Below are 113,608 nucleotides of genomic sequence, written 5' to 3'. Positions count from 1 at the left end.
GCAATCCCAGTCAAAATTCCCACAGCTTTCTTTGCACAAATGGAAAAGCCAGTTGTCCAATTTCGTAGTAGATGGTGGTGATGGTAGCACAACATTGTGAATGTAATTAACAGCACTGAATTATACAGGTGATATGTGGTTTCTTAAAGGAGAAATTTTAGGTTGTATATATGTTACTAGAATAAAAATTTAAAAAAGAAAACACAAGACTGTACAAGTCTTGTAACCTTATTGTAAATGACGGACTATGGTTAATAGTACAATTATAAGAATATTCTTTCACGAATTATAACAAATGTACCACACTAATGAAAGGTGTTAATAATAGAATAGTATATGGGAACTCTGTTTTATGCATGATTTTTCGGTAAACCTACAACTTCTGTAATGAAAATAAATATATTTTTTAAAAAAATGAGAAATGACAAGTGTTGGAGAGGATGTGGAGAAATAGGTACATGTGGTCACTGTTGGTGGGAATGTAAAATAATGCATCCGCTGTTGAAAACACTTTGGCGGTTCCTCATGAAGTTAATTATGGAGTTACCATATGACCCAATAATTCTACTCCTAGGTGTATATCCAAAAGAATTGAAAGCAGAGGACTCGAACAGATATTTGCACATTGATGTTCCTGGCAATTCTTGTGGCAGTTCACAGTTGCTAAATAATGGAAGTAACCTAAGTGTGCATCACCTGATGAATGGACAAACAAAATGTGATGTATCCATTTGGAATGGAATATTATTCTGCCTTAAAAAGGAATGAAGTTCTGATATCCATGACAACCTGGGTGATCCTTGAAGATATCTTACTGGGTGAAATAAGCTAGATACAAAGGACAAATATTGTATGATCTCACTGTTGTTAAATAATCAGAATAAGCAAATTCATAGAAACTAGAATACAGGTTACCAGGGGCCGGGGTAGGGGTAGGGAAAAGGGGAATTAATGCTTATTTGGTACTGTGTTTCTGTTTGGGTTAATGAAATAGTTTTGGTAATGGTTGGTGGTGATGATAGCACAACATGGTGAATAATTAACTCCACTGAATTATATGTTTCAATGTGGTTGAAAGGGGAAATTTTAAGTTATATGTATGTTACTGGAATAATTAAAAAAAAAACACCATAGGACTAACACAGTGAACTCTAATGTAAACTATAGACCATAGTTAATAGTACAATTATAATAATATTGTTTTATCAATTATAACAAAAGTATCACTAATACAAAGTGTTAATAATAAAGGAAGCTGTGTGTATGAGGGGGGATATATGGCAACTGTATTTTCTACTTGATTTTTCTGTAAACCTACAACTTCTGCCATTAAAAAAACACATTAAAAAATGTTGAGCAATGAAACTAGTAAATATTGGAAAGATCAATACCATTGACAGACCTCTAGCAAGACTGACAAAGAAAAAAAGAGAAGACACAAATTACAAATATCAGGAATGAAATACGCTGTATCATTACAGATCCCACAGACGTCAATAGGACAATAGGGAATACTTTAAATAACTCAATCCACATACATTTGACAAATTAGATGAAATGGACCAATTTCTTGAAAAGCACAAACTACCACAACTCACCCTAGATGAAATAGACAATTTGAATAGCTCTGTAACAATTATATTCAGTTCATATTTTTAAAACTCCTGCAAAGAAATCATGCCCAGTTGGTTTCTCTGGAGAATTCTACCAAACCTTTAAAGAAAAATTAACACCAATGCTACACAAACTCTTTGAGAAAATAAAAGAGGGAATGCTTCCCAATTCATCTGATGAAGCCATTATTATCCTGATACAAAAACCAGACAGTACCAAAAAAGAAAACTACAAAAAAGAAACTGGTATAGGAGGTATAGGTGCAAAAATCCTCAAGAAAGTTAGCAAACTGGACTCAGCAATATATAAAAGGAATTACAGAACATGACCAGGTGGGGTTTATTCCAGTGATGCAAAGCTTGTTCAATATGTGAAAAAAACCAAGTCAATGTAATCCATAATATTAAGAGGCTAAAGAAGAAAAAAAGATCACATGATCTTATTGATGAAGAAAAAGCATTTGGCAGAGTTCATCAGATATCCATAATAAAAGCTCTCAGAAAATGAGGAATCTAGGGAAACTTCCTGAACTTGATAAAGAACATACATTAAAAACAACCTTCAGCTAACATCAAACTTAATACTGAAGGACTGAATGTTTTCCCAAGTTCCGAAACAAGGCGAGAATGCCCATTCTCATCACTGCTACTCAGCACAGTACTGGAAATCCTAGTCAGCACAATAGGGAAGAAAAGAAATGGAAGACCAAAAAGGAAGATATAATACTGCCCCTATTTGCAAATGACATGACAGTCTACATAGGCAATCCCAAGGCATCTAGAAGAAACTAATAAGTGAGTTCAGCAGGCTTGCCAGATACAAGACCAACATTCAAAATTCAATTGTATATCTGTATTCTAGCAATGAACATATGGAGACTGAAATTTAAAATACCATACCATTTACAATGACTCAAAAACATAATACTTAAATATAAATATAACCTATACACGAAGAGTATGATGAAAACTCCAAAATGCTGATGAAAGAAATCAAAGATCTAAATAAATGAAGAGCCATACCATGTTCATGGATTGGAAAACTCAACATAGTAAAGATGTCAGTTCTTCCCAAATTCATATACAGTTTAAAACAATTCCTATCAAAATCCCAACAAGATTCTTTTTCTAGATATAGACAAGATTTTCCTAAAATTTATATGGAAAAGCAAAGGAGCTAAAATAGCCAAAACATGTTTGAACTAGAAGAATGAAGCAGGGAGAATCACTACTATACATCTGTTGCCATCAGGACTGTGTAGAATTGGTGGAGAGATTGTCACGTAGATCAGTGGAATAGATTAGAGAACCCAGAAATAGCCTCCCCCACAAGGGTGGCCAAAGGATTTTTTACCAAGTTGCAAAAGTGATTCAAAGAAAGAAGGATAATCTTTTCAACAAATGGTACTGAAGCAGTCGGGTATCTATTGTTGAAAAAAAAAATTAGGAAAAAAAAACACCTTGACCTAAATCTCGGGCCATATACAAAAATGAACTCAAAGTGGATCATAGCTTTAAATGTAAAATATAAAACCATAAAACTTTTAGAAGAAAGGATAGCAGAAAATTTTCAAGACCTAGGGTTTGATGAACAGTTCTTAGATATGAGACTAAAAATACAGTCCATACCATAAAGAAATAAATGTGACTTAATCAAAATTAAACTCTTTTGCTTTGAATAAGATCCTTTTCAAAGAATGAAAAGTCAAGCCACAGAATGAGAAAATATTTGCAAACCACCTATCTGATAAAGGTCTTCTGTTTAGAATAAAGAACTAAAAATTCATCAGTTAATAAATTGGACAAAACTAAACAGTCCAATTAGAAAATGGGCAAAATAAATGAAAAGACAATTCACCAGAGAGGTTACATAGATGGCAAATAAAACACAACTAAGATGTTCTATATCACTAGCTAGTAAAGAAATGCAAATTAAGACCATGATAAGCATCACTATGTACATATCAGAAGGGCTAAAATGAAAACTAGTGACAATGCTAAAAGCTGACAAGGATGTGGAAAAACTGGATCTCTCTCATTCCTTGTTGGTGGGATTGTAAAATGTTACAGCCACTCTGGGACATAGTTTGGCTCTTTCTTGAAAAACTACAGATAAACTTACATGACCCAGAAATCATACTCCTTGTGCCAGAGAAGTAAAATCTTATATCCACACAAAAAAGTATTCACAAATATTCATAGCAGCATTTTTTTTTTTGTAATGACCAAAAACTAGAAGAAAAAAAGCCATTCAATAGTTACATACTGTGGAATGGCTCAGCAATAAAAAAGAACAAATTACTGATACACTCAATTGATACCTGGCTTGGATGGATCTCAAGGGCAACATACTGAGTGAAAAAATATACATATCTACAGGTCACATGCCATAGGATTCCACAGTATTCTTGAAATGACAAAATTATAGAGCTTGGAGAATAGATTTATGGTTGCCAGGCATTAGAGATGGTGATTATAAAGAGGAGCTCAAGGGAGATCTTTGTGGTGAGGGCATAGTTCTGCCATCTTGACACTGAGGTGGTGTAAACACTAGTCTACACACATAATAAAATGGAATAGAACTATACACACATTGTACCAATGTCAAATTCCTGCTTTTGATATTGTATTGCAGTTACATAAGATGTAACGATTGGGAGAAACTGGATGAAGAGTACACAGGACTTCTCTGTACGATCTGTAGTTTCCTGTGAATCTATAATAACTTCACAGTAAAAAGTTTAACATTTTTATTTTAATGGTGAACAAAGAAACTGGTAAAACTTGTTTATAAATTAAGTTTTTTTTTTTTAAAGTATGCTTTCTGAGTTTAAAAATGAGACAGAACAAGCCTTCTGGAGTCTGGACCACAATCTCCGGGAAGACGGGTGGGGTGATTCGAGGTTAGTCACAGGGGGCTGAGGCCTGGCCTGGGTTGGAGAGACAGTGGGGGGCTCACTGGTCCCAGCCGCGGAGAAAGGGGACGAGTGAGGGGCAGTGCCCAGCTCTGAGGATGGAGCCCCAGTGCAGCTGCCATGTCCAGTTCACCAGGTACTTCTCCAAGAGCCCTGGCCCACCTCCCAACCCTCCAGGCCCCTTCCTGCTCAGGATCCTCCAGGATGCCAGCTTCTGGATCAACTCAGGAGAGGTATTAGGCCTGGAATGTTCTGCAACAGCGTGAACGCCCCTCCCCTGGTGGAGGACAGGAGAGGGGGGCCAGCTGGCCAGAGACCCAGGCTCAGTGCCTCTGGGTCAGAGGGTAGGCAGCAAGGGGGCCAGGTGGGACATCCAGGCTGGTTTAGAGCCTTGTATAATGGTGAGAAATGGCGGGCTTGGGGTGAGGGAGAGAAACAGCCCCTAGAGTTACAAGGGAAAACTGTCCACTCCAACGGGCAGCAGGCCAAGTGTGTGAAGCTGGCCAGTTTGGGCCAGTCTGGTCTGCTGGACCCTGCCCGTCCAGGCATCCCCGGGCCAAGCCCGCACAGAGGATTCATGCTGTGCTTGACACATGAGGGGCTCCAGTGGGTGAGAGATACCCACTCACCGGCAGGCAGCCTCTCCTGCAGCACTACCCTCCCACACAGCAGTCCTGGGATTCAGCCGGTTGCTAATTCAACACGTTTCTGAGCACCTGCCTACTCTGGGCACTTCCAGGTGCCAGTGATGCAGCTGTGAACCTGACGACAGCTTTGCCCTCGAGAAGCTGACCTCCAGCTCTGGGTCTGTGCCTGGACCCAAGTGCCTTCCCTCAGACTAATTTGAAAGACTTAGCTTCCCCAGAACCACCCGGCTAAGGGTCCCAATGGGTCACAGTGAGCGATGGGGATTTAGGGCCGCCACTCCACCACGAGAGCATGGACTAGGATCTGCTCGCGGTTGTGGCCTTTATTTTGCCACTGTCCTCCCATGGCCACTGGGCGGCAGCAGGAGACAGACCCTGGGGTTCCTGGAGGAGGAACAGGAGATGGCTCTCTTCCCACCGCCACCAGCCAGTCTTCCGTAAAGCAAATCACCGCATCGGATGAAGCGCCCGTCTCCTTCTCCCGAGGGCCCATGTCATTTGTGAAGTGGCCGGTCTTCAGAGAGGATCTAGAGAGTGGGATCCACCTCCCCTGAGGCCTAGAGCAGCAGGGGCCAGGTTTGGGGAGAGCAGAACCAGATGCCGTCCTTCCTCAGGTTCCAGGTTTTGGGGGGTCCGGGCGGGATGTCTCGAGTGCCCTGCTGACCCTGGGGCGGCCTCGCCCCTCTGCGCTGTGGGAGGGCTTCTGTGTGCCCGAGGTTTGTGTGCACTGAATGCCCGTGGATGTGGAGCCACTGTAGTCTGGTTGGGGAAGGGGCCCCCGGAGGGTCAGGCTCCGTGACCCTACGTCAGTCTGAGGTGGCATCCCTGAGGCTGTCCTGAGTATATGCTGCTCAGAACCAAGCTCCTGAGATGCCCAGTGTTGACCTAGGGGCGCTCCAGGTGGGAGGTGGGGTGGGGCTCACGAGGCAGAAGTGGGAAATCCTCAGAGCAGGGCAGGCCCGCGTGCCAGGTCCTGGGGGCCATCCCCTCCCTGGCTCAGGCCTGACCTCATGGGCTGGGCAGGTGCGTCCAGGCTGTTTCCCGGCTAGCCTGCCCCTTTTACATGTATTTACTGGTTTTCTGTAAATGTTCCCATTACTCAGACCTCTGGTAGGCGCAGGGACAGAAATAAATCCCACAAGGCAGCCCAGCCAGAAGCCGGGAACCCGATTCCCCCTGAAAGGCGGGAAGTGGCCCCTGGGCAAAGGGTGCCAGACCACAGGGCCCCACACGCTCCACACGGGCACAGCCCCACACACACGCTGAGCGGACGCACACACACTGACTCCCTGTGGAGCTTTGCCTCATGCACATGTATGCACCTCACACTCGCCGCAAATGTGCACCACACACATTCACACACATGCACCTCCATCACGGATTTGTCTCACACTCAGACCCCTATTCACATACATGCAACCCCAGACTTGCCACACATGCACACACATCCAGGCTCACCCACACACCCCACACACATTCAGACTTGCTCCACATGCATACACACGTTCATATGCATGTGCTCTCCCCTCATGCACACACGCATGCACACACTCCCCAACGGCCAAGCTCGCATCCAGTTGTGACCACACACTGGAGTCAAGACACTAGTAGGTGAGACAAATGGGGGAAGTTGTGGAGGCTGGAAGGACACGGCAGCCCCCACGCAGCCTCAGGGAGAGAGCGGCCTCATGGGAATGCAAGCCCAGGGCTGCCAGGGCTTCTGAATTTTTAAGAGAAGCTGGAAGGCTGAATTTTTATGTGAAATATCCTGCTTTTTAAATTTTGGCTCAAGATGTTGAAAATATAGTGAGGGCCAAACCAAACATGTCTGTGAGCCAAATTCCACCCACAGGCGGCATTCTCATACCTCAAGTCTACACAGACACACACAAATAGACACACATAAACACACGGAAACACATACAAATAAACACACCAACACACAGACAGACGCAGTGACAGGCCCAGACCCAAAAACAGACAAGGACACATACAAATAGATATGCAGACAGAAACACACATTCAAACACACATGGGCACACATACAAATAGACACAAAATGAACACAGAGAGGTGTGTATACCGACACCCACATATACACACAAATACAAATAACCACAGACACATAGACACATAATGACACAGACAAATACAGCACACTCCTCTATCTCGCTGATGTGGGTGAGCTTGGTGGGGACAAGTAACCTGACAGTGTGGCCTCCGGGCAAGGCCAAGAGTATGGACCACGCCAAAGCTGTCCCCTGACTCATACAAACACTAGAGCAGTGCCAGAGCACAGGGTCCCCAGGAGGCATGAAATGTCCTGGGCTGGGTGGGTGGGAGGTGGAGAGGGGCGAGCTGGCCTCTCGTGTCAGTTTGGTAGGGAGTCTGACTGGAGCCACCACCCCAAGCTGAGACGGGGCCAAGAGCCCACCCTCCATTGCCCCAGAACCCTATCTACCCCCACATCCGCCCTATTGGGAAGCAAGTCCAGCAGGACCCCAAGGGGTGGCCTGTCTGCAGAACTTCCCACCAGAGGCTCTGGAGATGCCCCCACTCCCCAGTGGCTCTGTCTGTGTCTGACCATGACAGAAAGAACTTAAACTGAAAACCATAGGTCCTTCCAATCTGGGCACCCCTGAGTGGGGATTGAGATGTCTCTCCCCACCTCCACCCCTCCCGAGACCAGAGCAGAGGAGGGGCCTGGAAAACAGGTACATAACTAAAGTGGCAACACTAAGGGACCTCACCTATGCCCCTACCCGCAGGTGGGAGACTGAGGCCAGAAGAGACTGAGGTGTCACCAAGGCCCAGCCAGCCTGGAATCCAGGTGTCCTACCTCCCAGCCCCCAGCCCCTGGGTAGGGAAACCTGCAGAATCCTCTCATCCTGCCCAGGGCCCCTTGGCCCCCATTCCCTGTATGGCATGACTGTGAGGAAGGAGGGAGCTTGACATTTGGAAAATGTCCTGGTCTTGGGTCCAGAAGGTCTCAAGTCTGCCCAAGGGAAGGATAGTGGCTCTGTCAAGGCAATCAAAACCCAGTCTGGGGAGCCGTGGTGGGAAGGGGGAACTGAGCCCATGCAGGTGCCTGAGAGGAGCACCTGGGGCTCAGGGGGAAGGCAACTGGCCCGATGTCACACGGCACACATGGAGCTTCACTGCCTGGCTCTGGACACCCTCTGGCCCGCTGACCAGTCCCCCAGCTGAGGCCTATTGCTGTTGGCAGCTTCATGCTGGGATGGTTCTCCTGGAGATGGCTGAGAAGGCATCAGGGACAAGCGGCTGGACCCAACCCAGCCTGTGCACCGGAGTTGTGCAGCAAGTCCCCCTCCCCCAGACCGTGTCTCTTCTACCATCCAGGGCAGAGCCAGGCCCTCTCAGACACCCCAGGGCTGGTCTGTGTCCCCTGACACCTCTGGGGCATGGTCATGTCCTTGTTGAACTTCAAAGGACTCAGCCCCCTTCTCCCTCTGTCAACTTTACCTCTGACCAGCTCCCCAAGGCTGAAAGGTTTGGGTAACCTCCCTGGATGTGTGGGGCCTGGCCCAGTCCTTTTCCCTGATGGACTTGTAGTTTGAGGGTCAGCAGGGCCCTGAGCTGGAAGCTCCAGGCTCTCGTGGCTTCCCTTCGAGGCCTGACCTGTGCCTGAGAGGTGGGCAGGGGCCCCCAAGAGGGTGTTCCTTCAGAGGGTCTTCAGAGGTCCCTCCCCCTGCCTGAGTTCAGGGGAAACAGGCCAGAGATGGGCAGGACCTGTCCACGTGCCCAACAGGTGGGAGCCAGGCAGCCTGAGAGATGCCGGGCACGGTGGCCCAGGAGGCCGAGGAGTCAGGGTCTCCTGGTGCCCTCCTCCCTGCCCGTGGCACAGCTCGGCTGGTGTTTACGTGTTCCCTGCGGTTTGGCTGGGCTGTGGGGCCTTGAAGGCAGAAGTGACCACCTGGCTCTAGCCCCTGCTTAAGGCAAACAGGGTCCTGACTGCCTGCCAGGCCCTCTGAGGGCTCCCACTTCCTCTGCCAATGCCTGGACGTCCCAGGCGGGGCTCAGAGGCTTCTCCCGGCCAGGGAGGCTGAGCCTGGCCCAGAGGCTCCCAGGAGGGAGCAGGCCTGCGCCTGGCCTCGGGGTCCCAGGTGGATGTGAGGGCCAGACACGCACCGAGTCTGAGGGAAGAAATGGTGCCCTGTCAAAAGAGGAGAGGCCTGGCCCCGCCCTGGATGCAAATGTTCTGAGGAGGAAGGACCAGTCCTTATCTGGGATGTGGAAGGCCTGGCTCTGGCCTGGTGGCACCACACCTGGGAGGGAAGGTCCAGCACGTCCTAGGGGCATGTAGTTCAAAGGGGAAAGTGGTAACAAGTCTGAGAGGGGAGACACAGCCCTGCCCTGGGGGGCACCCAGCCTGAGCAGAGTCAACCCTGCCCTGGGGGTGCCAATCTGAAGGTTTCAGGGTGAGTAGGCCCCATGGGCTCATTTACTCCAGAAGCCTCCTTAGGGATGAGGCCGGGCTGGATCAGAAGCCCTGGAGACCCAGTGGTTTAGGGATCCTGTGGCTCTAAAGTGAGCTGATGTGTCAGTCAAGATCCTGAAGTGGGGGGCCAGGTTCTCCCGGGGACAGGCCTGAGGACACGTCCTGCTTGAGTCTCCTTCCCCCAGCCAGCACCTCGCCCAGTGTCCCCCTGCTCCCACCAGACTACCTTTCCACTTTGGAACAGAGACCCTTCTGAACATTGCTCAGACCTTGTTGCACGCCCTCTTAGCACATCTAATGGCTCCAGCATCTGTGGGGGTCTTTGCCACTCAGCCTGGCTCAGTGACCCTTTGACCCGGCCTGTGCCTCTTTCCCTAACATTCCGAGCAGGTCACACCACATAGAGCAAGGTGGGCGCACTAGGTCTTTGGACAGGTTGTTTCCCTGCCGCCCACCTGGAAGGGCAGGCAGGGCTGGGCCTGAGGCTGCTCATTGTCTGTCCATGCTGTCCGCTGCTGAATTGAGGCCTCGTGACCCCTTGTCTCACTCCCAGTGGGGGACAGGTGCTGGTGGAAATGGGGAGCACTTCCTGGATACTGGATGGAGAGGAGGAAGGTGGTGTGAGCTGGAGATGAAGGGAAGGGAGGGCCAGACAAGGGCACCAGCTCAGACAGGAGCAAGAAGCTCATTCTGGCCAGAGCATGGGGTGGGAGGCAGTTGGGTGGGTCCTCAGGAGTCAGGCTGAGGAGCTGTACCTTTCCAGGGTCTGTGAGTGGCCCAAGACTGGGGTGGGCAGAGCCCCCGAGGGTCGAGTAAAGCGGCAGACAGGCGTCAGGAGTTGCTGCCCTGGTGACCCTTGGGTGCCTGGTGAGTGTGCAGACCCCACCCCAGCTGGCCCTCTGGGCTCCTGACTCTCCCACAGCCCCTGAGCCAGGACAGAGACCTCAGCCCACCTTTTACCTGCTGCCCCGGCACACCCCTTACACCTTCTGTCTGGTTGCAGGAGGTAGATCAGGTCCAGGGTGGGGGCTTGGGGTCATGTGTGGTGGGCTCCCCAAGCAGCCTCAGCCTTCAAGGGGCAGTGTGGCCACCAGGCAGCCAGGAAAGGGTTCACTCTGGCAGGGGGGAGTGGCCAGGCACCTGAGGGCCAGTGGGCAGAGGAGTTGGCCCAGAGGAATCAGGGTCCCCTGTGGGGCCTGGGTGTGAGTGGGCAAGTGGCTGGGGTGGCACTGGGTGGCAGGGGAAGGCTGAGTCCAGATTCCCGCATGGGCCCACTGGGCCGCTCTGACACCTGCAAACTCAAGCCTTCTCCCGACCTTGAAAGGGGCATCACCCAGATGCTTTTTGCTGGACTATGACCCCACCCCCCAAGGACCCCCACGGCTCCCAGACAACCCCCTCCTGAAATGAGCCCTTCAAGGACTCTTCCATGGTGCTTGCCCATCCCCCACCCTCCAAGCCCCCTCCTGGGGTGAGTCCCCAGTTCAGACCAATGGAAGCCATGCACTGCTTCCTTTTCCCTTTTCCTTTCTTTTTTTTCCTCCTGGTCCCAGCCCTGAGTGGGCAACCATCCAATCACCCGTCTCTCGGTCCATCTGTCCACCCCCCCTTGTGTCTGCAGGTCCAACCTCCAGGTCCCCAGTCACATGACTGTCTCCCACTCTTCCTGCAGTAGGGCAGGTGACCGCTCAGGCTCGGTGGTCTCCTCATCCAGCCCCGAGCAGGAGCCGTTGAGGAACCCGTCGTCCCTGGGAGCAGCCGTGGCAGGTGACGCGGTCTCGAGGGTTGGGGCCCCCGGCTTGGTGTGGCCAGGCAAGTGGAGGTGGCCGTTGGTGGTGGCAGCGGGCAGCAGGCGGGGGCTGAGGGGCAGGCCGAGTCCCGCACGGGAGCCTACGTTGGTCACACTCGTGTGTGACACCATCGGGCCGTAGCTGTAGCTGCTGCTCCCGCTGCGGGCCTTGCGCTTGAAGTCCAGGGCCAGTGTCCAGCGGCTCCAAGATTTCTTGATTTCAGCCTGCACCTGGGGTGGTAGCAGGAGAGTAGACGGTTAGGGTGGCTTCTGTCCCCCCAACCCCCAGCAGTGCCCCCAACCCTGCCCTGTAACATCCAGCATTGAATGCAAACAGAGGAATGGTGGATTACTGGAAAATTCCAAGACTGAATGAAATCCTATCATCCTTAGAATATGGGGCCTACCCACAAGTGGTTGGCACACCCTCAGAATCTAAAAGGCTCAAATGGCCCCAAAGGGGGCCAAGTCCTTCAATCTGGATCACAGATAATTCAAATCATGGGGATAGGAAGATATTTGGATAATGCCAGAGATTGAATAACCCACAAATCCTAACACATCCTGAGCCTGAATCATCTGGAAAGGCTTCTCTCTGCCTTCAGAATCTCCTTGGGGACATTCTTGGAGGAGCAGAGGAAGAACGGGGCAGAAGAATGGAGGAACAGGACTTGGACACCCCCTGGCACATCTGCCCCCACCTCTCCACCGCCCCAAGCTGCCCACTGCTTACCTCCCCGTTGCAGAAACAGTATATAATGGCGACAAAAAATCCCTGTGGAGAGAAGTAGGTGGGGTCAGGGTCCGGAGCCCGTGTTGGGAGCAACTGCCCGCCCCTCCCACCCGCAGCCAGGGCTCTGCCAGGGCCGCGCACCTGGAAGGAGTTGAAGAGCATCTCATAGTGCATCTGGACTTGCCAGAGCGTCCCTGAGACCTCGGTGTACGGTGTGGCCATGAAGACGATGTAGTGGACGCCAAAGAGCGGCATGAGCACCAGGGTGGATTTGAGCAGCTTCCTGGACAGGAGGGTCAGGGCCGAGCCGCTTGCCCCATGACGGCCACTGTGCTGTCCCCCACCCTGCCAGCCCCAGGCTCCAGAAGCTACGAGGGGCCTGAGGCTCTGGCCACCCCAGGAGGATGACGGTGTGATGTCCTGGCAAAGTGTTGATAGGCCCCCTTGGTTCTCAGAGGGTTCTTGAGCAGACCATCAAAGACAGTCAACCTGTCCCTGGGGCCTCTGTACCTGCTGGTCCCTCTGCTGGAAATGCCCTTCCCTCACTCTCCCAGGAGCCACTCCACAGGTTTCAGCTGGCCTGTTGCCTCCTTGGGGCCACCCACTGCCCACCCGTCCCTTGTTGGATTCCCTGTGACCAGCTCTTTGAGAGAGAGTCATGAGGTTGTCCTGCCCTCACAGACCCCAGCCCTGGTGCAGGTTCCGGCACCGAGTGAGTGGACCAGGCTGGATCTGGGGTGCCCAGGCAGCAGGGTGAGACCCCATCACTGCTGGGCGGGCCAGGCTCTGAACCAGCCTGCTAGGCAGGGACAGCCAGGGAGTCGGGCTCATCTGTGGGGCCTCCGATCTCCTTTTGTACATGGGGCTGGGATTCAGTGACCCCTGATTCCGACCCACCCCCACCCCCACCCAGCTCTGAGGATCCCGAGCGTGACAGGCGTGGCTCACCGGTACTGCTGCCGCGTGTCACACCGGCCGGCATTGGTCTCCCGTAGCTTGGTGGCGAGCACCCGGACAATGTTGATGAAGAGGATGAAGTTGAGCTGTGGGGGGTGAGGAAGGGCTGATTCTCAAGGCTGTACCCTATCAGGGTGGGGGCAAGGACGCTCAGATCCATGGCCACGCTGCAGGCTCTGCTTTGCCACTGCATCTCTACATGGCTTCCTGGGCCCTCAGTTTCCCCATCTGGGTGGTGGGGTAGAGATCAGCTGGTTCGTAGGCCCCTGTGGCTGATCCTGGGGTCCAAGGAGGCCTTTATAGGTCCCTGTCAGGGGCTGGTCGCTAGGCCCCAAGGTCCATGCTCCCACCCACAGCCAGCTGCCCAGCCCTGCTCACCACAATGGAGGCCAGGATGGGCACTTGGATGATCCACTTCTTGTTCCCGGAGCTCAAGTCCCAGCACCTGGGGGAGGGGGAGGCATGAGCCCCCTGCCCCCTCACTGTCCCCACCCTGAACCTGCCCTCATTAGCTGTCAGGGACCCAGGACAGGGCTTAGGCCACCTCACAGGTCTCTAGAAGAAAGTGGTCTCCTGTGAAGCTGAGGGGATGCCCAGCTGGAGCTCGACTGAGAACTCCTGAAGCTGGGGCCACTCGTGAATGGGGCGCAGGAGGCCCCTCACATGCCTCACGGAGTAAGAGAGGCCCCGGAGCATCTCCTTCAGAGCCCTTTCTTCCCAAGTCCCCTCTCCGCCTGGACCTACCCGGTATTGGCCATGGTGGCTCTCACACCAACCCACACAGCCACGAAGGTGGTAGGCAGACCTGTGGGCACAGAGGCAGAGCGTGTGAGGGGCTGTGGATGCCAACCACGGATGTCTCCTTCCCCTCAGCCTACCTCGCAGGTCCCGTGCCCCTCACCCCTGATGACCCCCAGCTTACCCATCACTGCTCCTGTCCCACCACACACTGGGCACATGGGCTTCTCAGTGACAGTCACACTCTGGCCATGCTGCCCCAACAGCCTCCCCTCAGGATCCCAGCCCTTAGTACCCCAGCTCAGCCCTCTGCCTCCATCTTGGTTCTGCATCTCCCATCCACACCACACTGCCCCCCCACACACACACACAGACTCACACACTCACGTATGCATGCCTGCTCGGCACACGGCCAAAAAGGGATCACTGACTTATCCATGTCCCAGTCCACTCCGTCTTCCCACACTGGGAGGTGGTTTCTCTGGGCTTGGGGAGCCCCACAGAAAGGGGGCTTATTATCAGCACTTTCCTATCTCAGCCACCCCATCCCACCCCTGGCTTGAAAGGTCCTGGCCCCATGGATGAGGCTGGACGGAGCAAGAGTTGTCCTGAGCCAGGTAGAGCCTCAGTGGAGCCTCTGTGAGCCTGGACTGGGCCAGCTCAGAGAGCACAAGCCACGGGTAAGTGCCTGGTGCCTGAGGGGGAATTTTGCCTCTAGGCAGGGAGACCTGGGACTCCAAACGAACCCCTCCACCCCCCACCCCCTTGCCATGGGTGAGGTCAGGGTCAGGCCATGTGCCAAGGGCAGGGAGTCTGTGACCTGAGAGCCTCTGGAGGGCTCCAGCCACCCGCCCACCCCTCCGCAGTCTGGCCTGTGGCCCCGAAGCTGAGCCAAGCTCTGGAGCTGCCAACAATAATGGACAATTATCGGTAACTCGATCCTGGAGCCCGTGAGGGGCTGGGAGGGGTGAGAGCCCCAGCAACCCATTCGGTAAAGGGACTGCTGAAACCCAGATGTTCCTGCAAGGCAGGACCTGTGGCTCGGGGCCACGGACACTGTGGCAGCCTCAGACTGCAGCAGAGTGGGCAGCCCCTTCCTGGGCAGCTCCATCAGTGTGAGCAGATTGACTGGGAAACAAATGCTGGCCCAGCCCACAGGGCTCAAATGGAGGCTTGGCTGGACCGCGGGGTGGAGGGAGGGTCCTGGACCCCCAACTCCAGGATGATCTCTGACTCCACAGCCCGCTGATCTCAGGCTGAATGTGGACCTGACAGTCCCTAGACCTCTCTCTCCAGCTGAGTCTGACCTCAGGTAAGGCCCCACCTCAGGCTGAGCCCTGAACTCAGGTGAATGGAACACTCGGTGAACCCTGACCTAGGACTGAGCCCTGTCTCCTGAGCCTGGAATGGGGTCAGAGTCAGAGAAGGGGTGGTGGGGGGCAGGCCTTACAGCTCAGGGCCACCCACCTGCTTCCTTCCCCTCGTCTGGGACAGGCTGTGCTGTGTGGGCACTTAGCCCTGGTGGTGCCCTCTGGCCCTGAGGCTCATGGGCTCCCCTCTCCCGCCTCTCACCACCCCACCGTGCCTGCATACCCCAGCCGAAGACTGTGAAGCCCCACAGGTACTTCTTCTCTGAGAAGAAAGCCATGAAGATGAGGCTGTGCAGATACAGCCCCTCCACCAGAATCCAGTAGTAGTTAGTGGCCAGGAAATAAAGGAAGAAGGTCACAGCCACGCGGCAGCCCACCTAGGAGACCAGCTTGAGTTAGATGGAGGTGGGGGCCTGCATCTCGGGGAGTCAGGGCTGGGCTGGGATGAGGGGATGCAAGACACAGCAGGGGTGGGAATGGTGGGATGGGACATGTGGTGCTGGCCTAGGAGACAGGGTGGGGGCCTCTATGAAGAGCCAGGGCTGAGGGGGTGGGGAAATGCCAGGGGCAGGTGGGAACTCACAGCAGCAGTGGCTGGGGACAAGGGGCAGAGGTGAGGTGGCTGGGGGATACTGGCTGAGGCAGGGGTCAGACTGGGGAGCATACGCAAAGCTCTTAGGGGCTGAGGGACGTGAAGGACCCTATGGGGTGGGAGGCACCCACGAAGCCAGTGGCAGCAGGAAAGTGGCAGCAAAGAGGGCCGGGCTGGAGGTGCTGGGACCGGCCGAGTGGGGGCCGCTGGAAGCCGGGGTAAGGGAGTGGCGGGGGTTAGGGGCGTGAGCAAGGAGGAGGGACACTCACGTAGCCGGCGGCGGTGGCAGCGGGGGGCGGGGGCGCCTGGGCGATGGCGCGCAGCTCCTCCTCGGTGAGCCGCTCGGCCTCATCGAGGGCGGCGCCCGAGTAGAGCACAGCGTCCTTGATGAAGATGCTCACGGCGCGTAGCATGAAGGACAGAAACAGGTGCATGTGGATGTAGTTGCGTGTGCAGTGCAGCCGCCTGCGGGATCCGCAACAGTTCGGTGGGGGTGGCCCGAGGACGCTGAGTGAGCAGGGGTGAGGGGTGCAGGGAGGGGGGAAAGGCGGAGCACCGCCCCGGCCCCGCCCCCAGCCCCACCTCAGCCTCGCCCCTCACCGCCTCCGCCCCGCCCACCTAAAGTAGACCAGGATGAGCACAGCCACAGTGAGGGATGCCAGCGACACGGAGTAGCCCACGGTGTAGATCATGCCCAGGCGGTCGAACACCTCCTGTGCCGGCGGGGAGGCACCATCAGAGCCCGGGGACTCGTGGGGGAGCATCAGGGCAAAGGTCAGGGCAAGGCTTAAGGTCACTGGGGGCATCCAGGTCAGAGGGCGGGGGCTAGGTCGGGGGTCACCAGTGGGTTTGAGGTGGCCAGGTGCCAGGTGGGGTCAGGGAGCGGGGTGGGGCTCGCACCCGCTCACGCGTCTCATTGGTCAGGAACTTGACGCACTCGCTGTAGTTGGCCCACGTCCGGTTGTGCCCGGGTACCAGCTCCCAGCTGCCGTTGCGGTCACAGCGGCGGTAGGCATGGCCTGCAGGCCAGCGGGAGGGTCAGGGAAGGCAGAGAAAGGTCAGGGGCCACCGCAACCCTGGGTCCTGAATCCTGGCCTCCCCGCAGCCTCCCCATCCCCACCCCCAGACTGGCCTTACCTTTGTGATTGAAATCATAGATGTAGTCGGGACAGGGCACAGCCACCACTTCACCAGGTGCCCCCAGTGGCCAGCAAAGGATGTGGTCCCACTCAGGCATGCAGGGGTGCCCTGTGCCCACAGAGACAGACAGGTAGGGTGAAGGGAACCAAAGGGATGGAAAGTCAATCCATAGTTAGTGGCCCAGAGGGATGACCACGCCATGGTCATTGGTGCATGCAAGGACAGGTGGGCCCCAGGACTGGTGAATTCAAGCTTGGAGCATTCTGGAGAGGCCTAAGACCCTGCTGTGGCAGCCCCATATATTCAGCCCTTACTCCATGCTGTGCCCTGTACCCAGCTGGCCTCTCAGAATTCCCTAAAGCCCCTGTGATGTAGCTACTGGCACTGGCCCCGTTTTCCAGATGGGCTGGTGGAGGCCCAGAGAGGTAAGGGACTTGCTGAGGCCATGCAGCCCAGGGACCTGCCCTCCTCAAGCGTTCAGCCTCAGGCCAGGTCTTTTCCTTCTCTCTGCTCTTGGTTCCACCTTTCAGGTGTCCTAGAGGACGGCAGGTTCCCTCGGCTGAGAATGGCTCCCTCTGGGCCCCTTCCCCAGGAACCATGGACAAAAGGCTGGAGGTCTGGTTTCCAGGCGCATCTGACTCAAAAAAGCTGCCGACCCCACGCAGGTGCCCCCCTTTGCCCCTCAGTTTCCTCGCTGGGAAATTGGGACTGGCCATATGAGCCCACTCTTCCAGCACCATCCAAGGCCTGCCCTGAGCACCTGCTATGAGATTCCCGTGACCACTCACAGGGGAAGATACAATCCCCCAAATCTAAGTGCTAATGGTGGGATTTAAAGCAGGGTGACATGTCCTATTTTGGGGTCCCCAGTCTCATTGCAGAGATGCTGAGTGACCTGGGAGGGCCCACCCCCCCACCTAGGCTCCCAGCCCCTTTTCTCCCCTTGCAAGTCTCCAACCACAGGACTCTCCAGCCACCCTGGAAGACTGCCTCAGCAGCAGACCCGCCCCAGCTTGGTGAAAGGCTCTCTGTCCTGAACACCATATTCCTGGTCCCGCCCAGCCAGGCCCACAATTCCCTCTGGTCCCTGGGGAGCCACAGAGTGACCACAGCCTCCCAGATGTGGCCCATCTGGAATCTGCTGCCCACCACCCAGCCGGTTCAAGCTGGCCCTGTGGCCAGAGCCTCCGTTCCATGTTTGTCTGTCCTCACCTCCCTGGGGGAAGATGCTGCCTTGCATCTCCTTCCTTTCCTTTCTCTCTGCTCCTTGTCTCCGGCCCCACCCCTCGCAGCCACCCTCTTCTCCTGCTCTGTCTCTGTGTGTCCCACCCCACTATGTGTCTCAGTGCCCCTCCTCTGGAATGCTGAGTCTGGGGCCCTCAGCTTGTGCCTCCTGGTCCCCTGTCTAGCTCTGTGACTCTCTGTCTCTCCGTGCTTCTCTGTGTCTGTGTCTCTCCTTGCCTCTCTGTTGTCTCCCAGGCTCTCTGTCATCTCTCTTTCTCTCCATAGGTGGAGCTGTAGCCCTGGGTACATTCCTGGGGTGGAGATGGGGATGAGTCAAGTTCTCCTGGGGGCCTGAGCCCACGCAGCCCACCTGCCCCCTCCACACACTGCCCCCTCAGCTGTCTCCACCAGCCCCAGTCCATTTTTTTGGGGAGGGGGCTGCAACCTCTTCCCTGAGGGAATGGAGCAGTGTGTATGCGTGGGGGGGGGTCTGAGCCCACCCTCAGAAGGACACCTGGAAGAGAAGCAGAGACAAACCTTGGTGTCTGCTGCCAGTGGGCACCTCTTTGTCCTCCTCGGACTCTGTGTGGAGCTTCCCAGATGTCTTCTCTTTCCCGGGCTTCCCTGATGCAGACACCGATGTCCATCTCTTGTCTGACTCCATTATGTCAGCTGGAGAGGGCAGAGCAGCCATGGAGTCAGCTGCCCTCAGGGAGGAGCCCCGGAGCAGCCTCAAGCCACTGACTCCCCTTTGTACAGTGGGGCTTGTCCCCTGCAATACTAACACCCTGGGCTGTTGGGAGATCTGGGCGAGGCAGTGCTTTACATGTGGTAAAGTGCCTGCCAGGTGAAGGAGTAAGCACAGGGGATGGCAACTGTCAACAAGGAGTTCAAATGGGAGAGAACACCACATGAGGGTGGGATCAGCTAGTGGGCTGAGCAGTAAACGTGGGTAAGACAGAGGCAGAATGAGCCCTCGATCTTGGGGCTTGCCTTTATGAAGACTGTTGTTGCACGGGAGAGGCTAAGCCTGCTTGTGGTTGTGCCTAAGAGTCTCTCCCAGAGAACCTGTTGCTCAGATGTGGTGTCTCTCTCTCTCTAGCTAAGCCAACTGGGCAGGTGAACTCACTGCCCTCCCCCTACATGAGATCTTACTCCCAGGGGTGTAAATCTCCCTGGAAACATGGGACATGACTCTGGGGGATGAGCCTGGATGCAGCATCATGGGATTGAAAAAGTATTCTTGACCGAAAAGGGGAAGAGAAATGAAACAAAAATAGTTTCAGTGGCTGAGAGATTTCAAATGGAGTTGAGACATCATTCTGAAGATTACTCTTACGTGTTCTATAGCTATCCCCTTTTAGTTTTCAGTGTATTGGAATAGCTAGAAGTAAATACCTGAAACTATCAAACTCCAACCCAGTATCCTGGACTCCTGAAGATGATTGTATAGCAATGTAGCTTACATGGGGTGACAGTGTGATTGTGAAAACCCTGTGGATCGCATGCTCTTTATCCAGTGTGTGGATGGATGAATAGAAAAATGGGGGCAAAAACTAAAGGAAAAATAGGGTGGGATGAGGGGTATGATTTGGGTGTTCTTTTTTACTTTCTTTTTTATTCTTATTTTTATTCTTTCTGGTGTAAGGAAAATGTTCAAAAATAGATTGGGGTGATAAATGCACAAGTATATGATGGTACTGTGAACAGATGATTGTACACCATGGGTGACTTATGATATGTGAATATATCTCAATAAAACTGAATTTATAAAAAAACAGAAACAACAACAACAGAACAGACAGAGGCAGAGGTGGTGCCCGGCCGGGCCTCAGAGCCTGAACCCAGGCAGGAAGGGAAGGCCCCAGCAGGGGGCGCACGGTGTGAGCAGCCCCAGGTGGTGGAGAGGATGCACCGCGCGGCGCCCTAGCGGCGTGGAGGACAAGACGGAGGACGTGCGAGGTGGACAAGTGCATCTCCTCCATCCTCCTGCCTCCACCCTCGGACGACACTGGGGTGGGGGTAGCAGGATGGGGAGGAGCAGGAAGAAAGGGGCTCTACCATGGAAAGGGAGGGGACAGAGAGAGGCGCCCCCAGGCTTACGCAACCAGGAGGAGGGCTGGGGCCGGGGTCCACTCGACCCTCCAGACCGTGATGTGACCGGGCTGGTGTGTGTGTGAGCAGGGCTGCGGGTGCAGAGGCCATGGGAGTCGCTGTCAGGATGTGCAGCTGGTGTCCCGGGTGTGTGTGTGTGTGTGTGTGTGTGTGTGTGTGTGTGAGCATCCTCCCTTCCCCCTCTCCCCAGGGGCCAGCTCAGAAGAGGAGGCTGCACGTGAAGGTCAGTCGGTCAAGGGCTGGGCTGTTTCCAAGTTGATGACATTAACCAGAGGCCTGGATGGGTGCTAACGAGGCCCCATTTCCGCTTCCAGGAAATAGACTCCAAGAAGGGGGTGGGGAGGAGCCCAACTTGAAGGGGGGTGCAGGAGCTGTCAAATCTAGGGGGTACCCCCCACCCACCCCACGGCAGGGGTCTCATGGAGATGCAGTGCCAGGTCAAGCACCTTCTCCTCCTCCCCGCCACAGTGGCTAAGAGTCAGACAGAGTCACAGATAACCACCCCTACCCTCTATACCCCCACCCCATTCAGCCCACAGACCCTTGGTTCTGATTCAACCTTTCCTTGCCCCCACACCACCCTTATTACACCCCTGGAAGGGAGGCCTTATGCATCAATGGGCTGGACCCTACCAAAGGCTCTTTTCCTCCCTTTTCCTGATCAACCTGTGTATGTGTGTTTAATATAATTTACACAGGGGAGAGGGTGTTCTAGGGCTGGGGACCAACAGCACAAAGACCTGAGCTCAGGCCTCAAACAATCCAATGACCACCTGAGTCTGCTGACCCAGCCTTGCCTGACCCACCCTTGTTTGGTCTTCCCTTTTGGCCTGGCCCCACCTTACGTGGACCCATCCTAGCCTGGCGTGGTCATCTGGCCTCCCTTGATATGGATCTGCCAGCCCAAGCTCCCACCTTTGCCTGGTCCCTCAGTCTCCTGACCCCACCCCAAGCCCTCCTCATTTGGCCTCATTGCACCTGGCTCTGCCCCCACCCCACCTGGCCTCCTCAGGACTTCCTTGAGCTGCCTCTCACACTGGGCCTGGGCTCGGTGCAGCAGTAAGATCTGCTCCTCCTTGGTCATGACGTCATCCACGTCCACCTGTGAAGCCGAAGGTCAGACTGCAGGCAGGACTTCCCAGCCTAGCAGGCTGATCCCAGAACCATCCCAACTTCCTGGAGGGAACCCCCCTGGGAACCCACCCCTCACCCTACCCCACCCCCCGCTTTCCCAAGGCCCTGACTCTAGGATCTGGGAAATCCACCTTAGGTAGCTCCTATTTTACAGATGGGAGGCAGTGGCTCCTTGAGGGGTAAGGCCTGCCCAGCCAGAGTGGAAAAGGCGGGACTCTGGGGGGGTGGAGGAGGACTGTCCCCTGCCTGCCCGCTAGTGACCCCATAGGCAGCAGCCACCGAAATTCTCTGTTCATTTGTTCCCCAGGGGTACATGGGAAGGGGATGGAATGTCCCAAGATCTATCTTCACGGGATCCTGGCTGCTGGTTAGAGACCTGGGGTGGGGGCTGGGTTGGAGGGAGGAGGGTGAGAAGCAGTGAGCCCTGGGGAGATAAGCGCTGGCCTGGATTCCTTCAAGTCCTGGCGCCCTGGGGGTGGGGTTGGGCATCACGAATTTCCACCCCCACCCGACCCTACCCCAGCCTCAGCGCTTTCCCCGGTAAAAGGAGAGTGCCGCAGCCCCCCCCCCCATAGCCCACCCCACCCCCAGCTCTCAGTGTTCTGTGGTTCCACGGCCATGAGCGTGGAGGAACTGCTGACAAACGGCCTGGGTTGGGTGGGGCACTCCTGGGCAGGCAGTGGGCAGGAGTCCCCCACATCACTTTGCTTGTCTGGAAGCTCCCTCCAACCAAGCAGCCCCTGTGTTGACGCCGGCAGGCCTTTGTCCCACTGTTCCCTCTGTCTGGAATGCCTTTCCTTCCAACCTACAGACCCTGGGCATTGGCAGCTCCAACTGGAATACATTGGTTCATTCTAGGGAAGGAAAAGGGAACATCACGGGGGCAGGGGAGGGCGGGGTGTCTCACCCTGAGCAGATGGCTGCTGGAGAGGGTCTGAGTCTCAGTTCCCTTGACTTAGGGGAAAGAAGGGAATTAGAGAGTAAAGGTCACATTCTGCTCTGGGAACAGCTGCGTATGCCCAGCCCAGCCGCTTCCATAAGTATGGTCCACAAGGGGTTAATGTATCTCTTCAGAACCTCCAGGGCAGGGCTATGATCCTCCCCCCCCAAATCAGGGCCAGGTCCCCCTCAGATCCCTATGGCAGGGCCTGGTCCCCTCAGTCTGAGCTGAGCTGAGCTGTGCAGGAAGAAGCAGGGAAGGAAGGAGATGGGGCCGAGTTGGGGGTGGGCGGTCTGGGGCGGGTCAGGGAGCCTGGCTGCAGGGAGAAGTTAATTGACCATGTCTCCTGGCGGCAGCAGCGAGGGCTTCCAGGGCCAAGGAGTCTCCAACTGGCCTAACTTGGGTTCTGCTGGTTTTACTTAGTGAAGGAGCGAGCGCATCTCTGAGCGTGCGCATGTTAGTGGCGGTGCATCCTGCGTGTCTGCGCACAAGCTGTCTGGCTAGTGTGTGTATTTGTGTGTGACTGTCTCTGTGCATTCTCACCTGGGGATTGTCCAGCATGTAAATTTAGGCACGTGGGCCTGACATGTTTGTGAACATTCATGTATACATGTGTTTCTGGACGAAGGTCTGCGTGTGCACATCTGCAAGTGTGTGATGCGATTGCCTGTCAGTGTGTGTGTATCTGTGGGTGTCTGTGCTACTGTGTATCTCTTGAGGTCTGGGGTAGACCCCCGGTATCTCAGCTGGACCCTGTGCCCATGGGCCCCCAGGAAGGGCTGGAGCAGATTTCCACCTGCTGACTACTAGACCTCCTGGCTACTCCCTACCACAGCTATCAGTGAGGAGGTGGGGGTGGGGGACAAGTAGCAGTAGGGGTGCAGCTCAGGGCCATGGAGCTTCAGGGAGGACAACATGGGCCTCCAACAATATCCATAAGCCCTCTTGCATCTGTCATTGGGGATACAGGGTACTGAAGGATATAATCTCTGTGCAGATGCCCTGTCCACCTCCTCACTACCATTTTCATCATTTGCAACTAGTATCTCCAGTAATAACCATTACCACCATCACCACCACCATCACCACTACCACCACCATTACCACCACTTCCATCACTACTACCACCACCACCATCATGACCATTACCACCATCATCACCACCACCACCATCTACACCATTACCATATCATCTCTACCACCACCACATCATCACCATCACCACCACTACCACCATTACCATCACCATCATCATCACTACCACCATCCCACTACCATGATCACCACCACCACCACAACCTATACCACCATCACCACTACCACCATCCCACTAGCACCACCACCATCATGACCACTACCACCATCACAACCACCATCACAACCACCACCACCACCACCACTATTACCATTGCTACTACCATCATTATCACCAATATTACCATGACCACTACCACCATCTACATCACCATCACCACCACCACTACCACCACCATCACCACCATCACAACTACCAACACCACCACTGATACCACCACCACCACCACCATCACCACTGTCACCACCACTACCACCATCCCTCTACCATGATCACCACCAACATTACATCACTACCACCATCATTACCACCAGTATTACCACTATCACTACCACCATCATGGCCACTACCACCATCTACATCACCACCATCACCACCACTACCATTACCATATACACCACCATCATCACAACCACCACCAACAGTACCACCACCACCAATAACAATATTACCACCACCATCACCCCTGCCAACAGTATTACCTCTACCACCTCCTACATCACCAGCACCACCAGCACCATCACCACTGTCACAAACATTGCCACCAGCCCCAAACCTATGTAAACACCATCTCCTCCATCTTGTTCTCACTCCCTCATGCTCTTGCCATGTCTCCTTCCCTACTACTCCTTCTCCTTCTACTCATCTCCACCACTCTCAAGGCCAACAGGTAATGCACCATATTTTTCCAGCTGACAGAGAGTCTCTGAGTGACTGCTAGAGGTCCTACCAGGCTCCAATGACTGGCTGACACACGGATGTGACTGAGGGTTACAGCTGATGGCCCAGACTAGAGGCAGGCAATTAGGGATCGACAAACTGACTGACCGCTTGGCAGACTGACAAATGGGCAGGTGGGCTAGCTGGACGGCGACCCTGAACTGACCAAGAAACTGACAGGTCCAAGGGGTCTGCCCAGCCTCCACCTACTGCCATTGGCTTCACTCCCTTCATGACCAGGAGGAGGCACACCCCCTTTTTCTGGAGTCTTGTTTCCGTGGAAATGCCTAGATCATCAGAGGAGAAGGTATGTGCTCCCAGCATATTCCATACCCCAACCCCTTCATTCATCCACAGAGATGGCGGCCTCCTCTCTGGCCTCCCTGAACTTTAGGACCCATTTCTCAGTTACCCTAATCATGGGCAGAGCTGCTATTGCAATAAGAGGAATTCAGATCAGAACCAAGGAAGCACTTCCCAAGGGGAGGAGGGCAGCCTAACACATGGTACATTCCCACCTTTGAGCCTTGGAGCAGAGCTCCCCTGTGTGGAACGCCCCTGCTCACCCTTCCTTCCAACTGCATCCTCCCTCCGAGAAGATTCTGCCACCTGTACAGGAGTTTGAATCCTGCCCTCGGCACTGACTGGCTTTGTGAGCAAGTTGCTTAACTCCTATGCCTGTTTTCTACCTGTAAAATCGGGATAATAACAGGGCTATTGTGAGGATTAAATAAGGTAATACCTGAAAAGTGGTCAGAGGTAAGGTGGCAGCAAGTCATGGCTTCCCCTCCCCCCATGATGGTCCCACTTGTTGATGACTTGGGCACTTCTAGCCTGGGGACCCAGGTTAGCATGGGGAGATTGTTTAAGTGGGTGACTGAGTCTGGGGGGCTGAAGTGAGGGGCAGATGGGAGGCAGAAACCCAGGGAGGGACTGGGGCAGGGGATACAGGAGGTCTGCTGGGTGACATGAGCTGGTGGGCAGCCCTGGAGGAAGTTTTTGGGGTGAAAGGAGACCCCTACGACCCTTTGCATTTCTAGATCCAACCTGGACTCAGACTAGGATTTAAGGTCCCTTCCAGTCCCTCAAGCTTGGGCTTGGGGAGCTACAGGGCCCCTCCTCTGCCTCTATCCTGGCTGAGGAGGCCTTATCTCCTAGGAGTGAAGGGAAAAATGCTGACAGCTCCGATTGCCTGTCTGTCCCTCCTCCTCCCTCTTTCCCTGCTGCCACAGCCCCTCTCCCCCACAGAGTTCCTGTCTTCTTGGCCCAGCTCCAGGGTGTGAGGACTCAGACTTGCATCAGTCATAGATCCAGAAAGTCTGGTGAACTTGGATCTCAAGGCCGAGAAATGAGGTACCTGGGGTTGGGCCATGGCCATGGGTCACTTAGTCCATACCCACCACTGGTGGGGCCATCCAGCCCAGGTGCCCACACTCCCCCTCCTCCAACATCCCTCTTATGGTCTTCAATTAGGGCTGATGTGACACTTCCCCTTGTAGGACCTGCCTTCAATGCCCCCCACTGCAGGGCACCCACCCCACATTCCACCCCCCAAAGTGGAAAAGTCCCGTGTGCACATGTATGCTTGGTGTGCAGGCTTTGCAAACATGCAGCAGTTGGGGTGCCCTGAACTTAGCCCAGAGTTGGTGGAGCAGGGACAAGAGGCAGCTTGGGAGGTTGAGCTGGTGTTTGCAGGGCTCCAGGCAGGGTGCAGGTTGGGGCTGGCAGCTAGTATGTTATTTACAAACATAGGAGCACTGTGCCAGGGAAAGAGCAGTGTGTGATCAAGAGGCCCTGGATGCGTTTGTCACTTCCTAAGTGCAGGAGCCCAGGGTAGGAGAAAAGCCATCTGCTCACTACCTCCGTTCCCTGCAAGCTGCTCCTTCTAACTCAACTCCCAGGGGAGACCCCACTGAGGATTGTGATGGAGCTGGGGATGGCAGTGATGGTGACAGTGGGGGTGGAGGTCTGGTGGTGTGGAGAAGTCAAGGCTGAGGATGGTGATGGACAGAGCCGGTTCCATGCAGCGAACAAACCCAAGCCACTCGTACTCAATTCCTCTCCTAACTGCCAAATTCCACATGTTTGCTGTCTGTGATCCCAGACTCGCTTAAATTCTCCCCCTCCAGGCAAGCACTAAGGAAGAAATAAAAGGGACCCTCCTTCAGCTGCAGACACCTTCGCCTCTGGGAAAGGGGCTTCTACGCCATGATGTTATCCTGGAGTTGCCTATTTGGATCATCTCAACCACCTCACTGGATTCAGCCTGGCCCCCTGGGTGGGGGAGGCTGTTGGCTCCTTGCTCATCTTTGGAGAAAGCAGAGCGACCTGGTACCCCCTGCCTTCCTTCCGGCCTGGGGTTCATCCCTGGCAGGTCTTGACCTTCCCAGGCCCCTGAGATCTTGGCTTGCTCCCTAATGCCTCCTCAGCCCTTTGCCACCTAGAAAACAGCACATGCTCATCTCAGCAGGACCTGGTCTCAGCAGGTCTCTCCCCTTACACACATCTCCCCAAGAGCCCCTCTACCTGCTGGGACCAGCCACTGCCCCTAGGGCTTTACTTGTGTCTCCTCCACCCTCCACCACAACCCTGCGAGAAAGGTATAATCACTCCATTTACAAATAGGGATGCTGAGGCCCCAGAGTCAGTTAGAAAGAGGAGGGCTAGGAGCTAAGTTCTGCTCAACACTGAAGGAGCAGCCCTGGAGGAAGGGAAAGGAAGGAGGAAGTGCCCAGCCACAATCTTGTCCTCCCTTGGGGTCCTTCTGGATCATATCTTTTGCTGCATCAGGCAAGTGCCTCTTTGCAGATGACCTAAGGCAGCTCCCACAGAGGTGATTCAGGGGTTGGAGGTAGCTGTGGCACTGAAGGTGGTGATGGTGAGTTGGTGATGGCAACTTGTCCCCAGAACTAGCTGGGTAGAGGACAGTCAGGTCTCGGAGATCTTTTGCCTCCAGAAAAACCAGAAGGAGAAAACTGCCCAACTGGAGACCCCCTCATGACTGCCTGGCCTTCCTGCACTCCATCTCCAGATTCCACCACTGGACTCAAACTGGTGTCCCTCAATGTCTCCCACACCAGTTGGCTGGGGACTGCTCCCCCGCCCCTTGCTGCCCTCCATCTGTCCGGCTGGCCCGAGCAGGCTGGGACGGGCTCCCTGCCGGGGACGCTCCTGCAGGCCACTGCTGACAAGTGCTGACTTTTCCTCCCCCTCGCCAGGCCTTCCTGAACAGGCTGCCTGTGTTCAGGGTGGGAGGGGGGTGGGGGTGGGCAGGCACTGTGACGCCTCTCATCCTGGCCAGCGTGGACGCCTTCCGGGCAGGCAGTGGGATGGAGCCCGGGATGGCCTACTTAGCTGCTAGGACCCACTGGATCTTCATGAGGGGCCCCTACCTGGGCTGGAGGGCCAAGGCCAGGAGGATGGTATGGCCCAACCTAACCACAACCTGGACAGCAGAAGGGATCCTGCAGGTCTTACGTCCTGCACAAGGCTGACCCAAGAGTCAGGGCTCTTAAGAGTTGGGAGGGCTCTGATGTCTTTGTGATTAGAGAACTTTGCATCCTCTCTCAGGCACACCGTATCTTGCACAGAAATTCAGGGGTCTGCAAAATCCCCACCCGCCCTTTCTTTTTCCTGGGGACTCTCTCTGAAAGAGCTGCCTTCCCGATGTGGTGGCCAGACCAGGGAGTGTCCCCAGAAGGCCCACAAGAGGAATCTGAGGGAGGCCGCTTGACGCCTCATTAAAACATTCCGAAGAAACTCCAAGTTCCCGGGAGGGCTCAGCCCCCCTTGCACTGCTCTGTCCACAGGCAGTTCCTGAGCTTGAGGGTGGGGGTGGGGGCTGGGTTTAAGGGCAGGTGGTATAAAAAGCATCAGCAGATCAATATGAGAAAGACAAATAACCCATAGAAAGATAGGTAATGGCATTAAGCAAGCTACCTTGGAAGATAGACAATAAACCAATGAAAAGTCCACAAGCTCATTGGTAATCCACAAATTAAAATGACAAGAGGCACCATTTTTCACCCACCAGGACAGCAAAAATAAAAGAAAGGAATCTTCACAACATCCTATGGGATTAATGGTGTGGGTCACTCCTGGGCACTCCTGGTGTGAGTATAAACTAGCACAGGCTTTTTAGAGGACAATTTGGCCATGTCTATTAAAATAAAAAATGTGCATGGTCTCAGATCCAGTAATAAGAGAAATGAGAAATATCCTACTGGGCAATAGTCACATGGGGACACAAGAGGATGTTTCAAGGAGCTTCCCTGTGCAACGTCTAGAATCATATACACACACAAATTATGCAGAAACCATCTATATGTACATTCCTGGGGATGACTTAATAATTCCAGAAAATGGAATACTATGCAGCATTAAAAACTGATAGTTATATATTTACTGACATGAAGATCTCCAAGACACACCCTTTACATAGAAAAATGTGCATGGCAAAACCCTACTTAAAATTGATGCCATTTCTTTAAAAACAACCAACTAATTAAACAGAAAACAGCAGAACAGAACTATCTACTTGATATGCACACAAAGAGATACCATTTGGAAATACACAGAAAAGGTCCTGGAGGACACCCCCACCCCACCCCAGACTGTTAAAAATGGTTTTCTCTAGAAGGGAGAATGGGGCTTGGGAGTGGTGAAAGAAGACTTTTGTTTAATCTTACTATTTGACGCTTTTATACGAAAACATATTTGTGTATTCATTGTGAAATTAGAAATAAGAAAGTAAAATTAAAATAGCAGAAAGATTTCAGAAGGAAGGAAGGGAGAGAAGAAGAAATAAAGAAGGAAAGAAAGAAGAAAGCCTGGAGTCAGACATGGGAATCTCCCGCCAGCACAAGCCACCAGCCTGCTTTGGAGAAAGGAGTCCGTGCAGGAATTGAGCCCTGGTTCTACATGCTGGCTTTGCCACAGACTCACTGCGTGAGCTCATGGTCCTACCCTGTCCTACCCTGTATAATGGGTGGGTGAACAGATGAAATGAGCAAACACTGTAACGGTTTCTAGTTCAGAATCTGGGGGCAGCACTGCTCAGTACACGTTGATTCCTCCCAGTCTTTGAAAGCAAGCCCTGTGGCTGAGCTGCCCCTGGAGCAGGCTGGAGGGGTCCCATATACTCCCCCACAGCAGGGTCTTTCCTGAATCCTAGCCCAGGGTCACATCTCAGCACTCAAAGCCTGCCCCCCTCGCTGAGATTCAGTCTCTCCCCCTGCAGTTTTTACTCCACAGGTGGGCATGCTGAGGGTGTCCTTTGTTCCAGGCATCCTCAAGGACAAAACCACCCTGTGGTACCCCCACTCACAATCTAGGCCTGGTCAGTCCTGGGACCAGTGGGGCAGGCAACACACAGACTTGGGGACAGGAGCTATCAGCTAAGGTTGGTGGGCTTTGGGGCGTGGATGTGGGTGGGAGCGGCAGTCCCTGCGCTGAGGAGAGGGAGTTGGTAAGCTGCCAGCCTGTCAACTGGCTCCAGCTGACCCAGGAGATGCAGGTGGGCAAGCTGCCTCCTTGTCCCTTGGGCCCTATCCTCTAGCCCTTGAAGCCAGGAAGGATCTAGTGCACTCATGGCCTGAGTGTCCAGTCACAGATGTCTCGATCAGAGGCCGGGGCTGAGCCAGGCAAATTCTCTCCATGTGCCTTGGTGTTCCTGGAGAGACGTGTGGGGCCCATGAACTCCTACCCACCCACACACATAGAGGCACAGGGCTTGACACTTGCTTGGCATGAGATAAGCAATGATTATTGATTGTGTGATTTGGGTCAATTACAAAATGAGGATAATAATAACAGGACCTTCCTCTGGGGATTGTTGGGAAGATTAAACTAGTTAATGTAAAGTATTTAGAACAGTGCCAAGCATGTAGAAAGCACTAAGGAAGCCGTTATTAAATAAAAATAGGAAAACAATAGACCTTGGCATACACACTCTCAAAATGCACACGCACACACATGCACCCACAACTATGCTCCAGCAAGTCATATGCAGACCCACCAGCATGGACACACATGAACTCATTGTAGACTCAGACACTCACAATCACACAGACCAGATGGACACACATGCCCAGTGTCCCATGGAGCCCTGCCCTGACATACAGATCCCACTGGCTGACTCTGCACTGTGGCTGTCTGTGCTCACACACCCTGGAGGGGGCCCCTGGGAATGCCCTTGAGTCCGGCCCGAGGGGAAGGGGGGAAATGGCTGGGTCCCACAGCATTCACCAGTGCTCTGTGCAAGGTGCTGAGCACCTCATGTTCCCCATCTATGTGTCCTCAAATGGGGTGATGTCCCAGGCTTTGGGGAGCCTTTGCCGAGGGCAGAGTCAAGAGGGCCCCATTCTCCCAGTGCTCTCCCCATGGCGGGTGCCGAGGTCCACCCAGGACGGGAGAGCAGATCAGGGGATTCTAAAGCAAATGTTTCTTTCATGCCTTCTTTTTGCAGATGAGGAAACTGAAGGATGGCTCAAGGTTACACAGGCATCGAGCAGGGCTGGAGGAATCCCAGAGCTCTGCCACCTGCCTTGGACCCAGAGATGCTGCTGGTCATAAGGAGGAGATGCCCTCATCTGGGGAGCAGCAGGGGCTTTGAAGTCGGACACAAGGCAGACAGCCTTCTCAGGAATGGGCTGGCGCCTTGGGGCGGGGCTGCTGTGGGATTTCACTGAGGGGATGGGACCCCACCCCCCCCGGAATGGGCGCCCAGTTCCTGGGGATGAGGAGGGTGCTGTCTCTCCATGTCTCCCACTTTCTGCTTCTCCCTGACTCTCACTGCTGTTCTCTGTCTATCCACCTCTCTTGCTCTGGAGCATTTTTATCCCGTCCGCCTTTGTTCCATCTCTCCCCTTTCACTCTAGCTCTTCATCTCTCTCTTGTCCCCTCTTAGTTTCTACCTTCAGGAGAGTGCACAATCTCTCCCAGGAGTTTTCTCACTCACCAGAGTCCCCCTCAAACAAGTTTCTCCTGGCTGGGTGTTCTGTGAGGTCAGTCTCCTTCAGGGGACCTCCATCCTTCCTCCGTGCCGCACCACACCCACCTCCCGGAGCAAACAGCTTCCACTCTGGGTAAAGCTGCGCGTGTGTGCCTGCATGTGCGCATGTGTGCAATCATGGAGCTGGAGCGGGCCCTAAATCCTATGCCTCTGCTAGGGTGATTCTGACCTCAGACCCATGGCCCTGTGCCGGCAACTGCAAACACAACTTGCGGAAAACAGAGGGCCCCAAAGCAGAGTCTGTAGGACCCCATACCCGGCCAGACCAGCCTTCTACCAAGTCATACTGTCATCTTCAGGGACACACAGGCAGAGCCATGGTGCTCATCCAAGCAAAGGACAAGAAAATCCAACCACAGAGTTCCAGACCTCGCTCCCAATCTGGAACCCACAGCCAGACACCTCGGAGACAGCAGAAGGTACCTGCACCCAAAGTTCAGACTACTCGGGGAACCCAAGACTCTGCGTCCTGGACCCCCCGCCCCCCCCCCCGGGACCCTAGAACAAGCCCGCGGCACCCTTTTAAGGGCCCAGCTGGGCTGGTGTCTGTCCTGGAGTGCTGGCGGGGGACTTACCAGCGCGTATGCGGAGCTGAGCACGGGGCAGCAGAGCAGGAGCGCCAGGCCGGGCGCGATCCTGGCGGCCCCCATCGCCACCGCCTAGGGCCGCGTCCCTCGGGGTAGCCGCCGCCGCGGGCCCTGGGGGTGGGAGGGATGAAGGGGTGCAGAGCTGCGTCAGGCCCGACCGCCACGCCCACGCCCCAGCCTAGGGGACCCCGGCGGCCCGGCGACCCGAGGCCCCCGGGTCCGGCGCGGGGCCCATGCGCTGAGGACTAGCGAGCGCGAGGAAGGAGAGAAGGAGGGAGGGCGGGAGGGCGGGAGGCAGCCGGAGGCCGGGCGGGCGGCGGGCGGGCGCCGAGCACTGCGGAGCGGCCCGTCTGCCTCGGAGCGTAGAAATCACATCCATATGGCCGGGCCCCCCGCCCCCGGCCCGCCCCCGCTCCCCCCCCCTCCTTGCGCCGCCTTTTCTTTTTCTTTTTTTCTTTTGGGGAATTGGGAGCTGTGGCTTAGCCCCACGCCCAGTGGGGGAGGGGTCGGGGTCGCGGTCTGCGGGGGGCGAGCAGGGGTGTTATTTTTAGCTCCGCGGCACACAGGCGTGGGGGGGGGCGTTGGAGTGGGGGGGGGGGGCGTTGGAGTGGGGCGGGGCGGGGGGCGCGTTTTGAGCCGCGCGGGGCGTGCTGCTTGCGGACGCGATCCCAACTTTGCAACCACACTGAGCCTTTTGGTGTTCGTGCTGCCAGCTCCTGGCCCCGCGGCACCCCCAGACTCCCAGCCTCACCACCGCCGTTTCCGACACCCCCTCCCCATCCTCCGCTGGAGCCCAGCCTGCGCCCGCGCCTCTTGAGCGCGCCTGCGGCCGGGCCGCTCTGTCAGTCCGTCTCTAGCTCCCCCGGCCTTGGCCTCCGGTCTTCCCGCGGCCCCGGGCTCCGTTTCGGTCACTCCCTCGTTCCCTCCCTCCCTTCCCCCTTCTCTCTCTACGAAAACATTTGCAAGTTTCCAAAAAAGCCACCGAGCTGAGCCGCGCGGGGCTGACGGCTCCACCGGGATCCGAGGAGGCGCCGCCGACTGACACCGAGACAGACCAGCCCGTCCGCCCGGCCAAGCCCGTAGTCACCGGACCCCATTCCGGCCCCCTCCCGCGTCCCCTAGCCCCGACTTACTCCGAGAGCGCCGCTGCGGCCCCCGCCTTGCCATGGATGTCGGGGGGCCCCCGACAGCCTCCCCAGGACAGCGCCCTGTCCGCGGCCCCGGGGGGACTTCATGGAGCTCTCGAGATCCCCCCTTGCCGGCCTGGCCTCCAGCGCCCCTCGCCCGGCCGCCGCTCGGAGCCGCCGCCCGCCGCGCGCGTCCCTCGTCTCAGCGTCTGCCGCTCTCCCTCCCCCCCGCGGCCCCGGCGCCTCGTCCCTCCCCCGCGCCCTCCCTGGGCCTCTCCCGCCCCCCACCTCCACCCGTCGCCTCCAACCGCGGGCGTGCAGAGGGGCAGAGCGGAGCCCGTGGCCCCCCACCCGGGGCCATTTCTCTGGAGGCTGCGGCCCAGGGTCTCACGGCGGCGGTGTGTGAGTGCTGGGAGGACGGAACTAGGGGAAAACTGACATCGGGGCCCGGGAACGCGGCCCGGGGCGCTGTCGCCGCTTCATTTTCTTTCTCCGGAAGGCACACATGGTATATATATATTTTTTCTTTGATTGTCCGGCCCGAGGCAGTGAGTAGGGGCTCTCAACCGCGAGGCAGATCCTCTTAAAGGAGGTCCCCCTAGGGACACCCCGCGCGCCCCCGGTCATGGCGCTGTCGGTCGGCTCGCGGGCCTCCCGCTCGGGCTAGGCTGGGGTCCCTGGGGAGACTGCTGGGCTGCCAGCCCCAAGCCTGGCTCCACCGCCGCCTCCCTGCCGCCCCGCCCTCGCCTCGCCTCGCCTCCCATCTCCGTCTCTTCTGGAGTCTGGCGGTCCGTGACAGTCCTCCCGCGCCCCGGTCCCCGCTCCTCCCTCGCCGCTCCTGCCTCCGGCCTCACGCCCCTCTTCCTTCCGCCCCTGTCTCTCTCAGGGTCCGGGTCTCTCAGAGAATCGACCCGTCCCGACGCCGGACCGACCTCTCCAGCCCCACCCCTGGCCCCGCCTCGCTCCGCTCCGGGCCTCAGGACCTGGGGCTCAGCGGGGACCCGCACCCTCGCAGTCGCCTCCCTCACCCCTCCCCAAAAGTGCTTGGCCTGATAGAGGGCAAGGAGGAGTCTGCGGGGGTCCTGGGCCGGGCGGGGGCGGGGCTTACAAGGTGTGGCAGGGGAAAGGCACAGGAGCTCTAAGAGAAAGGGGGCCTCAGATCCCCGGCTACCACCTCCTAATACCAGGTGGGAAAACCAAGGTTGCAGGGAGGGACTGAGGACACCTGCAGGAGAGAGCTTTAAGAGTGGTCGGGAGGAAGCTAATGTGAATTTGGAATCCTGGAAAAGATGTTCAGGCTCAGTGACAGCCCCTGCTCTCCTGTCCTGGGAGCCAGGACACTCCTGCTGTCTGGGCCTCAGTTTCCTCATCTGTAAAATGCGGGAGTCAACTAGCTGATTCAAAGAGCACCCCTGAGGGTGCTCAGATTTAGTACCCCCAAGGGTGGATGTTCAGGTCATGGGCTTGGGGAGCTCCCTGGACTCAGCCTGTGGAAATTGAGCTCCTCAGAGCCTCCAAACCCACCCCCAGCTCAGGGATGGCACTTTCCCTCAATGTGAATGGGTCCCCAAGCCCAATGCTAAGGCTCTTGGAATCCAGCATCTAACCCCTCTTCAGGGTCAGGCCCACCCACCTCCGGCCCTGCACCTACATCTGTCTTTCCCATACACTTCTCCGGCCTCACCCCTCCTCAGAGTTCCCTGCCCTCAAGTTTCTTGTCCTGGCGTTCAAGGACTGTGCTGTTGGAGGCCATTTCCTCCAAAGATGATTCTCCCCGAGAGATACTGTCCACTAGACTCCTGGCTGTCCCCCCATGCTCCCTCCCAATGCCTTCGCCCTTGAGAAGGGGAATCTACCAGGATTGCTCTCCTCTGCCTGATCTAAAGGATATCCCTCCCTCCTTGTGTCCCCATCTCCTCCACTACTGGTGATGTCGGGGCTGCCCCCTATCGTGTGGGGGTTCCGTGGAAATAGGGACAGAGGCCCAGATGTCAAGAGTGGGCATCCAAAGAACATGGCTGTTCAGTGTTCTCTGTGGTTCTTCCGTGTTATATTTTGATGTATCAGTTTCTAACGACTCTGTTTTAGGTTTTATGATTTGATGACCACCCTCCCCTTCTCCTTGGTGATGGGGAAAGAGCATTCATGGAGGGATGGGGGAGACTTGGAGGTAAAACCAGGGGCTGCCTGGGGGAAATCTTTCTCAGATATGACACCAGAAAGCTTGAGATTTGGAAACAAACAATATTTCTCCATGGGAGGATATGGTGAGCTGTCGATAGGGCAGCAGAGAACAGGTCAAGAGGGTTTCTGAACTCCCTAAGGGCATTTCTCTAGCTGTTACTCATGTGCTCCACCTGAGAGTTCCCTGCTGGACATTCCACTGCTGTGGGGGCCACTGACGCTCCACCCCACCCCCAGGCCTCTGGTTAAAATGCTACCATGGGGGTAGGAAGTGTCACACATTAACCAGTTAGCACCCCAGCGCCTGGCTTTGCCAGCCTTCCCTTTTTGACAGGCAGGCTCCAGGGCTCCGGGGTCAGTTTCTGCTGGGTTTCAGGTCAGTTTCAATGGCATTTAGAATGACCTGGTTGGGGGTTGGGAGAAAGAGTGAGTCCCTGTGGGGTCTCCTCTCCCTGATCCCCAGGATGGAGCCTGGGAGGGGGAGCAGAGAAGGCCACTGGAGCTCAAGGCTGGAACACGGGCTGGCCTCTGGCTCCCCCACTGCTGGTGCTGCGCCTCAGGCCAGCCGGCCTCTGCTGCCACCGCCACCGTGAGGAGGGCTCCAGCCAAGGTACACAGGCCCTGGGGCCAAAGTGGGCCCCAGACGCAAACAGGAAAGACGGAGGCTCAGCTCTGAGCTCTGCAGCCTGGCCCCACTCCCTCAGAAAACCCCTTGCCCCAATCTGGGGGCTCTCTGGGACAAATGGTCTGCCTGTCCTTCTGAGTTGTCTCATTCCCCAATACTTTGTTCCAACCCTACCCCCAAATTCAGCCTGAATCCCAGGCTCAACCCTGATCCCAAACTGAGCTCTGCCCCCATGATGAACCCTGACCCCAGGTTGAGTCCTTATCCCAGTCTGACCTCTAACCCTTGGCTGAACTCTGACCCACCGACTGAGCCTCTACACAGACTTCAATCCCAGACTTCTCTTGGGTTCTAGGTTCCTCTGGAAGATTTGCAAGGCAAGGGGCAGGTAGGGGAGGGGATGGCTGGCCCAGAAGTGAAGCAAGGTGCCACTTTTACAGCCATTTCGGCTGCTCATAAACACCCCCCGCCCGGCTGAGTCACTGTAGGTTTCTGCAGCAGCGGGTCGGGCAGCCCCCTCCCCTTGCAGTAGGAAGCCCCACTTTCTCACCTCTCAGGAAGGCAAAGGGAGGGGGAAATGGGGACTCAGGGGGCCAGGAGGCTCTGCCCAGGGATGCCTGTCCCCACAATCACATGGTCACAGGTGCCTTGCTGCGGATGCCAGTGTGTCCATGTAGGCACACCTGGACTGCCCAGCAGCATAGCAGAGGTGCACACACACACACATACCTGGTAGGGGTCGCACGGCCTTGCCCGTCCCAGCCGCACTCAGGCCCCAGGGCTCCCCCAGACCCCACTCACCTGAGCCCCACAAGGCCTTCCAGAGCGGGGTCTAGAGCCAGAGGGCAGACTCAGGTTGGCCATGGGGAGGCCATGGATGGCAACGAGCAGCTTCTGTGGTTTTCTGCTTTGGGCTAAGATGCTGCTGTTGGGAAGAGGAGAAGTCCTGAGTCAGAACTTTCACTTGAAAAGAAAAATTAATTATTTTTTACCAAGCCTTGCACTGGCTCAGGACTTTGTCCCAGACCCCTGGTGGGGGAGCAGAGGCAGGTCCAGACGACCTGGGCTTGGCCCTCCCTCCATCCCCAGCTGTTCTACCAGCTGGGTGCCCCAGGCCAGCTCAGCTCCTCAGGGGTGGAGGGGTCTGCCTCAGTGGTCCTCTCACTGCTCTGCTGAGCTCTCTGACTAACTCTCCTGTCTTTCTTTGTATCCCCATCTTCCTTCTTGCCCTTTCCACAGCTTAGGAATATCAGGCCAGCACGAGGCATGAACACAGCCCTGCCAGTAACTTTATTCATGTTTCAGTCACCCTGAGAAATCAGGCAGGGGCTGGGGGTGGGTCATACCCATGGCATAGGCTGGAAAATTGAGACCCAGGAAGGCCTGGCCTCCCAGCACCGGATCCCCAGTGGCTCCCAACCCAGAGAGCTGCCAGGAAAGCTTCTACCCCCAGCCCATGTCCCAAGCAACCCTACAACCACTCCTTATCTGACTCCTTGCCCACCATAATGTGGGTTCCTTGAGTGAAGCCAGCTAGGCAGCCCTCTCTGGCTGTCCTCTTCTACCACCTGGGTTCAGGGCTTGCTTCTGCAGCCACAGGTCACTGAGGCAGGGGGCTGTGGACAGGTTGGCCTCTCTCTGTGGGTCTATGGGATGAGCCCTGGCAGAGGCAGAGCTGGATGCCAACGGTGAAGATGTGGACAGGGAGAAAGAGACCGTGCAAGATCCTAGACACCTCACCCCAGAGGCTGCCTCCCTGCCGGAACCCAGCCTGAGCTGGTTTATGTCTGGAAGTCCCAGGCTCAGACCGATGAGGTGTAATGATTCACATGGCAGTCGCCGCTCAGCACATTCCAGCTGGGGCTGGGAGCTGAGGCAGGTTCCTAGGGCCCCCATCCCCAGGGGCCACCCTGCCCAGGACTTCCAGGCTCCTGGGGAGGGCATGATACTTTTTAGTTTCCAAAGTACTTTCTAGTTCACAAAGTGGAAAGGCAGGCAGGGAGCTCGTCAACACCTGGCCTTTAGGTGGGGAAACCGAGCCCCAGAGAACTCAGAGCAAGCCTATGACAGACTGCCCTCAGAGGGCTCCTGTCCTTGGTGTTGGGCTGCTCTGAAGTTACAGCTCCAAAGGGTCTCCCGGGGCTCAGTGCCTGTTCTGACCTGGGAGCTCTGAGCTGGACCCCTTCCTGCTCATTGCCTCAGTTTCCTGATCTAGTGTTAACAGTTAGGCTCAAGCACTGGGGACTTTGATGCAGACCTCTGCATCTGAAAACCTGAAGTCCTGTGCCCCTTCCAGCCTCAGGGCTGCCTGAGCTGCTGGGCTGTGTTCCTCCGGTGGGCCCCAGCCTGGGGCTCTGAGGGTGAGTCTGGCCTTCAGCTCCGGGGACAGGAAGTCGTATTTTGGTCTTGGGTCCTGGGAAAGGAGGAAGGGGGAGAATGGTAGCTCAGACACAGTCATGTTTACTTGGGCCTGGCCCCCTCCGAGCTCAACAGGCCCATTCATTGGGAGCCCCATAAACCTTTCGGGGCTCCCTGAGCTTCAGAGTGCCAGAATGCCAGACCTGGCTACTGCCCCTAGACCTGGCTGGGGCCTTGGGCAGCAGGTGAGGCATGAGTGGATAGGGACTGGAGATGGCAGGTGGGAACCTCACACGTGCCTCAGTTTCCTGATCTGTGCATTGGAGTAACAGCTTGTGCTCCATGCACATTGTGGAGCAGTTGGGAACATCAAGGGAGATGTGCTCCTGGGAAGGCCAGGGGCCATCATGGCTGCTTTCTCCTAGGCTGGGCCTCTGAGGACAGGGCTGTGTCTCCTCAGACCAAGCTCCCGAGGGCATGTCCTCAAATTGTACAGCCTTCAAGGCAATCTGGACACCACAGTGGCCAAAACCAGAGCTGGCTCCCTTGCTGAGACCCCACCCTGGCCTTGGATTGTCCACAGTCCACACCCTGCCAGTGTGGGCATGGGTGCAGATCCCATTGGGGGTGGAGGGGAGCCCTTGTCTTCTGATCCTCACGTCCTCATCTGTCTAACGGGATCTTCTGTAGGAGCTGAAACATCAGGATTGGACGGATCATTGAGGGATGAGGCCCATCTAGGGGGGCCACAAGGGTGGTTCAGGTCAGAGGCCCCTTCCCACTGTCTGCAGTCCTGCTCAGTGCTTTACTTGATGGGGTTAAGTCAGCATTCTCTGGTCCTGAGACATGGAGGGGAGGCAGCAGCAGTGCTTGGTGGAAAGAAACCGTCTGTATGACCTTGGAATAATCCTTCCCTACCTGGGCTTCAGTTCCTCCAGATACTGACTGCGGTTAGAACAGACACTCTCCAAAACCCATCTCACCCTGAAGTCCCTACTCTGGGCAGCTCTGAGGGAGACCTCTCAGCCCAGATCCCCTTTCAGCGGTGCCCTCACACCCCGGGGCAACCTGGCCAGTTGCTGGAGACCCTGATGGGGGACGAAAGGGGGGCCATGTTTTCCAGACGCCTTCCAGGTGGGGTGTGACTTCCCGCTCCAGCAGTTGTAAAATCCCCAGACGCCTAGTGGGTCCCTAGTTGTGGGGTGGGGGGGCGGTCTGTGCCTCGGAATCCCCCCACCCCCCCAGGCCTGCTTTGACACGTGTTTCCGCCTCTCCCAGCATGGGCTCCCGCTGCTGCTATTTATAACCTTTAAGAGCTCCTGCCGACTGCAAAGTTTTCTTAAACTCAAAATATCACTGAGGTCCTGGGCATGCGTTCCAGAGGCCGGCGGGCCCTGTGGTTTGAAAGGAGGAGGGGGCCAGGAAGGGGGAGGAGGGTGGGGTGGGGGATTAGCTTGGATGCTGGGTCCTGGCTGGGAGCTGTGGCAGGGAGCCCTTGCATGTGGGACCCCTAGATCTTGACACTACAACGCCGTTTGGCTTTGAGGGACCCTCTACCTGGGTGGTCCCTGAGCATGCTGAGCCATTTGAGGGCGGCTGGACAATCTCTCTGAGCCTCAGTTTCCTCTCATCCTGAAGGGCTGGGGTGAAGCGATGAGCTGGCGGACACCTGGGATGTCCCTGGGACTGGGACCAGGGCCGCATCTGCCCGGCCACCCAGTACCCGGCACTGAGCCTGGCACAGAGGCACTGTGGACGTTGGCTGAACTGGCCAGAAAGGAGAAGCACTTTGCGGAAGTTTATAAAACTGCATGTGGGAAAGCAATGTCCAGAGAGGGCCAGTGGCGTGCCAGGGGTCACCCAGCTCATCCAGACCAAGTATCCAGGCCTTCCGAAGGCCAGGGCCCTCTGAGGCTCCCGTCGGCTGGGGGAGAGGCTGAACGACCCCAGGCTGGGGACATGTGGGTCGGCTGCCATGGAGGAGGCTCCACGGATGACAGGAGGGCATCTCTCTTCAGCGCAGAGACCTCCCTGAGCGGGAGGGGCACTGGCAGCCGGACAGGCCCAACGAGGGCAGGATGCACCCAGCTCCTGCCTGCCCCGGGCCCCGGCTCCATCCTGGGGGCCCCTCTGCTTCCTCAGGAGTGGATGGAAAGTCCCACTTCCCAGGTGGAAAGAGGAGGTCCTGAAGGTTCCGGACTCAGTTGCACACTCAGTGGGTGGACAGTGACCTAGGCCTCCCCCGGGCCTGCCAGACCCCTTCCTTCTCTGTCATCCTGATTTGCTATGTGCATGTGTGTGCATGCGTGTGTGGGGGGGTAGGGTGGGGGGGGCACAGAAGCAGGGGATGGAGCACTGACCTCCAGGCCATCAACACTTCCTGTCCCCACCAGCAACCCCCTTTCCCACCCTCTGTAGCAGGCTCTGGGAGCCATCCCGGGCCCACTGAGTAGAGCTCGGTCCACGATGAAGGGTGGCCACCGCTTCCACCTCAGCGCCTACACCTCAAATTTCCAACTCAAGCCTAACCACAGAAGGCGCCTTGGAGGCTGAGAGGGGTAAAGAAGTGATGACCTGGCAGAGAGAGGAGCGGGAGGAGAGGGACAGGGAAGTCATCAGAAGGCTCAGCCCTGACTGGGCCACTCTTTTGCTCTAACGCCTCCCATGGCTCCTGGAGTCCCCTGTGGTCACTCATTCCTAAACACTTAAACACTTGGTCTGGGCTGGGCTGGGCTTGGAGGCTTGGGGACTCGGGGCATGTAACAGATGGGGCCGCGCTTCCAGGTAGCCAGTGATCTGCCTGGTCCCACAGCCATGGGATCCCTGTTCCCTGAAGCCTCCTTGAGCTCCAGGATTCCGCCCCCAAGCATCTCACCTCCTGACTTGCTCTTCCTCCCTTTCCTGCCTGGGGGGCTCCTGTATGCCCTTTAAATGTCCCTTCCTTTCCAAAGTCTTTCTGGATTTGCACTCCTCATTCCCAGCAAAGTGAGACCTGGGGACTCCTAATTTTTTTACTAGATACAAATTTAGCATTTGCCTTGATGGCTGTTGGTGCCTCTGTCCTGAGGGGCCATGAGTCCCCGAGGGCAGGACCTGGCCATTTCTGTGGCAGAGGGGACAGTTACTGGCTGGAGCCTTGGACATCAAAATCCCTGCTCACCTCTGGCCTCCTCCGCTCTCAGTGGCTATGGGCAGGGCCCTCTTCTTCTGGGCCTCAGTTTCCCCATTAGGAGAGAAAGTATCTTAGGATTTCAGAAGGACCTTCAGGTTTCTGGACAAGTCCCTGACATTCTGTTAGATAGTTCTCCTCCAGCAAGTTCTCAGAAAATCAGGGAGCAGCCCAGGAGGAGAGGAGGAGGGATGTGAGCTCAACTCTGAAATGGGAGATTGAAGCCTGGGAGGCTGCAGAGAGGACCCACCCTGGACCCCTAGCCCAGGTCAGCCTCTGCCTTCAGTGGGATGGTGGGGGAGACTGCATGTCCTCTCTCTGAACCCCAAGGTGAGACAGAGGTGGGGGTGTGGGGTGGAGGTGGCTACAGCTCTTGGCAGCCACAATCGATGGCAGTTCCTCTTTGTGGTTCCTGATCCTGAGCTACATCCACTGTGATTAAAGGTCCACACAGGGGGCTGGAGCATGCTGGGAGAGAGTGCACTGGGGGAGGAGTCTCGGGGTCCTACAGCATCCCCACTGCCCCCAGCAGAGTGGTTCTCCTGCTCCTCACCTGGGACTTGCTGTCAGGCAGGGTTCCCTGGGGGCTCAGGAATACCCTGGTCCTCCCCCAGTTATCTGCAGGCTTGGATCTGGCCCTGTGTTTGTGCAGAATCCAAATGACTGTGCCCCTGTTGACTCCCTCTAGGCTCCAGCCCCTTGGCCCTGCACTGAAACATGGGCAGGGTGCAAAAGTTAATGGGGGATGCAAAAGTGGAGGAAGAAACCCACGTCCAAGGATGCTCAAAACTGACCCTGCTGGGGCAACTGTGCACTTGCTGAGCTGACCCAAGCCCCCACTCCGATGTACAAGTGTGAGCACCGAAGTCTGCAGAGGGGAAGAGGCTCCCAGGAATCAGTAATGGAGCCATGGCCAGAACTGGGTTCTCTATGCTGTTCTGGCATCCCTCAACAGTCCAACCCCCCCGCCCCCACCACCAAACTATCCTCCTCATCGCAAACTGCTCCAAACCTCTCAGACACAGAACCCCAGACCCTGAGCCCTGGCTCCAGAACCTCATGAGACACCTTGGAGCAGAGAGCCTCCAGCTCGGGTTTTTAGAGCTGCATGCCTGGCATGCCCCCCTGACATTTGCTCCAGGCCCCACGCTCAGGGATCCCGGGGCAGGTCTGAGGGACCAATTCACAGGCAGCCCTCACAGGCCCATCTGGGCTTCTCACCTCCCAGCGGACAAAGGTCAGCCTTGGTGACAACCCAGGCATGCCTGGGTTGTGGGCAGTGGTCACCCCGTGTTCCTGGGCACCTGTGAGTCTCTGCCCTGCTGTGGTCTGCCCCCAGCCTGCAGTGGACCCTGGGCCTCAAGACCTGCCTGATGGGGACTTGCCTCTCCCCTAACCATCCTCTTTCCCTTTCACCCTCCCTCTGTCTGCTTCGGGGTCCATGATCTGGGAAAGGAATGGGTCGGGAGCCTTCCAGAGAGTCCTTTCCCACGAGAGCCGAGCTCTGACCCAGTCCTTATCTGGCCTGGACGTGCCAAGAACAACACAGATGCTGAGGCTCACGACCCCAAACCCAGGGGCACTGACCTCCCCAGGCCCCAGCTGCCCTGCTCTGGCCTCTGTTTCCCCCTCTGTGAGCAGAATGGGGGAGGGATGGCCCTCAAGTGGGGTGGAGGAGTGGGCAGTGGAAAAGCCCCAAACACCTGGACACACATGTTCACACGCACACCCATGCATGCACACTCACACAGTCCTCCCAGAACTCGACAGGCAGGCCTGGTGTGGTTCCCTGTTGGGGGTTTCCTTCAGCCTCTCTTCTCCTTCCCATTGCTCCCAACAACCACCCAGAGCTCTTTCACTAGCTCTGTGTTTTTGAAGTTGTGGTGCCTTAAGGGTGTGTGGGGGGAGCATGTGGATGTTTGTGTACATATGCACAAAGGCACGTGTGTGCAAGCACGTACAAAATGCATGCCTACATGTGGATCTGTGTGCCCAAGTGTGTGCATAGATGTGTACATGCTATGGGTGGGGGCTACTGTGTAGGTGGGTATGTGCGTGTGTGTGCACATTCACACTTCAGTGTGATTCCTGTTGGCCCTAGTGCCAGGGGAAAGGGCTGGGCAGGGTGTGCAAGGCAGGGCCAAGAGTGTCCAGGGGCCAGTAGGTATCTCCAGATGAACACACAGCAGGGGTGGGTTAGTCTGAATGGGCATCCTGGGTATGTGCATATGTGTGTGTTTTGGACATAACTACCCTGGATAGGTAGGTGGATGGATATATAAATACCCACATGGGCAGGTACCAGAATCCGACCCTATTTCTGGCTGGGGGCTTGGGCCATTTTTAACGCAGCATCCACACCCTGGGCCACAGAGGGTTTTTGTGTGGCCACCGGAGGCCAGGGCACAGCTGGCACTGGGTGGAGCGGGGTGGGGGGTGGGCTGTCCTGGGTCTGGTGGGGTCACCATAGCTAGATGGGATCTCAGAGGGACAGAGAGGCCTTCCCAGTCATCAGTGTCATCACCACAGTCACCTCCTTGTTACCTCCAAAGCAATCATCCCTGTCCCCTGTGCAGCTTTCATTCCCATCACTGTCACCTCCGTTGCCACTCCACCTGCCCACCCTATTCTCCTGCATTCGGTCTGGTGCCTACTCCTTGTCCACTTTGAGCTGTTCGAGGCAGAGTGAGAGGTGAGAATGAATCTGCTTATACTTGGCACAGAGGTGAGGCTGGGGTGAGAGGTCTCTGGGAAGCTATAGTCTGCCCTGGGGGCCCTCTTTTTCCCTGACCCCTGCTCAATGACCCTCTCTCTCCTATTTCTGAATTTATCTCCTGTTTCTCTCTCCATGTCTCTCTGCCTCTCTCTCTCCAGATCAGTCCAGGTCCCCATCCCCAGTTTCTCTGTGATGGCCGAGGGAAGCTGGTGCCTCCTCCCGGCCAGTGTGAACTGTTTGCCTGAGACAGTCGGTCCATCCAACCAAACAACCGCTCAATTCAGACTCCTCGTCTGACTGACGGGTTTTTTTTCCCCCTCACTAAATTTACTTGCATTTTTGGCTGAATTGGCCATTCAACAGAGGCTGTACCCGCACGCCCCCGCCCCGCCTCATGCCGACAGATGAACAGGCTCACAGGCGGACGTGCACACACGTCCAGGAGCACCCAGGCAGGCTCATACACATGCCTGCTCACGGCCTCATGCCCACGGTGACATATGTGAGCACACACGGACTGCACATGCCCACACACCCACACGTGTGTTCACACCCTTGTGCCCATGGCGACACGTGTGAGTACAGACTGCATAACCCACACAGTCACACCTACGTCCACACCTCATGCCGAAGTGACAGTGTCTGGACACCCTCAACCCTATTTGGGGAAACTGTGAGGAAACAGAGGTCTTGGGAGGGAAGAGTGTGGCCCGGGGACAGAGCCGGGCAGAGCCCCACCTGGGCAGCTTGGTGCAGCCTCAGCCCCTCTCCTCTGAGGCCAGCTCGTGTCACACCCTCCTTCCTCCACCCTCAGAGGGTTCTGGTCATCTTGGGCCGCTGCTGAGCCCCTGCAAGCCCCTGTAGCAACTCCCAGACCCCAAGCCTAAAAGGGGACTCTTTTTTTTTCTTCCAAGGACAATAAATATTTGCTCTTTGGTAAACTGCTGGTGGGAGAGTACAGGGTTTGGCCCAGTGGCGGGAATGTCCAGGGCAGCTCAAAGAGGCCTCAGGCCATGCCGGGGGAGGGGCTGGGCCCCGGTCCGGAAGCTGGGCCAGCAAGCAGAGCCCGGGAGCTGGGGCTCAGGGCTGCACCCCACCCCATTCCCTCGGAACCCCGTCCCAGGCTTTTGTTTTCTCAGCTTCCTTGACCAACATGTTGACATCCCCTTCCTCCCATCCTAGGCCCTTCTACCCCAAACTTCATGCCCTTCTGCTCCCATTCATCCTTGTCAGCCCCCCACCCCCACGCCACCCCTTCTCATACATTCAGGACACATGGTCCTAGCTTGCAGCCTGACCCTTTGACTAAATAAGATGCCTTTCCTATCTTCCTCCTTAGGCCAATCACTGAGAGCAGGTCCAATGCCCCCCAGGCCAGGACCCTGAGAACAGGCCGTGTTCCTCAGACCAGGCGCTTTGAGCCAGGGCGATGCCCTCCTTCCACAGTGGACCACACCTGGCCAACAGGGTCTCCCAGCAGGCCCCCCATGAGGCCCTGGTCCCTGCCTACCCACCCCGCCTTCATGCTGAATTGGGCTCCCAAATATAGCGGCCGTGGCCACAGCCGGCCAGGACACCACAGCCCCAAGCGTCAGTCCTGGGCCGGGATCAGAGGGGCAGGAGCTGATTATAGGTCCCTGGGCCAAACCCAGGGCTCGCCTGCCAGCCCACTGGGCCATGCCACCCCCACCCCCAGAACCACAAGGTTGGAGCATCTGGTCCCCGTCAGCACAGTGGGCAGAGGGAGGGGCCTGAGGGTTGTGTTTGGCCTGCAGAGGACAGAGTTGTCAGTGTGTGGTGTGGGGGTGGTGAAGATGAGCTGGGACTCGGGGGGCAGTGACTGTCCTCCAAACCCAGGGTCACATTGTTCCACCTGTGGCCATGGTACGGATGGGGAAACTGAGGCCCAGAGCAGCAGAGATCGGCTTCCTGGCATAGGAAGTCTCTTGCCTCCCCTTGGGCACTCCTTCCCACCTTCCAAGGCCTAGGGCTGTACCTCTGGGAAACAGGCCACATCCTGTTGGTGGCAGAGCAGCTCTGCTGGGGAGTCCTCCTTGGAGTCTGACTTGTACCCAAGGCTCCACGGGCAAAGGATGGTGCAGAAATCCATCGCCTTCGCCCTGTCCTCATGCCTGCCTTGTGCCACCTCTAGCCAGAGTCACTGGGTAGCCCCTGCCTTTCTTGGGGCCTTGGTCTCCTCATCTGTGCAGTTGGGCAGGGACCCAGTGGCCCTGTGGGGGTCTGTGTTCACGGGTGTGCTGGGTATGGTGGTGGGTTCACGCCCACGTGGGCACACACATAGGTCCCAGGGGGTGAGCTATTGCCGTGGGCCTGTGCACGCCTGGTCAGGGTCTCTGGAACCTGCCAAACAGCAACGTTTGACCTACTTCTGAGCCTCTGGGTCTGGCCCAGGCCGCGTTCTCGACTCCTCCGGGAAGTGTGGGCCTGCATCCCAGCCCAGAGGCTGTGGGCCAGGAGGGACGGGCCGGGGCGGGCCTGGGCGGCCTGCGGAGCCTGTGGCTGGGGGGACAAGGGCACGTGGGAAGCTGCCCCCCGCCTTCCTGCCTGCCTCTGGCTCCTGGGCCCAAGGGGCAGCCAGGCCTCATCCTGACCCTGCCACCCCCTCCACGTGGCTGCCACACTCTGAGCTTCCCAAACTGGCTCTTGTAGGATGAAGCACATTCCTTAAGCCTCTCTGAACACTACTAGGGAGGTCTGCCAAGCACCCACCCCTGCTGTTTGCCTAGCGTTTATCCCCTCTTCCCCAGGCTGTGTGGATCTGGAAATCAGCCCCTGTCCGGGGTCCTAGGTCTGGGGTGCAGGTTTGAGTGTGCTGCCTGGAGTCTGGGTTTAGGATCCTGAACCCTGGGTCCTGGCTCTGGGTTTGGGGTCTTTGTTTTGGAGGCCTGTATTCAGGGTTTGTGTGCCAGCATCTAGGTCTCCGTCCCCTGGGTCTGGTTCCCAGTCTGGGGTCTGTTCCTGGGTTCTAGCTTCTGGATTTCAGGACCTGGGCTGGGGTTCTGGGATCTGGGACGTGGGATCTCGGTTCTCATCCCTTCTGCGCCCCCTGCTGGCCAGTCGTGGTGGTCAAGTCACAGCCTGTAACTTGGGGTCACCCCTGCTCCTTCAGGCTGGTGAGGGTTTGCAGACAGTGGACAGGGAAGTGGCAGGAAGACCAGGCCTGAGTTCAGGTGGCCATGGGGAGGGGCAACATGTGGGCTTGGGGCAGCCATTGGCTGCATTGCTAGCCTGGAGTGCCCTGTGCAGTAGTGCACCTGTCGGTCAGTAGGCAAATTCACCCCCCAGGTCCCCTCACCCCACTGCAGGGATGGGGCTTGACAAGGGGTTCCAGTACCCCTGTGAGAGGTGGGTAAACCGAGATGCCTGGGACATTTGTCCATCCAAAATTTATTGAGTGTCTATTGTGTCCAGGCTTTATTCTAGGCCCTGGGTAGCGAAAGTAGAACAGCGATTCCTCCATTCACAGTTGATACTCGTAGGGGAGGGGAGAGGGATACTCACAAACAAGGGAAAAGATAACAAAGAGACCAGGTTGTTTTAGGGTCTGCAGGGATGGGGGGCAGGATAGGAGACCGGGCAGAGGAAGCAGGTGCGGTGGTCTGTGGAGTGTTCTCAGGGGATGGGACGTCTCACTGAGACCAGGGATGACAAGGAGCCTGGATCCCAAGACAAGAGGGAGGAAACAGCCTGTGCAGGACCTTCAGGCTGGAAAGAGGTTGATGTATTTGAGAGTCTGGAAGGAGGTTGCTGTGGGCTGGAGCCTCCTGCCTCTATCATGGGACCCTCAGAAGTCAGGGCCCACATTTTCCCCAGCATTCCTTTGGGGAGTGGGGTGAGTGGGAGAGGCAAGGTGACCTTCCTGGGAGAGGGCTCTGGGGCATGGTATGTGTGAGTCCACGTCAGACCAGGCCAAGACACAGGCCCTAGGGCTGGGGGTGATGAGAGCCGTAGGATCCAGACCTCCCAGGCCCCCCAGGCTATATCCCCACCCCCCGAACCAGCCCCACTAGGCCCTACGGAAACTTGCCTGCTTGGCCATTGCTCTTGAAGAGCTCAGGCTAGACCTGGGAGAGAGAAGCAAGTGTCAGTCCTTGGTGTGGCTTGTCCTTGCTTCTCGCTCCCCCCACTTCCTCCTCAGGCCCTGATCCTTGGCTCAGACAGCCAATCCTGCTGGGAGTCAAGGGGACTGGCCCTGCAGAAGGCAGGCATGGCTTGTTGGGGGGGGGGGGCAGGGGGCTCTGAGCTGATCCCTGCAGAGTCCCTGTAGGGGGCTGGGCATTAGTTATAGGTTGATTAGTTACAGGGATGAGCCCTATGGCACTGTTGTTTCTGGGAGCCAGCAGGGGCATGGCCTGGTTTAGATCTCAGACTGTCTGAGCCCTGGTGAGGGAGTGTGGATAGCTCTGTGCACCCTGTCCCCACTGCAGGACCACACACCTCTGCTCTGGGCACAAGGGAGGGGGACCAAGGCACTTCCCCCCTTCCACACACACACTGGCAGAGAGAGGCAACACTGCTGCAGCTCTGGTTGCCTGTATGAGCTTGTGCATCCTGTATCACAGACATGTAAACTGAGGCCTAGAGTCCACATCCCTTACCTACCCCTGTTTAATCGGATGGGTGGTTTCCAAAGAACAGCAATGGTGTGTGGAGGAAAGAAGTGGGATGGGGATTCTGGGTGACCCTGGGGATGTCCCGTGCCCTGGGCTTCAGTTGCCCCAGTGATGAATGATAGTGGACTGGGTCGTGTCTTCTTGGCTATTCCGGTGGCTGGTTGGGCCCCCTGTGAAATGTCCAGAGTTAGGTGTCCTGAGGGTCAGCAGGCCTGGGTGATCGGGTGCCCAGAGGCCCCGCGCTGTGTGTCCTACCCTGGTCATCTCCTTCTCTTGCAGCATCTCTGATTCGACTCTGTGGACCCCCACCCCCCACTTTCTTTCTCAATACTGTTGCCAAACATCTGGAAGAAAAGTGAAAAACTTGCCCGCCTCTCTCCCCCCAGCCCCGGATGTTGTCAGATCTCCAGATGTGGAGTTCTGCCTTCCAGATGAGGGAGGAATGTCCATGGCCCCACCCCTGGACTGCTGTCCCCCTCGCCATGAGGCTGACTGACAGGATGGGAGGGCCTCTGGGCTCAGTAGGAAAGTGGGTGGGAATCATCCAGGCAGAGGCCCCAGCAAATCCTCCTCAGCTTGGGCTGCAGCCCCTGCCCACACCCAGGAAACCCCCTAGACTGGTGGGGGGGTTGCACTGCCTCTGAAGTTTCTATCAAAGGCTTCAGGCACTCAAAAATAACCAGAAACACCTCCTTTCCAGCCCTCAGGCATAGACACTGGGCAGGGAATGGAGCCCAATGTGTTTGCAAGATGTCCGCGCTCTGAGCTCGGAGCCTGGGAGGACCTCACGCCACCTTGGCTTTCCCACCATCCCCCTCCTCCCCAAATGGTACCCCCCAGGCTGCACTCTGACACTCAGTCTGCCAAGGGCTGGGCACCAAGGGGTGGTACCAGGGGCTTGGCACGGGGGGTGGGCACTGGGAACATAAAACCCACCCAGGCCCCTGGGGTCCCGCAGATTCCAACCCTCTCAGGGCCTCTACTAAAAGCATCAAGGAGAGCGTCCCGGAAGAGGGGTCCATGGGTCCAAGCCTTGAATGTGCCCGAGCAGAGGAGAGGTGGTATACAAAGGGCTGGCAGGGAGCCAGGCCCGGGCTGTTCAGGGAAAGGGGTCATCGGGCGCTGTGGAAGAGGGGCAGTAGGGAAGCCAGGGGTGAAACCCGAGAACCTAGCTGCAGGGCCAGGGAGGTAGTGCTGGGTGACTGCCTGGAAGAGGGGCACCCACTCGACTCTCTCCTTGGACCACCCCAGGGCTCTGGCTGCAGCTGCCTGTGAGACAGACACTCACACAGATCCTTATAAACACCCGGACACACACACAGAGGCAGTAGCCACAGATACACACATAGACGCTCAGAAACAGATGCAGGCACACACGTACACCCAGACACAGACACGCAGAGATGACACACAAGGCCTGTCCTCCACACACACAGAGACATGGCACAGACAGACAGACCCACACTCACACGCAGACATACACAGACAACACACAAAGTTACACACGGGCCATCCCACACACAGACCCATGCAGAGGACTGCACACACACATGTACACAACACCCAGATTCAAACAGACGCTCCCTACACAGAAACACACAGACATAACACAGAGCCACACACACACATAAAAACACGCAGGCACGGACACACAAAGAGACACAGGGATTCCTTGTATAGATGTGACGTTTTACTCGAAAGGTGCCCTCAGGTAGTCCTGGTGCTATTGCATCCAACACAACGCACAACACACACTTGGTCCAGCCTTCTCCACCTGCTCCACCTGCTGAGGGGCATCAGAGCCCCCGTGTGCGTTTGTCTGAGTGCGCCTGTGCTCGTGTGTGTTGGCATGTGTGTTCAGCAGCGGCCTCTGTCCTCGCCTCCCCCACCCTCCCCCAACAGGTGATTGGGAGGAATGGCGCGCCCTCCCCCTCCCCAACCCATTCCTGAGCCTGAACAATGCCTCAAAATAGCCCCTGAGCCCAGCCGATGGCCTTTTATGGCCCTGTCCCTATTGTGCACAGCAGGGTGGGGTGGGGTCATGAGATGTGCAGACAGGATAAAGGTCTGGTGCAGGAGGCTCACTTACCTTCCCCTCGGCATCCCTCTCTCCACATCTCTCTCTGTGCTTACAGCCTCCATGGCCCCCAAAAAGCCAGAGCCCAAGAAGGACACTAAGGCGGCTCCAGCCCCTGCACCGGCGCCTGCGCCTGCACCTGTACCCGAGCCTCCCAAGGAGGTGGAGTTTGATGCCTCCAAGATCAAGGTGGGTGTGGGAACTAGTTTGTGGCAGGAAGGGCAGGGCGGGCAGATAGATCCCGAAGTGGGCCTACCCAGGAACGGGTCAGACCCCAGAAAGTGAGTACTGAGCTAAAGCTGGAAGCTTTTGTGCAGAGGTGGGACAAGCTCTGGGGACTTCAGGCATTGGGAAGGTTGCAGCAGGAGAGATGGTGGTTGAGCCTCGTTATGTTCCAGGGGTGGAGTCTGGACTGGAGTTTGTCTTTTTTGGAACCTGACTCCCTGGCCCTTCTCTCCAGATCTCTCACATCCCTGGGGGAATCCTGGAGCCGCCTGTTCCCACCACCCCCGCAGCCAGGCAGGAATCTCCCTTGTCTGGCCATGGAGTCCCAAGTCCGTGCCAAGTCCTCCGGGGTGGAAAGGGTGGGGAGAAAGGGGAAGCAGGGCCCCTCCCTGCCCAGGTTGGGTCACGCTCGCCCCTTACCAAGGTCACTGTGTCTTGGCTTGCAGAGCCCTCCTGGGCCTCAGCGTTCAGTTGGGGAAATTGAGGCACAGGCTGTGTAGAGAAGTACAAAGGTCACCCAGGGATCTGGTCTCAGAGCTGTGATCAGTGGCCTCTGGAGCCCTTCCCTGGCTGGGAAGTCTTCCCTAGAGTCTAAACTTGGAGGACGAGCCATGACTCCCACCTGTGGCATCTGCACGGCGGCACAGAGCCTGTGTCCTGCCTGCTCCCTGTTCTTGGCTGGCCACTGGCTGCTGCTGCCCTGGCCTCCCAAGGGGCTCTGTGGGGGTCTTCCCCCGCCGTCTCCGCATGCCCAGCAAGACCAGCACCCCATCTGCACAGATCCCCCCTCCTGTTTGTGAACCCATCTCCAAGGCACCTACCTTGGAGCACCATGGAGGCTGGTGGCACTCCCTGGAGACATGGGTTCAGATCCCTTCTCTGTTCCAACTTACTTGCCCAGCCCCTTCACTGCCCTGAGTCTTGGTTTCCTCAGTTGTGAAATGAGACAAAAAGCCCCCCTCAGAGGGCTGCTGGGAACCATTCACAGCATGTGTTCTCCATAGTTGGGCTTTCTGTCCCCCTGCCACCCCCACGCCTCAAGCTTGCATCTTGTCTCAGGCCCCCTGGTGAAGGTCTGACTACCGCAGGGGCCCATGGTGTGATCGTCCAGCCTCACCCCTCATGTGCTCCCCTTGCTTCCCCTCAACCCCACTGTCCCAGGCTAGCAGATCCCTCCACAGACAGGGAGCCTTGGCCAGGAGGCTGGAGAACCTCATCTCAGCAGGCTTCCTGGTAGAGAGGGTGCTGAAGGGGCTGGGAATGACAGCTTTTTCTTCCCAACACTGAGCTGAGCCAGGAGGGACAACCACAGCAGGGTGGCAGGACAGGGGGCCCCTCTGTGTTGGTGAGCACCATGGAGGCTGGTGGCACTCCGAAGGAGCAGCGGGGGAACAGGCGCCAGTCACGCCCCCTCCCCCAAGCTCTTTTGCCTCGTGTGACCTTGACCTTGGGGCAAGTGGCTGTAGTGATAAAAATAGACCTGTTATCGGATGAGGAGGGGGACACCGGCTCCCTGACCTCGGGGTGGCCCCAATGTGGCTTCGGCAAACACTCAGCAGCACTGCCCTGGCCCCATGCCCTTCTGGGGGATACCCTGGGCCCCGTGGGCTGGGGGTTGGGAAGGGTGAGACTCAGATACAGGCAGGGCCACGTAAGTGACAGTACCCAGCCCAGAGGGGCCCAAGGGTTTTGTGAGGACACACGTAAGACACATGCAGACACATGTAAGCACATGCAGGCACACAGCATGCGTGCACACGCACGCACACACACATGGGTGCTCAGGCGGGCACACCCTCCTGCGGACATGCCACCATGCTGACAGTGCCCTCCGGCCTGCACCCTCACCCTTGCTCCTCCTGCTGCCCCCCAGGTCGCCATCTCAGGTGATGCCCCAGACCTGGTGGGGTGGCAAAGCCCTCCTGGGTCACGTCTTGTGGCTTCAGACACATCCATCCAGGACCAGGGGCACCAGGTGGGACTCACCCTGGGCTGGGGCTTGGGTGCCAGGTCTCCCTTCTCACCACGACCCCAGTATTCACCAGGATATGTGGCACAAGGCATCGGCCTGTGCATACCAGACCCAAGGCCCTAAGTCAGGTCAGATGAGTGGAGGAAAGGCAAAGAGGCAGGAGGGTGGCAGAGCGGACAGCAGGAGGCCCTGGGTGGTGGCAGCTGGGATGCCAGAATGGGACAGGCTGGGACAGCTGAGTGGCTGGGGCCTGGGCTGGCCACAGAGTGACCAGGAGGAGGCCCGGCCCCACCTTTTGAGACAGGCACTCACAGCCTTTGGGGTCTCCTTTCAGATCGAGTTCACGCCACAGCAGATTGAAGGTGAGCAGTGGTCTCGAGCCAAGGGGCTGCAGCAGGTGGGCCAGGGGCCCCCGTCTGAGGGTTCTGCCAGTGGTGTGGGGGGCGGGCAAGGCTGGGCTTGTCCTGGGAGTGTCCACAGGTCACTGCCCTCTCCCGGCAGAGTTCAAGGAAGCCTTCATGCTTTTTGACCGCACGCCCAAGTGTGAGATGAAGATCACGTACGGGCAGTGTGGGGACGTCCTGCGGGCGCTGGGCCAGAACCCCACTCAGGCCGAGGTGCTCCGCGTCCTGGGGAGACCAAAGCAGGAAGGTTGGTGCACCCTGCCTGGGGCCCCCAATTTATACCTTTCCCAGGGGAGCATGCCAGGGTGGGCTGACATCTGTGATGGGACAACATGAGGACTTCCTGCTGTATCCTTTGCTGACATCCTCCAACTGTCCCGATGAGGACACTGAGGCTGGCCTCAAGGAGATGCTGACCAGGTGACCAGCAGTGATGGGCTGCCGTCCCGACTGGCCATATGTCAGAGGGGACTGACACCCAACCAGCTCCACTGGCTTGTGCGAGGGCAGGGCAGGTGACAGCGGGTTCTCCACCTCCCGCACTCTCTCCCTGCCCCTCTCTGCTTCTTCAGCACCTCTCTTGGGGTCAGCACCCTTCTCCCACACCTGCTTCCCTCACCACCTAAGTCCCAGGTGGTTGCCTGGCTTTGCCACCAGAGGGACTGAGACCCAAGCCCTCCTTGAGGGGCTCAAAAGTCCCAGAGAAGATTTCAGATTGGCCCATCTGCTCCTGACTGGATGGCAGAGTGGGTAGGAGCCACAGGAAGATGACATTGGGAAAGAACTGTTTCCCAAAAGTAAAAAAGTGGTGCTGGACAGACCTCATGGTGGTGCCACTGCAGCCGGCTCTCCTGTGAGTGGCACACAGCTCTATAAACAATGAATTTATTGGTAAACTGTAAAGTGCGTTGTGATTGTGGAGTGCTGTGTAAATGGCAAGCCTGGGGCAGATGTTTTTGCAACTGTTTGAGGGGTGATAGTTGCTCACTGTAAGGCACGGGGGTAGGGTGTGCCTATCCCACCGCTCCGACCCTGGGACTCAGGACCCTCTCTCTGCAGATCTCAACCACAAGATGATGGACTTTGACACGTTCCTGCCCATGCTGCAGCACATTTCCAAGAACAAGGACACCGCCACCTATGAGGACTTCGTGGAGGGGCTGCGGGTCTTTGACAAGGAAGGCAATGGCACTGTCATGGGCGCCGAGCTCCGCCATGTGTTGGCCACGCTGGGTGAGGGCAGCCTCTGTCCCCCCCCCCACCCCTCCTTCCTGAGGGCAGCTGGGATCCTGGGAGAAACCGCTCTGTCGCCCACTGGGCCTGTATCTCACCTGTGAAATGGAGAGGGTGGCACAGTCGAGGTCCTTTGCAAGCAACAGGCATGCCACTTAGGTGGGGAATAAAGAAAGTGCCCTGATGTGGTAAGGGGATCAGGAACTGCTCTGGGGATGTTGGCCAGAAGGAGGCAGGTACATTAGGAGGATCAACCTAGTCCTGGTGTTCATTGCCCCAAGGGCCGCAGCATCTAAGGTCAACGATGGCCTCTTGGGTGGGCTAGGCGGGGCATCTGATGGGTCTGCTGGCCACAGCCACCTCCCACTCCCCACCTGCAGGGTCAGATCCTGGCGGCAGAGGCGCCTCCCTCCCCAGAATGACTTTTTTACTGCAGCAAACATTTATTGTGCTAGGACTGTGTGTGCGGCCCTGAGCTCCTCTCCCGGGTGGTGTTTGTGTGTAAGTGGCTGGCTGGCAATGGCAGGGGGAGGGAAGAGGCGTTCGCTGTGGGAGCAGCACAGCACACACGAAAGCACAAAGCTTGCAGGCCAGGAAGTGCCAGACTTGTCTGCGGAGCTGTGTGTGGTGTCTCTCGGCCGCCTCCACTACCATCCGCCAAGATCCCCAGCTCTACCCCGCGGGTCCTTCCTCTGGCCTCAAAGGGCCACCCAAGGGACTGCTTCCGGGGCGGCGGGACTCCTGCTGGAGGGAGCCCCCGCCACCCTAGTGTAGACAGAGGATGGTGACTGTTATGCTGTTAGGGTCCCAGCTCAGGCTTGGAGGGAGCCTCAGGCCGCACCCTGGGGCCGGTCCTTCTTAATTTGTCTCTGTGTGAGCAACGATGGAGGTGTGGGAATACTGCAGAGGCATGAGGTCCAGAGGGGTTCAACGGGTCCCCCAGCTCCGTCGCACCCCTGAAGGTGCTGACAGCCTCTGCCCACCCCCAGGTGAGAGGCTGACAGAAGATGAGGTGGAGAAGCTGATGGCCGGGCAAGAGGACCCCAATGGCTGCATCAACTATGAAGGTGGGTCTGGTCGGCATCGGGGGTCTTCTGGGGACAGCTGAGCATTGGCACAAGTCCCCTCCCTTGGTCACCCACAGCTGAACCCCTGCCACTCACTCTCCCCTTCTTTTCAGCATTCGTGAAGCACATCATGTCCAGCTGAGCCTCTCAGCCCAGGTGAGAGTCCCACTCCCTCCCTCCCTCCGTCACTACCTTCCCCATCGCTGCAGTCCTGGCCCTGCTGTCCTCTGAGGTCCACATCCCTTGTGGGCACCACCCCCAGCTCCACCTACTGTGGTTCTCAGTTGACATCCTGCTGCTTTGACTGACCCCATCCTCTGTAACCTGTGGCTGCCTTTGTTCTCAGGGACTCCAGGGGAGGCCATGCTGGGGACAGCTCATCTCCCATTTATGATGCTGACACCAGCGGCCTGACGTTGTGGGAAGGAGGGGAGCACATTGGAGACTCTCTGCACACACCTAAAACCTCTCTGTACAGCTGTCACTTTTGGCCCCTAATGGGCTGCACTTGCCTGTGACTGCATCTCTGTCCCCACACCACAGGCCTCATGAATAAATGGCTTCTCTCCTCCCTCCCTCCCTTTCTTCCCTCCCTCCCTCCCTTCCTTCCCTTCCTCCCTCCTTCTTCTCTGTGGGCTTTTGGTTGACCTCTGTAAAATCTATGGGACACACACAGTGAGCCCTAGACAAAATAGAGGAAGTCACTTTGATATCCTGCCTCCTTGCTCACCCCATCAAAATTGTCCAAACCCTCTAAGCTTATCCACCAGGACACTGGGGTATGAGTGGGGCCTGAACTAGAGCAGGCCTGGGGCCCCTCTCACTCTCACCCTCCCCTCTCACTTCTTGGAGATGCCAGCTGTGCTGTAGCCACTGGGTGCCTGAGAGCACTGTCTGAGCTGTCTCCCTCCACGTTCAGCAGCCAGGATGGGGTATTGGCCCAGGTCACCCATGTCAGGGGTGGGGAAACTGAGGCCCAGAGCAGAGAATGGTCTCACCTGAATCACGTCAGGAATGGGTGGCAGGGCAGGAGCTAACCTTGTCCCCAGGCTGTCAGAGCCGAAGGGACCTTAGACCCCTGTCCTGACTCAGATAGCAAAAATGAGCACATCTGCCTGCAGTGTGGCTCTGGATCAGAGGTTGAGGTTTTGCTGGGGCAGCATCTGGGGTCTACCAGTCTTGAGCTTCTCACAGCAGGAGACAAGTGTGCAGAACTTGCAGTGATGGGAAGAGGCACATACCTCCTGCAAACTCCTGCCCCATTTCCCATTCGCATAGGGCCTTGGAGCCCGATGGGAGGAGTTAGGGGGAGCTTCCTGGAGAAGGTGACCCACACGGGGTTTAATGGGGAGAAAGACCAATGCCCTGCAGGGAGGCTGGGGGTCTCTAGAAATGAGGGGTGTAGGCCTCACATGGTAGGAAACAGCCCACAGGTCAGGAACACCCAGGAAGTCAGGGCAGCCCCTCTGGGGTGCACTTGCACGGCCTCAGGAGGATGCGAGTGTGTCTGCTTATGGGGGGAGGTGTCAGTGTGCAAGAGTGAATTCAAAGGTGTGCATGGCTTATCCTGCCTGAGGATGTTGGTGTGTATGTGTGTGTCAGGGCTGTGTGAGCATATGTGTGGGAATGTGGGTGTGGGGAGTGTGTCAGGTGTGTGTGAAAGGGTATATGTATGAGTATGTATAAGAGTCTGTCACATTTTCACTCCTTCAGTATTTACTGAATGCTTTGTGAGCACTAGGCTCTATTGTAGGTGCTGGGAGCCCTTCACTGGAGACAGCGGTAAAAATCTCTGCCCTAGTGGAGTTCACATGGACAACAAACCACACAAACCACCAAATGATAAAAGTCAAATAGTGATAAAGGCTGAGGAGGAACTTAAAGCAGGGAAGGGGCTATGGAGTGTGTGTATGAGTGTGAGTGTGTGTGAGCATGTGTGAGGTGGGGGGTAGTGAGGTGTGTTATTATCTGATAAAGTTGGGCAAAGACTTAAAGGAGGGGAGAGACAGGGTGTCATGGTGGGCCCCCACGAAGCAGCCCCCAAGGCAAGGACTCTGGAGGCGAGTGGGGGGCGGAAGGTGAGAAGCAGAGGAGGGAAGGAAGCACTGCGGGGTGCACTAGGGAGCAGATGACAGTTCCACACAAGGCCTGAGGAAGCCGGGGTGTCTATCCACCGACCGGTCACTGGTTGGGGCAGGGCTCCATACATGGGCTAGAACATTCCTGTGGGGCACTCAGCATCTGCTCCAGGGAGCCATGAGCACATCCGAGGGAAGATGTCCCAGCAGAGAACACAGAGGCCCTGAGACGGGGGCAGATGGTGCTTTGGGGAGGTGATGGAGGCCCCGTGGGAGGCAGGGAGGACTTCGGCTTACACGCTGGGGAGCTCCCTCGGGCTGCTGTGTGGAGAACAGACTGTGACATGAGCAGAAGTAGGGTCCAGGAGAGAGAAGCAGATAGATGGACACCTGGCCCAGGAGCTGGCAGTGGAGATGGTGAGCAGTGGTCCGATTCTGGGTCACTTTCGAAAACTTGCTGAGAAGTATCTCAGGCAGATCTTGGGGCTTTCTTGTTCCTTTCTTTATTTCAGCTCAGTCCACTCCAGCCCTGGATCTGGTTCAGGAAAAAGGAAGGGCTGAGCTCTGCCCTTTCATGGTCTATCACTGAAGACCCTCAGGTAGCTGGTGGGGCAGGGACCACAGGCACCCGCATCCATTGGGGGTGGCTCCATGTGCATGGTGGCTGTGACCTTGCTGAGTTCTGGCCAGCCTCCCCGGCTAGTTGGTGGCTGAGGGACCCCACCGAGGAGCAGCAGGGCCTCCCTTTGGCCCTGATCAGCCTCCTTGGCAGGGAGCCTCCTGGTGAGTCCGGCAGCCCCCAGTTCCTGCCTACCCTGTCTACTTCTCCCCTTGACACCAAGCCCCGGAACGGCTGAGCTCCCCTTCAAAAGTCTCCAGGGGTGACTGGGTGGTCCTGGCCTTTTCTTTCTGGGGATACCTGCCCTGGTCTGGAGCCCTGCAGCCAGGGATCACATCTGCCCTCAGTTATCTTCAGGTGAGAAGTGGCCTTGCCTTCAAGCTGATATGTGTCCCGGATTCCAGGGGGTACGTGTCCCACACTCCCAAGAATGCCTGCTTCCTTCTCCAGTTTCTAGGGTGGCCCTGCAGCACCTCTGGCCAACCCCCAAACATATTCTCCTTCCTGGTGGCTCCTCTAGTTCCAGGGAGCTGTCACTCCACTTGGTTGGTGGTAGAAGGGAGCCACTCACACACAGCTCCATGACCCTGTGTGGCCCCACCCCTACCCCACCCGTCTTCTTGTGTGGACTGGGAGGGCCAGATTGGGGGGCAGGGCCAGGGCTGTTCGATCTGGCAAGCCCTGGCAGTAGTGGTTTAGCTCAACTTGTTGGGGCTCAGCTCCCTTTAGAATGTGTCTCTGTCCCAGCCACAGCCGCTTTGTCATTCTGGGGCTCCTTACCTGTTATATGTGACTGTACTGACCACGTGTGACCTGTTATTCCTGGGCTTGGGATAGAATGCAGGGTGAGGGTTCTCCTTCCTTAGCATCCTTCCACTTGCCCTGGCTGGGTGTAATGTGTGTGTATTTCTGTGTTTTTATGTGTGCGTATGTGCACAAGTATGCATGTGTGTCTCTGCATCTGTATCTGTGAGTGTGTGCCTGTGTGTGTATAGTGTGAATTGTTTGTGCTTAGGGTGTGAGTGTGTCTGTGTCTGTGAGTTGCGTGTGCCCTTGTGTCCCTGTGTGTGTATACCTGTGTATGCACGTAGCTGTTTTCAGTGCATCTGTATGTGTGTATACCTGTGTATGTGTGTGTGCATGAGTATGTGTGTCTGTGTGCATGTCTGAGTGTGTACGTGCTGGGAGGCTCTGCTGAGTCAGGCCTGGCATTGGGCGGGCAGCACTGCCAGCGAGACTGCAGCCTCCCCACAGTTGCATAGACACTGATCCCAGCTTCCCCCTCAAGTAGGGAGGTCGAGCCTGTGGCCCTGGGGCCAGTGGAAATGGATGGGAAGGGGCAATGGGTTTGCCTTCCCAGCAGCCTGGTCCCCTCCATGCCTCAAGTGCCAGGTGATGTGCTTTAAGACTGGGGTCTGAGCTGGGCCCTCTCCATGCCTCAGTTTCCCTATCTGGTCTGAGACCTGATCTCTGAGGCCTTTAAGGTGGCAGGAAAATCTGCCTCTCAGCCTGCCCCAGGCTGAACCAGATGGTCAGTAGCAGGGGTCTGGGGGTCCAGGGACAGATTCAGCCTCAGGACCCCAGATGGGGTCCCCATGAAGCCATAGAACCCAACTCAGAAGGTCTGGTGACTTCATGGGGAAAAGATATTCTGAAGGACCCTCAGAAACCAGAACTCATTTTAGGGCAGAGTTTTAGGGTCTGGAGCTTGAGTCCACAGGGCAGAGAATTATGGGAGTTGGGCCTGGGATGGGTCCAGAACAAAATGCCCCTCCTCTGCTCAGATGTCCCTGCGTGGCCCCTTGACTCTTGACAGCCTGCCACACTCTGTGTCCTCTCTCCTGGGGCCAGTGCCGGCATGTGGGTCAGATGGCACGGGGGTGGGGGCCAGGAAGGCCAGAAACGCAGGCCAAGGTGGAATGAAGAAATCAGGTTCTGGAGGAAAATATTGCCAGGCCACAAGAAAGAAAGAAATCAGATGGCAGGTGTAAAAAAGTGCTCAAAGCACTCAGAGCAGCAGAAGGACTGACAGGAGGCTGATGAAGGCTTTAAGAGAAATCAGGAGGTGGACAGAGTGCAAAGTCCAGGCAGTAGAGTCTGGGTCCAGGGGCAAAAGAACCTGGGCAGCTGTACAGGGGTATCTGGGGGCGCCAGGCTGGAGTCCTCTGCTGTTGATCCCGAGGCCTTGGGTGATGGTGAGGGTTGGGGGTGGGGAGTGGGCAAAGATGGGCCTGCCTGGGAACAGGGCCTGCCCCCACCCTGGGGAGTGCTGACCCAGTCACCTCAGAGAACAGCAGGAAAACCCCAGACCTTGAACCCGGTGACAGGGCACAGAAGTGGCTCCCTGGGGTTCTCCCAAGTCCCTTCCAACCAGCCTCAGTAACCCCCCCCATTTACCCAAGTTTGGGGGTTATTTGTTCCCTGCCCTCCCCAAAGCCACACAATCTTGGTTTGCCCAAACGCTGACAGAGCACAGTTGGAATGTGGCATGCGTGTGACTGTGTGTGCATTGGCTCCCCCCGGCCCCGACAGCCCAACAGGCTTCCTCCAGGTCTCAGCAGCCAGGGCCCGGGCCCGTTAGATCGAGAAGGGCCTAGAAGGTTGGGGCTGGGAAGGGTGCCTGCCTGCTGCCTCCTCGCCAGCCTGGCTGAGGACTCCTAGTTTCCACCATTTTCTTCCAATCTCCGTTCTCTTCTCTGGTCTATAGGTACCTCACGTATCCACGAGGCCGTGGTGAGATTGGGCGCATTAGAGCCTTTCTGAAAGGAAGGTGGGGATGAGATGGGGCGTTGGAAGACTCCAGGAGTCCAGAGATGGGGGAGATGGTGCCCTGTGAGAAAGCTCAGGTCTCTGCTGACTTTATGATTTTTACACTTTGGTGAAGCTGAACGTGAGCACCTGTTTCCCCACCACTCCTGTGCCCGATACTGTTCTGGAGGCCTCTGTCTGCTTTCCCCTCACCTCCCTTCTGGTCACTTTCTCTCCTTTCCATGGTGGGCTTGGAAATCACTTAAAGGTGCTCTAGAATGACCTCCCCTAGCTCCTGGGCTAACTGGGAGAGGTAGTGACCTCCCTGTCCCGTGGGGTGTGCAAGCAGAGGGGATCAATTCTAGCCAGGAGGACTGCAGAAGGGTTCCTTGACCTGGCGGAGGTTGGACACACTTAAGCATTTCCAAACCCCAGACCCAATCTGTGATGAAACCTGAGAAAATGTTCATGGGAGAACAATAAGGCCCATGTAGTGTGTTTTCCATGAAGCTCAGTGTATGCATTTTCAAGGCCTTTCTGAGATGGAGGCTAATTACTTTTTTTTTTTTTAAATAGAAGTTGTGGGTTTACAGAACAATCATGCATAAAATACAGGATTCCCATATACCACCCTATTATTAACACTTTGCATCGGTGTGGCACATTTGTTACAATTGATGAAGGCACATTTTTATAACTATTTTTAACTCTAGTCCATGATTTAACTTAGGGTTCACTGTGTTGTGCAGTTTCATGGATTTTTTTTTCCTTTTAAATTTTTATTCTAGTACCATACATACAACCCCTACTTACTTTTTTTGGGTTTGAGAATATCTTTTTGTTTATGAAACAATAGTGGTGGCAGCTGTAGCTACCATGACTTCCATGTCTTTACTTTTGGCAAAATAAGACCTTACGAGGCAGTTTGCAAGTTTTGAGGGAATTTCACAGTTAGGTGCAACTGACATCTCCCCAAATTCCTGGGTAGAGACCCTCATATGTGGCAAATCCTTTCCAGGCCTGGCTCGGTTGAATGAATACATTCATTCATCATGTAATCATCAGGTGCCAGCTATGCTCAATCTGTGATGACTAACAGAGACTTGGCTCAGAGACCAGTTGGGATGGAGTGAGGAATGGGTACTTGGCAGGGGCAGCACAAGTGAGCCCTTGGGACAAATAGGCACTGGTGAGATCGGGGCCAGAAGGAGGAGGTCACACAGGCAGGGCTGTCTCAACTCCCTTTGTTGGAGTATTTGGGATCCTGAGATTCCAGGCGTTCCCAAGCTGCTGGATGCCCAGGTGGAAGTGGGGGAGCCAGTGGCAGTGACCTGTCTTCCCTAGCTGCAACAGCTAGGGTTTCTAGCCCAGGAAGAACAAGATGGTGTTCAGGCTGAGGGGTGGAAGAGAAAGCCAGCCACATCCCAGGAGCTTTAGGGGTTCCCTCTGCATGGCCAGGCCTCAGTAGTAGGGGCCTGGGGTGGGAGCCCCCAAGAGGGTGGAACACTCAGATCCCACAGCCCTAGACTGAGACAGCTCTATTCCGAGGAGGGGGCCATTCTGAGGGCCAGCAGTCTCAGAACTCAGGCTCCGTGTAGTCAATCCCCCAGATGATGTCTTCCTCATAGTAAAGGTTCCCTGGGGGAGTTCTGGAGAGTAGAGCTGGAGGTGTGGGCAGACGTGCCTAGCTTTAGGGTCAGCTAGGGCAAGATGGTCACAGGGGTTGGAATGACCTCTAGACTCAATCCCCAGCATCTCCAGGCTGCCCGGCCCATCTGGACTCCTGCCTTTCCCCTGGGGTCCCTCCCCTGGGTGGAGGTCCTGACCCCTGCAGGCTGCCTCCCACTCCCAGCTCTCTGAGTCAGACCCCATCAGCACGCAATGACCACACATGGATTGCACTACCTGCACTTTACCAGGCACAAGGACGCTGCTACTAACGGGGAGAAGGCCCTGGCCAGGTCCTGCTCTAGGCTTGGCCCAGCTCCCAAGCCCCCTGTCCTTGTGTCCTGGTCTGTGCTTCCAGACCTGACCAGCTGCCCTTGAGTGAGCAAGGAGGGACCCCAATTTTGTCCATTTGAATTGGGAGCAGTGATCTCTGGCACTGGATTCTGACCTAAAAGTTGGGCAGGAAGGAGCCTCTGACACTTGGGTCAACCTCTTCCCCAGGACAAGAGTCTGATGAGCTGCTGCTTGCTTGACTATTATCCCCTGTTGAGGCAGCTCTGCTGGGTGGGTGGCTCTCTGATGCAGGGTAGAAATCTGTTCAGGTCTCCCCAGTTCTCCCACACTGGGCCCCTGGACCTGCCAACCTCACCTGTCCCCTCGGTGGTCCACTAGTCTGACCCCAGCCCTGCTGTTTTTCAGGGTGAGCTCTTTCTCCAGGATGGGCCTTGCTCTCTGTCAGGCCACTAACCCATTTGGGGCTCAGCTTGCCAGGACCCCAAATAGGGAAAGGACCCTAAGAATTGTCCTAGCATCTGCTCTAGGATGGGAGGAGGCAAGGGCTGCTCCACGGACCTCGAATGTCAGGAAAGGCATCTGGGCCACAGGCTGTGGGCGCCGGAAGCCGGGGAGGGAGGGCCACTGAGGCCAGCTGTGGGGAGCAAGGAGGGTGGGGATGGGTGGGAGGGGAGAAGCAATGTTAAGGTAGGCCTACTGGGGGGCACATGGAGGGGCAACCTTGGGGAGAAGATAAGTTCAGGTGCAGACTGTGGGGGAGACCCTTGCAGGTTGCTCTGTGACTATCCCACCCACCTCTGGGCCTCAGTTTCCCTTCTGTGCTGAGTTGGCTGTGTTGGAGCCTCTGGTTGTCCTGAGCCCTGGAGAGGCCCCTTCTGGACTCTGAGCTTCAGGCTGGGGGCAGCCGGGGGAGGCAACAGCTGCTTTGAAATGTGGGGAATAATAAAACGAGGAATGTCTGAGCTCAGGGGAAAAAATAACCCCCGCCCACCAGGCCTCCCACCCTGCCGGGCGTAATGAATTAAGTACAGGGAGGCACGTTTCATGTGGGGGCACGGGTTAGGGGAAGCAAGAAGGCCCCTAATGAGAAACAGGGTCTTGGGCGGGGTCGCTGGGGACTGGGGCGACCCCTGGAGGCTTCCTCAGGTCCCAGAGGCTTCCTCTCAGTCTCCCCTTTGTCCACAAGGGTGAGGGGATTTCAGCCGCACCCCCATGCTGACCTCTGACTCTGGGCCGTACCCCACTGCTGACACTGGCCCCAAAAGGTCAGAAAGGGAAGATGGTGTGGTTGGATCTTGAGACAGCAGCCTCTCATTCTCACCCATTTATCCCTTCCACATGCATGTATTGTGCACTGACTGTGTACATGCACTGCTCTAGATGCTGGGGGAACCACTGTGGAAAAAATAGACCAACAGGCAGCCCACTTTCTTGTTCTCGGTTTGGGGGGCATCAGGATGTGAGGGTCTCTAGGCAGTGCAGCCTGGCTGGTGGACTGGGAGGAGGGAGTTGGGGAATGCAGCCCCCTGAGTTCCGAGACCCTGGGAGGCAGGTAACACTGCCTTCATTTTACAAATGAGGGTACAGAGGCCCAGTTGGGCAACATCTATCCCCACCCCCTTACCTGTCTCTCTTGACCCCCCTCGTGACCCTCAGGACCCAGGCACCTCTTTCATAGAGAAGCCTTCCTGGCCCCCCACATCCCCTTGGGGGCATTTGGGGAAGGAAGGGAGAAGGGAGGGATTCTCAAATCAATCTCCAGACCCCCAAACCCCCTGGTGGGGTGGGGAGAGCCTGAGAGCTGGGCGTTGCTGAGAGAGGGCCCAAGTCAGGGAGGAGCCCCCACCCCATCACCACTGCCTCCTCCCTGGGGAATTATGGGGCCAACGCTACACCCTGTTGGAGTGATCAACCCACTGCCCTGTCAGTCAACCTGAGGAGGAAGCTCGGGCTTCATCTTTGTGAGCCCCTCCCCTTCCTCTGCCGGTCCCCCCATTGCCCTGCTGCTGCCCAGGCCAGCCAGCGTCCCTTCCATCCTAAGCCCCCGCCCCAGCTAAGTGCCCCCATCTCTCCAGGGCTTGGACATCAGCCGCTCACCGGCCCAGCTTCTTCCCTCCAGTCTGACTTTTCCGTGGTTTTAGGGTCACCTCTCCCTAGTTCCCTGTCCTCCCTCTCCAGTAAACTGCACATTCCCTCCACAAGGCCTACGCTGTCAGGTCTTCAGGCATGCCTTTCCCTCTCCCTTCTCTGCCTGGTGGATTCCCATTCATCTACCCCTCCCCAAGACTGTGCTTTCTAAAAGACCACCCCTTCCCAGAGGGGCCCAGGGAACCCTGGATAACTGAGTAATTGGGCATCAGCAAAAGGGCAAATTCCCAGCAAGGGGCTGGAGAGGGGTGGAGGGGGGTGGGGGGGTGGGGGCGGTGATCCTGGGTACTCCCCCAAGGGTCCTTGCCTCCCAGCCTCTGGGGCCTTCAGGCAAAGCTCCCACTTTATTTTTAAGAAGTCTGGTGTGGGACTTGGAGTTCCTTGCAATATTCTCCCCCATGATCCCTTCTCTCCCCCACCCACTTTAATTAAAACCATTGTTTTTCAAGCACATGTTAATTAAAAAGCAAACATGTTTTGCTAAGTAATTTGGAAGCTCTGGTTATGCAAACCAGAGTCATTATAGTTAAACCCACCTGTGAGACAAGGACTTGCTGCCCTGACCAGGCCACCACAGGGCATGTAAACTGTAAAGGGAGGTGCACCCACAGTGGTTACAGGGGCCGTAAACTGGAGCAAAGTGAGTGAGGGGGTTGTTGTTGGTGTGTGCGTGTGTGTGTGTGTGTGTGTGTGTGTGTGTGTGCGCCCCCACCCTCAGCAAGCCCAGCCCTGCCAACCCTCTGCAGAGTGTGCTCTGGGTCCCAGGGGCAGTAGCTGGTGAGGGAGGATGATAGCAGGCAGGGTCCTTGTCTCAGTCTCACCAGCTGATGGGTGAAGGGAGGGAGCTGGTGTGTGTGTGTGTGTGAGAGAGAGAGAGACAACTCTGGGAGCGCAAGCAGGAAGATGGGCAGGTGGTCAGGGTTGCCTCCCCAGGTCTTCTTTCCAGGGTCTCCAGGGCAGCAGAGGCTGCAGCTACCTAGAGTTGGAACCATAGGACCCTGAGGTGAGCCTGCAGGGTGAGGATGGGCCTGTTTGGCAATGGGGAGGGGCTAGCCCTGGACACTCAGAGGCACCTGCTGTACCTCCAGTTTCCCACTCTGTGCCTGGTAACTGACACCAGCGGTGACCCATGTCCCCACCTGGCTCCTGGCGCCAGGAATCCTGAGAACTCAGAGGCCATTCTCGCCCTGGGCAGCACCCTCAGGGAGCTGGGACCCCTAAAGTGCAGAGCTCAGTGACCTCCAGCCCCTCCTGCTCCCTGCCCCTGCATGCAGGTGGTGGGGAATCTCACCAGGAAGCCTGTCTTCCCTGGGCTCCTCTCTCCCCCTCTTGGGCTGCCTGACCTGGCACCAAGGCCATGGAGGGCAAGAACCACCCACAGCTATTGCTACCATCTAACAGGCTGCCTGATGGCTCTCCTGACTTGGATTCCAATCACTAGGAGAGTTCTCTCTGTGTGTCCAACACCATGTGTGTGTCCAGGTGTGTGTGTGTGTGTGTCACTGTTAGCCATGACTGAGTGCTGGGAACAGGTTTCTTCCTTCCTCTTGAAGGAGGAGAGTGCCCAAGGTCCTGCTCTGGTGGGTGGCTGGGTGGCAGGACAAGAAGTGGGTGGCCAGAAAGGGGGGGGGGGTGTTGGTGGACACTGGGTCCTGGGCTTTGGTTCCAGCACCGTGGGGTCCGTGGCCGGCTCACAGCTTCTCACATAAGCACAGGGACACACAAGGCAGGGGAGCTGGGAGTCCCAGCCTGTGCACGGGGCCAGTCCTCCTCCTTCTCTTGGACTTGGCCTTCTTTTCCCTAAAATGAGGCTAATGATCCTTCAGGAGAGTGTATGCCGGAATGTGTGCAACCCGCCTCACGCACAGCATTTCCCCGGTAGGGACAAACACACCCTGACAAGCCACGACACCCGGCAGCACACGGCGGCACTCGCTGGCTGCCGGCTCAGGGCTCAGCCCTCGCTCGCTCGGCGGCGCGCCAGTGACACACACACAGTCCTGCCTCTCCCACTCACACCCACATCCCGGGAGGAGCCGCTGCTCCAGCCGCGCTCCCCGGGCCCGGGCCCTCGGCGGCGAGGCGCTTCTGTGTTCTGTTCCCTTCACAGCCCGGTGGAAACCGCAGTGGGGCGGGCCGGGATGAGCTCACGCCGCCGCCCGCCCGGCCTCACCAACCCTAACTCGCTCCAGATGCCCGGCTGCGGGCCGGCCGGCATGTCTGAGCCGGGAGAGGCACGGCTCTCTCGCGCCCCCTGCAGGAAGGGGCAGTCTCAGCTTACCTGGAGCTGGAGAGTTGGGAGCTCAGAGGTGGAGAGACTGGCGCATGCGGGCTGCCCACCCCAGAGGAGGAAGGCTTGCGCCCTCTGCCTGGTTTCTCTTAGGCTCTGCTGGCTGCCAGAGTTCTGTCTCTGGTTGGGGGGACAGGGGGAAGTTGTGGATGCCGCCCTTCCTTCCTCCTCCCCACCCCTGTGGTTTCCAGGTGAGGGTCCTCCACCCTCCCTGGTCTGATGGCTGTGTGGACCCTGGGCCCTGAGCCCCGTGCCCGCGCCTCACACAGGCTGCCCTTGCCAAAACCTTGGGAAGCATCCCCCACCCCCTCCTCCCCAGGACCTTCTGACCCTCAACCGGGTGCTGCAGACCGCGCCCCCTGCCTCAGTGGCCCTGGCTGAGCCCTGCCCATTCTTGTTCCTCTTGGAACAAACACTCCAGTTTCTACTGGGAAAGCAGCAGTGGCCTGGCCACCGCCTGTTTTTAATAAGGAGCTGGTATTTCCCCGAAATCGCCGGCCGCGGCTGACCTCACGGGGATGACGGTTGGCTGTGGGCCAGGAGCCGGAGCCAGCTCCTGTGTGTGCCCCTGACGCCTGGCCTCGCAGAGAAGTCGGGTAGGGAGGAGGGACTCTGGTTTCTAGCCCCAGCTCAGCTGCTGGCTCATACAAAACTCTGTCCTTCCCTCTGTATGATGTGTTATGTATCCAGGACTGGTAAGGCCAATCCAGGTGATCCTAGGGCTCTGGGTTCAAGTTCCGCTCCACCTCTGCCTTGCTGTGTGATCCTGGCAAACTGCTTAACCTCTCCCTTCTCATTCCCTCTATTGTAGGATGTGCTGTTGAGAGGAAAGGAGAGCGCACCAGGGTGGGGAGAGATGGATCTCAGGAACCAGGAAGAGCACAGGTTTAATTTCCAGAGAGCAGGAGGAGGGGCATTCTGAGAGCTAAGGGGCCAGATCAGGCCCTGGACTTCCTGGGCCAGGGGCCGTGTTGGGAGGTAGGGGAAGGGGCTGGTGGGAGACAGGAAAGGAGTCACAGATGGTGTCCTGGCAGAGTGACTGTGCTCAATGAATGGTCAGCAGAGGGGCTGTGGGCACCCAGAGGCTAGGGTGTGTATCAGGGAAGGCTTTCCAGAGGAGGGGGCAAGTGACCTGAGGTGTTGTTTGAATGCAAATTAATCCGGCAGAGACTCAGGAGGGTAGAATTCTCAGGCAAGGGCTCAGAAGCTGGAACAAGAGCAGGGGTGTGCTGGAGGAGAATGGGGGAGAGGTGGGACGAGGCAATCAGTTCCAGGGTATCTTGGGTAGTGAGTGGGGACTCTGTGGGTAGTGAGGGTCCCTGGGGCTGTCAGACTTGGCCCAGGGTGGGAAGCAAGGTCCAGCAGGGGGGCAGAGTTCAGGAGCCACAGATGCAGCAGAGGCAGGGAGAAGAGATGCAGCAGGTCTGGGGCCCTGATGAAAGTAATAGTAACAGTAACATTGCCATGAACAAACACTCATGGAGCACTTAGTGTGCCAGGCACTGCTCCAAGCACTTACAGGTATTAGCACATTCCAAATTTGCTACAATTCTATTCATTCATTCATTCAACAGATACTTATTGAGTGCCTATTTTGTGCCAGGCATGTTCCAGGTGCTAGGAATACAACAGTGAACAAGACAGACAAAAATCCTGCCTGCATAAAATTTATATGATGGATAATAAATAAATGAGTAAAATACATATATAGTATATCAGATTGTGAGCCATGCTACAGAGACAACTAGAGGATAAGGGGGATCAGGAGGGCAAGGCTAGCAGACAAAGTTTTCAAGAGGATGTCTTGGGAAGGCCTCACTGAGGAAGTGATATTTGAGAACAGACCAAATCTGGCCTGCTTCCTGTTTTTGCACAGACCCACAAGCTAAGAATGGTTTTTTACAGATGAATATTTGCAATGGATTTCATGATAGGGTACACTATTTTTGATGTTATCCCCTCCAAAAAATTCCATTCTTCTCAGTAAACTTGTATTACAGAAAATATGTCTTTAATTATTACTATTTTATTTTCAATTTTATCAGAAATTTTTTTCTCTCTTGTTATATAAGCACCTACATGATATCCTTGATGTTGCCTCTTGGCCTGCAGTCTAAAATACTGACTCTCAGGCCCTTTATAGAAAAAGTTTGCCGACTCCAACATAGACTAAGAAGGTGAGGAAATAAATGATCTAGGATCAGAGTGGACAGCCAGTGCAAAGACCCAGGGGTAGAAGCTAGTGAGACCCATCAAGGAAACCAGAGTGGCTGAAGCCACATGAGCAAGGAGGAGAGCACTAAGAAAGGGGCAGGGGAGCCAGGGCCAGATGGCGTAAGGCCTTGTGCTGATTCTTAGGTATTTAAAAAAAATGTACTTTTTTTCCATTTAATTTTCTCATTTGTTATTGCTGCTGGGTAGAAAGTTATTGATTTTGTATGTTGGTCTTTTCCCCCAGCCACCTTAAGTTATTCTCTTATCAGTTTTACTACTTTTTCAGTTGGTCCTTTTGTCTTGACAAAACGATAGTCATATCTTCTGCAAAGGATGCATTTTGTGTCTTCCTGCCTATATATAATTCAGTTTCTTCCTTTCTTTCCTTCCTTCCCCCTCCCCTCCCCTTCCCTCCTTCTTTTCTCTGCCTTCCCCACTCCTACCTTTCTTTCTCCTTACTCTGCTTTTCCTCCTCCTTCCTCTCCCTCCCTTCCCCTTTCCTCCTCTTCCTCCCTCCCTTTCCTCCCTTTCCTCTCCCTCCCTGCAAAATAAGGCAAAAATCCAATATTGGCAAGAGTCCAACACTGGCCACCTACACAGATGGCTAAATGAGACCCTCTGTCTGAGGGCAGACTTGGCCTGCAGTCTCCCCCACCTCCCACCCCCGCTGCCTCCCCTGACCCAATCTGGCTCCTCACAAGACCCTCCACCTCCCACGCTCACTGAATGTAACCACCAGCCACTCCGGAGGACCCTGTGGCTACACCATGGGGCGCCATGTATCATGTCAGGCCCATGACATACAGATCTTTGATTTCCCAAAGGAGAGAGAAGATGGAGGGAGGAGGATGGTTTGAAGACATTTCAAACTGAAGGGGAAGTGGGGCTGGAGAAGACCAGGAGGAGCACAGGTAGGGACAGAGTGGGACAAGGGGTTTGGCCCTGGCTTTCCTTTGAGGCTTTACAACAATGGATGATCCAGTTGGCCTAGCAGTGCCTTGAGTGAAAAAACAGAGCAAAGTGCACAGTGTGTGGAGAAACTCATCTGTTCCTCAGGACAGAGCTGGCCAGAAGCCTGGAACTGCCTTAGGGAAGGCAGTGACACTGTGATCCAGGCTGGGCTAGGCTGCCAAGGCCCACCGGTGCAGGGTGGGTCCTCCCCAGGCTTCCCTCAGGACTGCATATCACCCCCTATCCAATCCATGAAGCATCCTGCTGATCCTGCCTCCCTAGAGTCTGCTCCTCCTCTCACCTAGACCATTTGAAAACATCCTCTTTAGCCCTTACTGTTCCTGCTTATTCTCACAAAGCACCCAGTGTCATCTTTTTAAAAAAACTTTTTGTTGTCATAATATATATATGTAATATAAATTTTCCCATTTTAACCACTTTCAAGTATACAATTCAGTAATATTAATTACATTCACAATGTTGTGCCACCATCACCACCATCCATTACCAAAGCCATTTCATTAAGCCAAACAGAAACGCTGCACTCACTAAGCATTAGCTCTTCATTCCCATCAATCAGCCTATCCCTACTAACCTGTACTCTACTTTCTGTCCCTATGAATTTGCATATTCTAAGTATTTCCTATAAGTGAAATCATACAATAGTTTTCCTTTTGTGTCAGGCTCATTTCACTCAACATGAAGTCTTCAAGTTTCATGTTGTAGCATGTATCAGAATATACATACTGTTATATATACCATATATATATATATAGTTTATCCATTCATCCATTGATGGACACTTGTGTTGCTTTCATTTTTTGGCTATTGTTAATAATGCTTTATGAAAATAACTGCTTTCCACAGCAGTTGTACCATTTTATATCCCCACTAGCAGTGTATGGGAGTTCCTATTTCTCCACATTCTTGCCAACACTTGCTATTTTCCGTTTTTTTCTTCAAAAAGTAATAGCCATTTTAGTGGGTATTAAGTAGTATCTTGTGTTTTAATTTACATTTCCCTAATGGCTAATGATGTTGAGCATCTTTTCACGTGTTTATTGACCATTTGTATATCTTCTTTGGAAAATGCCTATTCAAATCCTATGCCCATTTTTAAATTGGGTTGTTTGTCTTTTTGTTGTTGTGTTGTAGGAGTTCTTTATAATTTCTGGTTTCCAAATATTTTCTCCCATTCTGTATGTTGTCTTTTCACTTTCTTCATAACGTCCTTTGATGCACGAGAATTTTTAATTTTGATGAAATCCAATTTATCTATTATTTCTTTGGTGCTTTTTTTTTGGTGTAAAGTCAAAGGATACACATTCTCCTATGTTTTCTTCTAAAAGTTTTATGTGTTTAGCCCTTATATTTAGGTTATTAATACATTTTTTAGTTAATTTTTATATATGGTGCGATGTAGAGGGTCTATTTTCATTCTTTTGCATGTGGATATCCAGTTTTCCCAGCAGCATTTGTTGAAGAGACTATTCTTTCCCCATTGAGTGGATTTGACACTCTTGTCAAAAATCAATTAACAATATATATGTGGGTTAATTTCTGAATTCTTAGCTCTCTTCCATTGGTCTACATGTCTATTCTTGTGCCATCTAACAACATTAAGTCTTCTAATCCATGAACATGGGATGTCTTTTTGCTTATTTAGATCTTCTTTGATTTCTTTCTGCAATGTTTTGTAATTTTCCATGTACAAGTCCTTTATGTCCCTGGCTAAATATTTTCCCTATTTCATTATTTTAGTTGCTATTGTAAATGGAATTGTTTCCTTGGTTTCCTTTTGGGTTTTTGTTGTTCATTGCTGATGTGTAGAAACACCACCAACATTTTGCGTGTTGATCTTGTTCCCTGCCACTTGGCTAAGTTCATTTTAATAGCTCTAGTAGCTTCTTTGTATATTTTTCAGTTATATACATAATCATGTCATCTGTGAATAGGGATAGTTTTACTCCTTCCTTTCTTTTTTGAAAACCTTTTATTTCTTTTTCTTGCCTAATTATTTTGGCTAGCACTTCCAGTACAATGTTGAATAGCAGTGGTGAAAGTGGGCATTCTTCTCTTGTTCCTGATCTTAGAGGGAAAGCTTTCAGTCATTCACTACTGAGTATGATGTTAGCTGTGGGTTTTTTCATACATGCCCTTTATCACATTGAGGAAGTTTCCTTCTATTCTTTGTTTTCTAAATATTTTTATCAAGAAGGAGTACTGGATTTTGCAAAAGCCCTTTTCTATGTCAATTGGAATTAGCATGTATTTTTTTTCCTTCATCCTGTTAATGTGGTGTATTACATTGATTGATTTTTGCATGTTGACCCACCCTTGTATTCCTGGGATAAATCCCACTTTGCCATGGTGTATATTCTTTTTAATGTGCTACTGGATTCAGTTTGCTAGTACTTCATTGTGAAATTTTCCATCCATGTTCAAGGAGCTATTGGTCTGTAATTTTCTTTTCTTGTGATATCTTTATCTGGCTTTAGTATTAGGGTGATGCTGGCCTCATAGAATGAGTTAGGGTGTGTTTCCTTCTCTTCAAAATTTTGGAAGAATTTGAACAGAAATGCTGTTAATTGTTCTTGAAATGTTTGGAAAAATTCACTGGTGAAGTCATTTGGTCCTGGACTTTTCTTTGTTGGGAGGTTTTTGAATACTGATTCAATCTCTTTACTTTTTATAGGTCTGTTGAGGTTTTCTATTTCTTCTTGGTCATTTTAGGTAATTTGTATGCTTCTAGTAATGTTAAGTTATCTGATTTTTTTTTTTTTTGCATACAATTGCTCACAGTATCTTCTTGTAATGCTTTCTATTCTGTGCTGTTGGTAGTAATGTCCCCACTTGCATTTTAGTTATTTATATCATATCTCTTTTTTTCATTTATCTGCTATCTAAAAGCTTGTCAATGTTATTGTGTTGATCTCTCTATTGTTTTTCTACTCTCTATTTTATTTACCTCTGCTCTAATCTTTATTATTTCTTTCCTTCTACTCACTTTGGATCTAGTTTTCTCTTCTTTTTTTAGTTCCATCAGGTTACTGATTGAAATCTTTCTTATTTTTTAATGCAAGCATTTACAGACTAAAAATTCCCCTCCAAGCACTGTTATTTCTGCATCCCATAAGTTTTGGTATGCTGTGCTTTCATTTTCATTCATCTCAAGGTATTTCCTAATTTTCCATATGATTTCTTCTCAGACTCATTGATTGGTTATGAGTGTATTGTTTAATTTCCACATTTTTGTGAATTTTCCAGTTCTTCTGTTATGGAATTCTAGTTTCATTCCATTGTAGTCAGAGAAGATACTTTGGATGATTTCAGTCGTTAAAAATTTACTGAAACTTGTTTTGTGACCTAACACAGATCAATCCTAGAGAATGATCCAGATGCATTTGAGAAGAATGTGTATTCTGCTGTTGTTGGGTGAAGTGTTCTATATGTATCTGTTAGGTCCAGTTGGTTTATTGTTTTGTTCAAGTCCTCTATTTCCTTATTGATCTTCTGTATATTGAAAATGGTGTCTTCAGTTCTCCTACTATTAATATAGAACTATTTCTTCTTCAGATCTGTCAATGTTTGCTTCATGTACTTTGGGACTCTGTTGTTAGATTGCATGTCTATATATAATTGATATATCTTCTTGATGAATTGACCCTTTTATCAATATATGGTGTCATTCTTTGTCCCTTGTAACAGTTTTTGACTTAAAGTCTGTTTTCCCTAATGTTAGTATAGCCACCCCAGCTCTCTTTAGGTTACTATTTGTATGGATTATTTCTTCAATTCCTTTCACTTTCAACCTATTTGTTCTTTAATAAGGTGAATCTCTTTAAAGCACATATTGGCTATTGCTTTATTTTTAGTCCATTCTGCCATTCTCTGCCCTTTTTTAAAAAACTTTTTATTTTTACATACTTTCAAACATACAGGACAGTAGCAAAAATAATACAAACCCCATACAGAGAATTCCAACACAGCCCATCCCACCCTTACCCCCTTATACCCAGATCCACCAATTTTAACATTTTGCCATCTTTGCCATATCATTCTATTTCTCATCTATTTTCTGATAATTTGAGAGTAGGTTTCATTCATCATACTCCTTGAACTTATAATACTTCCATGTACATTTCCTACAAGAAAAAGGATATTCACTTATGTAAACATGTTAAGTGCATTTATCAAATCCAAGAAATTTAGCTTACATTCTATATTCCAATTTTTTCTTATCTCCCAATAATGTCCTTTTGAGCCTTTTCTCCTCCATTCTAGATCTCATCCAGTATCATGTATTGCATTTAATGGTCATTAGCTCTTTAGTTCTTTTTTTTTTAACTGTGGAAACATACAACATAAATCTTCTCATCCCAACCCCTCCCAAGCTTATCCTTCAGTGGGATTAATCACATTCACAGCGTTGCAGTGCCCTCACCATCACTGGTTATCATAACTTTCCCTTCATCCCAAACAGAGACCCTACACTTATTTTGTTCTCCCCCTCTATTGCCCCTGCCTCCCACCTCTGGAAACTCGCACTCTACTTTCTGTCTCTGTGAATTTGCACATTCCCTGATATGTTCTTTGTGGGAAACATGGAGCTTAAATTTATCATCCTAAGCCTTTTGTTTTGATACCAACTTAATGCTTCAACAGCACACATAAACTATTGTGTCTATACCCCTCCATCCACCACCTTTATGTAGTTCTTGTCACCAATTATATATTTATATATTATGAGTCCCAAATCATTGATTTATCAGGATGTTTTATATATTTGCCTTTTAGATCATATAGGAAGTAAAAAGAGTTACAAATAAAAAATATAATATAACTGATATTTATATTTATGCAGGTCATTATCTTTACCAGAGATATTTATTTCTGCACGTGGTTTCGGTCAATTGTCTAGTGCCCTTTCCTTTCAACCTGCACAACTTTCTTTAGCATTTGTGGTAGGACCAGTCTAGTGGTGATGAAGTCCATCAGCTTTTCTGAGAATATCTTAATTCTTCCCTCATTTTTGAAAGACGGTTTTGCCAGATATAGAATTCTTAATGGCATTTTTTTTTTTTTTTTTGCTTTCAGCACATAAAATGTTATCCCACTGCCTTTTTGTATGGTTTCAGATGAGAAATTGGTAATCAGCTTATTGAGATCCCTTGTATTTGTCATGTAGCTTCTCTCCTGGAGCTTTCAGAATTCTCTTTTAATCTTTGGCATTTAAAAGTTTAATTATAACATGGTGCGGTGTGAGTCTATTGGCATTTATTCTGTTCGGAGTTCACTGAACATCTTGGATGTATACATTCATGTTTTTCCTTTAAATTTGGTAAATTTTCAGCCATTATTTCTTTAAATTTTCTCTCTACCCCTTCCTTCTCCTGCTGAACACCTGTCTTCACTCTTGTTTTTCTGCTTCTTCCCCACCATGTGTCAGCGGTGCTCGTGGCCCTGGCCCCTTTATCCGGTCTGTCGCAGACCCACTGCAGCCTGGCCGACTCTGGTGCCCGCTCAGCTGTCCCGGTCCTCACCCCGTGCTGCTGCCTCTCACACCTGGCTCTCCACAGACCCGTGCACTGGGACAGGGCACATATCAATCCATACATTTACTTTTAAAGTAATTACTGTTAATGCAGGACTTAATTCTGCCAGCTTTGAAATTTGTTTTTTGTGTGTCCTATACCTCTTCTGTTCTTCAATCATTACATTACTGCCTATTTTTGTATTTAGTTGATCTTTTGCAGTGAACCATTTAGAATCCCTTTCATTTCCTTCTCCAAATGTTTTTTCAGCTATTTTCTTTTTATTTACCAAGAGGGCTGTTCTAGTTTGCTAATACTGCTGGAATGCAAAACACAGAGATGAATTGGCTTTTATAAAAGGGGGTTTATTTGGTTACACAGTTACAGTCTTAAGGCCATAAAGTGTCCAAGGTAACACATCAACAATCGGGTACCTTCACTGGAGGATGGCCAATGGTGTCCGGAAAACCTCTGTTAGCTGGGAAGGCACGTGACTGGTGTCTGCTCCAAAGTTCTGGTTTGAAAATTGCTTTCTTCCAGGACTTTCCTCTCTAGGCTGCAGTTCCTCAAAAATGTTACTCTTAGTTGTACTTGGGGTATTTGTCCTCTCTTAGCTTCTCCAGAGCAAAGGTTTGCTTTCAATGGCCGTCTTCAAACTGTCTCTCATCTACAGCTCCTGTGCTTTCTTCCAAGTGTCCCTCTTGGCTGTAGCTCCTCTTCAAAATGTCACTCACAGCTGCACTGAGTTCCTTCTGTTTCTCAGCTCATTTATATGACTCCACTGATCAAGGCCCACCCTGAATGGGTGGGGCCATGCCTCCATGGAAATATCTCATCAGAGTTATCACCTACAGTTGGGTGGGGTGCATTTCCATGCAAACAACCTAATCCAAATGTTCCAACTTAATCCCCACTAATATGTCTACCCCACAAGATTGCATAAAAAAATATGGCTTTTTCTGGGGGACATAATATATTCAAACCAGCACAGGGGCTTAAATTTAACATCCTAAGTCTTTAACAGTCTTATTTGATTTGATACAAACTTAACTTCAACAGCATATACAAACTATGTCCCCATACCCCTCTGTCCCCCCACCTTTATGTTCTTGTTACAAATTAGATCTTTATACATTGTGTGCCCAAAATTATGGATTTATCATTACTTTTTATACATTTTCATTTTAGACCCTGAAGAAGTAAAAAGTGGATTTACTAACAAAAGTACAACAGTACTGGCATTTATATTTATCTGTATATTTACCTTTACTAGAAATCTTTATTTCTTTGTATGGCTTTGAACTATGTCTAATCCTTTCCTTTCCATCTGAAGAATTTCCTCTAGCATTTCTTGTAGGGCAGATTCCAGTTGTGATGAACTCCCTCAGCTTTTGTTTATCTGGGAATGTCTTAATATCACCCTCAATTTGAAGGGCAGTTTTGCCAGATACAGAATTCAGCACTTTAAATATGTTATCTCACTGCCTGTTTGTCTCCATGTTTTCTGATGAGAAATTGGTACTTAATTTTATTGAGGTTCCCTTATACATGTTGTATAACTTCTCTCTTGGAGTTCTCAGGATTCTCTCTTTTTCTCTGGCATTCAACAGTTTGATTACATTGTGTCTTGAGTTTATCCTCTTTGGCATTTGTTGAACTTCATGGATATGTATACTCTTGTCTTTCATTAAATCTGGGAAGTTTTCAGCCATTACTTATTTAAATATTCTTTTTGCTCCTTTCTCTCTCTCTTCTTCTGAGACACCGATAATGCATTTCTTGGTGCACTTAATGATGTGCCATAGATTCTTAGGCTCTGTTTACTTTCATTCATTCCTTTTCCTTTCTTCTTCTTTACTAGACATTTCAATTTTTCTGTTTTCAAGTTTACTGATTCTTTCATATGCCAGCTACAGTAATTTTTTTCAGCCCTCTAGGGACATTCACTTGATGTCATGCTATTGAGAAAAGTGAATTAATGACTTCTTCTATGGTTTGTGCTTTAGCTATGTTATTTAGAGCATAGACATTCATAAAGAAGACTTTATCTTCATTATGATTTACACCCTTTATAATTATACCCTTTATAATTATAAAATGCCCATTTCTTGTCTCTTTAAAAACCTTTTGTCCTAAATTCCACCTTGTCTGTTATCAAGACTGCAACCTCTGATTTCTTTTTATTTGTATTTATAGGTATATCTTTGACAATCTTCCTTTCATATATTTTTTATTATGACAGATGCTGTTGGTTTTAGTTCTGCCACCCTTTTATGTTACACTTTTTCTTTCTTTAGTTTAAAATAACTGTACTATATGTTTGATGTGTGTGTGTGTCTGTTTCCTGAAATTTGGAAGATGTCTATATTTTTTATCAGTGGTGTCCTCCTTAATTATACCTTTATAAATATCTTTAATTCTCTGTTTCTTTACCATATCTGTTTATGCCATAATTTAAAAATGAGAAGAGTATATTTTCTCTTTCTCCTTTTTTCTTCTCTCCACCATATAATCAATTTTCATTGATTCTATTATTTAAGCGTTGACATTTGTACTTCTAAATGTACTGAGACATCTGCTGGGTTCTAGCATTGTGGTTAAATAGCTAGTTAAATGGCAGAGTCAGTATTTTCACTGAGGTATGACTAACTCTAGTACTCGAAGCTCTTAACCAGTTTGTTATACCATGATGCATTTTTTTAAAGGCCATTTTATTGCGATATAGTCACATACCACACAATTCATCCAAAATGTACAAATCATGACTTTTAATCTATTCATAGAATTGTGAATTCATCACCACAATCAATTTTAGAACATTTTCATTACTCCAAAGAGAAAATCCCATACTTCTTAGTAGTTGCCCTCAATCCCTCTATCCTCTGGCTCTATATAATACTAATCTATTTCTGTCAGAGCAAACACTTTTTTCCATCTCTGTAAACTTATTTATATTTACATTTTATTGAAATGGAGTCAAATAATACATAGTACTTTGTGTCTTGTTTCTTTCACTTACATAATGCTGTAGTTTTTTTTGCAACTGATGGAGGAATATTCATGTATTACTATTTGTTACAGTCCATTGTTTGCTTTAAGTGTATTTTTACGTTGTACCACCCTATTATTAACACCTTGTAATAGTATTATACATTTGTTCTAAGTCATAGAAGAACAGTCTTCTATTTGTACTATTGACCATACTCATCATCCACAAGAGGGTTCACAATGTTATACAGTCCCGTGTTTCGTCCTCTAGCTTTCCTTCTATTGACATACATGACCCTAAACTTTCCCTTTCAACCACAATCACACCTACATATCATTGTTGTTAATTGCATTCACTATAATGTGCTACCATCACTTCTATCCATTTCCAAAGACTTACAATCAACCTTATGACACATTCTGCACAAATTAAGCATCAGCTCCCCATTCTCTGCCCTCATTCTATCTCCTGGTGACCTATGTTCCAGATATTGAGTCTACGAGTTTGCTCATTATATTTAGTTCGTTATCAGTGAGGTCATACAATATTTATCCTTTTGTGTCTGACATATTTCACTCAACAAAATGTCCTCAAGATTCAATCATGATGTAGTTTTTTTTTCAGCTTTATTATTTTTTATTCTTCTGCATTGTTTAGCTTTGTTCAAAAAGAGATTATTCTGCTACTGGATGAACCTTCATGGCGGGCTTCATGAATTCTCTACTCTAATGCAATAACAGTCTCAAATCAGGAATTTGTATGGCCAGAGGTTCTAAATCTGTCATTGGGAGCAGGAGGTAAGTCAAAAAATCTTTTAATACTTGAAGAGAGTTACAGTGTTCTCCTTTTAAAAAACACAATCACAAATTTACAGAATTATTGCAAGTACAGAATTATTGCAAGTACAGAATTATTGCAAGTAAAGAGAACTTTTTTTACTGTACCATTTGAGAGCAAATTGTCAACCTAATTCCCTACCATCCCTAAATACTTCAGTCTGTATTTCCTACACAAAAGGATACTCTCCTATATAACTACAATGCAACCACCAAATTCAGGAAATTAGCACTGAAACTTATTCCCATCTATTGCTCTGGGCCTATTCAAGCTTCCCCAATTATTTCAATGTTGTCTTTTTTAGCAAAATGGTCCAGTTCAAAATGATGCTTCATGTCTTTTTAGTCTTCAAGTTTGGAGTAATTCCTCAATCTTTCCTTGACTTTCATGACTTTGACACTTTTGAAGATTACAGTTATTTTGTTGTGTCCTTCAATTTGAGTTTCCTGGTGTTTCTTTTGATTAAGTTTGAGATGTGAACTTTGGCAGAAATATCAGTGAAGTGATGCTGTGATCTTGTTGCATCCTATCAAATGGTATAGGCTTTCAACTTGTCCAATAATTGATGATATTCATTTGAGTACTTGATTGATTGCCCTTTGTGATTAATAAGCATTTGGTTGAGAAGTACTTTGAGACTATGCAAATATCCCATTCAGCAAATTTTCAATATATTTATATTTGGATTGACTCATGTTTTCCTATTTCATTCAGTGGATTATAGCTCATTACTACTGTTATTTATTTTAATGTTCAATCTGTCCCCAATTTGGCAAGTAGAAGCACATTCAAGCTGACATCTCTGTTTTTTTTGACTTGTGCCCATCATTTTTTGAGCATTTCCTTGCTCAAAATGAGCATGAGATGAGCATGTTCCGGGTTCATCTTGTACTTTCCTTGCCCTAGTTTTGGAATCAGCATTTCCCTAAGAAGCCCTGGTTTCCGTTAGCAGAGAAAGTTTATTTAGAAGCAAGACCTGGGTGCTAGATGTGTTCATTGGTATTGGGGTGTCACTGTTCCCAGGTCCTCTCAATGAACAGACTCAGAGAATATATGCAAGTACGCAAACATTTATATCTACATTTTTCCTCTCTCTTTCTCTCTCTCTCCCTACCTACCTACCTATATATCAATTAAAAACATGAGTTCACACGTCTCCAATTCTAATCCAAAATCATGGCATTTATTCTAGCTTTCTTTTTCCAAATTTATAACTCCCTACTCTGGCAACGAAAAACTGGGCTCCAATGATTCTTTTTTTAAATTCAGTTTTATTGAGATATATTCACATATCATACAATCATCCACAGTGTACAATCAGTTGTTCACAGTACCAGCAAATAGTTGTGCACTCATCACCACAATCAATTTTCAAACATTTTCACTGCTTCAAAAAAAAAATTAAAATAAGAATAAAAATAAAGTATTAAAGAATACCCTAAACATTCTATCCCCCCATCCCACCCTATTTTTCATTTAATTTTTGTCCCCATTTTTCTATTCATCTGTCCATATATTGGATAAAAGGAGTGTGAACCACAAGGTTTTCACAATCACAAAGTCATACCGTGTAAGCTACATAGTTATACAATTATCTTCAAGAATCAAGGTTGCTGGGTTGCAGTTCAACAGTTTCAGGTATTTCCTTCTAGCTATTCCAGTACACTAAAAACTAAAAAGGGATACCTATAGAGCACATAAGAATACCCTCCAGAGTGACCTCTCAATTCCATTTGAAGTCTCTCAGCCACTGAAACTATTTTGTTTTATTTTTCTTCCTCCTTTTGGTTTAGAAGATTTTTCAATCCCACAATGCCAGGTCCAGGCTCATCTCCAGGAGTCATGTTCCACGTAGAGGAGAGGGCAGTGAGTTTACCTGCTGAGTGTGGTTGGAGAGAGAGGCCACAACTGAGCAACAAAAGAGGTTCTCTTAGGCACAATTATAAGTAGGCTTAGCCTCTCCCTTGCAGTAACAGGCTTCATAAGGGCAAGCCCCAAGATAGAAGGCTTGGCCTACCAAATTGGAGTCCTCAGTGCTTGCAAGCACATCAGTAATAACCCAGGTGGGGGAATTTAATATTTCTTCATTTTCCCCAGTTCCTCAGGGGGACCCTGCAAATACATTTTTATTCTCTGCCAAATTACTTTGGGATGTATATGATGCAGTTTTAACTACTGGCAAAACACTATGCAAATAAGTATAGACTTCCTAATATACAAACTTGCATGATAAAGAAGAAAGATATCAGATGACATAGGGAATGTTTATTGAGAATCTTGCCCTCAATCTGTCTTTTTAAAATATTTAAAAATGAGTATTTCAAGCATACACAAAGATACAGAAATTGAAATAATGTCAATTACTCATATTTGAACATTTTATATTTTACTGTTATCTCTGTTAACTCTTTCTGCATAACAAACCACCCCAAAATCTAGTGGCTTAAAACAATAACAAGTTTTATTTGCTCACAGATCTGTAGTTTGGTCAGGGATCAGTGGGAAGATCTTATCTTTGTACCACTTGACAACAGCTGTGGCATCTCAAAGGCTGGACCTAGAATCATATGAAAGCTGTTACTCACATGTCTGATGGTTGATGTTGGATGCTGACTTGGACCTTACTGGGGCTTGCTTGGAACATCCACATATGGCCTTTCTACATGGCTTCCTCACAGGGGGAGCATCTAGTATAGAGAAAGCTGTGTGGAAACTACATCATCTTTTATGATCTAACCTTGGGAGTTATGCATTGTCACTTCCACTGCATTCTATTAGAAGAAGGTCATTAAGTCCTGCCCATATTCAAGTGGAGGGAAATTCGATTTCAGCTTGTGATGGAAGGAGTGTCAAAATTTTGTAAACATAATATTTAAACCACCATTGCCATATGTACTTCAAATCTTCTGTCAAAAGAAATGAAATATTATAGTTGTAACTGACTGCAATATTTATAGCTCTCTGACTCCCTTTCTTTCTTTTCTTAGAAGGAACCACTATTCTGAAGTTGATTGCATACTTTGTATTCAAGGTTTTATGCTTTCATTACTGATATATGTACATATATGTGATATTAAGTGTGTTTTGCATATTTTATATTTTTCATAAGTTGTACCATGCTCTTCATATGTTCTCCTTTGCATGCTTTTCCTATTTGACATTATGTTTTCAAGATTTATCCATGTTGATAGATGTAACCTTAGTTCATAACTTTTAACTGTTGTGTAACATATTACTATATGACTCTACCACAATTATTTTTATCTTTTCTTCTGTTGGTGGCCAATTGGGTTGTAACAGTTTGTTGCTATTGCAAACAGTGCAGTGATCAACATCTCCATTGGTGTACTTGGTACACGTGCAAGAGTTTCTCTAGGGTACATTTCTGAGGTAAAATTGTTGGGTCTTCAGGTATTGCACTTCATCTTTCCTAGATATTACCAAATTCCTCTCTAAAGCGGTTGAGCTAATTGACCATTCACTCAGTCATTAATGAAAATTCCCCATTTCTTCACATCCTCTATAACATTTGAAATGCCAGACTTTAAAATTTTGCCAATCTAATGGGAATGAAATGCTATCTCACTGTTTTAATTTGTATTTCTCTGATAACTACTGAGTTTGGGAATTTGTGATATTTATTTTCTGTAAACAGAGAAGTTGATGACAACTAATGTTGATACATCACAAGTAATGTCAAGCTGCTTTATACATTTCCCAGGCTGTCAAAAGTTAAAACAAAAGCAAAATCTCTATTCCCACAGAATTTTGCAATGGATATATTTCAGAACTCAGAATATAATTTCAGAATTATCTTTTGGACCTCAAGGCAAATGCAGAGGAAATTTCCATCTTTCAAAATCCATTTAACTATCAGTTGAAGATCTTCCACCTAAACTTCAATGGAAGTGATTAACCTGCAATGTAATGACATGCTAAAAAGTAAATGTCAGGAGAAGAGTCTAATACAAGTTTATAAATGTCTTCAAATGAAGAATATGCTCAATTAAAGCCATATGTTCATGGATTAATAGTATTTGGAAGCACTGCTCTGCATGAAAAGACATTCTTAAAGCTGAAATACATAAAATATCATTATAGATTAACATTAACAGATGAATATTTGCAATCGATTTTGATAATAGAGAACACTAACTTTGAACTCCAATTAAGTGAAAAGTTATCCCACCGAAAGGAATGCCATTCTTCTCATTAGCAGACAGACCTGTATTACAAAATATTGTATTCAGTTTAGTATTATTACTACATTTTGAATTTTATAAAAAAATTTTTGTGGAAAAATTCTTTTTGTTTCATAAAAACCCATGTAATATCCTTACTATTGCCTCATGATCTGCAAATCCTAAAATATTTAGGATCTGGCCATTTACAGAAAAAGTTTGTTGACATCTGAATTAGAACCTTCAAATACATTTGTCACAGTGTATTAGATTGCCTGTGTGATGGCTCCAGAATCTGTGTCAGTTTTGAGTTTGGTTCTGTTAATTGGTTTGCCTCTTGACAGTAGTTTGTTTATATATTTTTTTTGTGTGTGTATGTGTCTCGTAAATTTTGCTTGAAAGATGATCATCTTGTGTAAAACAGTAGAAACTTGGTAAATACTGTTTATGCCTTTTCTTTAGGGGGAGCATTGAGACAATCATGCCAAGTTTTGTTTTTGCTGTGATTGCTCTCTATAAACAGGCTTCAAATACTTCTAGTGCTATTTATTTATTTAGGCTTAGAATGGTGGCTGGTTTGCCAGATATTTTTTTTTTCTCAGAATCTGCTCCAATCTCAGCCATCAGTCTTCCCTTTATGCCTGTGCCTCAGAGAAGATGCCTCTCCATGATTTTCCCTTCCTCCATCAGTAGACTGATGTTACCTGTTCTTGTAAACTTGCCAGCCTCACAGGGTGGGGAGGTGGAACTTGCTTTGTTGTTCTGGTTAAGCCTCATTCTTAGGCAAGTGATGTGTTACTGTCTCTTAGGGGTGGGGCCTTCTCAGTAATCTTACCCTTCTCCCAGCATGAGAGATTTATAAAGGTTTGGCCAAGATGGTTTGGCCCCTAAGTAGGTGGTTATTTTATGTTCCTTTTCCCCAGCTGTGTACTGTAGGTGATAGAGTTTTTGTCCTTTCCAATGGCATAAGTCTTGCCTTTACCACAATAGTTTTTGCTTATCTTCCCCAGGCCTGTACTATGAGTGAGACTTTCTCATTTCTTGTCCTGCTCCCAGTCTTTCTCATGAGTACCTAAAGGCGGTTTGTGGGAAAAGGGCCTGTGAGTGGGTACAAATTTGCCTTGAGTCTGAAGCTCCTGAAGTCCTATAGTTTTAAATTAGTCTACACTCTGCCTTTTGCAGTTCATGAAAAGATAAGAGGCAGCTGAAACCAACATTATTGTGGAAATGAAGAATAATTGGATTGTGGAGAGGGCTGGTTATTTATTACTTCACTGAAGATTTTAAAGAAAGAGAATGGCAATCTTGAGTTTTAGCTTTTTGGATGAAAATCTTCTATGATTTCCCCAAAATAAATTCATATCCCTGTTACTGTAAGGTTGATGTAGTTGAAAATTAAATATAGTATTGATCTTCTAAGTTGCTGAATTACAGCACAGGTTGAATTAGCAGCCTCATTAAAGCCCTGTATAAAAGTTATGGCTTTGGAAAAGAGTGAGACTCTGAAAAGTGGCACACTTGGATAGATTTAGGACACCCTGACACATAGCCAGACTGAATCTACTTTGTTAATAAAAGCACTGCTTCCTCCTATTTGATAAGGCTGGTTCTCTTTATCTTAGAGACACTGTAATAATTTGATCTGAAGAAGTTACATCACAAGGGCATGCCAATTCTCTATCTGTACTGTCCCAATCAGTCTTTACTGCCTTAACTCAGATCCCAGCATGCTATAGCAAGGCAGGGCACAAAGTGTAACCCAGGAGAAGGCTTCCCTGCAAAAAGAATAGCAAGATTTTGTTAATTTACTTTGGAAGGAGCTTGGTGAATAAACATAGGATTGGATTCTAAGAGCTGTTGACTGGGGAGGACTGGACCCAAAATATATCAGAGTACACTTACCAGAAATACTGGATTCAGTTTGCTGGATCAGGAGGTGAGAATGATCCTGTTTCCCTGGCTGTTTTAAACCTGAACTCAGAGGTGGCCCACACTAAATGAAGTTGATATGCCACAAATTCCTTGGTTTAATGTACAGAAAGGAATGCAAAGAATTAGAGAATATTGGAGTTCATTTGTGATGTGTGACCTGCTCACCCATTCCTCTGACCTCCAAGAGGCCCTTAGACAATACTCCCTTCGCCAAACTCTGAAAAATGAGTTGGTGTTGGGAGCACAGCATCTTTAAATACACAATGGTTGTCCTCTTTCCATCAGGGGAGTACCACAATTCAAAAAAAAATTTTTTTTCTGACTTCTACAGGGATGATGAAGCTCAGAGAGACAGAGGCCAAGTGGAAGCATACAGGCTACAAAGACAAAAATAGAGCTACCTGAATAGACATCAGAGACACAGAGCTAAGAAGAAAAGTATGACCTGAAGGTAGACATCTTGATGGTGGCCAACATTTTAAGGAGTTCCTACGACTGAAATAGAAAAGCGGTCTACTCTTTTGCCTAAATCTACGTAATCTGTAAAGTTCCCCCCACCCCAAAATCGGAGTGTGGTGAATGAAGTCCGGACTGGAAGAACCATTGTGGAGAATTAAAGCTCCTCAACCAATTCCCAGGCCGCCCATCCTCACCAGCTCCAGACCAGGTAACTCACCAGGAGAAGGGACATCGGGAAGCCCCACCTTTAAGTGCCGACTCGAAATTGGGAGGTCCCTATCAGGGACAGTTTCCTCGGAAGTCGCCTAACCTCGCGGTCCTGGGCAGGGTTCTGGCTTGACACAGTCTGGAGTGAGGACCCGAGGGAAACCGAGAGCGCGTGACCGTTCCCACTCGGGCAAAGGACCTCGCAGCTCCAGGATCTCCCCTCCTGCGGGTCCGACCACCCGGCAGGCCAGCCCGGGCCCGGGACCCCCGCGGAAAACCCCCTCCGTTTCCCGCCAGAACCGAGGGCAGGGGCAGGAGCCGCCGCGAGGGGGCGCCACCACAAGGGCTGAGGCCGCCGGCGGTGCCCATGGCGTTCCCGGGCGGTCCCCGCAGTGGCGGCGGCGGCGGCTCCCTGGCTCTCCTGCTCCGGCTGCTGCTCTTTCAGCCGCCTATCAGCGAGGCCCGGGCGGGCGGGTCGGAGGCTGCGGGCGGGTCGGCGCCGCTCTCAGCCCCTCCTCTCGCCTCAGGCGGCCGCGTTGGCGGGGAGCCCGGAGCCAGCGGGCGGAAGCTGCCCCCTGCAAGGGCTCCGCGAACCTCTGCAGCCCCCGAGTCCGGGAGGGTCACGGAGTCCCCCTATTCGGCGTCCTTGGCCCCAGGTGACTAACTGCATGAGAAGCCCGGGGGTCAGGTTTGAGGCTTGTCAGAGCGGGACCCTGTGCTACCTGGGAGACTGGGGGCACCAGGCCCGGCCCCCCGGGGATCTGATTGGAGGTCTTAGGGGGCCACGATTCTGCCTTGAGAAGTCAGCGGGTACATGGCCTGGGGGGGGGTGGGTAGCACTGCCCCAGAGCCTAAGAGGACATAGGGGCACGTGGTGCTTCCCAGGGAAGTCCCACCCTCAGGAAGGACAGGGCCGCTTTCTTTTAGCATTGTTTTCCTACCCTACCCTCACCACAGAGTGTGGCCAAGTGGATTTGAAAATCCTGGGAGGACAGGACGCGGAGGAAGGGAAGTGGCCCTGGCAGGTGAGCCTGAGGGTCAGAAGCATCCACGTATGCGGCGGCTCCCTCATCACAGCCGAGTGGGTGCTGACAGCCGCCCACTGCATTTACAGGTGAGGGGTGGCAAGTGGAGAGCTGCGAGTTCGGAGCCTGTCTTGTCCTCCTCAAACGCCGGCCAAGGTCTGTTGCTCTGGCAAATCGGCGAAAACGAAACAAAAGCACTCACAGGAAAAATGGGAGAGGTTTTGCATTGGCACTTGCTATCAGGAATTTATTTAAGGGGGGAGGGCAATCAAACCCATTTTGAAATGAGGGTCTCAGTAGAGAGATCGGGTGGTAGAGAGAGGAGTGGGGGAGGCTGGGCCGGGTTAGGAAGCATCTGAAATGTATGGAATAGGCACAAGGGGTGCTTCCCAGGATCTCTATGAGGAGCATGTCCTCTCTCCCACAGCCGTTACCATTACAGTGTCAAGATGGGAGACCGGAGTATCTATAGACTATACAACACAAGTGTAGTGATCCCTATTCAAAAGATTGTTCTCCACCCTCTGTTCTCAAACATTGAAACCTTAAAGAATGACCTCGCCCTTCTCCGGCTCCTCTACCCTGTGAATTTCACCTCAAAGATCCGGCCTGTCTGCATCCCTGAGGAGACTTTCAAGGTGGAAGCTGGGACCAGTTGCTGGGTGTCCGGATGGGGCCTACTGACTTCAGGTAGTGAGACTGGGAGGCAAGAAGCCACCTGGGGGCAGAGGGGAGGCAGCCCTGTGCCCTGGAATAGGCATGAAGCCTCAAGGGAAAGAGACAGGTGGTAAGGAGGGAGCAGGTTAACATCAGTCAGTGTTATGCTTCCCTGGTTCCCTTGGGAGACTGCAGAAATTGTGTTGCAGTTTTTGGTTGCAACACATTTGTCAGCAGCCAGTTAAGAAAGGCACCTGTCCTGGTCATGGGAGCTGCTCAGCCAGGATAGGAAGAATACATGGGTGAGGTCTCCTTCTGCAGATTTGTGAAGGACTGTGCCTGGCTGGTTTAGTTTGAGGGTAATTTTAGGTTCTTTGGTGACAGAACCAAATGCTATGGGGTCATCTTCATGGCAGATTTCAGCTCAGGGGGGTGAAAAGCTGTCTGCCAATCAGAGCTGCCCCTCACTGGAAATCTTTGCCTTGGTGAGTGGGGAGCTTCCTGTCCCTGGATGTGTAGACAGAACCAGAGGACCCATATTGGTGAGGCTATAGGGCATCCTACTCTGGGGAGAGGCTGGATTTAGAACTTTGGGGATGCAGCCTGTCCTACAATCTGTGATCTTGCTGTGAAAAGTGAAGATGCTTTACCAATGCACAGGACACCCTGTCCTTATTATTACTGATACTCAAACTGAGAGACACCTGGCTGTCATTGCTCAGGCTGGTAAATCCTTGCTCTCCCTCTTGTGATCTGTTCTTCTTTCTCCTGTCTTGGTTTTGCTTCTTACTTCCTCCGTTCTCCATGTCAACTGGTCTTATTTCTTTCTATGTCAAATGAGGAGAGTACCCACAGCCCTGTCTTCTTCCTGGGGGATTCTGGGTGCTTGAGGGTTTCTTCTCCACTTGTGTAGATCCATGCATTGCCTATTTCCTTTGCCTGCAGCTGGTGTTTGGTCACCTATTCTCCAGGAGCTTGAACTAAGCATCATCTGCCATGAAAGATGTAATCAGTTAATGCAGAAGGCCATGTCAACTTCTAAAAATGTAGTACTGGAAGGGATGGTATGTGGTTATCAAGATCAAGGAAGAGATACTTGTCAGGTCAGTTCATGGGCCCCTGCTGCTTCTGTATTTTGGTTTTTCCATCAGTGTTTTATTCCCAGGTAGAATGGCTTGAGTTATTTGCCTGCCTCTCCATTTGCCCCTTAGGTTGAGTTAAGGAGATGGTGGGGAGAAGTGCCCCATGGCTCTCTTGAGCTGGCCTGGCCTGTTCCTTCAAAGGGGACCAGTCTTTTCTGCTTGAGGGTGCTGCTGAGGGCATGGGGAATTTGGGGGTGGGTAACCCTAATAATATAATTGTTGTTATCAGTTCCATTAATTGAGTTTCTACTTTGTGGCACTCACTGTGCCAGTGTGAACCTTCACTCACATTACCTCAGTTAACTTACATCACAACCCAGCAACATAGACATGTTACCTGTTATACAGAGTGGAAAGTGGGGTCCAAGGACATTAGCTCAAGGTCTCCCTGCGAGTGCCTGGATGCCACCTGGGCCCATGCTCCACCCTCTGCAACAAGTTGCCTTCCTGAGAAGGGACATTTGAGCGAGGCCCCAGAGGATGAGTGTTTTGAGTTTTTGGAAACAGAACAGCATTTCAGGGAGAGGGAACAACATGGGCAGTGACTTAGAGGTCTGTGGGAGCCTGTCACATTTAGGGAACGTTCTACACATCTGGAGCAATGAGGTAGCAAATGTGGCCAGAGTAGTGGGTTAGACTCGGAGGATGTTTGGCCTTGGAATGCTGGGCCAAGTTTCTACACTTCTATCCAGGCAGGACTGGGGGATTGGGCACAGTCAGATTTGCTTTTTAGATAAATGACTCTCTGGGCCGTGTGGTGAATAGAATGTAGGCTAGGAGCTTGTTTTCATCAATAGGCAAAAGATACTGAGTCCCAAGCAGGGCCTGGGGCAGTGAGGTGGGTGAAGGAGGAGGGTTTCAGGTTGAATCTTCAGTTCTTTGACTGACAGCAAGTGGGGGTGGGGAAGAAGACCCTGAGTTTCTGACTGAGGTGGTCGGTGGTGGGGCACACAGGAGTTCTGCTTGAATTGGGGAGTGTGTGGGATACCTGAGGGCGGAGCCTAAAGGTGGAAGGCACTGGCTATCTGAGCTGGTAGTTGTGAAGAAACTTCAGGGCAGATGTAGGGATTTAGGGTACCACCATGCACAGGTGATGAGTATTTAGAGTATATAACAACCTTTGTGGTCTGAGAAAACGACCAGTCAGAATAGATGCAAGCCTTAGCCACATGTTACCCCTTTAATTCCTGTGGGTAGGTTTGGGGTGAAAGTCATAGGAAGGGGCACTGGGAAAATAGGTGGTTCTTAAGGTTTCTTAACAGTAGCCATTACTGGATAGATATGAGAGAATTTCAAAATTTTACCAGACAGTACTATTTTTTTTTTATGAATATTTTTTTTTCTTCTCTTCATTTTATTGAGATATATTCACATACCACGCAGTCATACAAAACAAATCGTTCTTTCGATTGTTTACAGTACCATTACATAGTGGTACATTCATCACCCAAATCAATCCCTGACACCTTCATTAGCACACACACAAAAATAACAAGAATAATAATTAGAGTGAAAAAGAGCAATTGAAGTAAAAAAGAACACTGGGTACCTTTGTCTGATTGTTTCCTTCCCCTATTTTTCTACTCATCCATCCATAAACTAGATAAAGTGGAGTGTGGTCCTTATGGCTTTCCCAATCCCATTGTCACCCCTCATAAGCTACATTTTTATACAACTGTCTTCGAGATTCATGGGTTCTGGGTTGTAGTTTGATAGTTTCAGGTATCCACCACCAGCTACCCCAATTCTTTAGAACATAAAAAGGGTTGTCTAAAGTGTGCGTAAGAGTGCCCACCAGAGTGACCTCTCGGCTCCTTTTGGAATCTCTCTGCCACTGAAGCTTATTTCATTTCCTTTCACATCCCCCTTTTGGTCAAGAAGATGTTCTCCGTCCCACGATGCCAGGTCTACATTCCTCCCCGGGAGTCATATTCCACGTTGCCAGGGAGATTCACTCCCCTGGGTCAGACAGTACTATTATACTGAGGCCAACTGGCTTTTTATCCCCAGGTCTATGTCCCTGAGCACTTGGGAAGTTGTAGTTCTCAGAGGATACTAAAGTTTTCCCATTAACTTTTCAATTCCCAGATCTTAAATTCACAGAATAATAAGCCTGGCAAAGTCTTTGGGGAACCTGGGGAAGCCCCCTGCATGCCTTTCTCCCAGTACCTTTAAGTGCAATTGGCCTGTTCTGATGGGGATCCTTTTCTATTCCTCTGGTTTGTTTCTTTCGTTTTCTCCAGGGAGATTCTGGGAGCCCCATGGTCTGTGAATTTAACAAGACATGGATTCAGGTGGGGATTGTGAGCTGGGGCTATGGCTGTGGTCATCAAGATGTACCTGGAGTTTATGTAGAAGTTGGCTTCTACAAGAACTGGCTGATCGAAGTGCTGAATCAGGCTATCTCTTTGTATCCAGTGGTGTTCCACAACCTGCTTCTGCTTCTGGTACTGCCCTGGGCTTTCTGGTGACCCCATGGCCACCCTGCCCACTCCCCTCCTGGTTCTGATTCTCGCATCAAACCTCTCCTCCAACCTCTTGTTCTTTCTCACTGCCCTTTCCTCAAATTCTGGTTGGGATCACTGATCCTGTGGAGATCCATACAACAGAGCATGGCAGCAAGCCTGGAGCCTGGGACGTGTCCTGGCCCAGAGCGCCTGTCACCCGCCTCAGTCACAATAAAGCCTTGGCTGTGCTCCCTGAGGCTTCACTGTGTTCTGCCTGCCAGGAAGGAGAGGGGTGAATGATCCCAGCTAGAGGGCCAACTGACTTGACTGGTGGAACTTGATGATTCGTCGACATTTTGGAGAACATCTACCAAAAAAGAGAGAGTGAAGAAGGTGTTGCCATGTCTCTGCTGAGGTTTCCGTGTTGGACTCAGCTGTCTGGGACTGGGAGAAGTTCCCTTGCAGCCTCTGTGAATAGACAGCCTCTGCCCATAGACTCTCCTGAGGCAAACCAGTCTTGGAACCCCCTTCCTCAGTGCCCCAGTGGCCACATCCAGAGACACCCAGTTGTGTTGAGGCATTATGGAGTCCTGAGATTTAAGGTGTCAACTGAATAAATACTTGAGAGTTGCCTGTGTGTTCTGAAGCTCTGCTCAACTGGGATGTGGGTTGCATATAACATACTCTATATTCTAGTTTCTTGCTCTATGAATTTGCTTATTCTAATTATTTCATAACAGTGAGATAACACAATATTTGTCCTTTAGCTCTTTGAACGTATTTAAGACAGTTGAGTTAACTTCTTTGACTAATAGTTCCAATGTATGAGCTTCCTTAAGGATGGTTTTCAGTAAATTATTTTTTTCTGTGGATGGGTCATACTTTCCTGTTTCTTTGTGTGTTTTGTAATTTTTTTTTGAGAACTGGACATTCTGAGTATTATGTTATTGTAATTTGGGAATCTAATTTTCCCTCTCCTCTGGGATTGCTGTTTTTGTTTTTTTTCTTCTTGGGGGCTGGAGATGTTAGTTTATGACTTTCCACACTATTTTTGCTCCCAAATGAGGTAAAGAAAGTGGAAAAAAAGAAAGAAAAAGTAGAGGTACTGTCTCTTTATGATTCCTGTGCCGCCTCTGCAGGTACGGGGTTGAAACAATGGCTGCCTTCCATCCTGCACCCTCTCCCCACCCATGACCAAAAGCAGTTAATAAAAGTGGTGATCGGCAATCAGACCAGACACCCTCTGTTTTTTGGAGGACAGGGTCCTTATTGCCTGCCCTGGCCCCAGCAAGCAGGTCCCTGCCAAATGTTTGTAATGGTAGCCACTACAAAGAAGGTGAAATTCGCTGATTTTGACTGCAATTTAGCAGCTTTTTCATCCAGCTCTTCCCTGGATGCTGCAAGCGTTCCTCAAAACTCTAGAGTTTCAAGAGTTGATTCAGACAGTTCCTGCCAGTTCAATAGTTGTTTTGGTGGAGGGACTAATTCCTGGAGCTTCCTACTTTGCCATCTTCCCATAAGTCTCTCTCCCGTATTATTCTTTCTTTCTTTTATTTATTATTATTATTTTTTAATTAAATTCAGTTCTACCGAAATACACCTATACACCACACAGTCATCCATGGTGCACAACCAGCTGCTCACAGCACCATCACATAGTCATGCATTCACCACCACAATCCACCCCTGAACATCTTCCCCACATCAGAAAGAACCAGAACAAGAATAAAAAACAAAAGTTAAAAAGGAACACCGAAATCATCCCCCATCCCACCCCATCCCCCATCTAGTGTTTGTCCCCATCTTTCCACCCATCCATCCACTCTTGTGTTATTCTTAATGCATTTCTATAATATTATTTTCTTCATTGAAGTATATTTTATTTTCCATAAAATGCACAGATTACATGTTCAATTTTATGAGTTTTTATAAATGTATACCCCATGTTAACATCACCCAAGTTGTGATAGAGAACATTTCCATCTAATTACCCAGCCTCTGATTTTTTCTGTATTAGATTTGCATGCTATTGAACTTCATATAAATGGAATCATACAGCAAGTGCTTTTTTTGTATCTGACTTCTTATGTTCCACATATGGTTTTTGAGATTTATCCATATTGTTATGTTTATCATTAGTTCATTCACTTTAATTGCTGAATAGTATTCCATTACAACTGTTCCGTAGTTTGCTTATATTCCTGTTGGTGGGTGTTTTAGTTTGTCTGGCTGCTATGACAAACACCACACAATGGGTTGGCTTAAACAATGGGAATTTATTGGCTCATGGTTTTGAGCCTAGGAGAAGTCTAAAATCGAGATGTCAGCAATGTGATGGTTTCTCCCCCAAAGTCTGTAACATCAGCCGCTGGCTGCTGGCAATCCTTGGGTTTCTTTGGCTTGTATTTATGCTTCCAGTGATGTCTTCTCCTTTCCCTTCTGGGTTCCTGCCGACTTCTGGTCTCCAGCTTCCCCCACCTACCCTGGCTTTCTCTGACTATGTTTGAAATTCATCTGCTTATAAAGAACTCTAATGATGCAGATAAAAACCCACCCTCATTTGGTAGGGCTACACATTAACTAAAATAACATCTTCAAGAGACCCTATTTACAATGGGCTTACACCCACAGGAATGCAGATTAAATTTAATGGTGTGTCTCAATTGGGGTACATAATCCAATCCTCCACAGTAGGCATTTAGGTTGTTTCCAGCTTGGGGCAATAAAGAATAAAGCTGCTATAAACATTCTAATACAAGATTTTTTGTGGCTATATGCTTTTGCTTCTTTTGGGCATAATCCTAGGAGTGGAAACTTTGACTCACAGTATAGATTATGTTTAGCTTTTTCAGAATTTGACAACGAGTTTTATCAATGGGTTATACCATTGTACACACATACCAGCAATAAATGAAATTTCCAGTTGATCCACATCCCCACCAGCACTAGGTATTTTTAGTCTTTTTATTTTTCCCGGTTCTAGTAGGTAAGACGTGGTATCTTGTTGAGATTTTAATTTGCATTTCCCTGTAACTAATGATACTGAGCCTATTTTCATGTGCGCATTGGTTATTTGTGTATCTTCTTTTGTGGAGTGTTTTTTCAAGTCTTTTGCCCATTTTAAATTGGTATACTTGTCTTTTTATTATTGATTTGTAAGTATTCTACATATATTCTGATGAGCCGTTTGTGAAATATATTTATAAAAATATATATAAAATGTGTATGTGTGTGTATATATATATATATATATATATTTTTAATTTTTATTTTTTTCCTCCCAGTTTGTGGCTTGGATTTTTCACTTTCTGATTATGGGGGTTGCAAAGGTTTTTCTATTATTTTTTCTCCTGTAAGCTTTATAGTTTTAGCTATTACATTTACATTTAGGTCTCAGATCTACAGATTAATTTCTGCATATGATGTGAGGTAGAGATCAAGGTATATTTTTCCATATATTTAATTTTTATCCAATTGTTGCAGTACCATTTGTTGAAAAGATGTTTATTTCTACATTGAATTGCATTGACATTTTGCCAAAAATCAATCAACAGTTCATATGTGCATCTATTTTTGGATTCTCTACTTTGATCCTTATCTATCTATTTGTAAGCAAATTATTCAATGTCTTATTTATTGTGGTTGTATCATCATTTTTGAAATTTGGTATTGTCAACATTAAGATTTGTTCACTATTTCAAGCTGGAGCTTTTCTTTTGAAATTGACAAGCTGATTCTAAAATATATTTGAAAAAGCAAAGGGCTCAGAATAGCCAAAACAAAGGAAAACTACTGGATTTCAAGATTTACTATAAAGCAATAGTAATCTAAACAGTGTGGTATTGGTATAAGGACAGACATATGGATCAGTGGAACAGGATAGAAAGTCCAGAAATAGATCCACACATATATAGTCAATTTATTTTCAACAAAGATGCCAATGTAATAGTGGGGGAAAGGAAAGTCTTTTCAATAAATGTGCTGGAACAATTGGACAATCCTGTGGGGAAAAAATGAGCCTCAATCCTTACCTTGCACTGTATAAAAAAATTAACTTGAAATGGATTATAGAACTAAATTTAAGATGTAAATTTTTAAAACTTCAAGAAGAAAACTTAGGAGAAAAATCCTTGTGACCTTAGCATAGGCAAATATCTTTTACATGGGACATAAAAAACATGAACCATACAAGAAAGAAACTGATACATTAGATTTCATCAAAATTTACTTCTGCTCTTTTAAAGACATTATTGAGAAAATGAAAAGAAAAGCCACAGACCAGAAGAAAATAGAAGCAATGTCCACTAAAAGACTTATGTAAGAATGTTCATAGCAGCTTTATTCACAACAGCCAGAATATGGAAACAATCCAAATGTCCATCAACAGAAGAATGGAAAATAATGGAATAGTACTCAACAATAAAAAAAGAATAAACTGCTGGTATACCTAATAACATGAACGAAAGTTAAAAAAAACATTATATTGAGTGAAAGATGCCAAACGCAAAAGAGTACAATTTTCTGATTCCATTTATATGAAGATAAAATACAGGCAAAACAAGTGATCAGTGGTTGCCTATGATACACTGGAAGATGGGACAAAGTTACTTTCTGGGGTTTTGAAATATTCTCTATTTTTATTGGAGGTGGGTGTTACATGGGTCTCTGTATTTATTAAAACATTAAATTGTACACTTAAGTTCTGTGTGTTTCACTGAGTATAAATATTGCCTCAGTTTAAAAATAGGTGAATGTGGCACAGATTCTAATTTAGCCTGATGTCCATTCTCCTCTTCTTTCACAATAATAATTATTTAGCTAATGTCTTAAGTCATTCTGGTGGTGAGCTTGTAAGTGTTTAACAATCAGCTCTCTAGACAAAAAAGCCCTGATTTGTAATGTGTGCCAGTTTCCATGGTGTAAATACTTCTACCATGGCTGATTTCAAGCTACCAACATGATGTTCCTGCCTGGAGAGTTGGGAATTTCTACCATAGAGCTACAATAACTTAAATAACCTTGAGAGCACAGGTAATAATAAAATACAGTAAAATAATTAGGAAGTGATGAATTTTGTGTATTTATTATCTTTGTTTTGATATAATTCCTTTAATTCCAGGTTTTGCAATTTAACTTTAACAATGGCTGTGCTTAACGAATAGCTCAAACAATTTCTGAAAATTAACTGTCTCTCATGAGCTGGTACAAGTCAGCTCCAGCACTCATTGGGTTATTCCCTACAAGCAAATTCTGAGACAGTGATTCATATTCAAGTAACTTATTAAGGGAGCAAACTCGGGAGAAACTTGAATGGGTTGTGAGGGTGGCAGGATAGGAAAGGGGGAGACGTTTAGCAAGTTTATGATTATAAATGAAATCTAAGCATGGCTTGCTCCTAGGAAGATCTTTGGCATCAACATTATACTGCCGACTTGAGTCAAGGGAGCTGGACTTTCATGTTCTGCACCAGAAGTCATTTGCTACGGGCTGATTGGGGATGGATGGGGAAGGATGTAACTTCTTGTAACCTTCTGCAATTGGCTGCATGTCCCCAAGCGCAAGCCTCTTGAGAAGGATGTAGGTGTGAGCCCTTAGTAACAATACCCAGATTATCTGGGAGCCGGGCATGATGAACAGGTAAAATAGATTCCAAGGAGTTTGGATGGTTAACAACAATGTCTGCTAAAGCTGAGTGTATCTATGGCCACCCACATAAAAACTGCCCTTTACAGCTCCCCTTGAATCTTGTAGGGCCATCTTGATTCCATTAGATATAAGCAGAAGTAATATGTGTTTTTTTGGGGGTATACCCTGCAAATGGACATGAGTGTGCTTTCTTGGTCCTTTTCTGTTCTGGTTTGCTAAAGCTGCTTTTATGCAAAATGCCAGAAATGGATTGATTTTTATAAAGGGGACTCATTAGGTTACAAATTACAGTTCTAAGGCCATAAAAGTGTCCAAATTAAGGAATAAACAAGAGGATACCTTCACTGAAGAAAGGCTGATGATACCTGGAACACCTCTGTCAGCTGGGAAGGCATGTGGCTGGTGTCTGCTGGTCCTTTGCTCCTGGGTTCTGGTTTCAGAATGGCTTTCCTCAAAATGTCTCTGGGCTTCTGTCTCTCTTAGCTTCTCTCAGCTCCTGTGCAGCCTTGCTTGCTCTCCCAGGGCGTTTCTCTCTAAGCATCTCTTGGCTTCTCTGGGGCAAACTCTGGGCTTCGTCTCTTAGCTAAGCATATCCAAACATCTTTCTGTCTGCATCTCTAAGTGTCTGGGTCTGTGTCAGCACCTGAGCTCTCTTAAGGACTCTAGTAAACTAATCAAGATCTATCTTAAATGGCCAGGGGTCACACCTCTACTGAAATAATCTAGTCAAAAGGTCTCACCCACAGTTGAGTGGGTCATATCTCCATGGAAACAACCTAATCAAAAGATCCCACCCATAATAAATCTAATCCTACAAGATTGCATTGAAGAACACAGTCTTTCCTGGAGTTCATAACAGATTCAAGCTGTTACATTTCCCTTTCCCAAAGACTAAAAGTTGAGAAAGGCATATGTGACATCCTGGATCCAGAGATGTGTGCCCTTATTAAAATGTGTACCCTTGTAACCAGTCTGGGTTGCCTTCATTTATACCACAAAGGAAGAGAGAAGTAAACTTTTTTCTTGTTTAAGCCACTGAATTTTGGGGCCTCTCCATTGCCACATTTTATCAGGTATCTTGCCTAATTCATGAATAAATAAACAAGTAATAACAAATACCTAATTTCATAATTATATAAAATAATAATTTCTAATGCATAGGTTTCTTAAAAAAGCAAGATAGGACTAACTCAACAGGGCAAGAAGGTATATCTGGAAGAACAAATGGAATATATCCTTTTCAGAAAATAACAAGAAGAAGAAGACTATAATTATTTGTACATGACTTGGTAGTAAACATAGATAATCCCAAAGAATATACAAATCATCAGAATTGAAAACATAATTTGATAATATTTAATAAGATTATTGAATAAAAAGAACAATATAAAATTGTGTATCACGACAACAATTCAGAGTTAAGAAACATAATTTTACTAAATATAATATTTATAAAAGTAAATAACAATATAAGACACTTAGGAATAAGTCTCACAGAAGATGTGCATGACTTTCTGGGAAAATATATAAAACTTTATTGAAAGACCTCAAGGAAGACCTAAATAAGAGAAATACACCATGTTTGTGAATAAGAAGGTTCAATACCATGAGTATGACAATAATCCATAATGATCTTTAGATTCAATGCAGTGTTAATTAAATTTTCAACAGTTTTTTTTAAACTTCTCAAATTTATTCTAGATTTATACAGGGTGATAAGAATAACCAAAATCCTACTGAAGAAGAAGACAATGTAGGAGAATGAGTTCTACCATATACCAATGGTCAAAAGCTCTAGTGATCAATAAATTGTGGTATTGACACAGAGAAAGTAAATAGAACCACGGAAATAATAGAGAAGCCAGAACAGACCCAGTATACATGTACACTTGATATATGAAAGAGATAACATTGATGATGAATGGGAATGTGATGGTGGTAGGACAATTGATTATCCATATGGAAAAAAGTGACATTGGATTCCTATCTCACTCCATACACAAAAAGATTCTAAGTGGATTAAAGGCTAAACATAAAATAACTCTTTTCAGACACCAGGACAACAGGCAGGGCAAGACTGATATCCTGGAGAGAAGGGGAGCAAATGAAGTTAGCTCTATAAGTACTCTGGTTTCCTCTGTGGAAGCGATTTTCAGATGACACAGGGATGCAGACCCAAATAGATCATAGTAAAATCACTGAGTTAGTGAGACTCAATAGAAGTTCAGGGAAGCTAGGTATCTGGAATTTGTGAATCAGAATACTGTAAATCAGGAGTTGGCAAACTCTGGTTTGTGGGCCAATTCCAGTCATGGCCTGTTTTTGTACAGGCCTCAAATAAGATTTTTACATTTTTAAAAGATAATAATAATAATAATAAAGAATATGCAATAGAGATCATATGTGGCCTGCAAAGCCTAAAATTTCTACTATATTGCTTCTTGAACAGACATTTGCATTCCAACATTCATAGCAGCATTATTCCCAATTGCCAAAAGATGGAAGCAACCCAAGGGTCCATCAAATCATGAATGGATAAACAAAATGTGGTATATACATACAATGGAATATTTTTCAGCACCAAAAAGGAATAAAGTTCTGGTTCATGGGATAACATGAAAGAACTGTAAAGACATCATGTCGAGGGAAATAAGCCGGATACAGAAGGACAAATATTGTATGATTTCACTGATATGATATAATAAGAGTAAGCAAACTCATAGAGTCATAATATAGATTAACAGGGGCCAGGTTAGGAGTAAGGAATGGGGAATTAATAATAGGGGCAGTATATGGGAAGTCTGTATTTTATATATTTTATGCATGATATTTCTGTAAGCTTACAACTTCTCTAACAAAACAAAATTATTGAGAAAGAAAGAAAAAGAAAGAAAGAAAGAAAGAAAGAAAGAAAGAAAGAAAGAAAGAAAAAGAAAAGAATACAAAGAGATTCTCTGTATCCTTCATCTCGTTAATCCAATGTTATCATCTTGGAAAACTGTAATACAATATCACAACAAGGATATTGACATTGATATAGTCCACCTATTTTATTCATATTTCTCCAATTATACTTGTATCGTTTGTGGGTATGTGTGTGCATATTTAGTTCTATACAATTTCATCTCATGTGTTGGTTCATTTATCCACCATGACAGTCAAGATACACAACAGTTCCATCACAGCAGGATCCCATATGTTGCCCTTTTAATACCACACCTATCTCCCTAATTCTGGGCAACCACTAACTCTTTTGTCTTTTCAAAATCTTGTCTTTTCAAAAAGTTGCATAAATAAAATCATACCACATTTAACCTTTTGAGATTGTTTTTTTTAATTTAGCACAATTTCTTGGAAATTCATTCAAGTTGTTGTGTATATCAATATTTCATTCCTTTTTATTGCTGAGTAGTATTCCATGGTGTGTATGTAACAAAGTTTGTTTAACCATTCACCCATTGAGGGATATGTGAGTTTGTATTAGTTTTGTATTGCTGCTGTAACAAATTACCACAAATTTAGTGGTTTAAACCAATGCAAATTTATTATCTTACAGTTCTGGAGGTCAAAAGTCCTAAACTCAAGGTTTTGGCAGAGCTGTGACCCTCTGGAGGCTCTAGGGGAAAAGTTGTTTTCTTGCCATTTCCAACTTCTAGAAGTTGCCTGCATTCCTTGGCTCGTGGTCCCCTTCTCCACCTTTAAAGCCAGTTGCTAGCATCTTCAAATCTCTTTATTGCCACCTCCCCACCCCCATCTCAATCTGACCTCTGTTTCTGTCATCACATCCCTTCTGACTCTGACTCTTCTCCCTCCGTCATATAAAGACTCCTGTGATTACATTGAGCCCACCCAGATAATCTAGTATAATCTTCCCATCACAAAATTCTTAACTTAAATCACATTCCTTTTGACATGTTAAGTAACATAGTCACAGGTTCCTGAGCATCTGGATATCTTTTGGTGGCCATTATTCTGTTGAACACAAAAATGTTTCCAGAAGTTGGCTATTATGAATAAAGCTGCTATTCATATTTGTACATTCTTTTTGTGTGAATAGAGATCTTCACAAGGGTAAATATCAGAGCACAATTTCTGTGTTGGATGAGAATTGTATATTTAATTTTGCAAGAAACTGCTGATCTAGAGAGGCCGTAATATTTTACATTCCCACTAGCGATGAGAGTGTTTCTCCACATCTGCACCAGCATTTATGTCGTCGCTACTTTTTATTTTAGCCATTCTGATAGGCGTGTAGTGATGTATCATTGCGGTTTAAATTTGCATTTTGTTAAAGGCTAACAATGTTGAACATCGTTGAATGTGGATGTCGATTGTTAAACAAGATAGCAGTGTTATCTCTAACTCAGGGGTTAATAACGTTAAATGCAATATTCCTACTAAGAAGTTTTAAATTTTATTGCAAACAAGTTGGGGAGGGAGGTGCTGGGAAATGCCGGGCCCTTACCCAAGCCTGAGAAGTTCCGTGGGGCTGCAAAAAATTATGCATGCATCTCTGTGGTAAAAACGGCGGTCGGGTGCCACTGCTCGGAAGCCGCAGGCTTCTGTGGCCAGGGACCTAGACCTGGGGTCTCTGTGTGCCGAAGAGGCGCCGCATTAATGAGAGGGAGAGGTCTGAGTCCAAGGAGGCCTACGAGGAGGGAAAACACCCGGGTCAAGGCTCCTCCCGTCCAAGGACCGCGTGGCCCCACCCTGCCCCCGGCTCGCGCAGCACCCCCTGTTTCCCGCCAGAACCGAGGGCAGGGGCAGGAGCCGCCGCGAGGGGGCGCCACCACAAGGGCTGAGGCCGCCGGCGGTGCCCATGGCGTTCCCGGGCGGTCCCCGCAGCGGCGGCGGCGGCGGCTCCCTGGCTCTCCTGCTCTGGCTGCTGCTCTTTCAGCCACGGCTCTGCGAGCCCTCGGAGGGCGGGTCGGAGGCTGCGGGCGGGTCGGCGCCGCTCTCAGCCCCTCCTCTCGCCTCAGGCGGCCGCGTTGGCGGGGAGCCCGGAGCCAGCGGGCGGAAGCTGCCCCCTGCAAGGGCTCCGCGAACCTCTGCAGCCCCCGAGTCCGGGAGGGTCACGGAGTCCCCCTATTCGGCGTCGTTGGCCCCAGGTGACTCCAGTTCCTTCCAGGCTGTGGAAACTGGAAATACAAGATTACAATCTGCGATCACAGTGCTCCCGCCAGTTTCTTCAGGTTATGTTTCCGCGCCAAGCCCTGCCAGAGAGAACTGCCCTGGTCTGAGGGGAATGGGACTGTGCCTTGGAGAAGGGGGTTCTCTGGGGACATGATCTTCCTTGGGGGTCTGAGAGGACCTGACCCTACCCTCGAGGTTCTGATCCCCTGGTTCTGCTTTGGGCAACCCTGGTGGTGGTGGCGGTGGGACAGGGGTGGGGTGGGTGGGGGAGTATTGGCTTTACTTTGTCCTCTCCCTTCACTGACGTGCTCCAGGATGTGGCCGTCGGTCTACAAGGATAGTTGGTGGTGCCCCGGCTGCCGAGAAGAAGTGGCCCTGGCAGGTGAGCCTGCAGATCAATGATAAACACTTATGCGGAGGCTCCCTCATCCACCATCAGTGGGTGTTGACAGCGGCCCACTGCATATATGGGTGAGTGTTTGGGGCTCAGGGTTTGGGCCCTTGATGGAGCTGTGCGAACTGGAACCAGACCTGTCCCTCTCTGTGTGCTGCTTCTTATTCATCTGTAAAAAGGGGTCACAGCTCCTGCTGTGCTGACTGTAGTCAGAGGTAGGTGATGTTAGAACCCTTGGTAGCCTGGACAGTCGAGAACCAAAATCAGTCCCAAGTCACTGCTTTTAAATGCTGTGCCGATTAGCCTTCAACCCAAGTGGCAGGAAGAGAAGAGATGCCAGTTGGGCAAAGATTTACAAGAGGGAATATTTAAGAGTGGGGTGCAGTAGACCATTTTGTCTAGATAAGTGGTCCTTAAACTTTAATAAACATCAGAAAAACCTGCAGGACAGATGCAGATTGCCTGTCCCCCATCCCTCAGGGTTTCTGATTCAGTAGATCAGGGGTAGGACCAGAGAATTTGCATTTCTAACAAATTCCCAGATGATGTTGATGGTGCTGGTCAGGAAACTACCCTTCGAGAACCAATAGACTAGAGTGGTCAGGAATCTGGGAAAGAAAGTGGGTTGGAGGGATGATTGTGGCTGTACTGCTATTGTGGGAGGATGGGGCCAGGGTGGAAAGCACCTGGAAGTTGTGGAAGGGATGTATGTGTAGACCCTCCAGGATCTTCCTGCAGACAATTTGAGTACACGGTGAAGATGGGAGATATACATGTGAAGCATGAATCTGACACGGCGGTTGTGGTTCCAGTCCGAGACATTGTTGTCCACAAATACTATGATTCTATTGGAAGCATCTCAAACGACATTGCTCTCGCTCTGCTTGAATTCCCTGTGAACTATTCCTCGCACATCCAGCCCGTGTGCCTCCCTGAAAAGTCCTTCCAATTGGAAAGTGATAAGGAGTGCTGGATAACTGGATGGGGCAAAAAAAGTGAATCAGGTGAGACTGTAAAGCAAGACTACAGCAGACTCAAGCCAAGCATAAGCAGTCTTGCCCTGGGGTTAGCCTGCAAACTAAAGGGAGAGAAAGGGAGGCAGATTTTCTAGCAGGTGGATGAGGGTGGAGGGTGGAGAAGATGCTGCCAGGGAATAATTTAACAACTGTGTTTTCAATTTCTATTGGTATGTCAGGGCTTGGGGCCTTGGTGGGGCCATCTCCAAGGCAGATTTCAGCTCAGGGGGTGATGAGCTGCCCCTCACAGGAAGTACCTGCCTTGACTTTAGACAGAGCCAGAGGACTCCTATTGGTGAGGCCGTAGGGCCTCCTATCCCTAGAGAGAGGTTGATTTGGTACATTTGGGGTGTTCTCTGTCCTGCTCAGGACAGTATAGATGCTTTACGGATGCATGGGACACACTGTCACCATTATTCCTCTTAGAGTGACAGATGTCTTGATATCTCAGGCTGGTAAATCTTGCCTCCCTCTCTTGTGATCTGTTCTTCCTTCTTCTGTCTTGGTTTTGCTTCTTATCTCCTCCTCTCCCCATGTCGAGTCAAATGGGGACAAAACCCACTACCCTGCCTTCCTCTCAGGGGGCATCTATGTGTGAAAACACTGTATGGAGTCCCAGAATGGGTGTGGGGTCTCTCTGCCCTGTCCCACTTATGCACATCCACTCACTCTTAAGTTGTTTCTCTGTAGAAGAATGGAAAGATGCACCACAATACCTTCAGGAGGCCAAGCAGAATATTATGTTGTATCAGAAATGTAATAAGGTACTCCAGAAACAAATGTCAAGCAGCTCCACCTGGGTTACCAAAGGGACTGTCTGTGGCTATAGTGATGCAGGAAAGGATTCCTGCCAGGTCAGTTCATGGGCCCCTTGCCACTTATGCATTTTGGTTGTTTCTCAAAATTTCCTCAATCCCAGACAGCAGGGCCTGGGTTATTTGATGGCTCCTCCATTCATTCTTTATTCAGATTAAGGGACTCAAGGGGACAAGCTGCCAAAGCTCACCTGGTTGGGCCTGGCTTAATCTTTTAGGAGAGGGCAGCTGATGCTGCCTGGAAAGGGGAGTGGGGAGATTTAGGCAGATGATACTAATGTAATTTTCATATTTTGAGCCCCTTCTATGTGATAGGCAATGTATTCAGGTGAGCACTTTAACTCATGTTATCTCAGTGTAAAAAAAAACCATTTTTTTGTTTGTACAGTGTTTTATACACAATTTTTTGGGTACGTGCACAAATTTTTTGTTGAAAATTTTCAATTTCAAATGTCATCTTCACAGAAACCTAGGCCTGGCAGGGCCTTTGGGGTGTCTGGGGAAGCCCCATGCATGTCTTTCTTCCAGTACTTTGCAGTGCTGTCAGCCTGCTCTGATGAGAATCTTCCTTCATTCCTGCTGTTTGTTTCCTTCTCTTTCTCCAGGGAGATTCTGGGGGCCCCCTGGTCTGTGAATATAACAACACATGGATCCAGGTGGGGGTCGTGAGCTGGGGCATTGGCTGTGGTCGCAAAGGATTTCCTGGAGTTTATACAGAAGTTGGTTTCTACAGGGAGTGGCTCATTGCTCAGTTGAGTCAGGCTTCCTCTCTGGATCCAGTGGCCTTCCTCATCTTGTGCCTGTTTCTGGTGCTGCCCTGGGCTTCCTGGTGACCCCCTGATCACCCTGCCCCCTCCCCTCGTTCTGATTCTCGCACCAAGCCTCTCCTCCGACCTCCTATTCTTTCTCACTGCCCTGCCCTCAAATTCTGGTTGGGATCACTATTCCTGTGGAGAGCCACACAGCAGAGCATGGCAGCAAGGCTGGAGCCCGGGATGTGTCCTGGCCCAGGGCACATGTCACCTGCCTCAGACACAGTAAAGCCTTGGCTGTGCTCCCTGAGCCTTCACTGTGCTCTGCCTGCTGGGAAGGAGAGGGGTGAAAGATCCCAGCTAGAAGGCAAGCTGATCTGCCAGTGGAATATAATGATTCATTGACATTTTGGAGAACATATACCAAAAAAGAGAGAGTGAAGAATGTGTCGCCACGTCCCTGCTGAGGTTTCCATGTTGGAGTCAGCTGTCTGGGACTGGGAGAAGTTCCCCTGCATCCCAGTGTGAATCTGTCTGTGAATAGACAGCCTCTGCCCACAGACCCCACTGAGGCAACCCAGTCTTGGAACCCCCTTCCTCAGTGTCCCAGTGGCCACATCCAGAGACACCCAGTTGTGTTGAGGCATTATGAAATGCTGAGATTTAAGATGTCAACTAAATAAATACTTGAGAGTTGCCTGTGTGTTCTGAAGCTCTGCTCACCTGGAATGTGGGTTGCGTATAACATATTCTGAAGAGAACTCATTTCCCATTTAGCTAAGGAAGATATTTATGGTCTCCATTAAATTTTAGGAGAGCAGGAGGTGAGGAGCCTGCCTACCCAGATACAAATCTGGTGGATGGCTTTAGGTCTTGCTGCCTCTGCTTATTAGCATGTCTATAGTTGGGAGTATTTCAGTTGAGTTTAGAGCCTCTGCAACCAGGAACGGGAGCAAAAGGGACATGGTCTGAGGCATGGCGCACTTATACCCCCTAGTACCTCTTCTTGCTGCTTTGCTGCAGTTATGCCTTGAGGAGGTACCATGGGCTGGGCCTTCAGCCCAAAGACTGAGTTCCCAACAGAGGAGGGATGGAGATAGGGGCTCCCTGTGTGTGTGTATATGTGTGTGTGTGTGTGTGTGTGTGTGTGTGGCTGCACACAAGTTCTTTGCCCAATTAGCAGACCTAATGCCCCAGAGTCACCTGAGCTAGTTACTGATCATCCCCTATCCTATCTCTTCTTCATACCCAGTCTTCCTTGGCACATGCTATAGCTTCCAGATATTGATGGGCCACAATGGGCAATCTAATAGTCTCACCTGCTGCCAAAGGGAGATTGGGGCTGGGACACCGCTGTCATAAACTTCAGCTAGTACAGTCAAACCCTGTAAGCCCTGAATTACTTGTCTTTCTATAGGAATGCCTAGTTAGGCATTTCTTTCAGAACAAGCTACCTTGTTCTTTTCCATGTTGTTCCCTCTGCTGGTCATCAGTTAAGACCCAGCACAAACATTCTCTCCTCACAAGACCCTCCACTGTCCACTAAACTGGACTGTGAAACATGTTTTCCTCCAGGTTCCCCTGACTCCAGTGGATCCTGTACCTGCTCCTTTCTCTTTTCCTTCTGATTGACATTTTGTTCTTCAAGCCTGGAGGACTCTGTCTGGTCATTTTCTATCTTCCATCATCCAGCTCTAGGCTTGGGACAGAGCAGGAATTCAGGAAACATTTGGTAAATGAAAGAATAAACGGATAAATAAATACTCACCTCTCCTCTGTCACTTTACTCTTCACTTTACTCTCAGCTTATAGCTCTGACCCCTTTTCCTTTCGAGGTTGCCTTTGTGAAGAGGAAAAAGGACAACTGGGTAGGCAGGGCTTACAGCCCCTACTAGGAAGGGTCCCAACCTCTGGGAAGTTTATGGTACCAGATGGTATGCCCTTTGATCTGGACAATATTAGGATGTGTTTCTTGTTCTGTAGAAACAGGAATTCAATTCAAGCAGGTTGGTTACTGAGGAACAGCCTCTAGTTACCAGAAAAGACAGGCATGGCTTTCCAGAGAATAGAACAAGTGCTAAGAAAAGAGCTATTTTTACTGTTTCTAGCAAATATTTGTGGAGTACTTTTTACAAGTCAGGATCTGGGCTGGGGCCACAAATATGATGTGGACTGCAGATAGGAGGAAAGAGGTAATCGTTAGGCTGACTTTTCAGTAAGGTGCTTAGGTGATGGCATTGGAACCACCCTCTGAAAAAGATAGCTAACACAGGAAGAGGAAGAGGTTGAGTGGCAGGCAATGAATTCTAAAATTACTGGACTTTAGAGAAAAAGGAAACAAAACCCCTGTAGTCATAAAGAGCCAGTGAAATACAACAATGAACATTCCTAGTGCCAGATTGTGGTCTTGCAATGCCATTTCCCACCAAAAGAAACCAGAGCTTCTTGGAAAAATGGCTTGGAAAATTTCCAGGTCTGGGGCAGGAAATGTATAAAATTGTCAGAAATTCCATGTCATGCCAGCCAGTAAAGAAGCTATCAAAGACTACTAGAATTATGTCCAAACAATTCAGGAGCCAATTTGAAGAGGCTTCCTGCAGTGGACATGTGGTGTTCCCTCGGATGCCATTCACAGAGAAAATGCACCTATTCCCCAGCTACAGCAAACATTGTCAAACAAAGAAATGCATTCTGTTGCAAGGAACCAATTAACTCAAGACTCTGCTCCCTTCACAGAAGGTATCCTATAGCAAATGATTGGTGAAGTTGGGATACAAAAGCTGAGCTTTCTTGCCTCAATTGGGACAACTTGGAAGGGCTTCTTGTAGGATCAGCTGAAACCTCAGTGGCAACTATATTGAATCTTAGCTTCTCCTATTGCCCAATTCTGCCTCACTTACTCTCTTAACAGGTTTATCTTCCAAGAGCACACTTCACAAACCGTTGCATGCAATTCTGTTTCAGAGTCTGTTTCTAGGGAACCCAATCTGAGGCAATTCTCCTGGCCAAAGATGGGAACATTTGAGTTTCAGTAAGTGTTTCAGTTATCTATTGCTATGTAACAAATCACACCAAAACTCACTGGCCTAAAATGACATTTTATTATTTCTCACAATTTTGTAGGTTGGCTGGCTAGTTCTGTTGGTCTCGCATGGGCTCATTCTTGTGACTGCATTCTTCTGGTAGCTCAGCCAGAGCCGGATGTCCCAAGATGGTTGGTAGTTAACTGGGACTGTAGGCAAGGCCACTTCAGTTTTTCCGCAAAGGCCTCTCATTCCCCAGTAGGTTAGATCAGATGGGCTCAGGACAATGCTCCAAGGTGTGAAACTAGGTTTGGAAGTTGCACAATCTTACTTATACTATAGTCTGTTGATCAAGACAAGTCACAAGGCCAGCCCAAATTCAATGAAGGTGGGGAAATAAACTCCACTTCATGATAGGAAAAGATGCAAAATATTATGGCCATGTTTTCCAATCTACCACAGTAAGGAATGCAATACCAATGCATTGAAACCCATAAGATAACGTTAAAATCCAAAATCTTCGTGAAAGTTTTCCAGCTGACAACTGAAAGAGAAATGATACAATTAGAACACTACTAGTTCTCAACTCCCAATGAATTAGTGAATCTCAGTATAGAACATTAACAGCTAGATCACATTATAAAAGGAGTGACATCTAGACGATAAGTGTCTTCTAATGACCAAACGCCTGCTATATTCTTGACAAACGGATTGAACCTGAGTCCACTTGCTAATTTGCAGAAAATACAGAAGACAGCTGTAAGGAGAAGACAGAGTTAAAGGAGGAGACTGGAGATTAGCAGTGTCTCAAAGGATATAGAAAAAACAATCAGACAAGACTATAGTGTCTAGGGATACATATTTGACTGATAAACTTCAAAGAAACACAAGGAAGAGATGACATAAAAGTCAGATTAATGGTTATATTTGAGGGGAAGGAAGCAGTTGTGTTGTGGAAGGTATGTGGAGGAGTTTCTAGAGGGACTTGCAAAGTTGTATTTCTTGACCTGGATTGTAGTTACAAATATGGTCACCTTATAATAATTAATTACGCTATATATTGATTTTATGTGGGATTTTTTTTGTATCTTTTATTTTACCAAATAGAAGGTAAAAAGAAAGTGGTAAAGCTGCTACAGCATGACGCTTTTTTGAGGTGTTGTCGGGGAGCCTTGTAATTATTTTAATTAATGGTTATTGGTCTATTCAAACTGTCAATATCTTTTGCCAGTTTTGGTATTTTTATATTTTTCTTTATGTGTATTTATTTCTTCTAGACTTACACATTTATTGGCATACAGTTTTTTTATTTGTTAAATTTTAATTTAAAAAAAATCAAAAATACATAGTCATGCTGAAATGTAGGAGGAGATTGCTTCTTTAACTGTGATTAAGTGTACAAAAAGAACCCCAGGTGATTAGAAGCACCCACCCAGTAAGTTTTTTTTTTTGCATTACTTGTGTATAGCAGCATGTAATAAGTACTAGACTGTAAATTAGTTGCAACATTCAGAGGTAGTATTGAGTAGTGGGGATATATTGCATCTCTGGCTAAAAGTGCAGTTTGAATGAAGAGGCGGTGAACTGAAGCTGAAATAAAGCACTCTGGTTAACCATCCTATGTCAAAATTATTACTTGAGGTAACAAGTAAACTTAATTTGAGGTAAGTGGTATTTAGGTCTTTCACGGACACTGATACACAATGAAAAGGGAGAGACTTTTTTTTTTAACCACACTATAACTATAGCAAAAGTAATTTAGATTTTGCTCCTCACACCTCATAATTCAGGTGGGTTCTCCATGCATTATTCCGTTGTAACTTTTCATTAAATTGCAAAGAGGATCATTTTACTTGGCTAGGTTTCCTAAATGCTTTGAGGCCATTATTTATTGCTAAATGGCATTTGACTCTGTAGGAGGTGGATTCTACCTGGATTAGTTTTTTTTCCTGAAAACAAGCACTATGAGTAAATTTATTACTCCTGCTGGTATATGTGAGATCCATAAATATGGGAGTTGGTGATGTTCGTTTGTTTACTTCCCTTTCTGAAAAATGAACATAACCTTTTCTGGTTTGCTAGCTGAATGAAAAATAAATCTGCATTTCATTTCATTTAGAAGTAAAAGTTAAAATCATCAAGTAAATGTCTATAAGATTATATGAAAAAGAGAGAGTAGTATCTATTCCTTTGTTGTTCTAAACAGAGGATTCACTACTTGAGCAGGTTGGGGGCAGTGTCTGAGGGGTGCACAGTGTTACACACCACACTGTGCCTTTCCTACATGAAAGCCCCAGGTCACAAGCGTGCCACGTTTCTTGTTTATGTGCAGTGCAGTGACTGACTAAACCCGATTCAAAGTTTGGCATGAAGTTTTTAAAAAACAGGTTTATTGATGTAAAATTTACATGCAACAAACTGCACATATTTAAAGTTTGAGAAGTTTTGATACCTGTATAAACCTGCGAAAACATCACCACAATCAAGAAAATTAACGTATCTGTTAGCTCCAAAAGTTTCCCTGTGCCCCTTTCTAGTCCCTTGGCCCCTCTCCCACCTCCAGGCAACCACTGATCTGCCTTTGGTCATTATACATTAGCATTTCTGTAAATGCGAACCTATGGCATTATTTTTTTGCCTGGCTTCTTTCACTCAGCACAATAGTTTTGCAATTCATTTTTATTGTAGTGTGTATCAATTGTTCATTTTCACTGATGAATAGTAGTCCATTGTATGGATATACCACAGTTTGTTTATTCATTTATCTGTTGATGGACACCTGGGTTGTTTCCAGTTTTTTATTATTACAAATAAAGCTACTATGATCATTTGTATACAAGTCTTGTATGGGCATATGTTTTCATTTGGTTTTAATTTGCACTTTTCTAATGACTAATTGATATTGCACATCTTTTCATGTGCTTATTTGTCATTGAGTGTCTTCTTTGGTGAAAGTCTGTTCAGATTTTTTGCTTATTTTTTAAAATTAGGTTTTCTAAAATTTCTTTCTGTTGAGTTTCGGGAGTTCCTTATGTATTCTGGATACAATTCCTTTATCAGATACATGATTTGCAATTTTTTTTTCCCAGTCTATTACTTTTTTCATTCCCTTAATAACATTTTTTGAAGAGCAGAAGTTTTTAATTGTGATTGAATCCAATATGTCAATGTGATCTTTTATGGATCATGCTTTTGTTGTCATATCTAAAAAATTCTTGCCTAACCCATGATAAAAGATTTTCTCTGATGATAGCTTCTAGGAGTTTTATAGTTTTAGGCTTTGCATTTAGGTTTATGATGTATTTTGAGTTAAAAAATGTTTATATGGTGTAAAGTATGGATCAAAATTCATTCCTTTTTTTGCATATGGATATCCAATTGTTCTAGCACTATTTGTTGAAAATAATATCCTTTCTCCATTGAATTACCTTTGCATGGCTGTTGAAAGTCAGTTGTCCATATATGCATAGGTCTATTCTGGACTATATTCTGTTCCACTTACTTATTTGTTGTTTTTTATCACAATAACTTGATTATTGTAAGTTTATTTTAAGTCTTGAAGTCAGATACTGTTAGTCCTTCAACTTTGTACTTTTTCAAAACCGTCTGAGTTATTCTCGGTCCTTTACATTTCCATATGAATCTCAGAATCAGTTTGTCATTGTCTACAAAACAGTGTGCTGGGATTTTGACAGGGATTGCATTGGATTCGTAGATTGATCTGGGGAAAATTGACATCTTAATATTCTTCTGACCCACTAACAAGGTCTATCCATTTATATAGGTCTTCTTTAATTTCTTTCAGCAATGTTTTGTAGTTGTCTGTGCACTGGTCACTCACATTTTTGTCAGATTAATCCCTAAACACTTCATATTTTGATGCTATTTTAAATGGTATTGTTTTTTAAATTTCGGTTTCTGATTGCTTGTTGCTAGTATATAGAAACACAATTGATTTTTATATATTGATCTTATATTCTGCAACCTTACTAAACTCACTTATTAGTTCTAGTATCTTTCTAAAATAGAATTGCTCAAATTTTCTACATAGACTGTATGTCTTCTTTGGCTATAGACTGTTTTACTTCTTTTTCAATCTGGTTATCCTTTTTCCCCATGCCTTATTGCACTGGCTAGAAACTTCAGTACAAATTTGAATAGAAGTGATGAAAACAGACACCCTGTCTTATTCCTCATCTTAGAAGGAAAACATTTAGTTTTTCGCCATTAAGTGTGACGCTGTTTGTAAGGGTTTTTTGATAGAAACCCTTTAACAAGTTGAGAAAACTTCCTTCCATTCCTAGTTTGTGGAGGCGTTTTTTTTTCCTTTAAAAAACTGGGAACGTATGCTGGATTTCGTCAAACGCTTTTTCTGCAACTATTAAGGTGATCATATGATTTTTCTTTTATCCTTTGCTATAGGATGAATTGTGTTGATTGATTTTTAAATGTTAAATAAACTTGTATTCCTGGAGTAAATCCCACTTGGTCATATGTAGTATATATTGTTAATTTGGTTTGCTAAAATTTTGTTTAGAATTTTGCATATATGTGCATGAAAGACTATGGTCTTTAGTTTTCTTTTCTTGAAATGACTCTGTTTTTGGAATCACGGTAA

General features: G+C 50.2%; 4 protein-coding genes across 9 annotated transcripts; 3 read left to right on the top strand and 1 right to left on the bottom strand.

Annotated features, from left to right (window-relative positions):
- Nucleotides 1-11,100: 11,100 nt before the first annotated feature.
- Nucleotides 11,101-36,879, bottom strand: PTH1R (parathyroid hormone 1 receptor). 4 transcript variants are annotated; one of them, XM_037849457.1, is made up of 16 exons: nucleotides 33,134-33,317; nucleotides 31,989-32,111; nucleotides 22,334-22,380; nucleotides 21,292-21,394; nucleotides 18,715-18,849; nucleotides 16,951-17,061; nucleotides 16,714-16,832; nucleotides 16,432-16,526; nucleotides 16,083-16,278; nucleotides 15,445-15,598; nucleotides 13,858-13,918; nucleotides 13,492-13,558; nucleotides 13,105-13,199; nucleotides 12,298-12,439; nucleotides 12,157-12,198; nucleotides 11,101-11,654 (listed from the first exon to the last, which is right to left on the bottom strand). In XM_037849457.1, exons 1-16 carry the CDS (start codon nucleotides 33,165-33,167, stop codon nucleotides 11,277-11,279), a joined length of 1,902 nt encoding a protein of 633 aa, XP_037705385.1. In that variant the 5' UTR covers nucleotides 33,168-33,317; the 3' UTR covers nucleotides 11,101-11,276. The 4 variants fall into 4 exon arrangements, with proteins under 4 accessions (XP_037705385.1, XP_037705394.1, XP_037705416.1 ...); XM_037849466.1 differs by lacking the exons at nucleotides 22,334-22,380; nucleotides 33,134-33,317 and adding an exon at nucleotides 36,738-36,879 and having other exon boundaries at nucleotides 11,104-11,654; XM_037849488.1 differs by lacking the exon at nucleotides 22,334-22,380 and having other exon boundaries at nucleotides 11,104-11,654; nucleotides 33,134-33,282.
- Nucleotides 36,880-50,761: 13,882 nt separating this feature from the next.
- On the top strand, nucleotides 50,762-86,807 carry MYL3 (myosin light chain 3). 2 transcript variants are annotated; one of them, XM_037828958.1, is made up of 7 exons: nucleotides 50,762-51,079; nucleotides 53,422-53,449; nucleotides 53,589-53,738; nucleotides 54,551-54,724; nucleotides 55,714-55,791; nucleotides 55,905-55,947; nucleotides 86,606-86,807. In XM_037828958.1, the coding sequence occupies exons 1-6, from the start codon at nucleotides 50,813-50,815 to the stop codon at nucleotides 55,931-55,933; spliced, it is 726 nt and encodes a 241-aa protein (XP_037684886.1). In that variant the 5' UTR covers nucleotides 50,762-50,812; the 3' UTR covers nucleotides 55,934-55,947; nucleotides 86,606-86,807. The 2 variants fall into 2 exon arrangements, with proteins under 2 accessions (XP_037684886.1, XP_037684883.1); XM_037828955.1 differs by lacking the exon at nucleotides 86,606-86,807 and adding an exon at nucleotides 56,138-56,329.
- LOC119528625 (putative serine protease 42) lies at nucleotides 86,807-93,001 on the top strand. 2 transcript variants are annotated; one of them, XM_037828946.1, is made up of 6 exons: nucleotides 86,807-86,941; nucleotides 87,468-87,596; nucleotides 87,898-88,054; nucleotides 88,393-88,655; nucleotides 89,568-89,725; nucleotides 92,008-93,001. In XM_037828946.1, exons 1-6 carry the CDS (start codon nucleotides 86,854-86,856, stop codon nucleotides 92,233-92,235), a joined length of 1,023 nt encoding a protein of 340 aa, XP_037684874.1. In that variant the 5' UTR covers nucleotides 86,807-86,853; the 3' UTR covers nucleotides 92,236-93,001. The 2 variants fall into 2 exon arrangements, with proteins under 2 accessions (XP_037684874.1, XP_037684877.1); XM_037828949.1 differs by lacking the exons at nucleotides 89,568-89,725; nucleotides 92,008-93,001 and adding an exon at nucleotides 88,055-88,121 and having other exon boundaries at nucleotides 87,898-87,965; nucleotides 88,517-88,552.
- A 9,675-nt stretch (nucleotides 93,002-102,676) lies between these two features.
- LOC119526687 (serine protease 44-like) lies at nucleotides 102,677-106,629 on the top strand. The gene is made up of 5 exons (XM_037826018.1): nucleotides 102,677-103,049; nucleotides 103,305-103,461; nucleotides 104,123-104,388; nucleotides 105,091-105,254; nucleotides 105,821-106,629. Exons 1-5 carry the CDS (start codon nucleotides 102,677-102,679, stop codon nucleotides 106,046-106,048), a joined length of 1,188 nt encoding a protein of 395 aa, XP_037681946.1. The 3' UTR covers nucleotides 106,049-106,629.
- Nucleotides 106,630-113,608: the final 6,979 nt, after the last annotated feature.

Source organism: Choloepus didactylus, chromosome 1 (assembly GCF_015220235.1).
Source record: "Choloepus didactylus isolate mChoDid1 chromosome 1, mChoDid1.pri, whole genome shotgun sequence".
Lineage (NCBI taxonomy): Eukaryota > Metazoa > Chordata > Mammalia > Pilosa > Megalonychidae > Choloepus > Choloepus didactylus.
Note: the sequence above shows the minus strand (reverse complement) of the source record. Positions and strands in the feature narration are given on the sequence as shown.

Bases quoted from the DNA above. Each gene is read 5' to 3' on its own strand.
- LOC119526687 (XM_037826018.1), top strand. From the start codon at position 102,677: ATGGCGTTCCCGGGCGGTCCCCGCAGCGGCGGCGGCGGCGGCTCCCTG. The intron at 103,050-103,304 runs GTTATGTTTCCG...GACGTGCTCCAG, and splicing joins GCTCCCGCCAGTTTCTTCAG to GATGTGGCCGTCGGTCTACA. The intron at 104,389-105,090 runs GTGAGACTGTAA...GTTTCTCTGTAG, and splicing joins GGGCAAAAAAAGTGAATCAG to AAGAATGGAAAGATGCACCA.
- PTH1R (XM_037849457.1), bottom strand. From the start codon at position 33,167: ATGGCAAGGCGGGGGCCGCAGCGGCGCTCTCGGA. The intron at 21,395-22,333 runs GTGAGACACCCC...TCGGCTTCACAG, and splicing joins CCAGCAGCCATCTGCTCAGG to GTGGACGTGGATGACGTCAT. The intron at 15,599-16,082 runs GTGAGTGTCCCT...CTGGTCTCCTAG, and splicing joins CTGCCACCGCCGCCGGCTAC to GTGGGCTGCCGCGTGGCTGT.
- MYL3 (XM_037828958.1), top strand. From the start codon at position 50,813: ATGGCCCTGTCCCTATTGTGCACAGCAGGGTGGGGTGGGGTCATGAGA. The intron at 53,450-53,588 runs GTGAGCAGTGGT...CTCTCCCGGCAG, and splicing joins CACGCCACAGCAGATTGAAG to AGTTCAAGGAAGCCTTCATG. The intron at 53,739-54,550 runs GTTGGTGCACCC...CTCTCTCTGCAG, and splicing joins GGGGAGACCAAAGCAGGAAG to ATCTCAACCACAAGATGATG.
- LOC119528625 (XM_037828946.1), top strand. From the start codon at position 86,854: ATGAAGTCCGGACTGGAAGAACCATTGTGGAGAATTAAAGCTCCTCAA. The intron at 88,656-89,567 runs GTAGTGAGACTG...CTTTGCCTGCAG, and splicing joins ATGGGGCCTACTGACTTCAG to CTGGTGTTTGGTCACCTATT. The intron at 89,726-92,007 runs GTCAGTTCATGG...CGTTTTCTCCAG, and splicing joins AAGGAAGAGATACTTGTCAG to GGAGATTCTGGGAGCCCCAT.